The 128,704-nt window shown below is 47.8% G+C and overlaps 3 protein-coding genes, 1 long non-coding RNA gene, 1 other non-coding gene and 1 pseudogene across 6 annotated transcripts; 2 read left to right on the top strand and 4 right to left on the bottom strand.

The window, feature by feature from the left end:
• Positions 1 to 26,234: 26,234 nt before the first annotated feature.
• On the top strand, positions 26,235 to 76,892 carry LOC107974624 (uncharacterized). Its single transcript, XM_063811794.1, has 6 exons — positions 26,235 to 26,341; positions 56,776 to 56,882; positions 60,145 to 60,304; positions 60,462 to 60,791; positions 69,196 to 69,386; positions 76,327 to 76,892. Exons 1-6 carry the CDS (start codon positions 26,235 to 26,237, stop codon positions 76,452 to 76,454), a joined length of 1,023 nt encoding a protein of 340 aa, XP_063667864.1. The 3' UTR covers positions 76,455 to 76,892.
• Positions 73,977 to 74,648, bottom strand: LOC134810032 (large ribosomal subunit protein eL30-like; annotated as a pseudogene).
• An 8,192-nt stretch (positions 76,893 to 85,084) lies between the features above and the next one.
• Positions 85,085 to 85,193, bottom strand: MIR6131 (microRNA mir-6131). Its single transcript, NR_106663.1, has one exon. It is a non-coding gene; the product is annotated as a microRNA mir-6131 (primary transcript).
• Positions 85,194 to 98,168: 12,975 nt separating this feature from the next.
• ROPN1L (rhophilin associated tail protein 1 like) lies at positions 98,169 to 121,332 on the bottom strand. 2 transcript variants are annotated; one of them, XM_009448797.5, is made up of 6 exons: positions 121,165 to 121,332; positions 120,870 to 121,041; positions 115,096 to 115,219; positions 113,365 to 113,526; positions 101,823 to 101,998; positions 98,169 to 98,347 (listed from the first exon to the last, which is right to left on the bottom strand). In XM_009448797.5, the coding sequence occupies exons 2-6, from the start codon at positions 120,998 to 121,000 to the stop codon at positions 98,248 to 98,250; spliced, it is 693 nt and encodes a 230-aa protein (XP_009447072.3). In that variant the 5' UTR covers positions 121,001 to 121,041; positions 121,165 to 121,332; the 3' UTR covers positions 98,169 to 98,247. The 2 variants fall into 2 exon arrangements, with proteins under 2 accessions (XP_009447072.3, XP_063667159.1); XM_063811089.1 differs by having other exon boundaries at positions 120,870 to 121,307.
• LOC101058342 (uncharacterized) lies at positions 98,354 to 101,816 on the bottom strand. The gene has a single exon (XM_003950503.5). The coding sequence runs from the start codon at positions 99,223 to 99,225 to the stop codon at positions 98,500 to 98,502; it is 726 nt and encodes a 241-aa protein (XP_003950552.1). The 5' UTR covers positions 99,226 to 101,816; the 3' UTR covers positions 98,354 to 98,499.
• A 9-nt stretch (positions 121,333 to 121,341) lies between the features above and the next one.
• LOC104006350 (uncharacterized) lies at positions 121,342 to 126,623 on the top strand. Its single transcript, XR_680037.3, has 2 exons — positions 121,342 to 121,480; positions 121,795 to 126,623. It is a non-coding gene; the product is annotated as an uncharacterized LOC104006350 (long non-coding RNA).
• The last annotated feature ends 2,081 nt before the right edge of the window (positions 126,624 to 128,704 follow it).

Genomic DNA, 128,704 nt, shown 5'->3' with positions numbered 1-128,704 from the left:
CACGTGCTGGGATCTGCGGACTCACCCCCGGAGGCTGCGACTGGGCGCTGACCCCTCGTCTGGCTGCCCAAAAGAGCAGGGCCGCGGGCGACAGCCGCAGTCCAGGCCCACAGCCCCTCTGGCCCGGCCTTGCCCTCTCCCCGTCAGTCCTGGCGCCGGGGATGGGCGGGGAGGAGGAGGGCGTGTGAGGATTTGCCACAGGGAGCCCTTGACTTCGGGGTAGGAGGCGTCGTGAGCCAATCTTGGGGGAAGGTCTCTGCGCAAAGGCGCGGAGGTGCGCTCGCGCCCGTCGCAGGTCAAAGACTGCGGAGGCCACCAGCCCTGTGTACCCCCTGGCCTCCTTCCTTCCTTTTTTTCCCCGATCTTGACAGCGTGTCCACCAGCTGCCAGCCGGTGGGAGGACCTCGCGGCCCCAAGGTGAACACAGCTAGGCTGGCGCAGCCTCTGGGGACCAGGCTTGAGGCCCACGTGCCGCTGGGCAAGCTGAGGGGCACGAGGGCACCGAATCCAAAACAGCCGTGGGAGGTGTAGGATGAGGACAGGTTTAAACTGCGAAGCCGCTCGAGCCCTCGTGTCACACCGCACTGGCCCGACCCGCTGTCCTGGTCGCCTGGTCTTCCAGTGTCTCCAGCAGGAGCCAAAGGGCCTGCTGGCGGCCCAGGACCCGGCATCTGCAGGGCCCCGGAGGGTGGGGCGCGCGGGAGCACCGATTTCTGGTGAAGACGCCCTCGCACCTGGGCGGCTCTGAGCGAGCAGCGAACTGAGACTCGCTGGCCTCCTTCTCTACTCCGGGGATTCTTTCTGCAACCAAAAATAGCCCCCAGATTACAGTAAACTCTACCTTTTTGTGTAACTGACCACAGTTTGCATCAATTCCCACTGGGAATTTCCCCTTTCAAGGTTGAGGGTTGTTTCCAAAGGCCTGGGGTAGTTACAATTTCAAGTGCCCCCTGAGGGCTGAGTTGGGTTTGCTGGACCCACTGTCCTCCCAGGGAGAGCACTGCGTCACTTTACAGCAAGAGTCCCGGCTGCGGGTCACCAAGGCCCAGGTGGACAGGGCCAGGCCCTGAGAGGGGAGCACCACGCAGCCTTCTCTGGCCTCCCGTAGGCGATCGGTGCTCATTGACTGCGTCACTCAGCAAGGGAATTGAGGTTCTATCCTCAGAGTTTACCACTTCCTTTTCTTCCTTAGAAATTTGAGTCCAAATAGCATTTGAATGTGTTTCCCCTTAAATATAAACTAAAATGTCATCGTCTGCTTCAAAGAAGAACTATCGTTTATAAGTAAGTGGTCCGATTCAGGATGCAAGCTGATCATTTTCCTGTCTTTTAAAAATAAACCGCTAAGAAGAAACAATAAATAAAAAATAAAATATGCTTCTTTTACAACAAAGACAGTAGAGTCTGGACATTTCTGGAAGATGGGCTAAAAGAAACACAAAATCGACCGGGCGCGGTGGCTCACGCCTGTAATCCCAGCATTTTGGGAGTCCGAGGCGGGCGGATCACGAGGTCAGGAGATCGAGACCATCCTGGCTAACATGGTGAAACCCCGTCTCTACCAAAAATACAAAAACAAAATTAGCTGGGCGCAGTGGCGGGCGCCTGTAGCCCCAGCTACTGGGGAGGCTGAGGCTGGAGAATGGCGTGAGCCCGGGAGGCGGAGCTTGCAGTGAGCAGAGATTGTGCCACTGCACTCCAGCCTGGGCGACAGAGCGAGACCCCATCTCAAAAACAAAACAAAACAAAACACACACACACAAAAAAAAAAAAAGACACAAAATCAGGCATAGGCATTTTTAGTAAAGCCAACATTTATTATGTGTACAAAATCTGCATAGGTAGGAGAAAGTAGCTTATCAAAACTGCCGACTCAGGATAACTTAAATTAATAACATTCTGAGGCCAGGTGTGGTGGCTCACACCTGTAATTTCAAAACTTTGGGAGGTTGAGTCTAGCGGATCCCTTGAGCCCCAGGAGTTCAAGCCCAACCTGGGCAACGTGGTGAAACCCCATCTCTGCAAAACATACAAAATATAGCCTAGTGTGGTGGCATGTGCCTGCAGTCCCAGCTACTTGAGGGGGAAATCGAGGCTGCAGTGAGCCCTGATGGTGCCACTGCACTCCAGCCTGGGCAACAGAGTGAGACCCTGTCTCAAAACAAAAAGAGAAGTTCTGAGAAATTATATTTTATCCGACTGTCAAGTTTCAATGAATTATTTTGTTATGATTTTGAAAGATATACATAGCAATTACACAATTTGTTCATTTAGTTGAATAATTTGTCTTTGGACCATTTTTTAAAAATTCAGCACTAGCTCAGTTATGTGTCTGTAACATGCCTTTCAAAATTACAAGCAGTATGTTTATCTTGAAGAGAGAGAAAACTGCATGCACCTATAGGGCCTGCCCCACCTTGGTTTGGAAGGAGGGAGGCAGGGGGAACCTAATGGTGGAGGAGCACACAAGTGCACCACAGTGTTCATAAAATAACTAGCTCCAGCACTTTGGGAGGCCGAGGTGGGCAGATCACTTGAGGTCAGGAGTTCGAGACCAACCTGGCCAACATGGTGAAACCCCATCTCTACTAAAAATACAAAAATTAGCCAGATATGGTGCTGCATGCCTATAGTCCCCACTGCTCGGGAGGCTAAGGCAGGAGAATTGCTTGAACCTGGGAGGCGGACGTTGCAGTGAGCTGAGATTGTGCCACTGTACTCCAGCCTGGATGACAGAGTGAGACTCCATCCCTCACCAAAGAAGAAAATAAAATAACCAGTTCCCATCTCCCAAGGCTAAATGAAGAACTGAAGGAGAGAGTGATTTAAAACCTTCTCACATTGTCTGGAATTTAGCAACAGTGTTAACTTTCATTAGTATGAAAATTAAAGTATCCATTTGCCTTGATATAAATTGTTCTGTAGGACCTGCTTCTCCAGATTCATTGCCTTATTTGCCGAGAGAGCTAGCCCAGGTGAAGTGAATGAGAAATGTGTATAGAAGGCAGTGCAGCTTGGGGTAAAGACCAGATAGTGATATCAGACAGGCTGGCTTCCAATTATGGCTTTACCACTGCTAAGTTACAATGATAATAGTTCTAGATTTTGAATGTCTGTTACTGTGGGGGTACCAATCTCCTATTCTTGATGTTTAGGGTATTTCCAACATTTTCCTTAGTGGACACAAATGCACCCTTGTCCAGGTATTTCCTCAGGAAAACATCCCACCTCAAGTGGCTTGAGCTTTTTAAACCCCATTATTATGTGTAAAAATTGTTCTCAGTGAGAGAGACTGGGAGAGCCAGACCTCAAGCTCAGATGGGAAGACTCAGGGCTGTAAAGATCCTACTTGTCTTCATACTGTTCTAGAAATGACATGACCACATTCCTGTGTGAATGCTTGGAAGGGAACATGACAGCACCAATCTAAAGTAGATCTCATGAGATAACAACCGTCTGATAATTTCTTTTGCTGCTGTTGTTTTCATTGTCATTGACGAAAGCTTTCCAGAGTTAGTCTCTGTTACTAGCAACTAAAACTCAGTTCAGCAAAACAGCATATTAAGAAAAAAAACTCGACCGGGCGCGGTGGTTCATGCCTGTAATCCCAGCACAGAAAGAGAGAGAGAGAAAAAAAAAAAGAAAGAAAAGAAAGAAAGAGCAAGCTAAATGGGGAAAAAACATTAATTGCAGAAAAAACATTAATTGTGCTGCTTGTGGCAAGTGGTTAGGATGATAGCCAAAACATAGAGAGAATTCACAAACCAAGAAGGAAAAGCTGAGCATATTTATTAATTTGTTTAGCCCCTGTTGTTCCATAGTGAGGGAAATACAGCTCATTACGATGAAAAAGACTCATTCGCTTGCCTTAGGTGGCCGAAGGGAAACTGCCAGGAGGCGTGGGCTCTGCCTTCTTCAGCGAGTGAGCTGAGTGGTAGCTATAGTTAAAGGGAAACAGGCCAATCCTTGAAGTTGGATGCCAGAGAAGAAAACGAGGGTCTGGGGTCAGCCCGGGCTGGAGAGGGGACCTTAAGGCTCAGCTTCACAAAGGCTGGATGCTTTGTTTTCTCAATACCACCTTCCTCTCAGTCATCTTCTCAAAAGACAGAGCTGGGAGATGCTAATGGGCTGAGGTTTGTAACAGGCTCCTCCAGCTCTCCCACTGCCTACGAGAGAAGAAGTGAGTGGGGAACGGGACATCTCTTAGTCACTCATTTTTTAAAAAATAGTTTTAAAACACTCATGTTTTTAAAAACCAAAATGATTTGTTTTGGAGTTTTTGCAAATTTCTCTGAGTTGATTCCCACACTCGTGGGAGCAACCTAGAGTGTCCTGAAGTCAATCTGCGGAATCACTAGGCCAGATTACCTTTCTCATCAGTTTAGGAATATAAAGAAAGGTCTCTGTGTATTTCTGGATCTCCCTATTAAAGAGATTAGTTGCTGTTTGGGCCTCACTCCATTCAATTGACAGCAACTAGATCCCTCCTGTTACAATCTCAATTCATGTAACCATTTCGGAACTTCAGCTTCTTTTAAGGAAGTTTTCTTTGTGGTTAAATGTCTAGAAGTAAATGCATGTGTGCACTTAACTGCCAGTTCTGCCACCTTTTTCCTGCTCTGCATGGGATTAGCAATAGTGGGGTATCACTAAAAAATCCATGCCTACTCTAAGGACAAAAGGCCTTGGGTCTTTTGCCAGTGGAACCTCTTATTCAACAGAATAAATGTGGTTGGATTTACAAGGCCAGTTGAGGGAGTCCTGTGAGGTGAGAACCTATCAAAAGACCTACTGATCGGCCAGGCGCGGTGGCTCACGCCTGTAATCCCAGCACTTTGGGAGACTGAGGTGGGCAGATCATGAGGTCAGAAGTTTGAGACCAGCCTGGCTAACATGGTGAAACCCCATCTCTACTAAAAATACAAAAATTAGCCGGGCATGGTGGCACGTGCCTGTAATCCCAGCTACTTGGGAGGCTGAGACAGGAGACTTGCTTGAACCCAGGAGGTGGAGGTTGTAGTGACCCGAGATTGTGCCACCGTAGCCCAGCCTGGGCAACACAGCAAGACTCCATCTCAAAAAAAAAAAAAAATGACCTACTAATCGAGGCCTTCCCCATGACCCACCCGATGGCCTTCCCCGAAGTGCAGGAGAAACTCCACCCTTTTCCCTATCACTTCCCCTGTTACATGCCCCTGTAATCACTCTTACTGCCCTGCTTTCCAATATGTTTTTGCAAAACTATGTTCCTCTGTAAGCTGACAGTTTGCCAAGAGCAGGAACCAGGTCTCGTTAATTTCTTTTTGAATCCCCAACATCTAAAAGGATGCCTCACCATCTCGGTTGATCTTCAACAGATGTGTTAAACAAAAGAGAAGGTGATGCCTGCTAGACCCAGCTCTGCTGCATCTTGGAAACTTCTGAATGTACACAAGGTCAGCACAGAGCAGCTGATCACCAGGAACCTGAGCTTTCTTTAGCCACTTACACTTCAAAGTCTTTGTATCTTCAGGATTTTTTTAAAAACCTCCTGCCATAGGTAGGTAAATATGGGACTCAGGAGGATACTCAGATTCTGTGTCAGCTTCTGAGGATCAACAGCCCTCTGTAAAGCCGGATTCATGCCTTAGCACGTGTAAAACTGCCAGACTGAGACTTCAGGGACACCAAGCAAGGGGACTGGAGCTGATAGAGCAAGCACCTTATGAACCAGGAGGGATGGGGGCATCGTGCCTGGCTCTCAGCTGGGACCAGTGTGCTTAATGCCAGGCCTACAAGTTGCCACCCCATCCTCTCCCTAACTGAGCATAAATTCAGTCAGCAAAGCAAAGCCTAAATCAGGATTTCAAACTACCGTGGTGAATCACACAGTTTGGCTTCCCTTGTCACTCAGCTTATTCTCTCTTAGGTCAGTTTCAGGTCAAAACGTGCCCATGGGGACAAAGCTGAAGGCAGGGAGAATGCAGGCTGGGCAGCGACCGCATGTTGGGAGGCTCAGCCATCAGCATCCCTGACTTTGTCATTCTGATCTTGGGGAACAGAGAAGAGGACCCTCCCCTGCAGCAGAACCCTGAGCCCTCCTTCCCTGGGACTCTGGATCCCTCCCAACCCTTCCTGAGGTCCTCCCGTCATGGTGTGGCATCTGTTTCTGCATCCACAGCCCACTCAGATCCCCACTCCACAACAGACTTTACGCCCCCACACGCTCTTGCGCTACCCCCACCAGCTTAGCTCACAGCTGAACCTTCTGCAAGACAGATCCGCACAAGCTGCACTTTTTCATCTTCCATTTCTTCATTTAACATATGTAATACATACAATCAAAAATTACAAAAGTAATTCACACTTCTTGGGAAAAACCCCCCAAACAGTATGCTCTACACAGTAAGAAGGCAGTGTCAGCCGGGCATGGTGGCTGTGTCTGTCATCCCAGCTACTTGGGAGGCTGAGGCAACAGGATGGCTTGAACCTGAGAAATTGAGGCTATAGTGAACTATGATCACAGTTCTGCACTCCAACCTCAGTAACAGAGCAAGACCCTGTCTCAAAAAGTAAAATAAAATAAACATTTTTAAAAGAAGGTAATGTCTTTACTTTCATTTCCTCCTGCTGCTCTTTGAATTGCTGCCATCTGCTCCTGCCCCACCCACCCCCACCATCCCTGGCTTCCCCAAGGATCCCACAAGGGTTTCTTTCCTATGAAATTCAGTGGACATTTCCAGCCCTAAGCCATATTTGATGACGACATGCGCCCCATGCTTTGCCTGAACAGTGATCATCTCCAGGAAATACAGACACAGTCCCCTGGATTCCCTTCAGCTGTCCATACTATGGTCATCCAAGCACTGTAAACAGAGCTGGAAAGTGGGGATCCCCATACTCCATGCCCCTGGCAGTACTGAGACCACAGGAAGGGAGAGTAGCCTGGAGTTCTGCTCATAGCCTTGCAGAGGGGCAAGGCTGAGGACTGAATTCTCTAGGACAGAGACTGTTCCCTGTTGTATCCTAAAGCAGCACGTGGCCTTGAGTGCCTGGGAAACATTTCTGATGACTAAGTGAAGGAGGGATGGCTGAGCCAGCCCAGCTCTCCTGTGACCCTAAACCTAAAGCAACCTACTCCACCTACCTAACCCGGAAGCGACATTCTTAGCAGTGCCAAAGCTCAGCTCAACCCTGGCACAAAGTGTGTGGGAGCTAAATCCATGCTCCTAAGACATGGACTGCAGTGGAGCTGGAGCTGATGGTTACTAATTTTCTTCCTTTTCTTTCTTTCTTTTTTTTTTCTTTTTCTTTGAGACAGGGTCTTGCTCTATCACCCAGACTAGGATGCAGTGGCAAATCATAACTCACTGCAGCCTCCAACTCCTGGGCTCAAGCAATCCTCCCACCTCAGCCTCCCAAGTAGCTGGGACCACAGACATGCATCACCATGCCCGGCTAATTTTTTATTTTTTGTAGAGATAGAGTCTCCCTATGCTATATTGCCCAGGCTGGTTTTGAACTCCTGGGCTTGAGCCGTCCTCCTGCTGTGTCCTCCCACAGTGCTGGGATTACAGGTGCAAGCCACTGCACCTGGCCCATTACTACTTTTCACTAGCACACTTTTTTTTGCACTTGAGTATGACTGCCTCTGTTTCCATGGCTGTATATGTATATAGGGTTTAGACTTTCTCAGACAATTCACCAGAACATTTTGGTATTTCATTTTTAGAACCAAAAATACCCCAAGTTTATAATGATAAAAATTCCCAAGTTCTATTCTCTCTCCTAATCTGGAGTTATTCAGTCAACTGGCTTACTGAGCGCGGCAGATGCACACTCCACTTCTCAATATGCACACTTTGTCATGGTTTTCCTCCTCAGAAGCCCCCACCGGTGACTCATGCCCACATTCCCTGTGTCAGCAGCCGGCTCCCAGGCCCCGCAGCAGACCTGCCAGGATGCCTCGGGGCTTGTGGCTTCTGGTCTCTTTGTTGGCATAGACTTCCCCTCCCATCCCTTGCAAACATTTTCCTCAATAGTATTTACTCAGTTTGATGTATCACTTACATATGTAGTCCAGATATCCACTGCAGGCATTGGGAGGGAGAGAAGAGGATCCCGGTGTCATCCTGCTTGCAGTTATTCATAATGTTGAGATTCCTGTGTGTGCAACCTGTTCACAGGATGTGCAGCTACCGAGCACTCAAACTGGAAGGGCGGGAAGGTGTTGCTGAAGAGGTGGGATGTCACCGAAAAGAACAGGACCTCAATAAAACTCTCAAGTTTAGGTGGTGGAGCAGAAAGTATAGTCTGTTGAGGGGAATAGACCAGACACATATACACGCATGCCTCAGAGGACAGAGCAGCACAGCCGGTTTTGACTTCATATAAGAATTCTCTCTCTCTCTCTCTTTTTATTTATTTATTTATTATTATTTTTTGTTTTTGTTTTTGTTGTTGTTGTTGTTGAGATGGAATTTTGCTCTTATTGACCAGGCTGGAGTGCAGTGGCGCAATCTCAGCTCACTGCAACCTCCACCTCCCAGGTTCAAGCGATTCTTCTGCCTCAACCTCTCAAGTATCTGGGATTACAGGTGCCCGCCACCTACCCCAGTTAATTTTTGTATTTTTAGTAGAGACGGGGTTTCACCATATTGGCCAGACTGGTCTCGAACTCCTGACCTCAGGTGATCCGCCCACCTCAGCCTCCAAAAGTGCTGAGATTACAGGTGTGAGCCACTGAGCCCAGCCTCTTTTTCTCTCTTACATATGGTTTTTCACTGCACCTCAACTCAATCTCTACTGTCTGTCTTTGAGTTCCAGATTCTGGGGCCCAATTTGCCCTTCCCCAGGTTGTCAGAAGAATGGAACCAAATCTCACCTCTCCCTTAGTTTCAGATCATCCACCCTTTGAAGAAGGTGTCTGAACTCCATCAGTGTATTTTTTAAGTCTTTTTTTCCTAAGCCCTAATGATATCTTCAACTGAACGCCCTTCCTTTTCCCCACTCCAGCACTCTAGGGACCCTTGCTTTGGGCCCTCTATTGGGGCCGCTTCCTCACTTCCCTCACACTGTCTCCAACACCTGGCAGCTCCTTTCCACTGCTTCTTCCTCTTGCACCTTCCCACCATCCCCAGCCTCTCGTCCTATCCAGTCCACCCCACACTGATGCGGTTCTCAGACTTCCCAGATATCACTGCACAATCAGAGGGCCGCAGGGGGACCACCGTCCATTACACATACGTTTAATCCCACCCCATGAACTGAGATCACTCTCACCAGCGTAAAATCTGCTTTTATTGGCACAATATGAAATCACAACAAGTGCCCCCCACCCTCCACCCAGCACACCTGCATGCACACACACACACACACACACACACACGCATATACATACACAAGCTCTCCAGTGAAGATGAGTGTGTCTCTCAGTAAGGATTTCCAGTCATCGATACAGTGCTTTCTGCTCATTGATTCCCATGGTCATCTAGGAACATTTGCCACTAAGCAGTAAAAGGCACTGAAGGTAAAGTTAAAATGTTGGTGTAAAAGACACTGAAAATGGAGCTGGCCGAATTCTAGAGCCAGCATTTTTCTGTGCATTGGGAAAAGGCTGCCTTGTTTTATTCTAGCTGTGGATATTTCAGGTGGCTTAGGGAGCTTTCCACCTGGCCTCTCTCCTGACCTCCGCACCTCCTTTGACCTTGCCCTAGGCCTTGCCCCTAAATGTCTCAACCCTTTTCACTACCCAGATTGCCCCTAAAGGTTTGAGGCTGTGCCCTAAACCCCGCAGCTGCTGAGAGGCTGGACCACTGCCCTGGGCTCGGGGCGGTGGCCCCAAGGTGAGTCTCCAATGCTTCACTTTCTGGCACCCTTTGGGGCAATGGCTCAACCCTTTTCACCACCCAGCACCACAACCCTGCTCTTGCGGTTTGTCTCCTTTCCTGCCTTAGGTCACTAGGCAGTCTCATGTGAATGCCTCTCTTATCAAACTGTCTCCTGGCCTGCCCTTGGCTTCCGGAAGCTCCACATCATCCTGGTTGCTGAGTACTGCCCCGAAAAAGTCACACTGCTGAAAAAGAAGGCTACTTAAAAACGCGGGTGTCGACTGGGCATGGTGGCTCACGCCTGTCATCCCAGCACTTTGGGAGGCCAAGGCGGGTGGATCACTTGAGGTCAGGAGTTTGAGACCAGCCTGGCCAACATGGCGAAACCCTGTCTCTACTAAAAATACAAAAATGGGCCAGGCATGGTGGTGCATGCCTGCATGCCTATAATCCCAGCTACTTGGGAGACTGAGGCAGGAGTATTGCTTGAACCCAGGATCTGAGCCAAGATCGTGCCACTGCACTCCAGCCTGGGCAACGGAGCAAGACTCTCAAAAAAAAAAAAAAAAAAAAAGCAGGTGTGGTCTGCACACAGGAAGTTCCCAGTCACTCAGCAGTTCTTGTACTTGGCCTTGCTTTATAAACAGTCACCACTTTCTCTCAGTCCCACCCCACTTGGTCTGAGCAGGCAACATCACTCTCCAGTGGCGGGGGTTGAGGGCCCAAGGCACAAGGCTTGTCTCTGTCCCCTCCCTCCCCAGGCACCTTACCTTCAGCCCTGGCTGGCCCCCTCACACCCAGGGTTCCCATAAAGCTTAAAGAGGCATAGCCAGACGGCACCCTGGATAGTGCCTCCTGGGGGTCACACAGGCACCTGGAGACTCCCCCAAGCCTGACTAACACAGCACTGCCATCTGCCCAGGAGGCCTCCCTCTGCAGCTCCTGCTTCTCATCCCTCCCCCTCCATTCCCACTGCCACCTCAGGTGTCTCCTCTGTAGGCCTCCACATCCACACAGTGATCTATGGCATGGCACTGCTCTTGGGTTTAGAGCAGGCACATCTAGGCTCAAAACCCCACTTAGCACCAACCCTGTGACTCAGTCATTCCACTCCTGGGCACGTACCCAGCAGAAATGTGTACACATGGCCAAACAAAGACGTGAACGGGAATGTTCACGGAAACTTTTTTCACCATGGCAAAAAAGAAAGAGAGGAAACAAATGCTCCCCAACAGTAGATTGGATAGAGTAGTTGCGGCACAATCATCAGTGCAGCACCGCACAGCAGTGAGAACGGGTGAGCTGCACACAACAGCATAAAGGAATGTCGCCTGCTTAGGGTTGACCAAAAGAAACCAAACACAGAAGAGCACATGCTGTATGATTCCATTGACAGAAGCTTAGAAATCAGGCTAAACTAATGGCTAGTGCTGGAAATCAGGATAGTGTCTACCTTTTGGGAGGAAGAAGGGGTAGTGATTGGGAAGTGGACAAGGGAGGTTTTGGGGGCACTGGGAATGTCCTATCTGTTGTCCCAATGGGTTCACTTTAACATAATTTCATCAATCTATATACTTAAGATTTTTCTGAATGTTTGCAACCCTTCAATAAGTTTGTTTGTTTGTTTGTTTGTTTTTTGTACAGAGTCCTCCTGCCTGGGCCTCCCAAAGTGCTGGGATTATAGGCATGAGCCACCATGCCCGGCCCTTTTTAAAAAACTCAGCTCTTTTTAGCTTGGGTAAGTTATGTATCCCTCTCCAGGAATACAACACCTGCCTCATGAAGTGGTAATGGAAGACAGAGAAAGGCAACGCATGAGAAGCATCTAGTGTGGAGCCTGAAACTGAGCAAGCACTCAATATTAGTTATGATTATTAATTAGCCCTTAGTAAATGCAGAAGGAAGCTAAACCCACTGCCCCAGCTCTCTCCCTATCCCAGAAATTCTCTTGATTCCTGTAGCCCCTGTCCTGTAAGAGGTGCCCTGGGAACCACCTCAGTGCTAGTGCCCCACGCCCTGTGGCCTCCCACTGAGAATGGAATTCCTAGCCCTGCTCCCTCCAGTGGCGGGAGGAAGGCTCCCTCCCAGTTCCAGGCGTCCTCAGGGAGGGGATTCCAAGCAGCCCATTGGATTTCAGGATCCTCTGTAGCACTACTCACAGTTTAGGCATTTCTTGTTGGCTCTTGAGCTTAACTACTATTCAAATCATTGTTTACCCCAAATTCCCCAGGGCCAGATCACTGGTTGGGAATGCCCACCCCAGGTGTCCTCTGACCTATTGCTGCACGTTTAACCCAGAGAGTGCCACTGATATTGAAGAATGTGCTCATTAGCTCCCAGCCCACAAGACCAACAATAAACACTGGTTTTCTGGCCGGGCGCTATAGCCCACGCCTGTAATCCCATCACTTTGGGAGGCCAAGGCAGGCAGATCACCTGAGGTCAGGAGTTTGAGACCAGGCTTGCCAAAACGGTAAAACCCTGTCTCTACTAAAAATACAAAAATTAGCCAGGTGTGGTGGCAAGGACCTGTAATCCCAGCTGCTTGGGAAGCTGAGGCAGGAGAATCACTTGAACCCAGGAGGCAGAGGTTGCAGTGAGCCGAGATCATACCACTGCACTCCAGCTTTGGGCGGTAAGAGTGAAACTCTGTCTCAAACAAACAAAAACCCTGGCCTTCGGATGGGCTTTTTCTGGGGGACATTATAACACCCCAGGCTCAGGAAATGCATCAGCTTCTCTTGACAAGTGGAACAGTCTTTCAGCTACTGTCTAACCCCTTTATGCTTCTATTTTCCTATCTATAAAGATGGGAGTGAGAATAGAGCCTTTCTCATAGTATTTTGGTGAGGATTAAATGAGCTAATTTATGTAAAATTCTTAAAACAGCGCCTGGCACATAAGAAGCATTGCATAAGCATTAGGATTGGCATTCCTGCTGTTGCTGGTAGAACACAGCGCATTGCTTCTCTAATTGAACTGTCCTGGGGCTGTGCGGTGGTCCTCCCTGCTCCAAGCAGCCTCCAGTCATACTAGAGTCCAGAAGACAAACTGGAGAAACCAAGGGCAGCTTGGCAAGGGTACCAGCCACTTAAAAACTGGGTGCAATTCTGGAAGATTAAAAATGGCAGCAGAGAAAGACGGTGAAGGGCTTAGGCGGAGAGGTCATCAATGTCGTGTCCACACCTCCAATGCTTCAGGTGCCGAAAAGTAAGGTACTGGAGAATCACCTTGGGGCCCCCGCCCCGAGCCCAGGGCAGCAGTCCAGCCTCTCAGCAGCTGTGGGGTCCTTTTCCTCCAGCACATTCCTCCTTCCCGCAGCCACACCTCAGCCCTTCTCCAGTTGTGTAGTAGGACACAGTCACCTCCGATCTGACTGCCTTCTTTCCTTGTGGCCCAGGACAGGAGCATAAAAATAACAAACATGGAAGCATTTCCAGAACCTTACAGATTTCTACAACCACAGGCCTGGTCTGGAGTTGCCAGCTTCTTCCACTATAACACCTGGAAAATCCATTGACTTCTCCCCCTTCTGGAAGGTTTCTCCATCTGCTACCAGTCTCTCCTATGGGCAGGTATAATCTTTCCCACCAGAGTGGCTGCTTCCCAGCCCTGAAGTTAGAAAAACCACCCGAAGCAAGGCGGGGTGCAGTGGCTCACACCTGTAATCCCAGCATTTTGAGAGGCCGAGGCGGGTGGATCATCTGAGGTCAGGAGTTCGAGACCAGCCTGACCAACATGGTGAAACTCTGCCTCTACTAAAAATACAAAATTAGGCAGGTGTGGTGACAGGTGCCTGTAATCCCAGCTACTTTGGGAGGCTGAGGCAGGAGAATTGCTTGAACCCGGGAGGCAGAGGTTGCAGTGAGCTGAGATTGTGCCATTGCACTCCAGACTGGGCAACAAGAGCGAAACTCTATCTCAAAAAAAAGAAAAGAAGAGGAGAGAGACACACAGAGAGAAGGCCGTGTGAACCTGTGAAGATAGAGGCAGAGGTTGAGGTGATGCCGCTTAAAGCTAATGAATGCCAAGGATTGCTGAGAGCCACCAGAGGCTGGAGGAGGCAGGAAGGAGTCTCCCCTACATTGTCCTGCAGATGCCTTGATTTCAAACTTCTAGCTTTTAGGATCATGAGACCATTCACTTCTGTTGTTGTAAGATACCTGGTTTCTGTGACTTGGTTATGGCAGCCCTAGCAAACCAACACACATGCTAACACATGCCGACATGCACTAACACATGCTGACACGCGCTAACACATGCCGACACACAGGCTAACATGCCGACACGCACACCAACACATGCTGACACGCACGTAACACATGCCGACACACATGCTAACATGCCAGCACGCACACCAACACATGCCGACACGCACACTAACACATGCCAACACGCACGCTAACACATGCCGACACACACGCTAACACATGCAGACACACATGCTAACATGCCGACACGTGCTAACACATGCCGACACGCGTGCTAACACATGCCGACACACATGCTAACATGCCGACACGCGCACTAACACATGCCGACATGCACGCTAACACATGCTGACATGCACTAACATGCCGACACACGCGCTAACACATGCCGACACACATGCTAACACATGCCGACACACACACTAACACATGCCGACACGCACGCTAACATGCCAACATGCACGCTAACACATGCTGACACACATGCTAACATGCCGACACGCGCACTAACACATGCCAACGCACACGCTAACACATGCCGACACACATGCTAACATGCCGACACACGCACTAACATGCCGACACACACGCTAACACATGCCGACACACACGCTAACACATGCCGACACACACGCTAACACATGCCGACACACATGCTAACATGCCGACACGCGCACTAACACATGCCGACACACACACTAACACATGCCGACACACATGCTAACATGCCGACACACGCACTAACACATGCCGACACACACGCTAACACATGCCGACACACACGCTAACACATGCCGACACACATGCTAACATGCCGACACGCGCACTAACACATGCCGACACACACGCTAACACATGCAGACACACATGCTAACATGCCGACACGGGCACTAACACATGCCAACGCACACGCTAACACATGCCGACACACACGCTAACATGCCGACACACACACTAACACATGCCGACACACACGCTAACATGCCAACACGCACGCTAACACATGCCGACACGCATGCTAACACGCCGACACGCACGCTAACACGCCGACACGCACGCTAACACATGCCGACGTGCACTAACGCATGCCGACACGCACGCTAACACATGCACTAACACATGCCAACACACACGCTAACACATGCCAACTTACATGCTCACAACACAAATCTGCAGCCTTCTTCGTGGCTGTGTAGCACTGAATGGCATTGACATGCCATCATTCATTCAAACAATCCAATGGTGATGGGCCCCTGGCTTCTTTCCAGTGGTCACTGTTGTAAACAAAAGCGCAATGCACCGCCGTGTGTATCTATCTTGGCTCAACTGTCTTTTATATGCTTATAATTATTTCTGTAAGTGGAATTATTTATATGTTTTTTCCAGCTTTATTGATGCATAATTGGCATATGAAAAAACTGTACCTAATTACTATATACAATTTGGTGAGCTGAGCCAAATAAACAGCCTCATGTTACCACAACTGAGGTAATAAACCTACCCGTCACCTCCAAAAGTTTTCTTGTATACCTTTGTTGTTCCTGTACTTTTTGTTTGTTTGTTTTAGAGACTGGGTATCATTATGTTGCCCAGGTTGGCCTCAAACTCCTGGGCTCAAGCAATCCTCTTGCCTTGGCTTCCTGAGTAGCTGGGACTGCAGGTGCAAGCCACCATACCTGGCTCCATATAGCTTTGAAAGGCTTTTGAAAACTTAGGCCAAATCACCTACTAAAGAGGCAAATGAGAAAAAAAATAAGCATTAAAAAAATACAAATAATGATTTATCTGAAAAGTTTCTCAATTTACAGAGCTGACTTTCTAGCTATCTGTTTGTTGCTATGCCAGAGGAATCAATTGTTTAAGAAAAAAAAAGTTTCGATATCACGTGAGTTCAGAGGCAGCACAGGATGAAACTGGGGAAAGCAGGCTCAGAGTCTAATTATTATTCATTACTAGAAATCACACTGAGCAGTGGTGAAATTGGGTCAGCAGCAGCATGGTGGGGGAGTTTGGTGGAAAAAAGGGGTCAGATATCTCCCAACTGTGGCTCGCATAGGAGCCACTGGGGATGGTGAGCATATGGATGCAGGAAGGTGGGTTAGATTCAGGAGAAAGTCTTTGACTCAGGCCTCAGGTAAGGACCCCCACCACTTGAGATGAAGTGCAGAGAACCCAAGAAGATGAACTGGGAGGGTGGAGCATGTTTGTTCATTTTGTTTTATTTTGTTTTTTTGGCCCAGGCTGAAGTACAGTGGCACAATCATAGCTCACTGCAGCCTCCACTTCCTGGGCTCAAGCGATCCTCCCACCTCAGCCTCTCTAGTAGCTGGGACTACAGGCATGCACCACCACACCCGGCTAATTTTTTATTTGTTGTAGAGACAAAGTTTCACTGTGCTGCCTAGGCTGGTCTGGAACTCCTGGCCTCATGGGATCCTCCTGCCTCGACCTCCCAAAGAGCTGGGATGAAGCCACACCCAGCCTGGAGCAGTTATTGAGTAGGTGGTCAAGGTTGCTCAGGACAGCCTTGCCCTTCTGCGGCACTTTGCTTAGGACTGGCCCTGGCCCATGGGAGGGAAGGGAATTCCCTTGTGCTTCCTGTTTTCTCCCCTTTTCACTGTTAAAGATAATTTTAAAAAAAGAAAACAAAAAAAAATCATGACTCTCTTACAGATATACAAATGAATGCTTATTAAAGATTTTCTTCAATAAATGAAGGAACAAGGCAGGTGTTCCATCCAGTTTAAAGATAATCTGAAGAGCAGATGTGTTTCTAGATCAGGAATATGGAAATGATTGTGCAAATTAAGGCAAAACTGATTTTCCAAGGTGGCTGCGCAAGAAGTCAGTTGAACCTCTTCTGAACATGACAGAATTTGCATATCTATAAACAAGAATTATTTCTCATTGCTATCAGTTACTGTACTAGGTTGAATAGTGTCCACCAATAACTCATGTCCACCCAGAACCTGTGAATGTACCTTATTTGGAAATAGGGTCTTTGCAGACATAATAATGTTAAGTGAGGTCATACTGGAGAAGAGTAGACCGTAAGTCTAACATGGCTGATATCTTTATAAGAAGAGGGCAACTCGGACACAGAGACCCAGACACACAGTGGAGAAGGCAATGTAAAGATGGAGGCAGAAATCAGAATGATGCGCCTACAAACCAAGAAGCACCAAGCATTGACAGCAACTGCCAGGAGCTGGGAAGAGGGTGGGAAGGAACCTCTCCTAGAGCCTTTAGAGAGGGCTTGGTCTTGCTGAGACGTCGGTTGCAGTCTCAGTAAGCTCTGAACTGGAACCTTCAGTTCCAGTAACGTCTGGAACTGTGAAGTGATCAATGTCTGTTGTGCTAAGTTACCCAGTTTGTGGTGCTGTGTTACAATAGCCCTAAGTAACTAACACAGTTATCTACAACTTCCTGAGGTATGAAATAGCTCAAAGACAACGAAAGGCTAAAATCAGATACCCTGGAGTTCTAGCTACTAAGAAAATGCACAATTTTCCACGGAAGCAAATATATTTCCTGCATCATATTAGAGTTTCCTGCTCCTAGCAACCAAACTTGAAGATGGGCTGGTTTTTATCTGTACAAGTCGATACAATATTGTCATTCTACAAGTGTGGGACCAAGTGTTTTTGCCAAAACCTTTCGTTTTTACAGAGCTTTGTGTGGGGAGGGTTGAAGATGTCATCAAAATTTTTGACAATGTTTACTGTCATGTATGGATTCATGCAAAAGAATGGAGCATTTCTTTCAGTATGCTACATTTCCAAAAATGTTGTGTAATTATGCCAGAAATTCTTGATTTAAATAATATTTTAGTCAAAATATTTTAAGAAGAATTTTTATATGTTTATACATTTGTTTTTCCAGCAAAGGAGCATTTTCAGGAGCACAGAAGATTGGACAGAACAAGACCACACTCTTGGGAATGGACAAGGTGCTGTAGATTCTGTATGAATTAGCCTTTCCCATCCTCAAGATTAAAACAACACTAACAACAACAAAAGCCAACCTATCATGGCAGTGGAACTTGTGTGACAATTTGCATTCTGACAGCTGCCAAAGTTTTCTTTGGAGAGGAATCTGACAGAATGTTTCAGATTGCTGTTTAAGCCAGTCCCATTTTTCAATTGAACAATGATTAGCTGAATTAGCTTAGGACGTGAAACTTCAAGTTTTGCAAAAGATTGATATAACACCTCTCTTGTCCCTGTTACTTACGATAACAAAGGAAATTGAGTATGGTCATTCGTCTAGGCACAATGACTCGAGATTCTGTTGGAAAAGAATTGTGGTTTCTGGGACCTTGGAGATCATCATAAAACCTTTATATATATATACACACAGAGAGAGAGAGAGAGACAGAGAGAGAGAGACAGAGAGAGAGAGACAGAGAGACAGAGAGAGAGAGAGAGAGAGAGAGAGAGAGAGAGAGAGAGAGAGAGAGTCTCTCTGTCACCCAGGCTGGAACGCAGTGGCTCGATCTCAGATCCCTGCAACCTTCACCTCCCGGTTCAAGCAATTCTCATGCCTCAGTCTCCCAAGTAGCTGGGACTACAGGCACAAGCCACCACTCCTGGCTAGTTTTTTTTGTTGTTGTTTTTTGTTTTTGTTTTTTTTTTGTATTTTGGTAGACACGGGGTTTCACTGTGTTGCCCAGACTGATCTCAAACCCCTGAGCTCAGATAATCCACCTGCGTCAGCCTCCCAAAGTGCTAGGATTACAGGCATGAGCCACTGCACCCAGTCCCTTATGATATTTTTAACACTGCATGAAAATTTTTAACACTGCATGAAAATTCTTCTAAGCAAGTTTGCTAAATAGCAAAAAAAAAAAAAAAAAAAAAAAAAAAAAAAAAAAAAATTCTTAATGGGGTTTTGCCATGCTAGTGCTCCAGATGAACTGGGGTTTGCTGATACTGAGTGAAAATCAAAGGAAAAACACTCATTTCTGGTGTGTGCTCTGTCATGGACCATCAGTGGTACCTTTCAAAACTCTGTCCAGAAATCGATAAGAAAACTTCAACTAAAGATAATCAATGAAATGAAAAACTTTGTGTCAACCCCCAGATGTTTTGCTTTGCTCTGGATGAAGATCTGAATGCCAATCAGAAAGTGCTGCTCCACTGGGTACTGGAGTTTATTGGTTGTCAAAGGAAAATAAGCATTTTTACCTGCTGGTTGAGACAGGTATCCTATGTTTGGAATACTAGAGAAAAGAAACTCCTTAAAAGATCTTCCAGCAAAGCTTATCGTATTAGACAACTATGTTCAAAAGTTTGAATATGAACTTTGCCTTATTAAAACATTTAGAGCTCAAATCAAGTCACAGATGTCAGGAATCATTACTAAAATGGTCTATTTATTTGTTTCAACATAAAACTTTCAAACACAATGTTCTTAAGATAATTTCACAGAAAAATAAACTTTTACCTAGTGCATGCTTAGGCTGAATTGGGGGACTATTTTCTAGATATCATGGCTGAAAAATCCTATTTCAGAGCTTATCAAGAAATCCTCTTTCCTCCTAATATTCTATCTGTACCAGGAAACACCACCAAGAATTTCTTTCTTTTTTTTTGAGACCAAGTCTCATTCTGTCGCCCAGGCTAGAGTGCAGTGGCGCAGTCTCGGCTCACTGCAAGCTCCACCTCCCGGGTTCAAGTGATTCTCCTGACTCAGCCTCCCGAGTAGCTGGGATTACAGGCGTGCATCACCATGCCTGGCTAATTTTTGCATTTTTAGTAGAGACAAGGTTTCACCATGTTGGCCAGGCTGGTCTCGAACCACTGACCTCAGGTAATCCACCCGCCTTGGCCTCCCAAAGTGCTAAGATTACAGGCGTGAGCCACTGTACCCGGCTTGGCTTTGACATTTACAAGTCTATAAAGGAAATGGGTCTCTAGATAAAACTGTCTCTACAAAAGGAACAGAAAAAGGACAGACGGGCTTCCTAGATTACATAACTGAGTCATTGCATCAACCTGCCCGGAAATCTGCCCACCTCTGGACTTCTATAATGGGAACCAATGAATCTCCTTTGTCATCTAAGACAGTTTAAGTTGGGTTTCTAATTACTTGCCACATAAAGAATCTTTGCTAAATCTGAATTTGGTGCCAGGAGGTAAGTGTTGCAAATCATAAACACTAACAAGCTAAATTGCCCAGAGAACAGTGAGGATACCTCTAGCCCAGTTTTGAAACGAGGAATTCTTATTACATGTTTGCAAAATAGTTAATTAAATTGTCTTCAATTATATCTTAAGAAATAGGTCATTTATCCATTATGATAGTTTGAGGGGATGTTTTAGGAAATGTTCTAGAATGTGTTGGCTAATTCTTGTGATCTTCTGTAAGGTTTTAGAAGAAAAACAGCTTGGGTCAAAGGTAACCCAAGTAGAATGGGAGCTGATAATCCCTGTTAATCACAACAAAGTCTTAACTGATACAAGAACTTTGGAGAATTGCTAGGTAAAATCTCCCTCCTTAAAACGAGAGAAAGCATTCTTATCATTTTTCTATTTTTACCCGTCTATATTTGATTTTTCCTTCCTATGGACTTTGAAAACAAAACAGTGCGTTAGGCTAGATGTTGAAAGGGTCATGATGAGCTCTGTTCTCCCTCTTCTTCAGAAGATGCCAATGCAAGACTCCAAGCTTACTCATATATAAACTGACAAATTTTTTAAATGTATCTTTAAAGATGGCCGAGTGCGGTGGCTTCACGCCTGCAAATTCCAGCACTTTGGGAGGCCGAGGCAGGAGAATCGCTTGAGCCCAGGAGTTTGAGACCAGTCTAGACAACCTAGGGAGATGCCCTCCCTACAAAAAACAAAAATAAATAAAACATTAGCCAATTACGGTGGGGCACACCTGTAGCCCCAGCTACTTGGGAGGCTGTGGCCGTGATCGTGCCACTGCCTTCCAGCCTGGGCAACAGAGCAAGACCCTGTCTCAAAAAATAAATAGGTAAGTAAATAAATAAAATAAAAAATTTGAAAAATAAAAATAATATTTTCTTCTATTCCTATCATTGTATTGGTTTAGTTTTGGTCACCATGTTGTTTTGAAATTTCAAGTAACATTAAAAGAAAGCATATGCTTTGTATATTTTCTCAAAATGGAGATAGATTTGAAGTTTGAGAATATTCTGCCAGAGAATCTGGAAGCAGAGAAACGAAAGCTGCTTCAATACATTGTCAAAGGGAGTCCAACCAAAAATAATTGAAAGATCATAGAACAGTAATGTTTGACAGAGGAAATGAAGAGGAATTTGATTTACAAAAAAAAAATTACTTTAACTTTTATAGAACTTGTCTATTTTGAAAGGCATGAGTAATTGAACTGATTTCCACTTATATCCGCCTTCCTGCCAAAGTTTTCAAAGCTTGTTTTTTCTAATGATGATAATGCATGTTCCTTGCCTCTCAGCAGCTCCAGGGAGCTCAAAGCATTTTGCAGATATTATGTCATTAGTCCTGACTCTATCCCCAGGTACTTTGCAGACATTATCCTGCATTTTAAAAATGATCGCAGCTCAAAATGGAAAATGACACCAAATCTCCTGCAGCTCTCTCTTTTTTAAACACTGTATGTAAATAACTAAATGCAGGTATTAGTCTAGATTCTTGGTTGCAGACAACAGAGCTCTCACTGCAGCTAGTTTAAGCAAGAAAGAGATTAAAAAGATGCTGAATAGCTCACCAAATTTCCTGGAGAGAGGGAGAGTCTGGTTCACAGGCTGTCCATCCCAAAGCTCATTGCTGCAGGGTAAAAAAAAAAAAAAAAAAAAAAAAGATGCTCTTCAAAAAAAATAGTTTTAGATTTACAGATATATTGAGCATATAGTTCAGAGTTCCCATATGCCATGCCCCTATTATTAACACCTAACATTAGTATAGTAATTTTGTTATAATTAACGAACCAATACTGACGTATTATTAGGAACTAAAGTCCCTAGATTATTCGGATTTCCTTCGTTTTTACCTAATATCCATTTTCTGTTCCAGGATCCCATCCAGGGTCTCACGTGACATCTAGTCATCATGTGTCTTTAGACCCCTCTTGCTGTGACAGTTTCTGACTCGGGGTTTTGGATGATCTTGGTGGTTTTCAGGAGGACTGATGAGGGATATTGTAGGATGCTCCTCCATCAGAATTTGCCTGATTTTTTTTCTCACGGTGAGATGAAGGCTGTGAGTTTTAGGGGGGAAGACCACAGAGGCAAAGCTCCACGTGTATTGCATCACAGCAAGGGCACACCTCGTCAACCCGACTAACGCTTGACCTTGACCATGTGACAGGCGGCGATGGTCAGGTCTTCCCATGGCAGTGTTGCTCTTTGACCTCCCCGTTCCTATGCTGTGCTCTTTGGAGGAAAGTCACTATGCACCGCAGGGGCTCACTTTGTCTACTTCCAGAGTCTCTGGTTGGAGGAATGTAAAATATAATTGCCTTAATCCTTAGCAGGGCCTTCAGGGTCCTCCTGGCATCCCTCCACCCTGCTGGCTTCTTGGCTAAATTCTTTCTGTGCTTCTCCTGATGGAAGGTTGGCATCGTGTCTCCATCATTCACGCATCCTCCAGGGGACCCCACATGGTACCCTGCACACAGTAGGCCCTTTACAAAGCTCTAAAAACTTTGAATAGAACTGGATTTCATCTAATAGTTAATACCAATCTTTCATAGGCTGCTGGTAGGTGAGTGAGGGTGAGGGCCACTGGGGCAGAGAGGGACGTAGCTGGTTGAACGCTCCAACCAGAGCACTGGACAGGCCCTAGGGTTCTCATCTGGACCCTGTACCATCTGCATTTTAAAAACCTACTTGGGGCCAGGTGTGGTGGCTCACATCTGTAATTCTAGCACTTTGGGAGGCAGAGGTGGCAGGATCATTTGAGGCCAGGCCTTTGAGACTAGCCTGGGCAACATAGCAAGACCCCATCTTTATTATTTAAAGAAGAAAAAAAGAAAAAGAAAATAAAAACTTACTTGGCAGAAGACTGACTTACTTAACTGAGAGTTTTTCTTTTCTTTTTTTTTTTTTTTGACATGGAGTGTTGCTCTGTCACCCAAGGTGGAGTGCAGTGGCATAATCTCAGCTCACTGCAACCTCTGCCTCCTGGGTTCAAGTGATTTGCCTGCCTCAGCCTCTTGAGTAGCTGGGATTATAGGCGCATGCCACCATGCCCGGCTAATTTTTTTTTTTTTTTTTTTTTTTTTTGTATTTTTTTGGTAGAGATGGGGTTTCACCATGTTGGCCAGGCTAAGTCTTGAACTCCTGATCTCAAGTGATCCACCCGCCTCAGCCTCCCAAAGTGCTGAGATCATAGGTGTGAGCCACCATGCCTGGCCTGGATTCTTCCTTACCCCCACCCCCCCGCCCCCCTTATCAAGGGACAGAGACTCTCCTAAGACTCGAAAGTTAGAGGGTGGAGTTTCCTTTCATCGGAGTAATAAATTAGGAGGTGACAGAACTTCCTAATGCCCGAGACCCTGACATGTGGTTCGGACAGGCCTTGGCAACCCTGAACTGGGTATCCCGTCGGTGCAAAGCATCGTGGAATGAACTAGAGGAGGCCTGTGCCATAGATCAAGTCTCCCGTATCTGCTGGTATGGACTGAATGTTTGTCTCCCCGCCAATTCTTGTGTTGAAGCCCTAACCCCCAGTATGATGGTATTAGGAGATGGGGCTTTGGGGAGGTGATTAGCTTTAAATGAGGCCATGACAAAATGAGTGCCTTCGTAAGAAGAGACTCCAGAGCGCTCTCTCTTTCTCCATCATATGAGGACAGGGCAAGAGGGCAGTCACCTACAAGGCAGGAAGACATCCCTCATCAGGAACTGAATCAGCCAGAACCTCAATCCTGGACTTCCAGAAATAAATTCCTGTTGTGTAAGCCACGCAGTCTGTGGTATATTGCCATAGCAGCCCAGCTGACCAAGACAGCAGTTTTCTCTCTGGTCCTCCACTGCGCTGGCTTAGTGCTTTCTCTAGCTCACTGAATCTTCCCACTCACACAACTCTGACGAGCCTTGGATCTCTCACGACTCCTGTTTCACCTGCTGACCATGTTGCAGCTTTAACTTTTGCTCCAACCCAGTCAGTTATCACAACCAGGAAGACGACCAGCCCAGTCCTTCCCTTCCTGTTCAGCCCTCTGCGTGTCAGTGTGTTTCTCAGGCAGCCGCATGAGTTTCTCTGGGGTTGGGAGCCCATCCACTCTTGACCAACTCAGCTGAAGCCAAGAAGGGGCCAGTAGGGCCTGGGAGCGGAGCACGCTCTTTGAGATAGGGCTGTGGGCATTCCCAGCAGTCAGGTCTCCAGGTCAACCCAAAGACATGGGACTAGGCTTGCCTGATTTGCTGCTGAAACATGCCCAGCAAGGTTTCCAAATCACCTGGGGAAGTGGGGCTGGGGGACTCAGCCAGCACAGTGGACCATGATCCAGCCTCAACTGCAAATGCCTCAACTCCAGCCGCGTCTCCACTAGATTTTCCCTGAGGAAAGGGTAAACACAGTCAGACCTGTTTCACAAGAATACACGCCTATAAAACCAGCCTAAGCTAATTGTTGGATGTATCCTACTCCAGTCTGGATGTTATCAGTCTAACTTTCAAATGACTTGTTTTACATGTTTGGATGTGTTACAGGAACGAAGGGGGGAACGGAGTAATCCTACAGCGAATGTTTACAGTGACTCCTTGGAGGTAGCACAACATAAGAAATCATGAGGAAGAACATGAATTAGCCTGCCATGCCATGGAGGTGTGGGTCGGGTTGCTCCCTGCATCTGTGCTTCTGCGACAGCGATCAGTCATCTCTTTCCCTGCCAGAGCCCCACGCATGTGGGAGGCGTGGGGAGGTTCTATTTGTTCCTTTTCCACCTTGCACAGCATGTTCTTCTAGCAAGGAATTTATTCCCAGCTTAGAATCAGCATTTCATAGCGGGCGTGGCATGGAGTCGGCGCCCACTGCCCACTCTCGCTCCATGCTGCTCCCCCTAGGTGGCTGCCTACAGAGAGCACACCAAGCCAAGGATCAAAGGCTGCAAAGGGGACACCAAGCCCAGGCTCGGGGGCTGCAGAGAGGACACCAAGCATAGGCTCGAAGGCTGCAGAGAGGATGCCAAGCCCAGCCTCAGAGGCTGTAGAGAATACGCCAAGCCCAGGCTCAGAGGCTGCAGAGAAGACGCCAAGCCCAGGCTCGGAGGCTGCAGAGAGGATGCCAAGCCCAGGCTCAGAAGCCCAGAAAAGTGTCAGGAAGAAGACTGGTTCTTCCAGGTGGAGGTGGGGACAGCCAGAGATCCTGACCCCTGATCAAGGCACCAGGAGCCCCCAGAACACTCACAATCCATTCAGAAGTGTGGGTTCCTGCCCACTGTGTGTTCACACACCCATCCTGACTCACGTACCCTCACACCCACACACCCTCACAGTCACTCACGCACACACTCAGCCTCGCTCATGCAGGCACACACTCTGACACACTCACATCCAGTCTCTCTCACACTGTCTCCTACATGCACAACATAACAGGGCACCGAGAGGGTCCCCAAGAGGGTCCCCAAGAGCCTCCCTCCAGGGCTTTCCTGTGCAGGACTGCAGGTGGTCACCAAGTCCAGTTCGCTCCTACATTCTTATGGCCACCATCTGGACTTCTAGGGTCTGGGCTTTTGCCTCGAAACTCTTCCATCTCCTGGAAGCATCACTCAGGTCACTGGATGATAGAGAGTAACAGGAAAGGCCAGGACTTGGGGATGGACATGGTCCACACTCCAGCTCTCCTGAGTCACAGCACCTCACCTCACCATGAGTTTCCCTCCCACCTCTGGGTTTGTGCGGTGGGCAGAGAGAGACCAAGGGGGTGCCCAGGATGTGGGCATCCTCACCGTGAGGCAGCATCATGGAGCTGGAGAAGGGGTGACTTCCTCCCCACCGACTGCAGCAGCCCTCTCTCTGCCCACTGGCTTCAGGGCCTCTGGTACTGCACAGGCTCCCCTGGGACAGTCTGGGATGTGCCCTCCTTAAAGGGATGGACCTGGATTCCCTCTGTAACTGGCTCCTCTCCCCAGAGTCTTTGAGGGCGGTAGGAGTGGTGGCCTGGGATGCCTTGTGGGGCATGGAAGAGCCAAGGAGGGACTTTCATTAGCCTGAACAGAGAACTTCCCTGCCGGGAGAGTTGTCTAAGAGCCGCAGCAAATGATGAATACCAGTGTCCTTCTGTCGGAGCCCCTTGGGGAGCTGTTGGCACAGGGGGGCCCAGAGCAACGCCTGGCTCTGAAGGCCTCACCAGGATTTAATGAGTTAACGTGAGAAAGGCTTATCAGGACCTGTCACAGAGTGAGTGCGGGATTACACAAGCATTTGCTTTAAAAGGAAAGGAGAGAAGCCACAGCAGAAAGGGACATGCAGGCTTTGGGGTTCCAGTAGAGCATAACACTCGAACTCTTCAGTGAGCAGCAGCAGGAGAGAGACCACAGCCCCTCAAGACATGCCGGTGTCATGCATGTGGCTGACAGGCTCTTCTGGAAGGCAGGGGAGCCTGCTCGGTGACAAGAACAGTTGTCAGGTCGAGGAGGAGAAGCCATGAGATGCTTTGTGAATTTTGCTGAGTGCAATCTTTTCTAAATTTGGAAGTGGACTTCCTCTGTGGGTTCTGTTTTTTATTTTAACAATATCAGTCCCTGGGAGGTTCTATGAAACACATTTCAGGAAGTTGAAATGAATGCAAAATTATTTAAGATCGTCACCTAGGTAATGACAGATCGTCAAACATGGCAATTCTCCCAGTTGAAAACGAGATAAGCTAAGAAGTGTATTTTCAAATGTTATGGCTGGGTTTGCTTCCATTAAAGTCTGGAAAGTAAAATTATAATAAAGTCTGGTTTGAGAACAAATAACATATTTAAACCTAAAAAAAACAACAACAACAACAACAGAAAAAAAAACAAAACACAAGAGGAGAGACAGGATCACTGAAAAGGCCACACCCTCCAGCTGCAGGGACCCAGTACCTCGATGACAGAGGCCAATTTCCATGGTCTTGTGTCTGTCAAAGGAGCCAGGCCGAAGGATGTTACAGAGAACAGACCTGTGGCTATCAGGGACTGGGCCAGAGGTGGGGGACCCTGCAAAGGAACATCATTTGGAAGGGATTTTTGGAGGTGATGGGTCTGTTCTCGATCCTGAATATAACAATGATCACATGATTGTATGTATTAGTCAAAAATCATAGACCAGTATATCATGTAAATTACACACTATTATACACTATATTATACTACATAGATTATACTATCTCATTTTATAAAATAAATAATACTATATATATACACCAGTAAATTATACTATATAATTCTGTTCCAAATTGTATCATAGAATTATATAATACTATCAATTATATTATGCTACCTAAAGAAATATAAATAAAAATTGTATTTCAATAAACTGACTTTAAAAGAAGACATTAGGCTGGGCGCCGTGGCTCATGCCTGTAATCCGAGCACTTTCGGAGACCAAGGCAGACGTATCACTTGAGGTCAGGAGTTTGAAACCAGCCTGGCCAACATGGTGAAATCCCATCTCTACTAAAATACTAAAAGTACAAAAAATTAGGCCAGGTATTGGTGGCAGGAGCCTGTAATCCCAGCTACTTGGGAGGCTTAGGCAGGAAAATGGCTTAAACCCAGGAGGCCGAGGTTGCTGTGAGCCAAGACAGCACCACTGCACGCCAGCCTGGCAACAGAGCGAGACTCCATCTCAATTAAAAAAAAAAAAAAAAAAGACATTAGGGATGGGTGAGGTGGCTCGTGCCTGTAATTCCAGCACTTTGGAAAGCCAAGGTAGAAGGATCACTTGAGCCCAGGAGTTTGAGACTAGCCTGGGCAACATAGGGAGGAGAACTTGTGTCTACAAAAAATAAAAAATTAGCCAGGTGTGGTGGCGCATGCCTGTAGTCCCAGCTAGTCGGGAGGCTGAAGTGGGAGAATTGCTTGAGCCTGAGAGGTCAAGGCTGCAGTGAGTTATGATTGCACCACTGCACTCCGGCCTGGGTGACAGAGCAAGACCCTGTCTCAAAAAAAAAAAAGACATTTGGAGGGTGGGTTGTCACAGGCGGCACCTTTTCTGAGAGCCAAACATCTTGCCCTGCTCCCCACTACCCTTCCACCCCACCCACGAGGGCTGGATTAGGGCTGGGTTTGCCACTAGACAGCCTGACACCCTTTGTTTCCTGAGAAGGGACGTCAAGGGACAAGGTTGCCCCGTAAACATCTCCCTGTGCCATGTCCAGGCTGGGGCATCCCTGATTTTGTCACCTCCTGCCCTCCCACCCAGGTCTGTGTCCTGAGAGGCCAGGAGCAGCCTCAAGTCTCCAGAGGACAAGGGGCAGGGCCATCCCTAAGCTGACGCTCCCACCACACCAGGGTCCCCCTGCCCGGGTTCCCTGTACCTAATTACATGGGGACACATAGTAATACGAATGGCGGGAGCTGCGGGCCACCCTGTGACTCTGCTGTCACCGTTCTGCCTTGGGTGCCTCCTGCCCTGAGGGCTTTGCATCCTTCCTTTTCACAGCTACACAGCAGATGTTATGTCCCCAAACAAACATCCCGGAATTCCTCTCTGAGAACACAAAGGCCTCGTCACAGGGAACGAGCTTTTGAGGGAGGAACGTTTGGCTTATGAATGAAATGGCTTGTGATGGGCAGAAAAAATACTTCGAGTGAATTTCAAAAACAAAAACAAAAACAAAAAACCACTTAGTGTATTTTCCGCCGACAGAGAGGAATTGGAATGGGTTCACTCAAGGCTTCCAGATTCTACGTAACCTGCTCACTACTGAGCTGAGACAACCACATACTTTCTCTTATGGCTGTGTGTGGGCACGTGCGTGCACATATGTGCCTGTGTGTGCACGTGTGGGTCCACACAGCTGCTTTCCAAAGTCACTGAGCTTGCTCCCTGGCTCCCTGATGAGAAAGATGGGAAAATGAGTAAAATGACATTTCACAGCCATCTTCAACATTCTGGCTTTTTCAGCACTGAATGCCTCCTCTGTAGCAGAAGAAAGCTGTGCTGCTCTTCCGACCCAGGCCTCGCTAACCCCGGCTTCAAGAGGCACAGATGTGTGTGTGTGTGTCCCTGGCACGTATTATAGTACTTCCACAGCATCTCTGGAAGGCCCCCACCCAAAATGTTTTCCCCCAGGGCTCAATGATTTCAACAAGAGAGACTCATTCCCTGAGGTTCTTCTCCTAGAAAGCTTTTCTTCCCCCCCGCCAACCCCCGCACCTCTCTCTCTCTCTTTTTTTTTTTTTTTTTTTTTTTTTGAGGCAGAGTCTCACTCTTACTACGCCGGAGTGCAATGGCACGATCTCAGCTCACTGCAACCTCGCCTCCCAGGTTCAAGCAATTCTCCTGCCTCAGCCTCCCGAGTAGCTGGGACTACAGGCACTTGCCACCACGCCCAGCTAATTTTTGTATTTTTTGTAGAGACGAGTTTCACCATGTTGGCCAGGATGGTCTCCATCTCTTGACCTCATGATCTGCCCGCCTCACCCTCCCAAAGTGCTGGGATTATAGGGGTGAGCCACCGCGCCCAGTCTTTTACTTTTCTTTTTGGACAGGATCTCGCTCTGTCACCTAGGCTGGAGTGAAGTGGCGCAATCTTAGCTCACTGCAGCCTCGAGCTCCTGGCCTCAAGTGATCCTCCCACCTCAGCCTCCCAAAGCACTGGGACCACAGACGCCGCAACCTCGCGGGCTATGATGCTTTTCTGAAATGCACAGGCTGTTGGCAGGGCCGTGGTGGGCACACGGGCTGTGGGGCCATTCACCCACCTCCACGCCCCCTCCACCTCGGCCCTGGCGCAAGAGGCCCTAGGACCCTCCCACCGTTCCCACCCAGAACTGTGGGAGGGTCCTCTCCTCCCAGCTCTTCCTCCAGGACAGGACACTCCTCTCCCTGCTGCAGGTCCCTCTCCTCCTGGAGGGTCCCGGGAGGCAGGTGGGGAGGGGAAGAGACCGATCCCGGAGGGGAAAGGGCGAGGCAGAGACAGATCCCCCGGACCTCACCATTTTGTGTGTAGGACGAGTTTCTAAAATGGCTTAGAAACTTAAAAACCAAACAGATCCCAAAGCCTCCCTGCTTTTTATAGAACATCAGTCCCTGCTTCCAAATTAGCAACCCTTAATCTCCTGCCGCTCTAGTTCTGAGGGGCCCTAAGCTGCTGGGTGAGGACTCAGCCCTGCGTTAGCCAGCGGGGTGGAGACACCGGCAGAGGAGAGGAGGGGAGGGGACCCGGGGACGTCGGGGGCGGGGCGAGGAGGGGACCCAGGGCGCGGGTTGGAGGAGACGGAGGGCTGGGGGAAGGGGTGGCGGGGAGGGAACTACAGTTAGGGGGAGAGGACCGAGGGTGCTGGGGATGGCGTCAAGTGGAGGTGGCTTCGAGTGGAGGTGGCTTCAAGGAGGACCCCAGGATAGGGAGGGCAGGAAGGGACCGAAGGTAAAGAGTTGGCCTGTGGGGGGGACCCTAGGGGGCTTCCTGGCCTGGGCCCAGTGTGTTCATATCCTGGGGCCCCCATAACCAAACATTACAGATTGGGTAGCTTAAAAACAGAAATGTGTTTTTCTCACCGTTCTGGGGGCCAGAAATCCAAACTCCAGGTGTCAGCAACGCTGGTTCCTTCTGGAGGCTCTGAGGGAGGACCTCTTCCAGCCTCTCTGCCCACTGCTGCTGGCCAGGCCAGCCTTGGCGCTCCTGGCTGTGGCCACACAGCTCCTGTCTCTGCCTCCACTGCCACAGGGCCTTCTCCCCTGTGCCTGTCTTCAAAGTGCCCCTTCTCATACGGACGCCAGTCATAAGGATGAGGACCCCCCTGCTCCAGAATGGTCTCATTTTAACCAACCCCATCTGCAAAGACCCTATTTCCAAATAAGGCCACATTCTGAGACATGAATGGACATGAGTTTTGGGGGAACATTATTCAACCCAGCACATCCAGTGTCAGGACCACCCACAAGCCCAGACAGAAAGCCTGGCTGATTCCCTCTCACTGTGTCTAAGAGGCAGGTTGTGCCAAGAAAAAGCCTCCCCTTTATATTGGAAGGAGTGAAGGTGTCATGAAAGCTGAGTCACTTAATGGGTGGTGATGGGGACAGGCCCTTCAGCAGCCTCTCTCCACCCCAGGCAGTCCTCCCTGACTCTCTGTGATGACCACGCCTTTCCCCAAGCCCCTGGGGGCTTCATTCCCTTGGTCCTATCCCAAGAGTTAGAGCGCCCACCTTCAGAACTCCTCCCTCCTTTAAATGACATTAAATGATTATATCACATGTGCTCCTTGTGCAAAACTAGGACAAATTGCCAACTTACACATACGGTCTATGATCCCATCACTCTCAGCATTTTAGTGAACCTCTTTTTAGCCATATATGTATTTTTTGAGACAAGAGTCTCACTCTGCTGCCCAGGCTGCAGTGCAGTGGCAAGATCACAGCTCACTGCAACCTCCACTTCCCAGGTTCAATCGATTCTCCTGCCTCAACCTCCTGAGTAGCTGGGATGACAGGCGTGGGCCACCACATCCAGCTAATTTTTGTATTTTTAGTAGAGATGAGGTTTCACCATGTTGGCCAGATTGGTCTCAAACTCCTGACCTCTGGTGATTCACCCGCCTCAGCCTCCCAAAGTGCTGGGATTACAGGGGTGAGCCACCACGCCCAACCAGCCATATACATATTTTAAGTTATCCTTTGGACCTCAGATGGACAGAGTTGTAATCACCACCCTCAGTCCACCACATACCATGGTTTGGACACACATTGTTCTTTTTATTTTACTTATTTTTCTGGCAATTTGTGTCAAAATAGGATGCAGTGGATATGATAGCTCCTATTTATCTTTTGTGTTATGCATTCCTCAAAGCATGTATTTATTTAATCCCCAAAGCCCCTAGCTGTGCTATGCTGGAGTCATCCCTGGCTGGCTTGTGAGGGTGACTTAAGTTTTCAGAAATTCTGTCAATAGGTTGTTAAGTCACTGGGAGCGTGATATTGGCCATTATGGGAGTATTTGCCACGGAAGTCACTAGATGCGACAAATCAGGGCTTTTTCATCAAGAGCCCCTTAAATGCCACCCTTTGGCCTGTGGGGTTGGTACTCTTGTTGTTCCCACTTAACCAATGAAGAAACCAGGATAGGGCGGTTGGTAACACCCTAGGACGCACACCCGGCCAGTGGCGAGTCCAAATTCAAACCCAGGAAGTTTGTACAACACCTGAATCTAATGACACTGTTGCCGCCATTTTGAACTCTGATATTTTCCATCCATCAGAAGCAGCTTCCCAGGCACTAAAAATTCCTCAAATTTCACTTTTGATGGCTGCATAATTTTCTGTTATGGGGACATACAGTGTCTTGTTAAATTAGCCCCAATTGTAAGACAATAGAGTTCTATGCAGTGTTTTCTCCTTGCAAAAATGTTTCAACCCACCTTTCCCCTCTTCGTTGGTGTTGGTCCTGTGGATCCAGTCCCAGGGGCTTCCTTGGTGAGCGGGGCATCAAGCTAAGCCTCGTGGCAGCCAGCCCTGAGGATCAGGCTGTAGGGGGGCTCAGGACACACTCAGCTCCTCCTGAGGGTGAGGTGCCACGTCGCAGACCCAAACCTTCCCCAGGTACAGCAAGACCCCGCCCTGTCTATGTGTAGCCAAGAGACCCTGTGGTGGGTTTCTCTTTCTCCAGCCTCTACTTCCAGAGTGACGAGGGGCCAAAGCCCCTGACAGACTTCCTGTGAGAGCTCACTCACACACACGCTCACACTTCTACACAGCCACACACTCATATGCACACAAATACACATGCACATGCAGACAGATTCACACCCAACACTCTCATACACACACACATTCACACATCTATACCCACACATGCATGCATACACACACACACACACACACACACAGACACACACACACGGACATACACATACAAATACTCCTAAAATCACCCAGCACTCAACACAGAGACAGTCTTAAGGACACACCAAGTTATGAGGTACATTCTGTCCCCAAGAATGAGGACTCTTGGAAGGCAGGGAAGGTGTGATCAGTTTTCTAAAAGTTCAGCAAGTTGCCTGACGTGTACCAAGGGCTCCATTCCATAAAAGGAAAAACGTGGACAGACATGAGCAAACACGTCTCCACCTTGGAAAACTGCAACCTCTTAGTTGTCAAGCTCAGCTTCCTCGTGGGGTGCGTTGGCTGGCTCTGGGTGCTGCAACCCAGCACCGTGCACTGGGGGCTCCCACCACCAGAATGCATCGTCTCACAGTTCTGCAAACTGGAAGTCCAAGATCAAGGTGTGGACGGGGTTGCTTCCTTCTGAGGCTGTGTGGGAGAACTTGTTCCAGGCCTCTCTCCTCACTCCTGGGCTTTGCCAGAGATCTTCGGCATCCTTGGCTTGTACACACATCATCCCAATCTCTGCCTCTGCCTTCACATGGCATTCTTCCTGCATGTGTGTCTGTCACATGCAGGGAAAAAGCAATTGCAACAAAAGCAAAATTGACAAATGGAATCTAATTAAACTAAAGAGCTTCTGCGCAGCAACAGAAACTATCACCCGAGTTAACAGACAACCTACAGAATGGGAGAAAATTTTTGCAATCTATCCATCTGACAAAAGTCTAATATCCAGAATCTACAAGGAACTTAAACAAATTTACAAGAAAAAAACAACCCCATTAAAAAGTAGGTGAAAGAGATGAACAGACACTTTTCAAAAGAAGACATACATGTGGCCAATAAACATATGAAAAAAGCTCAACATCACTGGTCATTAGAGAAATGCAAATCAAAACCACAATGAGATACCATCTCACGCCTGCCAGAATGGCGATTATTAAAAAGTCAAGAAACAGGCCGGGCGCGGTGGCTCACACCTGTAATCCCAGCACTTTGGGAGGCCGAGGCGGGCGGATCACCTGAGGTCAGGAGTTTGAGACCAGCCTGACCAACATGCCGAAACCCTGTCTCTATTAAAAATACAAAAAATTAGCTGGGCATGGTGGTGCATGCCTGTAAACCCAGCTATTTGGGAGGCTGAGGCAGGAGAATTGCTTGAACCCAGGAGGCAGAGGTTGTGGTGAGCTGAGATCATGCCATTGCACTCCAGCCTTGGCGACAAAAGCGAGACTCAGTCTCAAAAAAAAAAAAAAAAAGTCAAGAAACAACAGAGGCTGGCGAGGCTGTGGAGAAATAGGAATGCATTTACACTGTTGGTGGGAATATAAATTAGTTCAACCATTGTGGAAGACAGTGTGGTGATTCCTCAAAGACCTAGAATCAGAAATGCCATTTGACCCAGAAATCTCATAGCTGGGTATGTAGCCAAAGGAATAGAAATCATTCTACTATAAAGATACATGCACACATATGTTCACTGCAGCACTATTCACAATAGCAAAGACATAGAATCAGCCCAAATGCCCATCAATAATAGACTGGATAAAGAAAATGTGGTACATATACACCATGGACTATTATGCAGCCATAGAGAGGAATGAGATAATGTCCTCTGCAGGGACATAGATGGAGCTGGAAGCCATTATCCTCAGCAAACTAAGGCAGAAACAGAAAACCACACACTGCATGTTCTCACTTATAAGTAGGCGCTGAACAATGAGAACAAATGGACACAGGGAGGGACACAACACACACTGGGACCTGTTTGGTGGGGGCAGGGGGAGGGCAAGCATCAGGAAGAATAGCTAATACATGCTGAGCTTAATACCTAGGTGATGTTTGATCTGTGCAGCAAACCACCATGGCACACGTTTACATATGTAACAAACCTGCACATCCTGCACATGCATCCCAGAACTTAAAATATAATTAAATTAAATTAAATGAAAAAATTTAAAAACCCACTCATATTGGATTATGGGATCCACCTCATTCCAGCATGACTTCATCTTGACAAATTACATCTGCAACAATCTTATTTCCAAATAAAGTCACATACTGAGGTACTGGGGCTTAGGACTTCAGCAGATGAATTTTGGGGGGGGACACAATTCAGCCCATAGGGGGCAATCCAGTCCCCTCTCCTGCTCCTGCTACTTCCTCAGGGGCGCCATGTGAGACGATGGCATGAGAAGAGGCAGGTTTGGACTTGCCCGGCCCTGTCATTCTCAGCCCTGACACAGACACCCTACATGTATTCATTCACTTGGCTGCAGTATAGCATTCTGGATTTTTTTTTTTTTGGTAGAAATAAAGCTAATTAAAAAGTTGTTCAGGTCACAAGATATTTATTTACAATACCTGAAACTTTGACCTCACACTCTCTTTCCACATATTTGACATGAGAAAGGCTATCATGTAACTGTCCTCAGGGTTACTTAACCATAATTCGGCTATATCCTCTTAAGAAGAGAAAGGAATGAAACAGATGGGCCCTTCATCTGTTTCTTATTAACACAGCATTAGTTTCGTCATGACAAAAATTTCATATCTATTAATGTCTCTTCCAACAGTTCCTAACTCACATTCTCTCTAAATAGTGCAGAGAGCAACACGGCAGTTTCCTTCAGTTAATGCACGGACGGAGAAATTTCCCTAAGTTAATGTTCTGTTTGCTCAGTCGCAACCTCAGATGCAAAGTTTTCTTTTTCTTTTGGTGAGGACAGGAGGGTGGGAGTCTTTACAGTGACAAATTTTGGCTCCCACTCTCCTCTCCCCACCAAAAGAAAAATAAAATCTGTGCATCTCAGGTTGTGACTGAGAAAACAGAGCATTACCAGTCACTTGCGGGTTCTTCACTGACAGATTTCCATCAAGATGGGGGGTGCGGTGGCTCACGCCTGCAATCCCAGCACTTCTGGAGGCTGGGGCAGGAGGGTTGTTTGAGCCCAGGAGTTCGAGACCAGCCTGGGCAACAAAGTGAGACCCTGTCTGTATGGAAAAAAAAAATGTTTTAAATTAGCCGGACATGGTGGTACATGCCTGTGGTTCCAGCTACACGGGAGGCGGGAGGACGGCTTGAGCCCAGGAAGTCAAGACTGTGGTGAGCCCTGTTAACAACCCTGCACTCCAGCCTGACTGACAGAGGGAGACTCTGTTTCAAAAAGAAGAAAAAAGAAAAGAAAAGCGATTATGACTCAAGTCTCATTATGTGCAAGGCTGGGTTGCTGCTGTGGGAGAGATCAATGCTGGGGAGTCGGATCTGCTCAACCAGCTGTGTGACTTTGGGCAAATTACTCAACCTCTCTGAGACTTAGGTTCAGAAAATATAAAAGAGAGAGAATAAAGTTTCCTTGTCAAAGTGGGTGTGGGAGTTAAATGAGGTGATGTAGGTGGAGTCTCTCGGACACAGCAGGCACAGACTAAAAACCAGATTCCTTTTGCCCCTCCCCAGAACAGAAATCTAAACAAGCACTCAATCCCCTGTCCTGCCGCCTATGAGAAGATTAGGGCCTCCTCAGCATGAGTCATTTGTCAATTCAAAATTTTATTTATTTATTATTATTATTATTATTTTGAGGCAGAGTCTCACTCTGTTGCCCATGGAGTGCAGTGACACGATCTTGGCTCACTGCAATCTCCGCCTCCTAGGTTTAAGCAATTCTCCCACCTCAGCCTGCCAAGCAGCTGGGATTACAGGCACCTGCCACCACACCCAGCTAAATGTTTTGTATTTTTAGTAGAGATGGGGTTTCGCCATGTTGGCCAGGCTGGTCTCGAACTCCTGGCCTCAAGTGATCCCCCTGCCTCGGCCTCCCAAAGTGCTGGGATTACAGGCATGCGCTACCATGCCCGACCCAAATTTTTTGTTTTGTTGTGTTTTTTTTTTTGAGACAGAGTCTCTCTATGTCGCCCAGGCTGGAGTGCAGTGGTGTGATCTCGGCTCACTGCAAACTCTGCCTCCCAGGTTCAAGCAATTCTCCTGCCTCGGCCTCCCAAGTAGCTGGGATTACAGGTGCCCACCACCATGCCTGGCTAATTTTTGTATTTTTAGTAGAGACAGGGTTTCACCACGTTAGCCAGGCTGGTCACAAACTCCTGACCTCAGGTGATTCACCCATCTCGGCCTCCCAAAGTCCTGGGATTATAGGCGTGAGCCATCACACCCCGCTGCCTTAGTGCATTTTAAGTCAGAAACTAAACATGTTAGAACTATTGATTCCAGAATTCTCTCAAGATGAGAATTATCAGCCTTTAAGTTCGTGGTTCTTCCCACCCTTTCTCTAAATGAATAGACTCAGCTGAGGTTTGGAAGTGCGTTTGGTCCCCAGGTACACTGCCACACAGCACTTACCATGTTAAACAAAGGAATACCCTGTGTGTGAGGTTGATCTGTATCTGCTGCTAGGAGCAGAGGGTCTCGTGTGTCCCATATGCTGAGAAGCCCAGCAGTCACAAATTGCTGGTCTTGCTTCCATTGCTGGACAATGCCATCAGGCATGCAGGCTTTTCCTTGTCTTTGTCAGGTTGGCTCTTCATTCTCAGGCTGGTTTCCTCTTGGTTTCAAATGCACTGCTGTAGCTCCAGACATCATGTCTATCTATGAGAAAGTAAGAAGTGGGAGAAGAGGAAGCTGTGAGCATGTCTGTCTTTTATTGGGAAAGCTAACATTCTGCAGAAGTCAGTTGACTTCTGCCTCCATTCAGTGAGCCCTTGGCTGCCAGGAGGATGAGTTTTGCAGGGTTGAATGAAGGTTCTCTTGGTAAGGCAGAGAGGAGGCTTGGATGTTGGATGGACTGACCATGGGTCTGCCCTAGAAACTCAGCATGGCATGGATGCCTTTGGTCAGGAGGGAGGTAGTGAATGCATCCTGGCACGGTGGCTTTGCCAGGTGAGAAGAACAAGGGTCAATCCTGTACCTCTGCCACTCAGGGGCCTCTGCTACTTGCATGAAGACAGAAAAGAAAGTGGGAAATGGTCAGCACATACCAACAAATTGATTCCTTTCTAAAGCAAGGACATCTTTACAGGATGGTCTAATGTCTTTTTGGGAGACATTACCTTGATCATTCTGGTATACAGTACTTGTATACTTGTATAAATGAATATGATTGGTTGAAAGAAAAAAGAAAAGAACACTAATTTTCTTTCTCGAAGTGGCAGAAAAAAAAAAGTTCTCAGTTTTCCCATCTGAATGAATGTCTTCGTGGGCTATCTTGGGAAATAATACTTCTAGAACAATACAACTCCCTTTGCCCAAGATGTCTGTCACACTCACCAAATTCAGGCTAAGAGTCACTTATGAAAATCAGCTGGATTGCTTTAAAGTCATTCCTCATTTTTCACCTAAAAATACCTTATCCAAATTGGCTCACCCACCTTGTGCCCCAGACTCGGCTGTGAATGACTCAGCTGTTTCTAGAATTCAAATCAACCCTCCAAGACTGAAGTGTGTTTTGTTTTGTTTATTTGTTAATGGGAATATATGCAAAACAATTTGCCACAAGGTTTGAAAGCAGTTCAAGCGTTAGGGACACAGAAGTTTGCATCTCGGCTCTCAAGGTGACTCCTTTCTGGGACCTTTGCATTCTGAAGGTTGAGAAGAATCCGGTGCCTGCCGTGTTCTCCTGGTCTGCAGCAGGAGGCCCCGGCCATCTGCACAAAGTGAGCCACACACTCAGGCCTGCATGCCCATGGGAGAAAAATGTACAGGATGAATCAGTGCCTGAAGCAGCCTCATAGAATTCTCAAAGGAAAACAGAAAGAAGTGAGCATCCTCCTGGGCAGGCTGGGTCCTCAAAGATGCTGAGGTAAGAAGTGAGCTAAACTGCTTAACCACCAGCAATGAGGCTCCACGCCAGGCCCATCTGGTGTCCAGAGCTGCTGGCGAATGGGGCCAATGACAGAGAGGTCAGTGATGGTACTGTCTTCTGGAAAGGCCACGTGGGGAGGCTTGGCAATGGCCAGCCCCCTGGGCGCAGATGGTGTGGAGGGCCGGGTAGCAGATGCCGGGCCGAGCAGGTGGGATTGTGGAGGGGCAGCAGTCATTACTTGTTGCTTGCTCTCTCGGCTCTCTTCCCTCCGGTTTGTAGACTCGGGGTACTAAGCAGACATATGCTTTGCATGGCTGGTGTTCACCATCACAGCCGCTGCAGGCTGGGAGATCTCCATTAGAAAGGTTTTAATGAGCTCCTCCTAACTGCCAGTGCCTTCCATCTATTGATTCATTCACTCTCATCCCACAAACGTTTATTAAGTACCCGCTATGGGCCAACGAAGGCGCAAGGATGCTTAACCATTTGGGAGCCAAAAGTGATGATAATATAAATCTCTTTTTTTGGCCAAACCAGAGAGCAGTGGCGATTCGGATTCTTTATGGGAAACCCCTCACATCCCTGTCTTTAATGAAGGCAGATGGCACACAACAGATCTGCAGCACAATAGGTGCTTGTCATCAGAAGCATTTTCATCAAAGTATTTTCAAGGTCTTTAAAACTACTAAACAGCTCCCCAGGGCATGGCCGTTTCAGGCGTCTGGATAACACGTGTTTGGTGTCTAAGGCAGTCGGCCGTCAGCAAATGCTGAAGGAAACCTGGTGATGTGAAAATTGTCATTATTTGGTCACCTGAAAAAGTAAAGCTGAGGGCTGGAGGGCAAGGGAAAAGTGAAACCAGGAGTGAAATCACCTTTCCATGTACACTCACACAGGGAGAATGAGATTCCACCTCCCTCTTGATGCACCAGTCCAGCCCTGCAGGTTGAGTGGGAGGTGGTGTGAGAGGGCCCGCTCAGCACGGGCAGAACACCTGGAAGAAGACTTGACTCTGTTTCCTTTTGTGCCCTTCCCACGTCTCCCACCCTGCTGCCTGCTGCCCTGGCTAATGTGGGCTTGGATCATGAAATGATTTGGCTCTGTGTCCCCACCCAAATCTGAATTATCACTCCCATAATCCCAGTGGGAGGTAATCGAATCATGGGGATGGGTCTTTCGCCTGCTGTTCTCGAGATAGTGAATAAGTCTCAGGAGATCTGATGGTTTTATGAAGGGTAGTTCCCTGCACAAGCTCTCTTGCCTGCCACCATGTAAGATGTGCCTTTGCTCCTCCTTCACCTTCCACCATGATTGGGAGGCCTCCCCCACCATGTGGAACTGTGAGTGCATTAAACTCTTTTTCTTTATAAATTACCCAGTCTTGAGTATTTCTTCATAGGAGTGTGAAAATGGACTAATACAGATCATGATCCCTGCCACAACCTTGCTTGAGTGTGGCCTACTTGGCCCTTCATTGTCTAAATCTGGCTCACATCTGAGTTTTGATTGAGCATCTCTCACCCTTTCCAGGGGCCACCTCTCTCTATTCACACACACATACAGACACACACACACAGGCACAAACATGTGTGCGCGCACACACACACACACACACACGTGCATGCACCCCACTAAAGCAATACCAACCCGTTTGCCCAGGCCCGGCCCTCTCACTCCCCAATGCCCTACCCTCCCCTTCTCAGGCCTGATGTCAGCCTCAATTCCACCAGCAGGCTTTTTTCAGGAACTTGCAACTCCTTCCAGTCAAAATACAGCATTTTCTGTATGCCCCACATTCTCAATGCACAGATGATGAGATACAGACAGATAACTGTCTTCTCCCAGTTTAGTTAGTGAGACAAAAAAATACAATTGCCTGCCAAGTCTAAGCACCCTCTAGACCTGCATAGTCTTCCAGCCGTCCAGTCGAGGCCTAGGCCTGTGCCCACCAGAAGTGACACCACGGAATGAGCGTTTCCCGTGAGCCTGGTGCTCTTCGGGCACTAACGACACTTGGTCCTCAAACAGCTTGCCCAGGTGTGTACTGTTATCACCTCCACTGCACAGAGGAAGACGTGCAAGGCACAGAGAGGTTAAGTCACTTTCCCACTGTCACAGAGCTGGTAAGTGGCGGAGACTGGATTTGAACCTAGGCAGCTCTAGAGCTCACTCTCCTAACCAGAATCCAAAGGGCCTTGCCTCACCAAGTGTCCCCATTCCCAGACCTGCATCACCCAACAGTGCCTAGGACACTGGGTTTACCATAGTTATCTATGCTGCGTAACAAGCATCCCACATTTGATGGCATCAAACAAGAACCATTTTCCCATGCCCAGGGATTCTGCAGGTCAGGAGTTTGGAGAGGATGAAGCCTCAGCCAGGAAGCTGTGAACAGCCATGGCTGACATCCTCCGGGGGCTTCTTCCCTCTTAACCCCTGCCCTGGGAAGCCAGGTTCAGCCAAGCCTGTGTATGAGCCCCAGTGCCTGGCTGCTTCCTGTACCTTGGGCTTCTGGCAGCATAGAGGCGGAGTTCTGAGCAGGAACTTCCTGAAGGGAACGTTCCAAGGGAACCAGGCCTCAGCATCAGGCCTGTTCTGCCCTGGCCTCGGATTGTAGCACTACTCCAGCCTCGAACGTCGTCGGCATCGATTCTACTCTATCCTATCAGTCACAAGGGAGCCACAGGCCAGCCTGGGTTCCCGGGGATGGAGAGACTCTGCTTCTGCATGGGGGAATGACACGGTCACACTGCAGAAGAACACGAGTGTAGGAGGCAGCGTCATGGCCATTTTCGGTAAACACAACCTGCTGCTCACCCGCCTTGCCCAAGCCTACCTCTTCCAGAAACTTCTGTGTCCCAATTATGGTTCACCTTGATGTCCTAAAGGTATTGACTGCTTACTTCATTGGTCACATTGTCCCTGTGAACGGAAAACCGTGACTTAGGGCTACCATACGAGCGTTCCATGGTGGCCAGAGTGGCCTGACCCCCTAGTGGTGCTAGTGGGGATGACGCTGGAACTGACAGTGGCCTCCCTCTTGTGTTGGTGTGGCATCTTTCCTGGCAATTGGGTGATCAGAAGACAACTGCATTTCTGACCCAAAGCTCTCACAACTTGCAATTGCTCAGGGGGTTGGGGGCGGATCACCTGAGGTTGGGAGTTCGAGACCAGCCTGACTAACATGGAGAAACCCCAACTCTACTAAAAATACAAAATTAGCCAGGCGTGGTGGTGCATGCCTGTAATCCCAGCTACTCGGGAAGCTGAAGTAGGAGAATCACTTGAACCCGGGAGGCAGAGGTTGCGGTGCACCAAGATCACGCCATTGCACTCAAGCCTGGGCAACAAGAGCCAAACTCCATCTCAAAAAAAAAAAAAAAGGAACTTGAGCTTTCAGGTTATCATTTGACCATTGACCAAAAACAAGCAGCATTTCTGCTGTGGGTGGGGCGGGGGGTGGAAATGGTACAGAATCTTATATTTGTTCAGCTGCTTTATTTTTTTTTTGGTGGCCCCTGGATGAAGAATGGAGATGCAGGCTTGCTGTGTGGCTATAATTGATTTAATACTCAAAAAAAGGGACCAAGAGTCAAAAGCATTTTCTCAAAGTACTCACTACTTTTAAATGACTCTCTAGAAGGAGAGGAAAGGAGGTTTCCTCCAACTCTGCTTTCCCTGGCCTTTGAGAGGCGTGGAGAGAGCCATACGTCCTCACAAATGGTATTCAAAATATGTTTGGCAGCAACTTTTTTATGAAAACACACAAAAGCTTGAGCTAGTACACTGAAATATTAAATACACTTCAATATTTTAGATACTCCTGAAATGCCAACTGACCAAACCAGTCTTTTTTCCAATTGGGTGTGAAACTCACAACGATCAAGTTTAAGCAATGTATTCATAACTGAGCGTTGACCCCAGGAGATGCCCACTGCCCCAGTAGGGAGAGAGCCACGACTTCTGTGCAAGGATGCGGCCATGATTGTGTTTTCTTGGAGCCTGCTTCCTAGAGGCGAGCTGACTTCTGTTCCAAGAGGACAGGACAGGCCGGGCACGGTGGCTCATGCCTGTAATCCCAGCACTTTGGGAGACAAAGGCGGGCAGATCACCTGAGGTCAGTTCAAGACCAGCCCGGCCAACATGGAGAAACCACGTCTCTACTAAAAATACAAAAATTAGCTGGCGTGGTGGCACATGCCTGTAATCCCAGCTACTCAGGAGGCTGAGGCAGGAGATTCACTTGAACCCGGAGGCAGAGGTTGCAGTGAGCAGAGATAGCACCACTACTTCAGCCTGGGCGACAAGAGTGAGACTCTGTCTCAAAAACAAACAAACAAACAAACAAAATACCCCCAAGAGGACAGGACCAAAGAGTGAGGTGTGTGTTGTTGTGCTGGGCATGCCACCTTTGTGTCGACCAGGAGCCTCAGATCTTGGTGACTTTAGGTGCGTTACTTCACTTCTCATCTGTAAAATGGGAGGCAATAGTGATACTTACCCCATGGGGCTGCTGGGCAGGAGGCTGTTGAATGGCTTAATGTAAGCGAAATATTTTGAATATTCCTTGGCATAAAAGAGCTTCTTGCACCTGTCGTACCATCAACGCTCACCTGTCGCAGCTAGCAATGGCATTTTGACAAGATGGTCGTTCTCACTTGGCTCCCCAGGGAAATGAGGTTCACACAAACATGCAAACACACACGCAAGCCACCAGTGGGGCCTCCTAGCCCACACAGGCTCCTGCACACAATAGGTGCTCAATCAATGCAGTTGGCCCTGTGGTTAGCTGGTCTGCAGACCGGAAGGGTCACAGCTGGCCACTAACGCTAAGGACCCATGGGGAGCCTCTAGGCTCTTGGATTCCACTAGAGCTCACTTCATCCCAGAAGTGGTTTCTTCTACTTCTCTTATGCCAGGAAACAATGCTCTTCTCTCCAGGACAGTCTCCAGCCTCAGGGACTCCAGCTGGTGTCAGAGCCAAGTGAGCATCTGTGCCATTTGCCGACCACCTGGCCGACGTGGTGGCTTCTGCAGGCTGTACTACCCCTAAAGGAGCTGACTTTTGTCTCTACAGTTTTTATGGCAGAGATTTTGGAGAGTTTTTAAATTTTATTATATTTTATTTTGATTATAAAAACTTTACTGATTTTTATTTTTAACATAAAATAACTTTTTTTTCTTTTTTTGAGATGGGGTCTCACTCTGTCACCCAGGCTGGAGTGCAGTAGCTTGATCTCGGCTCACTGCTCTATCTCTGCCTCCTGGGTTCAAGAGATTCTCGTGCTTCAACCTCCTGAGTAGCTGGGATTACAGGCACCCACCATCACGCCCGGCTAATTTCTGTATTTTTAGTAGAGATGGGGTTTTGCCATGTTGGCCAAGCTACTCTTGAACTCCTGACCTCATGATCCACCCACCTCGGCCTCCTAAAGTGCTGGGATTCCAGGCATGAGACACTGCGTCCGGCCAATAACTTTTATGTTAACTATGGCTAATTTACAAAAGATTTGCAAGAAACATAAAAACTTCCCATGTACTCTTCACCCAGATATACTAATTGTTTCTGTTTGTTTGTTTGTTTGTTTGTTTTTGAGATGGAGTCTCGCTCTTGTCACGCAGGCTGGAGTGCAATGGCCCAATTTTGGCTCACTGCAACCTCTGCCTCCCGGGTTCAAGTGATTCTCCTGCCTCAGCCTCCTGAGTAGCTGGAATTACAGGCACGTACCACCAAGCCCAGTTAATTTTTGTATTTTTAGTAGAGACGGGGTTTCACCATGTTGGCCAGGTTGGTCTCAAACTCCTGAACTCAGGTGATCCACCTGCCTCAGCCTCCTAAAGTGCTGAGATTACAGGTGCGAGCCATGGCGCCTGGCCTGGATATACTAATTGTCAACATTTTGCCGCATTTGGCCACATCATCTCTGTTTCTTTATATAAATACACATCTCTTTTTCTTCCTGATCCATTTAGGAGCAGATTACAGACATCATACCCTTTACCCCTAAATATTTCCACATAGATCTCCAACAAACAAGAGTGTTCTCTCACATAACCACAGGGCAGTTATCTGAGCCAGGAAATTTCTCATTGCTGGAATGTGGTTACCTGGTTACCAAGTGACCCAATGATGTCTTCATAGCATTTGTCTTCCAGTCCAAGATCCAAACCAGGATCATACATCATGTTTAGTGGCCAATTCTCTTTGGTGTCCCTTCATCTGACACTGTCTTTTAGCTTTGTTTGTCTTGCACAACACTATATTTTTTCAGGAGCTGCAGAAGTTGTTACTGAAGAGAATCGTATGGAAGATCTGGGATGCCCTTCCCCAGATTCTCTGCCCCATGGGGCCATCTGAGGTCTCCTCATTACTAGATTTGAGTTTGCTGGGAATAAACAATGAAGTCTCCATTCCTTGTGTGTCCCAACACAGGCACATGATGTCGGTTCAGTTCAGTCCCCCACACCCCCGACCCAGCTTTTTTTTTTTTTTTTTTTTTGAGATGAAGTCTTGTTCTTGTTACCCAGGCTGGAGTGCAATGGCATGACCTCAGCTCACTGCAACCTCCACTTCCTGGGTTCAAGCAATTCTCCTGCCTCAGTCTCCCAAGTAGCTGGGATTACAGGCACTCGCCACAATACCCAGCTAATTTTTTTTTTGTATATTTGGTAGAGACGGGGTTTCACCATGTTGGCCAGGCTGGTCTCAAACTCCTGACCCCAGGTGATCTGCCCATCTCGGTCTCCCAAAGTGCTGGGATTACAGGCATGAGCCACGGCACCTGGCCTCAGTCCCCTCTTAGTGACAACGTTGACTTGAGTTGAAGGTGGTGTCTGCCAGCTGTACAATCTTCTCTTTTCCATTGTAACTAACAGGTCATCTGTGGGAGGGACTTTGACACTAGGTCAATGTCTCCTTCCTCCCCAACCTCGCAACCAAGAGCTTTAGCATTTATTAAGGATTCTTGCTGGACTCGGTGACCAATTATGGTTGTAAAACAGTGGCTTCTCTAAGCCTATTCTTTCTTCTGTGATGATTAGTTGGCTTTCCACTATGAGGAAGAGCTTCCCCTTCTTCATTCACTCATTCATGATCATTATGGACAAACAGATTCTTATGCATTTGGATGGGCTGCCATTCGTCACTGTCATTATGTATTCTGATTCTCTAACTGTCTTGGATCTGGTCAGTGGGAGCTCCTCAGCTGGCCCCTGTGCCCTTTGAACAGTTCTCCTTTATTTCTTTCAGCGTTTCCTTAATTTCTGGCACTGCAAGATGCTCCAGGCTTATGTTGTTCTTTCTCTTCCTGGAATGACCATTTCTCCAAGGAGCTCTGGTTCCTTTCACTGGAGAATGGCATTCAGAAGCCACAGTGTGGATGCTGGATGTGCTCAGTCCTGTGAGAGTCTTAACCTGGAGTCGGAATATGGGCTACAGGGATCCATGAACCCACTGAGATTGCATACTTAACTCTGTGTGTGTTTATATTTTTCCAAGCTAAGGAGGACAGCTGCTTTTATCAAATTCACAAGAGATCTGAGATCCGAATCTGGCTAAGAATCTTTGCTCTATTGGACCAGAATTTCTTTTATTGTAAAACCCAATTTTTGGCCAGGTGCAGTGGCTCACACCTGTAATCCCAGCGCTTTGGGAGGCCGAGGAGGGTGGGTCATTTGAGGTCAGGAGTTCCAGACCAGGCTGGCCAACATGGCGAAACCCTGTCTCTACTAAAAATACAATAATTAGTCAGGCACAGTGGCACATGTCTGTAATCCCAGCTACTTGGGAGGCTGAGGCAGGAGGATTGCTTGAACCCAAGAAGCAGAGGTTAAAGTGAGCCAAGACTGCAACACTGCACTCCAACCTGGGCAAAAGAGCAAGACTCTGTCTCAAAAAATAAAAATAAAAAAAAAATTTTTTTTGGCCTTCCTTTTTTTTTTTTTTCATGGAGTTTCGCTCTTGTTGCCCAGGCTGGAGTGCAATGGTGCAATCTTGGCTCAGCACAACCTCCGCCTCCTGGGTTCAAGCAATTCTCCTGCCTCAGCCTCCCGAGTAGCTGAGATTACAGGTATGTGCCACCACGCCCAGATAATTTTGTATTTTTAGTAGAGACGGGGTTTCTCCATGTTGGTCAGGCTGGTCTTGAACTCCCAAGCTCAGGTGATCCACAGCCTCCCAAAGTGCTGGGATGTGAGCCACCGCGCCTGGCTATTTTTTTTTTTTTTGACTTTCTTATACTGACAACCAGTGTTGGGGTGGGAATGGGAGGACAGAGAAAGCAGAAGGTGGACATGTCCTGTTGGCTAAAGGAAGAAGAGCCATTCTTTTAAAAAAATAATAATAATAATTTTTTTTTTTTTTTTGGAGACAGAGTTTTGTTCTTGTTGCCCAGGCTGGAGTGCAATGGCGTGATCTCGGCTCACCGCAACCTCTTCCACCTCCTGAGTTCAAGCGATTCTCCTGCCTCAGCCTCCCGAGTAGCTGGGATTACAGGCATGCGCTGCCATGCCTGGCTAATTTTGTATTTTTAGCAGGGACGAGGTTTCGCCATGTTGGCCGGGGTGGTCTCGAACTCCTGACCTCAAGTGATCCACCTGCCTTGGCCTCCCAAAGTGCTGGGATTACAGGCGTGAACCACTGCACCCGGCCTCTTTGCCCATTTTTGAATTGGGTTGTTGGTCTTATTGTTGTTGAGTTGTAACAGTTCTTTACATATTCTGGATGTAGACCCTCATCAGATACATGGTTTCCAAATATTTTCTCTCATTCTGTGGGTTGTCTTTTCATTTTCTTGATGGTATCGTTTGATGGAAAAAAAAGATTTTGATTGTAGTAAAGTCCAATCTACCTATTTTTTTCTTGTGTTTCTTGTGTTTTTGGTGCCTTATCTCAGAAGCCATTGCCAAATCCAATGTCATGGTTTTCCCTATATTTTCTTCTAAGTGTTTTAGAGGTTTAGCTCTTACAATTAAATCTTTGGTCCTTAAGTTAATTTTTGTATAGGTGTAAGTTATGGGTCTAAAATGCATTCTTTTGCATGTGGCTCTCCAGTTGTTTCAGCACCATTTGTTAAAAAAACATTCTTTCCCCATTGAATGGTCTTGGCATTCAGTTGACCATAGACACATGGATTTATTTCTGGACTCTCAGTTTTGTTCCATTGGTCTATATGTTTATCCTATGCCAATGCCACACTGCTTTGATTACCATTGCTTTGCAGCACGTTTTGTGATCAGGAGGTGTGAGTCTTCTTTGTTTTTCTTTTTCAAAATTGTTTTGGCTATTCTGGATAAACTATCTTTTTTTTTTTAATTTATTTTTGTAGAGACAGGGTCTTGCTATGTTGCCCAGGGTGGTCTCAAGTTCCTGGCCTCAAGCAATTCTCCTGCCTCAGCCTCCCAAAATGGTGGGATTACAGGTGTGAGCCTGGCCTATAAGCTATTTATTTTTTATGCAAAATAAATGTCAGGGCTTTATCTGAATAGCAAGTGTGTAAGTAATTATTTGAGTGGCTTGCTTTTTATTAGTTTGGTGCAAAAGTAATTGCAGTTTTTGCCATTGAAATAGCAAACCTACAATTACTTTTGCACCAACCTAATAAAATTGTTTTATTGGTATGTTTAGTTATCTTACATTTTAATCATTTTATTGACATTTCTGTCCATGGTTGTGCTCATCAGTTTATACCTACAGAATATTAAAGACAGATAGGGCCAGGCACAGTGGCTCACCACTGTAATCCCAGCACTCTGGGAGGCCGAGGCGGGCGGATCACTTGAGGTCAGGAATTCGAGACCAGCCTGGCCAAAATGGTGAAACCCTGTCTCTACTGAAAATACAAAAATTAGCTGGGTGTGGTAGCTCGTGCCTGTAATCCCAACTACGTGGGAGGCTGAGGCAGGAGAATCACGTGAACACAGGAGGCAGAGGTTGCAGTGAGCTGAGATGGCGTCACTGCACTCCAGCCTGGGTAACAGAGCGAGACTCTGTCTCAAAAATAATAATAATAAGATAAAATAAATAAAGACAGTTAAAAGGAGAGAGAGAATGAATTTGCAATGTACTTCTGGACTGTAAAACAGAAATTTGCACACATGTGGAGGTCAGAGACTTGCAGGGCTAGAGGATACTTCAACCCAAAGTGTTTGCTTGGCTGAGCCAGTAATAAGTAACAGGGATCCTGGGAAGACCTGTGGCTCCATTTACAGAAATTAACCAGAGTTCACAAATCCCAGAGATTCCAAAAGTCTATCAACCCTGAAATCTGCTCCCCAGGCATCCGCACCCTCCTGCCCCCTGTTGCCCTAGGCCTCATGCTTTCCTGCCACATTTTCCTGCTGGGTAGACACTGGGGCTGTGAGCCAAAGAGGAAACCCACCTCCACGGGGGTTAGAACTCCAGCTCTGGTTTTGCCGGTAACCATTCTAAACCTTGTTTCCCACAGCCCTTATTCAAACCTGGGTGGAGTCGGGGATGGGGTGGGGGGGATGGGGGGAAGGGGCAAGGGCAGCATCTGGCAGGATAAGCAGGGGCGGAGCATCCCTGTTTTCTTCTATGTGTTGAAGTGCTAAGTTTGGTGATTTTCCAGAAAGACTGAGAAGACTCAATAGCAAGTTATATGCATGGCTAACATTTATTCCAGCAAAGGATGCAGAGAAAAGGCCACAGGAAAAGATACGCATTGTTTGCATTCCAGAACAGTCCAGCTCAGGCTCCTTCATGCCTCCTCATCTGAGACCACTCAGAATGTGGTTTTTGTCTGGCAGAGAACTCCAAGGACATGTGTGGAAGACCCGGGGAAACCCATGCCAGTCTCAGGGTCCAAGGTTTTTCGGGTGGTTGATCACATAGACACATTCTGCTTAGCTATCAGCTATGCCAAGTGAAACTCAGGACCCCAGCAGTGAAACCACGTACACATCATCAATCTTGATGTTTGTGCAAACTATCCTGACAAGCTGGTTGCATGTGGCCAGTTCCTCCAGGGGTATAGAACAAAATCATTAATCACAGACATCAAAACCTTCCTGGGGACTGCACTCACCAGGGCTAGCCAAGGGTCATTGTTCTAGGCTGCCCTGGAGACATGCAACGAGCAAGCAAGACCTGCCAGGCTGGCTCTTTCTTCACATCTCAATGGTCTAAGTGGCCACTGCTTAGTTACAGATTGATCTAGATGACTTGGAGCTTGGATTCAAGCTCAGGAAGGTACTGACCACTGGGCTTCATTGCTGTGGCTGTGGTTAAGTGAAATGGGAGAACAGCGCAGTAAAGAAGCACACAGATGGCCTGGTTGCAAAGCCCTACTTTGCGTGCATCCTTAAGAAAAGCACATCAGGCCAGACGTGGTGACTCACGCCTGTAATCCCAGCACTTTGGGAGGCCGAGGTGGGCAGATCACCTGAGGTTATGAGTTCGAGACCAGCCTGGCCAACATGGTGAAACCCCATCTCTACTAAAAATACCAAAAATTAGCTGGGCGTAGTGGCGGGTGCCTATAATCCCAGCTACTCAGGAGGCTGAGACAGGAGAATTGCTTGAACCCGGAAGGTGGAGGTTGCAGTTAGCAGAGATCATGTCAATGCACTCCAGCCTGGGCAACAAGAGTGAAACTCTGTCTCAAAAGAGAGAGAGAGAGAAAGAGAGAGAGAGAGAAAAAGAAAGAAAGAAAGAAAGAAAGAAAGAAAGAAAGAAAGAAAGAAAGAAAGAAAGAAAGAAAGAAAGGAGGGAGGGAGGGAGGGAGGGAAAGAAAGAGAGAGAGAAAGAGGAAAGGCAAGGCAAGGAAAGCACATCAGGCTGGGCACAGGGGCTCACGCCTGTAATCCCAACACTTTGGGAGGCTGAGGCGGGCAGATCACTGGAGGCCAGGAGTTCGAGACCAACCTGGCCAACGTGGTGAAACCCCCATCTCTACTAAAAATACAAAAGTTAGCCAGGCATGGTGGCACATGCCTGTAATTCCAGCAACTTGGGAGGCTGAGGCAAGAGACTAGCTTGAACCTGGGAGGGGGAGGTTGCAGTGAGCTGAGATTGCGCCACTGCACTCCAGCCTGGGCAACAGAGTGAGACTCATTTTCAAAAAAACAGAGAATCACACCATCCCTCCATGTCTACAGTCTAGTATATCCCATCCAAGGGAAGGTTTGTGAAACTGCTGTGTTGGGATGTGCAATGCAAGCTCTCGTTCCCACTGCTACGGCTATCCAGCAGTTGTCCCTCCTGCTTTGGCCCCTCCTATCTGAGAGGATCTGAAAATCCATAATCTCCACTTAAAGACGGATTCAGGAAATCAGACCCAACCTCTCTAGGCCATTTGCTGATCTTTTGTTAGATGATTGAATGCTGCTAAACTTACCCTACTTGGCATTTTCTAATTGGACAAAAATCTCTTTGCTTCCTGGATGAGTCTGTAAATCCAGTTGGTGTCATTTATTGGTAATATATTAAAATGCTGAAAAGAATTCTTTATTTACTGGCAGGGGGCATTCATTTGGCAAATATTTACTGAGCATTGCAGATAATCATTATTATGATTGTTGTTCAGCAAATATTTATTGGATGCATGTTCTGTGCAAGGTACCATTGACAAACAGGAACACAGGAGATAGAGTGGATTAGATAGACACTGTGGCTCTGCACATGAGATTCCCATCTGTCTGCTAAGGAGGGTGACCAGCTGTCCTGGTTTGCTGGGAATTGAGGGGGTTTCTGGGATGCAGTACTTTCAGTGCTGAAGCAAATCTGGCCTAGCATAAACTAGACAAGTTGGTGGCCCCACTTAGCAGACAGCTGGTCATCCTATTGCTGAGACAGACACTAAAGAACTAACTTCATGGTTATTTATTCCTTGTAATTGTTGTCGGTATTGTGAAGGGAGTGCACAGTGCTGTGAGGGCTTCTAAAAGATCGAGAACACAGCCCCACCAAAGCCACTGCCTCTGGTGGCCCACTGGAACCACCCCCTAGGACCTAGACTGCTTTTTGGGGCTCACAGGGTGGGCCCCTGAGGCCTGTTGCCTCTGGAGCCAAGGCCAGAGCTTCCTGTGGTATTCTAGAACAGCAATGGCCAAATGTTCCGGCGGAGGCCACTGCCACTGTGGATCTGCCCTGGCTTCCGCAGAGCCTGGTAGGGTCTCAGCAGAACACTCCCCACCACCCAGAGGAGACTTTCTCTGTGATGGGGCCATGCTGCCCTCCACTCCACAGTGCCAGGGAGGTTTGTGTGGGTAAGAGAGGCTGCATGGACTGAAATTGTGTCCCAAGAACTCATGTCTTTCCTGGAACTTCAGACTATGAACTTATTTGAAAAGAAGATCGTGGTGCATGTAATTAGTTAAATTATCATTATTATTACTGAGACAGAGTCTTGCTCTGTCACCCAGGCTAGAGTGCAGTGGCGCCATCTTTGCTCACTGAAAACTCCACCTCTTGGGTTCAAGCGATTCTCCTGCCTCAGCTTCCTGAGTAGTTGGGATTATAGGCACATGCCACCACGCCTGGCTAATTTTTGTATTTTTAGTAGAGATGGGGTTTCACCATGTTGGCCAGGCATGTCTCGAACTCCTGACCTCAAGTGACCCACCCACCTCAGCCTCCCATAGTGCTGGGATTACAGGTGTGAGCCACCACGCCCGGCCGCCTTTTTTCTTCAGCATTTCCCTTGAGTACCAGTTACTGCAAAGACCTCAGGAGTCGGGAGTTTGAGACCCCAGGCTGGTCTCAAACTCCCGACCTCAAGTGATCTGCCCTCCTTGGCCTCCCAAAGTGCTGGGATTACAGGTGTGAGTCACCACACTCAGCTGTAATTAGTTAAGTTAGGTCAGGGTCATAGTTGTGCAGGATGGACCCTTAATCCAATATGACTATCCAAGATACCCAGAGATAGTCACACAGGGAAGAACGCCACAAGGAAACAGAAGCAGAGATTCGAGCGATTTCGAGAAACAGAAGATTCGAGAGATGCAGCTGCAAGCCAAGGAATGCTAATGCTTGCTGGCAACCACTAGAAGCTAGGAAGAAGCCAGGAGAAATCTTTTCTGGAGGCTTCAGAGAGCACAGCCCTGCCAGCGTCTTGATTTTGGACTTCCGGCCTCCAGAACTGTGAAAGAATAAATTCCTGTCATGTTAAGCCACCCAGTTTGGGGTACTTTTTTAAGGACAGTTTTAGGAAACTAACACAGCCTAAGGAAACGAACGTTGCTGTTCCAAAAGCTGATAGATTATTGAGAACCAAACTCTCTTCCCGGTTGCATCCCCTTCCCAAAAGCCCCCTCAGTGGGTTCCAGAAGCACCCCCAACCCTGCCAGTCACCCAGACACAGCCCTCACCGGGGTGGGCGTGAGCAGAGAATGACCACGCCCTCTCCCTACGCTCAGTGATGCCTGCCCCACACACTTTGTATTTTCCCTTATTTTGAAAGTTATCCATAAAAGAATGCGTATGTTTTACAATCAGAAGGAAAAAGTTTAAATGAGCAAACAGATTCTCTTTTGGCAAAACATACACAGGTTTCCTATTTCTGCCCCTCGTATAGCCGTAGCCATAGAGTGGACAAACATTATTATTTTCTAACCAATTTATTTTGTCTTGAATTATTTATCTATTATAAAATGAGCTGTTCAGGAAGTAAAATATAGACTCTTTCTTTCTTTCTCTTTCTCTCTTTCTGTCTGTCTGTCTCTCTCTTTTTCTCCTTTCTGTCTTGCTTCCTTTCTTTCCTTTGGCATCTGGGGTTGTGTCCTGACTCCTCTTAACTCGGGCGGGGCTGAGCTGTGCAATCTGCTCAGCGCACCTCTCCACAGCTACGTTAACCCAGGTGACCTGCTTACACCGGCTTTTCCTCTTTAATCCCTGAGTTGAGGATGGAAAACACTGGCTGTTCTGATTTCATTAGGCGGGCAGATGGTATTTGCTAATCACGTAGACAGTCTCTTGAAGACGCCTGTTAAAATGAATGCTGCTCAACATGTTTGGTTCTGATTTACCACATCCCATAGATGGAAACATAAAGACAGAGAGGACCGTGAGAAAAACTGCAATGCTGATGAAGTATCACTCGGCCCTTTTCGTTTCATTCACTGGCTAATCATGAGATGTAGGGAGTGTCCAGCCTTTTCCATGTGTCGGGTATGCAGACAGGATGGAATGTGGTCTATGTATTAGTGAGGCTCCCATCATGGAGGAAGGGTGCAGGGCATACCTGGGCCTCCAGATACACCTGGGACAAAGCCAGGCTCCCTCTCCAGTGCTCATCTCCACCTCTGTCTGAATTCAACTCCTCCTACTCTAGCCTGGCTCTTCCATAAGCAAGGACCCTCCAGGGGAAGAATGTGCTGCTTCCTCTCAAGCCCAGAAATCCCAGGGAAGGGTTCTAATTGGCCCCAATAGGGTCAGGTGCCCAGCTCTGACCAATCAGTGGTGGCCACGTGGGGAGAGTCTGTTAGATCATGGCAGCTCTCTTTAGAGCCATGTGGTTATGGTGGGAAGAAGGAACATCTCCCAGAAGAAGGTTGACTATTACCCTCAGCAGACAAAAGAGTCAATGTCCGCCACATCCCTGCTCCAGCGATCTGGGGGTAAGGGTCAATTAAGGAATGTGAGGAGTGCTATGACCACCAGATGCACAAGGGCCTCTGTTAACAGGGAAAGCTGAGTTCTTCTCTTTAACACTGGGCACCACTGGTTCTCTTTCATCCAAGGTTTGACAATAAAACCGAATAGCGAAAGTAGAGGTGGAGAGCCAGTGTTGCAAGAGAGGCTTAGTGTGGTGGGGAATTCCAGCTGATAGGGAAAGAGAGAGAGAGAGAGAGAGAGAGAGAGAGAGAGAGAGTGTGTGTGTGTGTGTGTGTGTGTGTGTGTGTGTGTGTGTGTGTGTGTGTACAGGGGTACTGAAGAGCTTATTCTCCTTAAAAATCCCAGTTATCTGATATAAAGCATTTTTTCCCAAATTACATGAACTCAATGAATCATGAGCAAACAGACAAACTGAAATTGAGGTTCATTCTACAAAATGACCAGTAGTCACCAAAAGTGTTAAGGTCACAAAAGACAAAGACACTGAGGAACTGTCACAGGTTGGAGGAGATGAAGGAGACCAACAATAAAGGACGCAGGATTGTATCCTGGAATAGAAAAAGGATATTAGGGCCGGGCGTGGTGGCTCATGCCTGTAATCCCAACACTTTGGGAGGCCGAGGTGGGAAGACTACCTGAGGTCAGGAGTTTGAGACCAGCCTGGCCAACATGGTGAAACCCTGTCTCTACTAAAAATACAAAAATTAGCTGGCCATGGTGGTGCGGGCCTGTAGTCCCAGCTACTCGGGAGGCTGAGGCAGGAGAATCGCTTGAACCTGGGAAATGGAGGTTGCAGTGAGCCAAGGTCATTCCACTGCACTCCAGTGTGGGTGACAGAGTGAGACTCTTTCTCAAAAAAAAAAAAAAGAAAGAAAGAAAAGGATATTAGGTAGCATGCCAAAGGTCCCCACGACCACACTCAGGTTCAGTGAATCACCAGAAGGACTCACAGAACTTTAAAAAGCTGTCATGCTCACAGTTATGGTTTATTACAGTAAAGGATACAGATTAAAGTTACCATGGAACAGGGCACAGAGGGCAGAATCCAGGAGAGACAAACACCAGTTTCTGGTTGTCTTCACCCAGAGAAACTGTACAGACAGCACTTAATTCTCCCAGCAGTGATGTGTGACAACACACAGAAAGTATTGCCAACCAAGGAAGCTCACTCAAAGCCTGGGGCTCAGGTTTTTTATTAGGGATCAGTTATAGAGGCATGGAACACCTCCATGGCTGACCTTAGTTACTGAGTCTGCAGTTCCTCAAGAGGTCAAACTGATACAGCAAGATCCAAGACTCCCCACCATAAATCACACTGTTATTACCGACTATCTGACAGGGCCCAAGGGCCCAAGTAAACAAAGACTGTCATCAGGCAGGATATTTCAAGGGCTTAGAGTTTGTCTCCCAGAAGGTAGTCAAGGGCCAGTCCTTTCTCTGGGAGATGCAGGGTTTGAACACCCCAAGCCTGCTGAGTTAATCCTTTACTTCACAGGGAGAAAACTAGTGTAATTCAGATAAGTCTGTATCTTAGTTAATAGTCTTGTATCAAAGTTTTTCCCCTGGGTTTGAGCATTGTTCCATAGTTATATACATTTATAACATTATAGGTAGCTAGATAATGGATATATATGAACTCTCTATACTATTTTTGTAAATTTCTCTAAGTCTAAAATTATATCAAAGTAAAATGTTAAAAATATTCATGGAAGGCTGGGCGTGGTGGCTCACGCCTGTAATCCCAGCACTTTGGGAGGCCGAGGCAGGCAGATCACCTGAGGTCAGGAGTTCGAGACCAGCCTGGCCAACATGGTGAAACCCCATCTCTACTTAAAATACAAAAATCAGCCGTGCGTGATGGCGGGTGCCTGTAATCCCAGATACTTGGGAGGCTGAGGCAGGAGAATCACTTGAATCTGGGAGGTGGAGGTTGCAGTGAGCCAAGGTCATGCCACTGCACTCCAGCCTGGGTGACAGAGACTCTTTAAAAAAAAAAAAAAAAAAAAATCCATGGGAACATGGACAAGCAATGGAAGAAATAAGAAAATATATTATCTGTGTGTATCTGGCCCGCTCACCTCATTTTCTTATGGAGTGGAGCCCAATCAATGACTAATTCCAACTCAGGTGTTCACAGCAAAATTCATCACTTACTGCGCATCTGTTGTATGGATGAGGACTCTGATGGCTTCCTGGAGGAATTGCTAAATAAGCATTATCTTTTCAGAAATCAAATCACCAGATAATCTTTCTGATCCTCAGTTTCCCCTGTCTCACAAATGGGAATGAAAATTCTGATGAACTAATAAAGCATGCTATCAATGGAAGATTGCTGTTAAGAATGTCTTTAGACTCAAGTGTCATCCACACTCATACCTGCCTGTCATTCTGCCAGTGCGTTTCTCTTCTACAACTCTCTTTTTGGGGATGTCGCCAATAATCTATATTTCAACAAGATGGATAAAGCTGTGAAAAGGATCGGATTCTGCCCAGGACTTCAAGGTGACATACTTTCCCTTTACTTCTGGAGAGGGTATTCTGTACCTCTTTAGGTTTGTCTTATCCTTGTCTTTCCCCCATTGAAATGTAAGCTGAAAGGAAACAGAGAGCCTTGTCTGTCCCAGGCTTTGCTGTAGCTCCTGCACCTAGAACAGTGCCTGGCACTCAATAGATCCATGTTAAAGGAGTGACTGAGTTTCTCTTGGCCATTAAACCCTTAGCATTGGTATGGCTTCTAATAGCTCTGTCAGAATTTGTACACTTCTGGATTGTTCCAGGAATTGGAGGACTACTCTGTGCAGATGTTTAAAACTAGTATCTCTTAATATTTCAAACCCTATATCAGTGTAGTGGCTATGAAAGAAAGAAGTTACTTTTTTTTTTTTTTTTTTTTTTTGAGACAGAGACTTGCTTTGTCACCCAGGCTGGAGTGCAGTGGCACAATCTCATCTCACTGCAGCCGCCACCTCCCAGGCTCAGGTGATTCTCATAGACTCAGTCTCCCAAATAGGTGGGAATATAGGCACTCATCACCACACCAGGCTAATTTTTTGTTTCCTTGTTTGTTTGTTTGTTTTTGCATTTTTAGTAGAAATGGGGTTTCACCATGTTGGCCAGGCTGGTCTCAAATTCTTGGCCTCAAGTGATCTGCCAGCCTCAGCCTCCCAAACTGTTGTAATTACATGCGTGAGCCACCGCACCTGGCCAGTTCCTCTTTTTTTTTTTTTTATCAGACATAACCAACTGTTGCAGGAACAGCCCAAGTCCAAACAAGGGCATAAAAATGAGAAGTGCAAGTATTTTCAGACAGGACTCCCATTATAGACTGTACGACTGGGAAAGACTGATCATACTAACAGTGCGAGGCTAGCTAACTTTTCCCTCCAATTTCCTTCCATAATTGCTTATCTTGGGTGGTTATACACCAATACTTTGTCAAACAGTATGTGACCTCAGCAGAACTGACCAATACATTACTGGAGCAGAATAATCAGTCTTGAAATAAACCCATGGATAAAGGATGGATTGTCCAATAAATGACATTACGACAATTAGGTAAGCATTTGGAAAAACAAATGAAGTTTTGTTACACCATATATGTTATGGATTGAATTGTGTCCTCCCAAAAGATACGTTGAAGTTCTAACCCCTGGTATCAGTGCATGTGGCCTTTTTGGAAATAGGGTCTCTGCAGTTGTAATCAAGATGAGGTCATTAGGAGGGCCCTAATCCAATGTGACTGACATCTTTATAAGAAGAGGAAAAGAGACACAAACACACAAAGAGGATGACGTGTGAAGACAGAGGGGCCGAGGCTCAAGTGATTCTTCTATAAGCCAAAGATTGCTGGTGACATCAAAGCGAAGAGAAAGCCGTGGAACAGATAGCTGCTCCGCTGGAGCCCTTCAAGAAAGCACAGCCCTGCTGCCTCCTTGCAAACAGAACCATGAAAGAATACATTTCTGCTGTTTTAAGTCACTCAGTTTGTGGTGATTTGTTATAACAGCCCTCGGAAATGTATAATATCATATCATATAACATAATATAATAAAAATATTATAATACAATATTCCAAAAGATCAGATATTTATGTGTTTAAAAATAAAGCATGAGAAGATATATTGGACAGCATATAGTTTGGGGAGCAGAAAACCTTTGTGATCTTAACACTAAGATCTGAAATCATGACAGAAAAGATTGACCAGCTGACTACATCAAAAATATACATTTCTGTATCACTCACAAAAAAGAATAAAGTTAAAAGAAATAGTAGAAGCGTATTTGCCACATATGACAGAGAGCTTATATGCACAATTCATAAGGGCTCCTATAAATTATAAAAATGTAAATAACTCAACATATGTATGAACAAATTACTAGACAAAGTACATAAGAAATTCAAATGGCAATAAAACACGTAGAGAGTTGTTCTGCTTCACTGATAATGAAATAAATGAAAATTAGGATAAAATATATAATTTCTCCCAAATCATACTGTCAAACATGAATCAAAGAAAGCCTCTGACACTGACAGTAGCAGCTCCCACATGTCCCAGCCAAAGAGACTTAGGGATGTCAGCTGTGATGTCAAGGGTGACTCAGCAGATCTGAGTTGACCAAACCCTGCATACAGCCTTGATCAGCTCCGAAGAGATGACCCCTGAGTCCTTGGAGTGTCCCTCCTGATAAGGGTGGCTTTGTGTATCTGAGGCCTTGGGCCACATCCTTAGTTTATGCCAACAGTGTGATTTATGATGAAAGCCTGTTCACACATGCCTGAGGCTCTGGGCCATGCTCTATTAATTTCACCTCTGTTGGGCTGAGGTCCGAGTAGCCGAGGTCAGTCACATGGGCACTGCATGCCTATGTGACTGACCCCCATGAAAACCCTGAACACCAGTGCATAGGTAAGCTTTCATGGTGGCTAACACCTCAAGTGTGCCGTGAAACATCGTTGCTGGGGAAAATAAACGCTATCCGTTCAGCCCCGCAGGGCAAGGACACCAGAAGCTTGTGCGAGTTTCTCCTGGACTCTGCTCTATGTTCCTTTTTCCTTTGCTAATTTAAATCTGTATTTTCAAAGTGTAAGCACAAATCTAATAGCCTTTCTTAGTGCTGTGAGTCCTACTAGCGAGTTGCCAAACCCAAAGGTAGTCTAAGGACCCCCTTCACAAGGGTCTCTTTGCACGAAGCTGGAAGCTGAGTTTGCACAGCACTGTATATAGCGCCTAGAGAACCTGCATTACTCAAATGAAAGAATGGAGGGGGCCAGGTTGAGAGGGGGTCTCGGTGGCGCCCAGGGGTTGCAGCTCTCCTGGGTACTCATGTTGGTCTGTCTGCACCTGGGTGGAATATGGGATGGATAGCCCATGCCCTGGGCCTGGCAGCAAGCCTGCAGCCCTCAGGCCTGGCACCTGCAGCTGTGAGCTCTAGTCCCAGTCCAGTGTGAGCCAGAGGCAGAGCCAAAGGGAAGTGTTCTTGGTCACTGGGGGCTGGAACTGATGACAGATGTGCTCTTCCCACACATCCTAACGAAAACAGCTGCGACAATACTTCACGCATGGTGCTGGACACGTAAGGCAACACACACAGCTTGGAAGTGCTGTGTGACTGTGAAAGTGATTTTCCTCCTGCTGTGTACTGGTGTCCCCCCAAATTCATACGCTGGAGCCCTAACCCCCAATGTGACCGTATTTGGAGACAGGACCTTTAAGGAGGGAATAGGGGTTAAATGAGGCTATTAGGGTAGGCCATAATCCACTAGGACTGGGGTCCTTATATGAAGAGGAAGAGACTGCAGGCACGCTGTTGCACAGAGGAAAGGCCGAGGGTGGATGCAGCAGGAAGGCGGCCACCTGCAGCCAGGGAGAGAGGCCTTCGGAGAAACCAGCCTGCCACACCTTGGACATCCAGTCTCCAGGAAGGTGAGAAAATCACCTGTGTGCTATAAGCCTCCCAGTATGTGGCACTTTCTTAGGGCAGCCTTAGCAAACGAATAGAACTCAGAGACGGACACAGACGGCTCCCAGGTGTTCACCTGGCACTGTAGCCCTCATCTTTGCTCCTGCTATCGTTTCCGAGGAGCCTGCGGAGCCGGCCGTGCAGTCGTGCAGGCGGTAGCGCTTTGCAGGCTACAACCTCTCTCCTGTGGGCCTTCTGGGTGCACACGGAGGTGGAGCCTCTTGGAGCACAGTCATGGGCAGAGCTCTCCCGGCTCCACCTCTGCCTCCCATCAGGGGTGAATAAGGCGGAAGCTGAGGGGACAGTCATAGCCAGGACAGGAATGTCACCCCCAGCTGGCAGACAGCACTCTGAGCAGCCAGGCCTGGGATCCTCTGACCTGCCCACTACTTCAGGAGGCCAGTGTGCTCACTGCCACCCCACGGTCTGGGGACCCTGGACTCCAAACTTGTAAGTGCTAGAGTGGGCAGCTGGAGGCCACCTGGGCACTTTAAAACACAGGTACTCGGGAACAAACCTCTGCTGGGGTGGGTGCGGTGAGGGATGGGGGACCTTGGGTCCCAGGCCCTCTGTGATTTTCTGATGAACTTCCTTCTGTGGGAGCGCTGGCTCAGGGAGCTCCTGACCTCTCCTCCTCTACCACTTCCTCCGCCGCCCGCCTCCACCTGCTCCCGGCCTGATGTCCGCAGGGTCATGTGTGCAGTAGTCCCACGTCCAGGCTCACTGCGGAGGCAGCCCTCTTCAGACAGGAGGCAGAAGAGAGGGCCCCCGCAAGTTAGCTTTTACTTTAATATTATTATGTCATTATGTATATTATTATTGTCATCAACATCTTTTTATTCTGCAAATACTAATTTCATATCCAATATGGGCAGGCTCTGTGCAAGGTAAATTACTAAGTTTTGTTAAGGAAGTCAAACAAAGTCATGGGTTCTATAAGAAGACAACTATTTTAAAATATGGCACAAATGACATTATATAGTTAAGATAGTATAAAGACACGACTTGGAACAAGCAAACGTGGGAACAAGGCAAGGAGAACGTGTAGCTTCCTTTCGGAGTGCTCACACTAATTGCTGATGAAACATTTCTGCACTCGGCAGGGAATCAGTCCACAGCCCCCCTCTGATTAAAATGCGACCCAGCTTGGACTCTGAGAGCAAATGTCCCAGTGCCCCTGGGAAGAAGTGCTGCAATCCTCTGTTTGCGCTGTTTATCATTTCTGAGAAGCAATGACATAGCTGCCTCTTGCAGTTTGGTCTAATTACTTGTCTGATCTCCCCCAGGGAGAAGCAGCTCTGTTCTCCCTTGGCCTCCAGACAGTGGGGGCCACAGTCTCTCCTGGAGGAGTGGGGCTGGCCATCGTGGGCAGGGGAGGTAGAGACCCCTTGAAGCTGATCTGTATTGTAGGGTGTGGAGTAGGGCTGGGGGTTCCTGGGCCTCTAATCTTTAAAATCCAGCAATAAGGTAGTGTACTGTGAGCCAGGCCCATCATTCTCTTTCCTCCCTAAAACCATCGATGAGTCTTCCCCTAAGGGCTGGAGGGGAGGGTCCCCTTTCTTTGACTCCCCTTGCAGTTCCTCTGATGCTGAAGAATAGGGCTTGCAGGGACTCTGCCTCCTGCAGGGAGCAGCCACTGTTTCCAGGGACCCTCACAGAAGAGGAGCTAATTTCACACTTTAGGACTCCATAGAAGCCAGCTTCCTGGCAGTCTGAAGTGTGCTTCTCACACATCTTCCACCAGCTTGTTCGTCTGCCTATATCTGAGGATCCTTTAAAGCGATTGAAACAAAATTAAGGGTAAGAAAATTAAAATTTGCTCTGTGCTTGCTACGTGCCAGACACAGTATTTGGCATGATACAGATTTTCGTTGACATCAGCTCACTTGGGCAGGTGACTTCACCTCTCCGTGTCTTAGTGTCCTTACCTGTACTGATAAATCTAATGGTACTAGCACTTAACCAGAGGGATATTGTGAAGAAAGACTGATGTAATACACATAAAAGACTCAGAACAAATCCTAGGACAGGGAGCATTCAATAGTGAGGAGCTATTTCATCCTCCTCCTCCCCACATCAAGGTAGATATTTAGCCCATTTTACAGATGAAAAGTGGAGGCCCAGGCAATGGAGTCGCCCTCACAAGGACCTCCTGAGGGGAGTGGTACAGCCCCGATTCAACCCAGCCCAGAGTCCTCCTTGACCTCACACCATCACAGCATCTCTCCTATCGGGACCCACAAGCACTTCTGAAACCTGGAAAATAATTACTACCTCCCTGTGTTATCACTGACTTCCAAATTCTTCCACATAGGACAGTGGTTTTCAAATTTGTTTGGTTTGGTTTGTTTTTTTGAGACAGGATCTTTCTCACTCTGTTGCCCAGGCTGGGGTGCAGTAGCATGATCATAGCTCACTGCAGCCTCAACCTCCTGGGCTCAGGTGATCCTCCCACCTCAGCCTCCCAAGTAGCTGGGACTGTAGGTGCATGCCACACTTGGCTAATTTTTTTAATTAATTTTTTAAACTAATTTTTTATAGAATGAGGGTCTCACTATGTTGTCCAGAATGGTCTGGAACCCCTGGCCCCAAGCAGTCCTCCCATCTTGGTCTCCCAAAGTGCTGAGATTAGAGGGGTGAGCCACTGTGCCTGGCCAGCTTTCAGTTTTTGATTGCCTCACTTGGAAAGAAATGTTTCATATCACAACCCAGAAAATATACATATAAACACGGAATCAAGATCTAATGACACAGCACTTTCTCTCACTGTGTTCTATGTACCTGCTATTTTTCTAGTAGGTTGTGTGTGTGTGTGTGTGTGTGGTTTTCAGACAGGGTCTCAGTCTATTACCCAGTTTGGATGCAGTGGTGCGATCTCGGCTCACTGCAGCCTCAACCTCCTGGGCTAGCAATCCTCCCACCTCAGCCTCCCAAGTAGCTGGGACTCCAGGCACCCACCGCCACGCCCAGCTAATTTTTTTTCTCTTAGTAGAGACAAAGTCTCACTATGTTGCCAGCTGGTCTCCAACTCCTGAGCTTAAGGGATCCTCCCAAATTCTTGTGATTACAGGCATGAGCCACTGTACCCTGCCCTGTTTTATTTTTAAGCACTGGTTTCAACTGGCCTTGCCTGGCAGTTTGAAAACCACTGGCAAGGTGAAGTGGCCAGTGAGGGGGCGGGTGTCAAGTGTAATCTGCCCTGGGACTGTGTGGCACAGCCTGAGGAGCCTGTTCAGACAAGACTCCAAGCACTCCGTCCAGGATACCTGGGCCCAGCTTCCTAAGCACCAGCCCCGCCCCAGGGGAACTGTTCCATCCCCTGCTCTGAGATGCAGTGGGCTCCTAGTGGGCATAGAGGGAGGTTTAGTGAGAAGTGCATCTTCAGGGCCCCCACAATCCACCAGGCTGGATCACCCAGATTCACTGAGGGCGTTCACAGCACCCCCAAAGATGTATTCCTTTAGCATTTGATCATTCAGTCTCCCCTTAAATGGGAGGTGCTCCTTTGCTGTTTGCATGTCAGTGGGGAAGGGTCTCGTGCCATGAGGTTTGGAAACTGACCCTCTTGACTAGAGACCCGCCAGGGCTAGCAAGGTGGAGAGGCGGAAGAAGGGGGGAAACCAAAGGGAAATGAGTCCTAGGAGGAGCTGCCCTCCAGGCGCCATCCTGACTCGCCAGCCTCAGCTGCGGCTCTTCCCCAACCCCTTCCTCTGCTTCCTGGGTGCACGGCCAGCCTACCCTTCCCGGCTTCACTGTGGCCTGTAGCTGAATTCTGGCCCAGTGAATACACATGGACGGGATGAGCAGTACTTCCTGGCCTGGCTCCCCACACGCCATGCTCTTCCCCTTCAGCTTGAGACAGGGGAGCATAGGGACCTTGGGACCCACATGGAAGATTGGAGGGTTCCCACATGGAAGATTGGGGCATCCCACATAGAAGGAGCTCAGGCCCCCAAATCGCTGCTTAGATGGACACCAACTGCCCCTCAAGATCACTCATTTTGAACTTCACGTGACCAAAATAAACTTACATTATGTTAAGATACGGAGATTACCCTAACAGGCAAATTTTCAAATTTCTAAACTATCCAAGCTCAAGGAAGTGGAGGAAGGCATTCTAAAATTGAATTTAGCAAAAACTTACTTCAAAACAGGAAAGACTCTATACTGGGCTGAACAGTGTCTTTCCAAAATGTATGTCCACCGGAATCTCAGCGTGAGCCCTTACGTGGAAATAGGGTCTTTGTGAATGCAGTCAAATTTAGATGAAGTCATGCTGGAGGAGGGTCGGCCCTTATCTAGTGATTGGTGTCCTAAAAAAAGAGAGAAATTTGGACACAGAGACACTGACACACGGGGAAAAGGCCACGTGAAAACAGAGGCAGACATTGGAGCTCCAAACTAAAGACACCAGGGGCACTGTGACTATCAGAATGAGGGGACGCAACAGCAGCTTCTTCTGGGGAGCCTTGGGAGAGAGGATGGCCCAGCCAGCACCTTGCTTCGGGATTTCTGGCCTTCAGAACTGTGAGAGAATAAATGTGCATTGTCTTAAGCCACCCAGTTTGTGGCACTTGGTTACAGCAGCCCCAGGAAACCAATACACTCTGAAATCAAAGCTTAGTGTAATTTTTAAAAATTGTACTATTTTTAGCCCAGTTCTGGGCCACGTGCTCTTAGGAAGTGCTAGTCCTGATTCGATGCTTCCAGCTGGAGGAGACCCCTCCTCCCCTCACCCATCCAGAGAGATCACCTTGGGGCTGGGCTACTGGATGACCTCCAGAACAGAGAAACTCTCTGCCCAGGAAGAACAGCATTCTTTATTTTTGAGACAGAATCTGGCTCTGTCACCCAGGCGGGAGTACAGTGATAGATCACGGCTCACTGCAACCTCCGCCTCCCGGGTTCAAACGATTCTCATGCCTCAGCCTCCCGAGTGGCTGGAACCACAGGCATGCACCACCATGCCTGGCTAATTTTTGTATTTTTAGTAGAGATGGGGTTTTACCATGTTGGCCAGGCTGGTCTTGAACTCCTGACCTCAAGTGATCCACCCACTTTGGCCTCCCAAAGTGCTGGGATTACAAGCATGAGCCACTGCGCCGAATAAGGTTCGTCCAGCTGCCAGAAGGGGCCCAGCTGCCCTTGAAAGATGGTGCGGCCCACCCTCTGCCGTGGTCCCCGCCTGAGCCATTACAGGGAGAAGGAGGCCTGGAAGATAAAGACCATGAAGGCAGATGCAGGAATCTCAATTCCTGAGGCTGCTCCCGGGACCCAGCCCAAGTGGGTGGATGCCTGTTTGTCAGCCCAGCCACACTTATAGACCAGAATCAGCCAGCTTCTATCAACTATCAACCTTCACTTCAAGCATTCAGACATACAACAAATCATGCAGCTGATGGCTTCTGAAATCAAATTTGAAAAGGGAAAGCTGTTGTAAACACATTAGCTGCTAATCAGACCCCCTCAAGGAACACTAGGATGAGTGTTTTGTTTTGTTTTGAGACAGAGTCTCACTCTGTCTCCCAGGCTGGAGTGCAGTGGTGCAATCTCAGCTCACTGCAACCTCACCTCCCGGGTTCAAGTGATTCTCACGCCTCAGCCTCCCGAGTAGCTGGGATTACAGGTGACTGCCACTATGCCCTGCTAATTTTTAAATTTTATTTTTAGTAGAGATGGGGTTTCACCATGTTGGCCAGGCTAGTCTCAAACTTCTGACCTCAGGTAATCCGCCTGTCTCAGCCTCCCAAAGTGCTGGGATTACAGGTGTGAGCCACCGCGCCCGGCCAGATGAGTGTTCTTTACAGAGCAGATGTGTTTTTAAACATGAAGCATCACTCCGTGGAGGAGTATGCTGGGGCTGCAGTAACAAAGTGTCATGAGCAGAGGGGCTTAAACCACAGAAGTGCCTCACCTCGGAGCTCTGCAGGCTGTTAGTCCAAGAGCAAGGTGTCTGCAGGGTTGGTTCCTACTGAGGCTGTGAGAGCAAATCTGCCAGGCCTCTCCTCTAACTTCTGGTGTTGGCAGGGAAAACCTGGGGTTCCTTGGTTTGTAGAGGCATCACCCTGATCTTTGCCTTCATCTTCACATGGCCTGTTTGTTTGTTTTGAGATGGAGTCTCGCTCTGCCACCCAGGCTAGAGTGCAGTGGCATGATCTCCACTAACTGCAATCTCCTCCTCCCAGGTTCAAGTGATTCTCATTCCTCAGCCTCCTGAGTAGCTGGGATTAGAGGCATGCACCACCATACCTGGTGGATTTTTTTTTTTTGTATTTTTGTTAGAGATGGGGTTTCACCATGTTGGCCAGGCTGGTCTTGAAGTCCTGGCCTCAAGTGATCTGCCTGCCTCGGCCTCCCAAAGTGTTGGGATTACAGGGGTGAGCCACCATGCCTGGCCAGTTTGGAAGTTTTTGAAAAGCTAAACAGACACACACACACACTATTGTGATACCCCCAATCCGCCCCAACACATATGCTAAACAGAAACATGTGTGTCTGTCTGCCAAAAGACACGCAAGAATTTAGAGAGCAGCACTGCTGGTGATTGCTAAAAAGTGAAAACATTTCTAACCTCCATCCTGCAAGGGGAAAATGGGTGAATAAATAGAGGTGTGCTTAAATAATGGTGGAATTCTACTCAGCAGTAAAAAAGAGCAAACTCCAGCCTCACGTGGCAATGTGGATGGGCTTAATGAGCATCATGCTGAAAGAAAATCAGGCACCAAAAAGAATAGACCATTTCGTTCCATTGACAGGCAGTTCAAAAACAGGCAAAAGGTGTCAGGAGTCAGAATAGTGCTTACCTTTGGGAGTGGGTAGCGACTTGGGGGGCTGTGGGATTGAGGGGGCAGTTTCTCTGCTGCTTCTAATATTCTGTTCCTTGATCTGGGTGCTAGTTAGCAGAGTGTGTTCTGTTTTTGAAAATTCACTGAGCTGAGGTTATGATACATAACATGATAAGATGCACAATATGATGTAGAATAGAACATGACATAACAGCTCTCAGCTCTGGCTTCTTTTTGCTTGTAAAATGAAATAATAAGAATACTCACCCTGGCCGGGCATGGTGGCTCACACCTATAATCTCAGCACTTTGGGAGACTGAGGCGGGTGGATCACCTGAGGTCAGGAGTTTGAGACCAGCCTAGCCAACGTGGTGAAACCCTGTCTCTACTAAAAAAAAAAAAAATACAAAACATTAGCCGGGCATGATGGCATGAGCCTGTAGTCCCAGCTATTTGGGAGGCTGAGGCAGGAGAATCACTTGAACCCAGGAGGCAGAGGTTGCAGTGAGCTGAGATCGCACCACTGCACTGCAGCCTGGGTGACAGAGTGAAGAGTGAGACTCCATCTCAAAAAAAAAAAAAAAAAAAATTCACCAGGTGTGGTGTCATGTGCCTGTAGTCCCAGCTACTCGGGAGGCTGAGGCAGGATAATTGCTTGAACCCAGGAGGCAGAAGTTGCAGTGAGCCAAGATCATGCCCGTGTACTCCAGCCTGGGTGACAAAAACAAAACTCCATCTCAAAAAAAAAAAAAAATAGAATACTCACCCTGATAGAGTCAATGTGAGAAATAATATAAGTTCCTGGCACATAGTAACTTCTCAATAAATGACAGCATTTTTTTTTTCTAGGCAGAATGAATCTTTGGTGATGAAAGTGAGAATCTGGGAGGTAATGATGGTGGCAGGCTGTGGTGGGAGCCTCTGGGGCGCTGCTGAGAGATGGTGCTGGGTGGTGTCATGGGTGTGGGCTCACTTTCTAATAATTCTTCCAGCTGGGCACCTGATTCGTGGGCTTTTCTGTGGGCATGTCATACTTCAACACAAAAACAGCTTATCAAAAATGCAAATAAAAGTATCCATTTTGCAGATTATGAGGATTAAAGAGATAAGAAACCTAAAGCATTTAGCATTGTGCCTCCCACAGTTTAAGAGCTCGGTGCCTGTCTGCTGTTGTAGCTGCACAATCACTTATCCAGAAAGCTGTGGGTCTTTGGCATTCGAGTTTGGGGAGCTGTAGGCTGGTAATACAGGACATATCCTGAATATCACTTATCACCCACTGCTGGGTCTGGCCTGCAGATCCTGGCCGAACAACAGATGAACACATGCACTCAGACACAGGTATCCAGTGAAAGAGTGGGCTAGGGGACCGGGCCGCTCACAGACACTGAGGAGGGTGCTGTAAAGAGTCAGCAGCCATGGCCCTGACAAGCTGGCACTGCGGGCATTTATTTAGTACAGATTTAATGACAAAGGCCTTGAGTCAACACACTTGTGGGTAATTTACATGGTCATTCCCCCAGAGACAGCAGTCCTGCACACAGGCAATTAAAGGCCAGGTTCTGAGGCCTAAGAAAACTAACTTATCTAGATCAGTTTCTTTACACCCCCTTGTTATCTAACCTAAGCTTTCAGGTACCAGATAAGAGAATCTGGCTGCCTTCAGCCCAAATCCTTTTCCAAAGCTTTTGTAAAACCTCCTGGCCTTCCAGGAAGGTTTGCATCTTTCTACAATTTTTCCCACCACCCTGACCAATCTCCTGCAACCCCCCACATGTCTGGACAGTGCCCCCCAGAAAACACAGTATCACTATTCTCACCAATGGATAAAGAAAGTCTATAAATAGTCCCAAGTCCATTCAAATCAATTTTATCCCCAAATGGGTTTTGTCTTCAAATTTACACATAAAAAATGTTCCCAGAGGGTTTTGGATTTCAGAATTGTGGGTAAGGGATTGGGCACCCATATTTTCATCATCATGATGTGCATGACATCATGTGTTTTCTGCAACTGGAAATTGGATCATTTGTTAGTGGTTCGTTATTGTGTGACATTTCCCATTCTACAGAGATGTGAAAACTGGAAGAGAAACAGGAAGTACCTCCAGGATTCGCCTAAATAGATGCTGCGGTTTCCATCAAACCACAGGCCACCCCAGTATCTCAGTGGCTTCTATAGGTTGTCCTGAAAGAGCCATGAGGCCAGACACCAATTCCACCCTCCACCTTTCTGTGTCCGTCCCAGACCAAGGCAGCCCAGGTGAGGAGCCATGGGTAGGAGGTTTCCCAGTGGGTAGAGGTGCCAGACTCAGCAGCTAGAAATATAGAATGCTGGGTTAAATGTAAATTTCAGATCAATTATAATTTTTCGTGTAAGTGTATCCCATGCAGCATTTGAAATACAATTTAATCAAATTTAACTAGATGTCCTGCATGTTGTAGGAAACTCTCTAGGAGGTGTGTCTCCAGGATAGAGGGCCAGTGGAGAATGGCAGCCCACACTGTTATGGGATGAAGTGTGTCCCCCAAAATCAACATGTTGAAGCTCTAACCCCCAGAACCCTGGAATAAAACTATATTTGGGGTTAAGATCTTTAAAGAGGTAATTATGTCCTAATGAGTTATTTAGGGCAGACCCTAATCCAATAGGACTGGTATCCTTCTAAGAAGAGGAAGGCACATCAGAGGAGAGGCCATGTGAGGACACCATGGGAAGGCAGCCACCTGCAAGCCAAGGAGAGGGGCCTCGGGAGAAACCAGCCCTGCTGACACCCTGAGCTCCTTGCAATTCCAGCCTCCTAGACTGTGAGAAAATACACTTGTGTTATTTAAGCCCCCCAGTCTGTGGTTCTTTGCTGTGGCAGCCCTAAGAATCTAATACACATGCCAACCTGTCTAGGCACAGATGGGCCATCTTCAGGGAAAGGGTGCAGGGGGATCTGCAGGCCTGCCGGGGCTGAACCAGGAAGTGGTGCCCTCAGCAGTGGAGGCAGCTTCTCCCAACCCCAAGCCTCCAGCCCCTCCCCTCATGACATGCATGATCTGAGTTCAGTCTGTTTCCAAGCCCCTTCCTGTGCCTGTGGAGTCAATGTCACCCCCAGTCTCAGGGTATCCTTGCACTGATACGCTCCACTACACCCTCACACCCACCCCGTGGCTTCCTGAACTGCACCCCCAAGTGCACCACTCTGCATCTGGCTTCTCCATCAACCACGTGCCCTGAAGTCCCTCTGAGCTGTCCATGTGGGCAGCCTCCTTTTGAAGCCTGGAGTGGGTGAGTGTTGAGCAAAAGGTGACGGCAGGGGCTAGAGCTCATTTCATTCCTGAGTAAGGGAAGCTCTAAGATTCCTTCTGTACCATAAGTGAGTGCTGCCCTGCCTGGGAGTGTGCACACCCTGCCCTGAGACTACTGCCTCAGAGCATGGGCAGCTGGTCAACCTAGGCATTGCCCATGCCTCCCACATGGGTGGGGGGCAGCCCCACCGCCCCTCTGTTCATCTTCCATTGACCTGTGGGGTCTCAGAGATCTGTCTTGATTTTTTTTTTTTAGACAGTCTTGCTCTGTCACCCTGGAGTAGAGCGGTGCAATCTCTGCTCACTGCAACCTCTTCCTCCCAGGTTCAAGTGATTATCATGCCCCAGCCTTCCAATTAGCTGGGATCACAAGCATGCACCACCATGCCCAGCTAATTTTTGTATTTTTAATAGAGACAGGGTTTCGCCATGTTGGCCAGGGTGGTCTCAAACTCCTAACCTCAAGTGATCCACCTGCCTCGGCCTCCCAAAGTGCTGGGATTGCAGTTGTGAGCCACCACACCCAACCTGTCTTGATTTAATAGTCATTCAAGGTGCTCATTTCTTGACTGAACGGCTACAAGAGCAGATATAAATGAACACATCCAATCAGTCTTGCCCTGGGTCTGAAGTAGGATTCTCAGCACCAGCGACCTTTTGCACTGGATCATTCTCTGCGGTGGCACTAGCCTCTGCCCTGCAGGATGTTTAGCAGCATCCCTGGACCCCACCCACTAGATGCCAGCAACAGTTCCCTGCCCCAGTTGTGACAACCAAAAATGTCCTCGGACATTACTCCAAGCACCAAGGTTGGGAACCGCTGTTCTCAAGGTTTCCAAATGCATCTCACGCCATAGGTCTATGCACAGAATAAATGAATCATTCACTGTTGACCAATGAAGGCTTTGTTTGGAGACAGGTGTTATAACAGCAGGAAGAAAAGTCCCCAAAGGAAAAGTGTGCTATCAGCTGAAGCATCTCCCAAGTCCAGCCCTGCACCCCCACGTGCATCCCCACACGAACGTGTTGCCAGGAATCAACCGAACCCCTGTTTCTCTCGCAGAAAATTGGTGGGAGCAATCCTCGCTTGCGTGTCGGGATGCCTGTCCAGGTGAAGCCAGCATGAGTCTCTCCAGATTCTAAGGCAGTGATGGGAAAGTGAAGGAAGCAGAAATGGCCAAGGGCCATCCTCTGTCAGTAATTCACTCTGTCAGCCCTCCCTAAGCCGGGTGGTGGGTGTTATGCATCAGGACGCCGGGCTCTGGTGGGGTAATGAGAGGGACTCATAAGTGGCCAAGCTGTGACTCAAACCTGGCAGGACTCCCACTGGCTTCACTCTGCCCTCTTAAATTCTACAATTAGAGCTCCCCAGGAGAGAGCAACCCATTGACTTAAATGTTCACTCACCTGTAAACAGGTGACATGAGATTTTCTCCCATTCGTGGGTTTCCTGATGTCAGGCTGGAGCACAGAGCAGGGGCCGTCGGGCACCTATAGGCTGAAGGGAACCCTGGGTAGAGGATAGTGTACGTTTGTTTCATGATGTTGCCAGGAGCTGGCCCTTTGCTGTAAACCAGGTCCTGTTTTGAGCGTGCTGGGAAGTTCAGAAGCAGAGTTCCATAGACACTTCTGAGATGCACAGGCACCTCTCCTGCCTAATGTGGCCAGGAAAAATTGCCCTGATAAAGCCAATGACATCATAGATTAGAACCTGAGGAACCCACAGCCTAGTAGTTCCCGATCTTGCTGCCTATTAACATCACGGGGACGCCTTTCAGAGCTCCCCAGGTGATGTTAATGGCAGCAAAATCAAGAACCACTGTGAATAGGCAGCAATCGATGTCCAGGCCACTCCCCACCAACTAAATCAGGGTCTCCAGGATGGGCTCGTGCCTCCGCGGTTCCTGGTTCCCCAGGTGCAACTGCAACCTCCCTCAGTGATCCAGCGCGGGCTTCTCACACTTTAATGCACATCTGAACGAATCGGGGCTCTTGTGAAAATTTGAATTCTGGCTCAAGAGGCTGGGATGAGCCTGAGATTCTGCTAGGAGCTAGGAAAAGTGTGATCCAGAGCTAGGAAAAGTGTGATCTTGGATGCTTGTCATCTGGGAGCTTGTTAGAGGTGCAGGATCTCAGGCCCCACCCAGAACCTAAGGATCAGAATCTACATTTGAATAAGGTGCAGGTTTGTTGAATATACGTCCCTAGTTTGAGACAACCTGCTACAACCTGAAGCCTCTATTTGCTCATGAGCAAGTGAGGGCCAGAGAGATGGGGCCCTGGACCCCACAGCTACTCGATGCAAAAAGCTTTAGTAACTGTGCTTGCTGTAACCCACCGTTGCTAGTCTCACTAAAGATTGCATTTGTTTCTCTGACAATGATGACTTCAGGCAATGTATAAAATTTGCTCCTCCTGTTAACATTTAATTCAGGCATGAAACCAAACAAACCCAAAAATGGAGGAAGGAAAGAGAAGAAATGGGGCTAAAAAAGATCTAAAAATGGGACAGAAGCAAGGTGCCTTTTTCATCTTCTCTTTGATTAAAAAAGGTCTGTTAGCTCGAAGCCCACAGGTATGTGACTCAGTGCAGACGAGGGGAGACTCCGTGGCAAGTTTTGGATCTTTCCTATTAGAAGAATCAGGAATTTAGCCCAGCTCAGGGAAAACATATGAGCTTCCTTTGACTCTCCCAGGATGAGCTAGTTTCAGTATCATGGTGAAAAAATAAAATAATACAAAGGCGTTCACCAAAAGGAAGTGCTGTTTCCTCTATTTCTGAACCCTCAGAGAGCTAAAATGATGCTGATGAGTCAGAAGCTAGCGCCCCTGAGGGAGCCACCAAAGGCAGATACTGAGCTTTTAATGTTTCCTTAAAGGGCAGCCCTAACCCCTCCCAGTGCGGAGCTGATTTTTGGAAATAGCCAAAAGTGGTTTCAAGTCACATCAGGTGATTGAGGTGGGTGACCAAACTCAGCACGATGTTAGAAACAAATCCAAATGTGACAATAAGTGGCACTCCTTGTTTATTTATTTTGAGACAGTGGTCTCGCTCTGTCACCCCCCTGGAGTGCAGTGGCATGATCATGGCTCACTGCAGCCTCCACGTCCCAGGCTCAAGCCATCCTCCCACCTCAGTTTCCCAAGTAACTGGGACTATAGGCATGTGCCACCATGCCCAGCTAATTTTTTTATTATTTATTTTTTGTAGAGACGAGGTCTCACTATGCCGCCCAGGCTGGCCTCAAACTCCTAGATTCAAGTGATCCTCCCACTTCGGCCTCCCAAAGTGCTGGGATTACAGGCATGGGCCACTGCACCGGCCCTGGTTTCTTCATGTGGGATGTCACCTGGCTCTAAAAGGCAGTTTCTTATAAAAGTCCCAGCTGCAGCTTGAGCAGGAAAAGCTGCATGGACAACAGCGTGGAGCTTCTCAACCTCCTTTGAAGGGCAAAAGTGGGTCTGATGGGCTGTTCGAAGCGGGTCTCTGAGGGTCGCATTCCCTGCATCCAACTCCCACCTCCTTCCTTCCTTCCCCTCCCTCCCTCCCTCGTCTGTCTTTCTTTCTTTCTTTCCTTCTTTTCTTTCTTTCTTTCTTTCTCTCTCTCTCTCTGTCTCTCTCTCTTTCTTTTTCTTAACAAGCTCAGGCAAATTTTATTAAAGGAAAATTTTGCATGGTTTGCTTTTCACCAATCTGTTCTGGCATGTTTCTAATGATGTCAGAATCACCTAGATCAATGATAGCCGGTGTGCACACTCTGTAATATTTTCCGCATGCTGTGCCCAGTTCAATATTATTGCCACCGTAGTGATGGACACCAGTTTTGGCCAACATTCCATAGCTGGGTGGTTGTTAGTGAGAATGATCAATTTTGCTTTGCCTTGTCTAATCATCTTCAGAGTCTGCTTGTACCCCAGCTCATACTTTCCACTTTTCATAATGAGTTGGAACCTACAGTTGATCGACTCCAGGAACTTTTTCTTCTTCTTTGTAGCCACCAAATTCCCGCCTTAGCTGCAGGACGGACCCCAACCAAGAGCAGCCGCTAAGATGGCCGGGGAGTGAGAAAAGCCTCATTTCTTTAATAAAGGTGATTGCCCATTTTCAGACACAGGATAGGGGATTATTGAGGGTGCCACCAAGGAGAAGGGGGTCACCACCTGAGAAGGGGCCATGGGGGGCTGCCATGGCAGGTGGCAGAGGGCAGAGCAAAGAAGGGGCAGACATCGCCCCTATCAGTTTGCTTGGGCTGCACTAACAAAGTATGACAGATCGGGGCTTGAACAATGGAAACTTACTGTCTCACAGTTCTGGAGACCAGAAGTTCAAGATCAAGGTGTGCATAGGGCTTGTCCCCTCTGAAACCTGTAGGGCAAATTCCTCCTTGCCTCATCCTCGCCTCTGTGGGTTGCTGGCAATCCTCATCATCCCCGGGCTTCCAGCTGCATCCCCCTAATCTCCGTTTCTGTTGCTGTTATGCGGCATTCTTCCTGTGCCTCTATCGTCACCTGGCTGTCTTCCTGTAAGGACAGCAGTCATCATGGATTAGGGGCCCACTGTCATCTGGTAGGACCTCATCTTAACTATTTACATCTGCAACACCCTGTTTCCAAATAAGGCCACTGCCTGAGATACTGGGGTTTGGGACCTCAACGTATTTTTCTGGGGAGACACAAAGTTCAATCTGTAATGCCACCTTTGTCAAAATTGTTTCTGGAATATTAATTAGGCTCATTCACTCCACCTGAGGGTTTTTGTTTTGTTTTGTTTTTTGTTTTTTGTTTTTTGAGACAGAGTCTCACTCTGCTGCCCAGGCTGGAGTGCAATGGTGTGATCTGGGCTAACGGTAACCTCTGCTTCCCAGGTTCAAGTGATTATCCTGCCTCAGCCTCCCAAGTAGCTGGGACTACAAGTGCCCACCACCACACCCAGCTAATTTTTGTGTTTTTAGTAGAGACGGGGTTTCACCATGTTGGCCAGGCTGGTCTTGAACTCCTGACCTCTGGTGATCCACCCACGTCGCCCTTCCAAAGTGCTGAGATTACAGGCTTGAGCCACCACACCCCACCCTGAAGAACTATTTTTATCTGCACAATGATTCATTCAAACAAACCCTTTCTTGGAAATCTAATCTGTTGTATCCCAGAAGATTTTAAAATATAATTACTGTGCTTTTTTGTTGTGGTTTTTTTGGGGTTTTTTTGTTTCTTTGGTTTTTTGTTTGTTTGTTTGTTTGAGATAGAGTCTTGCTCTTGTTGCCCAGGCTGGAGTGCAGTGGCACCATCTCAGCTCACTGCAACCTCCGCCTCCCTGGTTCAAGTGATTCTCCTGCCTCAGCCTGCTGAGTAGCTGGGATTATAGGTGCCCACCACCACGCCCAGCTAATTTTTGTATTCTTAGTGGAGACGGGGGTTTCACCATGTTGGCCAGGCTGGTCTCGAACTCCCAACCTCAAGGGATCCGCCCGCCTCAGCCTCCCAAAGTGCTGGGATTACAGGCATGAGCCACCTCGCCCGGCCTATTGTGCTTTTTTCCCTTCCCCTCGTCTCTCCCAAGTGCGCACTGAGCAGGCTCCTGGCGGTAGGATGCAGAAGGCCTGAGTTAACAAGGCCTTTCGTTCACTCTGCAAGGAGCAGGCTGGTGTCCCAGGGAAGACCCTGGAGGGGAGGGAGGCCCCTAGCTCTGCCCGCAGCTGACTATGCGGGAATCACTGGGGCAGCAGTGGGCTGGGCCACAGCCATGGAGGAGGTCAGGTCCTGGGCCAGGGCATGAGGGTGGTTAGAGAGGAGTGAGTGGGGACAGCCTGCTGCGGTTTGGCCGATCCTTGGGCACAGACCTCCCTGCTCCTCCTTGGCCCTCCCTCCGGGAGGCGCAGGCTCAGCCTCCTGCGTTCTTTCCTCTGCAGCTGCTGCGCTCAGCCTTGAACACCCTCCCGACCTTGGGGCTCTGCTGCCCCACGCGGAGCCCCCATTTCAACAGATGCAGACAGCCCAAAGCCCCTTCCCAACAGCCCGAAGAGAAGCCCTCCTCTGAAGAGACAGCAGAGAAGCAGAGCCCCCCGGGACGTCCCCCCAGACCTCCACGTCTCCCCAGCACCCGGCGGGGGGGTGGTGCATGCACTTCCCGTGGCTGCAGGAACAAACTGCCACACACAGGGAGGCTGAACACAGCAGAAGTCTATTCCACACAGTCCTAGAGGCCAGAGGCAGTGACATCAAGGTGCTGGGCGGCCGCCCTCCCATCGGAGGCTCTGGGAAGACTCTGTTCCTTCCTCTTCCAGCTTCCACGGCTCAGGGCAGTACCCCTGCAACCTCTGCCTCCATGGTGACATCGCTTCCCCTCTTCTGTGTCAAATGTCCCCCTGCGTCCCTCTTCACCAGAATAATCCCCTCATCTCAAGCGCCTTAATTTAATCACACCTGCAAAGTGTTTGCCGCGTAAAGTAACAATTACAGGCTCCAGAGATTAAAACCTGTTATGTTTGGAGGCCATTATTCTACCTACAGAGAGGGGTTGGCTTAGGACACCCGTTCTTGTTGCCGGGTAAAGCTGCCCGGGGGGCCTGGAGGAAGCCTGCTCTGTCTCTTTCAGCCCCCACAGGTACCCCAAGGGGGCCGCCACTGAGGTCCTCGGGCTCTGATCCAAGTGTGAAGTGACAGCAAGTTCACTCCTTTCCCCGCTGGCTCTGACACAAGTTTTCCGTGTGGCCAGGGATGGGTGTGAGCAGCCCAGAGTAGGGGCCGGCCCAGGCTCGGCCAAGGCCCACACATCTGCCTGGCCCAGTCATGCCCAGCTCCATCTGAGATGGAACCACCAGCGCTGGCCACCTGGGTGGCTTCCTTGAGGGCTGGCTCGCAGCTCTTCGCCAATATCTCATTCAAATCTGCAGATTCTAGGCCGTAAGTCTTCACTCCTCAAAGTGGGGTGCCAGGGCCAGCAGCAACCCCCCCCCCCCCCTCCCGCGACCTGGAAGCTTGTTGGAAAAGCAGACACTCAGGCCCAGCCTTGGCCCTTCTGCATCAGAATCTGCATGTTTACCAGATGCCCGGCAGTCCTGGGCCCATGACAGCGAGAAGCACGTGGAGAATCAACTCCAGTGCCTGTTCCCCTCCCACCAATGCAACTGTTCATTCCATCTCCTGGCAGGAGTGTGGGCTGCCTGCCTCCCCAGGGGATGGGCGTGTTGTTTGGAAGCCAAGCAGTGCTCATTTGGTTTATTTATCTTCCTGAGACTTAATCTATTTTGAATTTCAGATAACATTCTAAAAAGGCTTGGCTTGTTTTTCTTATCTAGGGGTGGGGTAAGTGCGCTTGTGTTGAGCAAAGTTGAGAAATATTTCTGCGGCTGATCACGGAGCTTCAGACCCACCATCCCTGGGGCTGCCTTCCCAGTAATCTCTAAAACCCATCCGATTCGGGCCCTTCCTGCGGTGAACATCTGTTTATCCACATGGCGCGCTTCCCTTCCCTTTATAAAAGGTCTCCGCCCACGGGAAGGAGGCTGCCAATCACAGCATGCCCACCCTCTCCTCCACCCGTCACATGACGCAGGTCATGTGGTGGTCACATGACACAGGCCTGCCTCTGTAAAGCATCTGTGCCCCTGGCCACAGTTGATTGGTCCGCTGTTGACACGTGACTGAAACTAGACCAATCAGAATCCCTCCTTCCTTGGGGTTTTTAAAATCAAGGCTGAGAAATTGTTTTTCAGGGATCTCTAACCTGCAATGATGTCAGAGAAGTACTGCTACCTGGAGGTACTGGCTCATGGCAGCCTGCCCTATGGAAGTATCTGCCTCCTGGTACCCTGCCCTGTAGAATTTTTCTGCCACACAGAGGTTGCCTGCCACATAGAGAATGCCCACCTGCAGGGGGAGGAATGACACCAGGCACAGAGAAACCTAGATCAAAGGGGGAGCCACAGGGTGTCTCGGCTCCATTCGCGAGCCACGTTATTCTTCCTGATGTCCCTGCAGTCACTACGGTTCTTAGAGCTCCCCAGAGTCCTAACACATTCCCTTTTCAGTCTAGTTGTTTGAATTTGATTTCTATCTTTTGCAACGGAAAAAGTCCTAACACATTTCCACTTTGGAAATCTTCGGATAGCAGCCATGTTGGGTCACAGGATATCATTCTCCTTATTGCCATTCAGAGACCTTTCCAATCTAACTCCATGTCCCTCACCTCTTCCCATGGAAATTTAGCTCCTGCACTTGACTCTTCCAAGGTACAGATATAGCCGGGGTTCTTTCATGCACCTGCTGGACTATTCCAGACCCCTGTGAAGCTCTCCCGGGTGCCTGCTGAGCAATCCCAAGTGCCTGCAGGACTCTTCCAGTTCTTTGGTGGTTGTTCGTTTTTGAGACAGGGTCCCACTCTGTCGTCCAGGCTGGAGTGCAGTGGTGCAATCACGGCTCACTGCAGCCTTGTTCTCCTAGGCTCAGGCAATCGTCCCACCTCAGCCTCCCGAGTCACTAGGACTACAGGCATGCACTACCATGCCTGGCTAATGTTTTGTATTTTTTGTAGAGACAAGGTTTCGCCATGTTGCCCAGGCTGGTCTTAAACTCCTGGGCTCAAGCGGTCTGCTCACCTCGGCCTCCCAAGTAGCTGGGACTACAGGCATGCAGCACCACGCTCAGCTAATTTTTTAATTTTTGTAGAGAGCGGTGGGTTGGGGGGGTCTCACTAATGTTGCCCAAGCTGGTCTCAAACGCCTGGGCTCAATTTCCAGTCCTTTTGTTTCCTCCCAATACTTGAGTGTCTGCACCTGGACAACAACATTATCCCATGTCATTGTTATAGTTAGCATCTCTCTTTCCCCTGGCTAGGCTGTAGACACTCCAGAGAGACATTGGGCCTGGTAGCCCAGGGTCCTAGTGGATTTCAGATCATAGAACATGCCCAACACATGTTATTGATGGACCACCCAGATTCTCAGTGTGGCTTTTGAACTCTATGTTGGTGAACATACTGTGTTTCGGTGAATGTTTGCGAATGCTCTCAGAAAGGCCATAACCCACCTCCCTGCCTCAGCCTCCACCTCTGGAAAATGGAGGAAATAAAAGCTCTCCCTCATGGGCTTGTCAGGAGGACTCAGTGCCCGCGAAACATTCAGGACAGTGTCTGGCATCCAGTAAGCATCTCAGAGCATTCTGTGTGTCATTTACATTTTCTTTCCTCCCCCACCTCCTCTGTTTCACTCACCCTTTCCTTCTCATCTTCTCCTGCTATTTCTTCACCCCATCCCTGTCTGTCAGCCGAGGGAATCATTGGATAGCACGGGCACCCACCTCTGCAACAGGGAAATGCCTGGGGCTGGCTGTTTGGCAGCTGAGAAGGTCTGCTGAGATACCCCTAAATAGAAGACTCCCTCCAACTCCGTGTATCTATCCCATCTGCTGCTTTCCAACCTCACCCCACTGCCCCAGTTTAGAGCCTCTGTCTAGACAGGTGCAGATGCTCTGACCCTCTAGACGTAATCCCTGGTTTATCTCGCTGGGAGCACCAGGCTGGAGACCCCTGCAGAGGACACATCGCAGTTGTGCTGGCCCAGGGAGTTAGCGCAGGCTCCAGCATTCTCTCAACCCCCAAACAATCTTCGCTTAAAAGGTGAAAACGCTCATTTTCTTTTGCGCACGTGCTTTTGGCTCTGATGACTCCATTCCCACCAGTCAGAGTCTCTTAATAAACATGAGCATGTGAGTAGTCAGTGCTGACTGTCTGGTTGTATTCTCTGAGCAGCCAGGTAAGCTTGGGCATGTCCTTCTGTCATCCAAGTGTGCAGCCCTGGACCCCAGAGTCAGGGCACTGGGCAGGGAGGGGCCCTCTTGGTGAACCCCCTAGGTCAGCAGCTGGCAGCACACCTGGAAGCTGCTTCCTCACAGCTGGATCATGCTGCTAAGTTCTACCATGCTGAGCTTTCAGAGTGACTCCGTGTTGTCATCCTTCTCTTCATATAAGGACAAGAGTCATTGGATTCAGGGCCCACCTTAAATCCAAGATTATTTTATCTCATGATTCTTCACTGATTGCAACTGCAAAGACAGAACTTTCGAGTAAGGTCACATTGACAGATTCCGAGTTGACCTGAAATTTGAGGGGAAATTATTCTACCCACTACCGTGTCCATCCCTCCCCTTCCCACCAGGACCCCAGTTCCAAGAGCCCTTTCTCTGCCCTCATGCCAGAGCCCTGGCACCCAAGTTTGTTGGGCCCTTAGACCATTACATCAGAGTTCCCCACTCCCCTAAAACCTGATCTCTCCTAACCTTTCAGAGCCCCACATGCCACTTAAAAATTCCCCAGAATTTATGGGAAAGAAATGTACATGACATTGATGTTATCAAAATGTCCATGAGTGACATCCACTTTTTGTTTTTCTGATCCACTTTGTGTTTTCTGGAGCAGGTCTTTAACATACCAGAAAGGCCTTCCTAAGAGGAACTGTTTATGATACAGGAAATAGCAGCATTCGAAAAGGTTTATCTTTTAAGGTTTTCGTTTTGTTTTGTTTTGATTTTTAATTGCGGTAAACTATGATAAGAAAGTGTAGCATTTTAACCTTTTTTTTTTTTTTTTGACGGAGTCTCGTCTGTCACCAGGCTGGAGTGCAGTGGCATGATCTCGGCTCACTGCAACCTCCACCTCCTGGGTTTAAGCGATTCTCCTGCCTCAGCCTCCCGAGTAGCTGGGATTACAGGTGCAACCATCACACCTGGCTGATTTTTGTATTTTTAGTAGAGACAGGGTTTCCCCATGTTGGCCAGGCTGGTCTCGAACTCCTGACCTCAAGTGATTCACCTGCCTCGGCCTCCCAAAGTGCTGGGATTATAGGCATGAACCACTGTGGCTGGCCTGACTGTCCTCTTGTTCCAGATTGTCTTTTCAGATGCAGCAAACAGCCTTGGAGAAGCAAAGAGGTGGTGTCTCCCTACAGAGCAGAGAGCAGGTTTGGTTATTACCTAATATTATAAAGATAATGTCTCCCTCTGGGACAAAGGTTAGGTGTGTTTTCTTACTGCCCATTATAAAGCATCTGCATCCCCTGAGCTCAGGGTTTTCCCTCACTGATGCAAATTCACTGCGGGGCAGCATCCACCTGGGCCCCCCACGTCACCCCCATGGGGTTTTGGGGACATAGGGAACCAGTGCAAACATTAAGCTTGTATTAACCATGTCTTCCATTCTCTGTATTCTGATGCTTTGATATCTGGGACCTTGCTGACCCTGGAGGGACTGCCCCACCCAGTACTAACCAATCCCCAAAGATAGTAAACCAGGCTCCTGCAAACATGCTTTTCAAATGCAAACCAACCAGTTGCAAGCCCATGCCCCAGACACCTCCTCTATTTGGTTTTCACACTCCAGGCCACTATCCACCTGCCTCATCACCCTGGGAGCAAGTACCGGACAACTAGGGACACAAACAAGGCTTTTGCCCACATGTCCGCTGTCTCCTGAGCCTGCTAACAACACTCGTGGCCCTGCATAGCTCAGCGTGGCCCCTCCTCCTGGGAACTGGGAGTAACAAACTGTCCTTTCAATGACAATCATTTCCTGATCTGTTGGCCTTACTATAACTCAAATATTGCATTAATACACCACATTTTAAAGCAAAACTTATGCTGCTTGCTGTGCTGTGAGTAGCAAAGTCCTTTGTCTCTGCCCCGGGAGTCTCGTGTCATTAGGCAGCATTTGTCAAACTGGCAGGCTAACTTTTAGCCTAGGAGTAGGTAAAATCTCAGACCCTTCATAGCTCTTGACAAGACCCAGGTCTGCTACTGCGGTGGGTTTCATAGGAACTGTGGTGTTTGACGGAAGAAACAGACGATCTGGAAGCAGAGAAGAGGCCCTTCCTGTCTCTCCCTGCTCAAACTGGGTGTGAGAGGAAGTTTGATCCACTGGAAAGAGCGGTGGGTGGGCGGGGAGCTGGGTTCTCTGGCTTTTTTAGAAGGAGGAGGTAAATTTGAGGTCAGAGGGGGATTTGTCAGTCCCAGCTGTGGAGTTCTCAAGCAGATCCTCTCAGACATCAATGAGCACACGAGCTGCCTGGAAATCTGATTCTGACTCTGGGTCTGAGCTGGATCCCAAGATTCTGCATTTCCAAGGCTCTCCCAGGGGATGCCGACGCTGTGGGTCCTTGGACCACACTCGGAGGAGCCACTCACACTGGAGGACACACTCAACATAAGGCCACACTCACTGGCATGCCTGGAGGATGGGGAGGGGAGGGCTTCCATACGGCTCCCACCTGGACCCCACTGCCCCACCCACTCACCGACCCACCCCAGGCACACGCAGTCTCAATTCCAATGTGTGTATCTGTTCAGCAACCAAAATAGGATTCTCCAGGCTGTACCTCCCAGGGGATCCTAGGAATTTCCTGGAACAGAGATGGGGTTTTCAGGATGGCCCTGGTCTCCAGTCCCCTCCTGACAATCCTACTCCAGGAGGTTCACCTGGATCCCCCTCCAGCCTCCTGGAAGTCTGGCTGCGCATCAATTGCCTGGCACATAGATGATAGCCATTAAATGCTTTTCAAATTAATGAAAAAAATCTATCAATCTATATTTGTGTATTTCGTAGCTCCAGGGGACAATCAAAAGAAAATAAAATCCCCCAGCTGAAATAACTACATTGGTTTATGGCCTATTTATTCATTTATCTGCCCTTGTGGAAGCTAAGAAGTTCCTATTTTTAGCCCCTCCCATGCTCAGACATGGGTTATTTTTTGTCTTCAAGCTCTCCTAAAGAGTTGACATGTTGGCTGGGCGCAGTGGCTCATGCCTGTAATCCCAGCACTTTGGGAGGTCAAGGCAGGCGGATCACCTGAGGTTGGGGGTTCAAGACCATCCTGACCAACATGGAGAAACCCCGTCTCTGCTAAAAAGACAAAATTAGCCAGGCGTGGTGGCGCATGCCTGTAATCTCAGCTACTTGGGAGGCTGAGGCAGGAAAATTGCTTGAATCCAGGAGGCAGAGGTTGCGTGAGCCGAGATCGTGCCATTGCACTCCAGCCTGGACAACAAGAGAAACTCCGTCTCAAAAAAAAAAGAGTTGACATGTCCCAGCCTATTACTGCAAAGCCGTGCCGTGCATTTAGTGAGAGGAGACAGTAGGGACAGGAGCTCAGGCAAGAGGCCTCCTCTCCCACAGTGCCCAGGAAATAGTCACAAGGTGAGACGCCCCGAAGCAGCTGCCAGCCGAGTCCCAGCCTGGCGTCCTGTGCTCTCCCTCGGGTTTCCAGGGAAGCAGGTGTGGCAGCCCCACCTCTGCCCACCCTGTTCTCACTCCACTTCCAGAGAGGAGGGTGCGGGTGTGAACTCTGCAGCCCGTGTTTGCAACTCTGCCAAGTAGGCGTGACCAAATGGCAATTTAAAAGCCACTCACCTAAAGATGTGGGGTGTCTGAGCCAAGCCTGAGCCCCCATTCTAATCCTGTAGAAATATTTGAAAGAGAATAGTCATCACATCTGGGGGGCTGGGCTCAAGATTTTTCTAGCACTGACTCACTCACAGAACTTGGGCAAGTCTTTACATTCTCCGGGTCTCAATTTCTGCGTGGAAGCATGGAGACAGTCATTGTAGACCAGTGTCACTTTCCCTTATATGCTGGGGACTTGAAAGAACTATTACACGCTCCAAAGTGACTCATTTATAGCTTAATCACTTGTAACATCTTTCTAACATACTCACACACGTTACCATAATTATAGCAGCCACCTCAAAAACAGGACACCAGGATAATCATGAAAACACTAAAAACAGAGTGCTAAAATATAGCTGATTTCGAAGGCATTAATCTTCCTAATCCTTCTGTGTGGACAAGAGGCTGCAAATATTGGTGAAAACATCATCCTCATCATCATCACATATCTTTACAACACCCTACATATTCTTTCCAAAATTGGCCATGCCATTTTGCCATCTTTTCCCGCTCCTGAGATAAGTAGAAAACTATTCTTATTTTCTCCAATTAGCACTTCTTTTAGGCATTGGAAACCTAGCAAGATTTGGGGAGGAAGGTTTACTGGCTTGAAGAGTGTTTCCCACCCCAAAATTCATGTCCACCCAGAACCTCAGAATGTGGCCCTATTTGGAAACAGGGCTGTTGCAGGTGTAATTAAGATGAGATCATACCACAGTAGGGTGAGCTCTAAATCCAACGACTGCTGCCCTTTACGAGAGGAGAGGATGCACAGTCGTACGCACAGAGAAGACCACGTGAAGAGGGAGGCAGAGATTGGAGTAATGCACCCACACGCCAAGGAATGCCAGGGATTGTCAGCATCACCAGAAGCTGGCAGAAGCAGGAAGGACCCCCACCCCCAGCCAGAGCCTTAGAAGGAAGTGTGGCCCTGCCAATCAAGTCCGGGAAGCTAGAAGTCCAAAAATTTCTAGCCTCCAGGACTGTGAGAGAATAAATCTCTGTTGCGGAAGCCCCTGAGTTTGTGATACTTTGTTGGGGCAGCCCCAGGAAGCTAATACAGAAGGGGTACTGGGAAACTGGGAGCCAGAGGCTCAGAAGGGAGCTCACAGAGGCTGCAGGAACTCAGCTGCCACTCAAGTATCTGGAGAAGGCTCAAGGTTTCTCTGGTTGCACCTTGATCCATCCCAGTAGACACACAGTGCAGGGCCCACCACGTGCAGTCATGAAGCCGGTAGGACCCCGGGTCTCTGTCCACTCCCATCCGACCAGCCAGAACCCACCATCTCTGGCTCTACCCATGGAAGGAGGGCACCACCTGACCAAAGCAGAGGGAATGCGGGATGAGAAGGGGCAGCAACGAGTATGCCTGATGTGCTCGCTGCTGATTAAAGCTTCCTTTAACAGAGAGTTTTATCCCGGAGGATTTCGAATAGTTTTTTTTTTTTTTTAGACAGAATCTCACTCTGTCACCAAGGCTGGAGTGCAGTAGTGTGATCTTGGCTCACTGCAACCTCTGCCTCCCGGGCTCAAGTGATTCTCCTGTCTCAGCCTCCCAAGTAGCTGGGATTATACGTGAACGCCACCATGCCCAGCTAATTTTTGTATTTTTAGTAGAGATGAGATTTCACCATGTTGCCCAGGCTGGTCTTGAACTCCTGACCTCAAATGATCCAATTGCCTTGGCCTCCCAAAGTGCTGGAATTACAGACATGAGCCACTGTGCCTGGCCTTATCCCAGAGGATTTTCCAGAATATTAAGCATACATGTCCTCTTCCTGCCATCCTCACGGAGCATCTGCCCTCCTGTCATCTTGCTCCTAAGTTTCCCGCCCTTTTCCTCAGGTCCTGAGAGAGTCTTGATGGCTGACCCAAATCCTTCCTTCCTGTCCATCAACAGATGTCAGCTCAGTTCCTGGCTGGCTGCGTGTCCTTGTTCCACCTGTAGTAGGACCGCTTTGCTTTCTTCATCTATAAAGTGTGAATAACGGTAGCAGGAGCTACCTCTAGATGAAGGTAGCAAGTCTGTGGACTAGCAAGTCCGTGGACCAGCAAGTCCGTGGACCAGGACATGGAGCGCCCCACACAGTGCCCGGGGCAGTGGCCCTCGGTAAATGTGGGTTAACCTCTTTAACATGTTGAAAAAGGTCAAGGTTAACTGCATGGACCCGGGGTCAGCAAACAATGGCCCACAAGGTAAAAATGGTTTTTACACTTGTAAGTAGTTGAAAAAATTCAAAAAGAAAAATATTTTGTGATGTGGAATTCTATGAACTTAATTTTAGTGTTCATTAATAAATTTTTATTGGAACACGGCCACACTCACTCATTTTCATATTGTCTATGGCTGCTCTCATGCTACACAGCAGAGCTGAGCAGTTGCAGCAGAGACTGCATGTCTGCAAAGCCCAAAAGATTTACTATATGATGCATTACAGAAAAGGGTTGCAGGTCTCTGATAGACTCGAGCCAAATGATCTAACTTCAACTCCCAGATCCAAGACTTACTAGCTGTTTGACTTTACACAAATTATCTGCCTCCATTTCGTCTCTTTAAAATGGACATGATAGTCCTCATTTTAACATATTTTTGTGAGAATTAGATACATTATTATTTTTAAGGTCTTAGTGCCAGCATATAAAAATACAATTGATGGGTTCAATTATTTTCATGTCTTTGTTTTAATGCTCATTCTAACTCTTTAAATATCACTGTCCTTCTACATCAGAGTAAAATGTAAAAAAAATCTCAAGCCTTCTTTCCACTTGAAACACAAGAAAAGTTCTTTAAAACTGACTTATCATTTTCTTCTTTTCATCATTGTTCCACATGCAAACAGATCCAGAAACCTTAGCTCAGACTTCTGAAATCCCAGATGGATTGTAATTTGTTATATTGGAGAAAAAAAAGAAAATCTGTGTTCCCTAGCAGATGCACAGGGACTGTTTTGTTAGTCACATCTGCCACCTTCCTACTTTTCAGCACTAAAAGAACTTTTTTGCAAGCTCTTCAGATCTTGATTCTGAAATGCAAAAGCAGAATGATGAGGCATGTATTTCCCACCTTGCCAGAGATGTTTTCCTTCTTTACCTAAATGGTCTGGAGTTTACATGCACTCATGCCCCGCAACACATAGAGGGGTCTGGCAGAGCTGGAACAGGGGTTGGGGACATTGAAAGTTGCCCCCTAACACGCTCTCACTTCTTCCATGCGATCAAGGGCATGTGGCTGCTCAGCTAGAGACTCCATTTCCCAACCTGCTGTGCAATTCAGTGTGGTCGCGTGGCTAAGCGCACCCCCTGCCGGCATGTGAGGGGAGGTGATAGACACCACTCCTAAGTCTGGGCCTTAAGACACTGGCCTCCTCCCTGCTCTTCACCTTCCTATGAACTGCACCCATGCAGATGAGGGTGAAAGTCCATATGACGGCAAAGCAACAAGATGGACAGAACCTGGATCCCTGAATGATCATGTGGAGCAGAGCAGTTCCATCACCAAGGACCCTTCATCTGAGGACTGGTATTTGAGAGAAAATAAACTTCTATGTGCTTTAAGCCACTGTGTGATTGGTTACTTTGTTACTGCAGCTTAGCTTTACTCTAGTAGAAAGCCTCTGAGTCCATTACCTTCTGTAGTTTACAGATGAGGAAACAGAGTGATGGGACAATCCTCCCCAAATCCCATACTTAGTTGCAGAATCAGATCTGGAACCCAGTCTCTTACGCTGTAGCTCCGTGCTCTGTCTGCTTAACTTGGGCATTATTTTTTATTTATTTTTATATTTTATTGTATGCTTCTCCCTTCTTTTCTCAAGTGTTGAATTGGGCATTATGTTTACTCTTTGGAGACAGGCCTGTGTCACTTCAGCTCTCTGAAATTATCACCTGGTGCTTGGCACATAGTGCTACTTGCTGCTGGGAACAGTGCATCAGTCTGGGTCCAATCAGGAGAGAGAAACCACAGAGTGATTTGAACAGGGAAAGTTTTATATAAATAATCAGTAATGACAACAGGGTCGGGGTACAAGGAATTGGCTGGCAAGAACTAAAGAGAATTTTACAGAATATATGAATAGCAGATATAAATAACAGCCATTACCCCCAAGGACTGGAATGGTACACCCAGAGAAACCCCCTTGCCCTGAGCTGAGATCCAGGTCTTGTTGAAGAGAGTGTGGCTGTGGCTTGTAGAACTGCAGAGAAGTGGCTGTGGTGCCATGCTAGTAGAACTTGCTAGAAGTCTGCCCTCTAGATGGCACCAGGGAAAGGCTTCCCTGGAAAGATGTCTCTCTGGAGGTTTTCTGCTACAAAGCCACCTGAGAGGCTTCTGAAGGGAGCTGCTGGCCACACCAACAATAATAAGCAAGCAATTTCCATTCCCATCTGGAACACATTTATGTTTAACCACTGATCAACTTTTGCTCATCTGTTCTCTATTTTCTTTAGAGACTTTTAAACTTGTTTTTTTAACTGTGTGATTTGTCTCAAAACATGACTTTAAAATATACACCCATTTTTAATACTTGGTCATAAAAAACCACCAAATCAGCAAAAAAGCACAAAATCAAGGCTCAAGCTCAGCCACTCCTATTCAGTTACAATTTGGGAGGAACTTTGGTCAGAAACTGCATTCCTTTTCTATTGTTGTATAACAAAGTATCGTAAACTTAGCAACATGATCCATATTCATCATCTGACCTTCTCCATGGGTGGAGCATCCAAGCCCAGCTTGGCTGAGTCCTCTGTTCACCTGGCAAGAAACCTCATCATGGCGTGGGCCAAGGCTGCAATCTCAGCAGAGGCTCTAGGTTCGCTTCCAACTCATCCAGGTCATTGGCAGAATTCAGCTCCTGGCAGTGTAGAGCTGAGGTCCTGTTTTTTGGCTGGTAGTCGGCTGGAGGTCACTGTCAAATCCTAGAGGCCATCCTCATGTCCTCAGCACCTGGTGCCCTCGCAGTGACAGCTTATGTCTTCAAAGCCAGTGTGAGAACCCCTCTCTAGTCTGCTACTGCTGAGTCACGTCACAGACCACAATTGAGGGGGTAATTGTCCTACCGTGTACTGTCCCGCTGTGTACCTGACTATACACAGACCTACCTACACTCAAGGAAGGAGATTCAACGGGGCGTGTCTGCCAGTGGACGGAATCTTGAGAGCCACCTTAGCATTCTGTCTGCAGCAGAAACTCATTGAAAACCTGTGGAAATTAGAAAATTTTCCTTTTTTTTTTTTCTTTTTTTGAGACAGAGTCTCACTCTGTAGCCCAAGCTGGAGTGCAGTGGTGCAATCTCAGCTCATTGCAACCTCCACCTCCGGGGCTCAAGCGATTTTTGTGCCTCAGCCTCCTGAGTAGCTGGGACCACAGGTGTGCACCACCACGCCCAGCTAATTTTTTGTATTTTAGTAGAGACGGGGATTTGCCATGTGGCCCAGGGTGGGCTCGAACTCCTGAGCTCAGGAGATCCACCTGCCTCAGCCTCCCAAAGTGTTGGGATTACAGGCATGAACCATTGTGCCCAGCCAGAAAATTTTTCTAGAGCAGGTCTATCTTCTCTCCATTCTAGAACTCTCTCTTATCCTCCAAATGAGCCAAGATTCTTTCAGTTCTTCAACTTTCTTCAGCCTCAACCTCTCCCCAACCTCTTGATTCCTTAAAGGGCTGTTATTTTTGGAATCAAAAGAAGACCAAACCCAGGTCTTGCTTCAGGGCTCTGTCCCATTTCTGGTGCCCCCTTTGGACTCGGTTTGCAAGAAAAGAGGTAATAAGTGTGCTCATTTCCTAGGGTTGTTGAAACACATTACCACAAACTTGGTGGCTTCAAACAACAACAATTTCTTGTCTCACAGTTCTGGGGACCGTAAGTCCAAAATCAAGGTATCGGCAGGACCCTGCTCCCTCTGAAGCTTTTAGGAGGGAATCCTTCCTTGCTTCCTCCAACTTCTGGTGGCTCCAAGCACTCCTTAGTGATGGCAGAATTCCTCCAATCTCTGTCTCTGTCTTCACATGGTGTTCTCCCCTGCATTGGTGTCTCAAACTCCCCTCTGCCTTTCTCTTTTAAGGGCACCAGTTATTGGATTTAGGGTCCGCCCTAAATCCAGGATGCTCACATCTTGTGATCCTTAAATTAATGACATCTACAAAGACCCTTTTTCCAAACAAGGCCACATTTGTAAGTTCCAAAGTTGTGACATGGACATATCTTTCTGGGAGTCACTCACTATTCAACTGACTACAACCAGGGAAAAGACTGATTTCAAAGTCAGGGCAAATCAATTGCAAAGGCCAGGTATTCACCCTGATATTGTGTAAGCCTGGGGGGCACTTGCCTGCTGGGTCTAACTAAATTGAGAGCTGAGCTGAGGTGGTGCTGGCCTTAGAGAGGAGAAGAACCATGATCCCAGCCCCTGGGAACCCTGGCACTCTGCCTTCCTCTCCTCCTCACCCCGTTAGTGTAGACAGGCTCCATGCTGGGCTCACAGCAGACTGGGAGAGCCGGGCAAGCAGGACCACTGTGTGGTGTTGGACTAGGAACTTAATTAATCTCTCTTTCTCTTCACCTATCTATAATGGTTATGAGGTTAATAACAATAATTTCCACTTGATAACATGGTTATGAAGAGTAAATGAGTTAGCGTGTGGAAAACAGGTTGAATTCTAAGATGGCCCCCAAATCCCCACCCTCCTGGTGAACATGCCCTGTATAATCCACTCTCCTTGAGGCCTGGCATGTAGGGGGTTGAGCTAGATGAAATTGCCATTTGGGGGATGAAAATTTGAGATTATCAGTAGCTAACATGTTTCAACATAACAGTGTCACGTATCTTAGTGACTACTAGCACCTACAACTCTAGACCCATATCCTAATAAGCTTTTTAATCAAAGGAAGAAGAAAAGGGCCTCTCTCTCCCAGCGCCAAGCCGAAAAACCCAGAGAAGGCTCTCATCCATCAAGTGCAGGTCATGTGCCAACCCTCTTGGGCAAATCACTTTGGCCAGGAGGGGAGCACTGTGATGGGCCCAGCCTAGATCACAAGCATTCCCTGTTGGCTACACTCCAAGCCCAAAGAACTCAGACACCAATTCTTTTTCATGATTGGTTGATGGGTGGACTTAATACCTAATAAATGCATGGTTGATGGGTGGACTTAATACATAATAAATGCACAAGTGAAAATCAAATGGTAGAAAAAAGTTATACAATGAGACACAGGCAGCCTTCCTCCCAACTTCTCCTTGGAGGTTTCTACCAGTTTTTTCTGTGTATCATTCCAGAAACAACATATGCACTGTGAGCATGCATATGAATATGTGGAGGTATGAGTCTCCCCCACCGCATCTTCACCCAAGTGGTCGAATGGCCGTGTGCTGGACCCCACCGTGTCTTCATCGAATGGCCGTGTGCTGGATATTTCAAACTTCTTTGTCTAGGACATTCCTTTAGCCTCTCCTTGCTCTTCCATGCTGTGAGCCCAGCATAGCTGACCTGTGTATCATGAGGCTTTCTTCTCTCCAGATTCTGGTTGTGCTCAGCCAGGACAAGACCCTAGTGGAAGATCCCAGGATGGAAGACAAATGGAAGGAGGGTATTTATCCCCCAGTCACCTCCCTGGGGGGATGTGGGGGGTGGCTACCCCTGTACTAAAGCCACAGCTCTCACCAAGAGCCCTCTCCTCAGCCCTGGATCTCTGTGGATCCCTGCGACAGCCTCTCCTGCACTTTCAGGCTGCGGGACATAAAACCCCACCGCAGCCAGCCCAGGGGCCTGCACCCTCCCTTGTGGGCTCCCCTCAGCCCTCCCCATATCTTAGTAAGCAGTCTCCTGTGAAACCTTCCTCGAAAACCCTATTCCAGTATTCCTAACAGGCCGCCCCACCTACACACTTGCCCAGTTGAAAATCAAGGACGGATCAGACATGGTGGCTCACGCCTGTCATCCCAGCACTTTGGGAGGCCAAGGCAGGCGGATCACTTGAGGTCAGGAGTTTGTGACCAGCCTGGCCAACATGGTGAAACTCCGTGTCTACTAAAAAAAAAAAGTACAAAAAATTAGCCAGCAGTGGTGGCTTGTGCCTCTGGTACCAGCTACTCGGGAAGCTGAGGCAGGAGAATCTCTTGAACCTGGGAGACAGAGGTTGCAGTGAACCAAAATCGCACCACTGCACTCCAGCCTGGGCAATGGAGTGAGACTTCATCTCAAAAAAGAAAAAAGAAAGAAAAGAGAATCAAGGAACGAATTCTCCCACTCATCACTGTCCCCTCCCCAAGAGCGACTTTACTCTTCACCTTTCCTTTGGAGTTGGGCTCCAAGGCTCTGGAGTCGGACTACCAGGACCCAGTAACAGTCCCTGCCTTTCCACCCGGGGGACTTTGGACAAGGAAGTGTGCCTCCATAACACAGGGGTAATGACAGCAGCCTTCCCTGCCACTGGGATGAGAACTTAATTAGCTGCAAAACCCGTACGTGGCAGGGGGTCCAGCCCTTAGCAGGTGCTGGGTAAATGCATTTTCACCTAAGCCCGAATATTATCCCAACCCAAATGTCTTTCCGGCCCCGAGGCCCCACAGCCAGGGCACTTCATGGATGCTGTGTGGCTCTCCTGATCACGCCCTGCTAATACTTTACGTGAGATTCAAGAATGGGACTGGAGTTTGAGGTGGGACATGTGCCCAGAAAGCCATTCCATATCCCAGGCCAACCGGCTCCAACTCAGCACAGGAAAGCGTGGGACCCCTGCTCCAACCTCGGGGAAAGCATGAAGGTTCCAGGAAACAGTGGACATCAACCCAGCCCCACCTATCCAGTTTCTTTCACCTGTGGGGGCTTCTGGCCTTACCAAAAGCCAGAACGGGGAAATGGGACAGATATGGGGAATGCTGTTGGATGGAAGAGTTGAGAGGGACAGGAGTGTGAGGCCAGGTGGGTGGGCCTGGACCCTGGGCAGAAGGAGGACCTGGCTGCCCCTGGCATCTTAGTTCTAGGCCAGTCCCCTCTAAAGGGGGTTAATCCTACTTCTGTCCACTTCATGGGGTCCTGGTGGGGATCCCCTTCAATAACCAGGAAAAACCAATTGTACGAAGTAACATAATAGAGTTGGGATTTTCCTTGGAGGACGGGGGGCCTGAACACATTTCATTCTTGAGATGCTAAGGCACAAAGCCACAGGCTGACAAGGGTTTCATCGACCTCTGAGAATGTTTAAGACTTGAAAAAAATTATTGGCTGCAAATTATGGAAATAGCAAAATCAGACTCAATAAATGATTAATTTCTGTGTTCATTCCTCATTAATTGCTAAATTTAGTATACATAAAAATCTCACTACATTTGAAAACGATTTGTAAGTTAGATTCTCTCACACAATGAGAATTCACAAGTATGTTAGTGATTGCCAAGAAATAACAACTAATCGTAAATTCGATGTGTGACTCTTAGCACAACCATTTCAAAAGCAAATCATTGGCCCTGCCCAACTACCTCAGAACTCCACCATGCTGGGTAAGCACATATTTCTGGAGTCATCCCTGCTTTCATTCTTTTCCTATACCTCAGAAACCAACAGAAGAAATATACTCCACTTTCTTTAGAGATGAAAAATACAGAAGCCAACAAATAAAATTAGCTTGAAACCAAATAAGCCACTCGTTGCTGCCTGGATAAAGACTTAAGACATATATTTCAATGGGACAGAGCATTCTTTAAGTCATAAGATAAAACCACCGTCCACTCATTTGCATCTTGTAGCTTTTTCAATTCTGCTTCCCACAACCCCCCTCCCCACACTGCAATTAAGGAAAAGCAGATATTTTTCAAAGTCACACCATATGAATGCCAGGGACTTTTTTTTTCTTTTTTAGAGATGGGATCTCACTCTATTGACCAGGCTGGAGTGCAGTGATGCAATCATAGCTCACTGTGGCTTCAACTTCCTGGGCTCAAGCTATCCTCCCACCTTGGCCTCCCAGGTAGTTGGGACCACAGGAGTATGCCACCACTTGCAGCTAATTTTTTTTTTTTTTTAATTTTTTTGTAGAGAAGAAGTCTCACTCCATTGCTAGGGCTGGTCTCAAACTCCTGGGCTCAAACAATCCTCCCACCTTGGCCTCCAAAAGTGCTAGGATTAAGGCATGAGCCACGGTGCCAGCAAACGCTCCATCATCTTCAGAGTTTATTTATTTTATTTTTATTTTTTTAAACAGAGTTGCTCTGTTGCCCAGGCTGGAGTGCAGTGGCGCGATCTCGGCTCATTGCAAGCTCCGCCTCCCAGGTTCACGCCATTCTCCTGCCTCAGCCTCCCGAGTAGCTGGGACTACAGGCGCCTGCCACCACGCCCGGCTAATTTTTTGTATTTTTAGTAGAGACGGGATTTCACCGTGTTAGCCAGGATGGTCTCGATCTCCTGACCTCGTGATCCACCCGCCTCGGCCTCCCAAAGTGCTGGGATTATAGGCGTGAGCCACCGCGCCCAGCCCAAAGTTTATTTTTAAAGTGATTTCAACTGGAAAAATTGTCTGTCTCTCGAGGTGCTAAATCCAGATGTGGCTTCCTCTCCATGTGCTAGCAAATCCCCCCTTCTCGTACCGGAGCCCCTACCAACCCCGTTAGGGTCCTCAGGCACCCCCTCCCATCCTCATTGCAGCAAAGGAGTTTCTGCTGTTCTCCTCCCAGAGCTACTTTCTTCAAACACACCAGCCACATGAACAGTTTATTTTATTCAACATCTTGACCACTTAATGATATTTGCAACAAAGTTTGTAGTTATTAAATAAACCATTTGAGTTACCCCCTAAAGACAAGCAACAATCTGACTGAAAGCCCAACTACCTATGGCTATTTTAACAAGAAATAACTGCAGGCTGTGGAGGGGAATACAGATGATTCAGCCTTGTAACAAGAAGAGTCAAAATCAACAGAATAGGGAACGTGTTTTCCTTGATGAGAGGAAGCCCTCTGCCTGAGTATTCTGGGATTAGGAATCTGGTTTATGAGGCACAAACAATCCACTTTTTGCTCACAGAAGCATGGCACATTAATCAGGTGTTAGAGCAAGATATTTAAAGCTCCCCCACTAAATGGCATGGAGAGTGATCCCCTTTTATGCTTTGTTAATTACAAAATTAGCTCATCTTCCACCCATGATGGAGCTCGGCCTCTGGGCACTTGGAGCCCCAATGGTGACAGTCAACCGTGAGGCAGGGACAACCCCTGGGGGCTGGAGCTGAGCCGAGAGTGACCAGGAACCAGACGAAGACCCCCAACTGTGCTGGGGGAGGGACAGGGACAGAGCGTTAAGCAGGAGACTCCAATGCGTGGGTGATCTAAGGGCTGTGCGTCTGAGTCTCATGCTGAGCCGGCCAGTGGCCCAGCACTCAGGGGACGGGACCTGGGTGCCCACCCCCACTCTGCTCCAGACCCAGAGTCCACGCTAAGGAGTGCTCTGAAAACCTTGGGTCTGGCTGGGCAGATGAGTGCTTATCCTCCGAATGAGGCCTTGGCATTTTGGTCACTACTCTGAGACGACACAGGTGTTCAGACAGTGTCATGAAAGGAAAAGAGAAACTTGGGACCCCAGTTCACTCTGCCAGAAGGAAAACAAATGAAGCTGAAAGCTGAGTCATGCAGGAAGCTGCCTTTCCTTTTGCTCCTCAGCACAGAGCTACAGAGAAAAAGTTAAAATCTCCTCAGGTAGCAGCTCTGGGTTCACCTTATCTTGGGTGAAGCACAGATTTACTGAGCACGAGACCATAAGATACATAACTGACAATTCCCTGTCTGGTCCTTTTCCCTTGCAGCCTGTGGATTCAGTAATGACCACATCCTCCCCTCCCGCCTCCAGCCCGCTTCTCCCCTTTCAACAGTGAAGCCCTGGAAATCACCCTTGGAGAAAGGCACAGACCACAGACTGCCTCTGTGATCCCGTGGTTTTGTTCTTCCAGGCCCGTCCTTAACCTTGGCAAAATAAACTTCGAAGTTGATTGAGATCTGTCTCACATACTTTTTGGTTTAGTGTCAACTAGACAAGGCCAGTTCGTGTTTTTTGTTTTGTTTTGTTTTGTTTTGTTTTGTTTTGTTTTCTATTTACATTTCTTTTTATACCTGTAGAGCCAGTGCATGTTTCTATGGGAAAATCTTTGGAACTTCAGAGCCCTCACTTGCCAAGTCAGGCTAAAACCATTCTGAGGGCTGGGAGAAGTAATGTGGCGTGGAGGAACTTGTGTCCCCACCAACAAAATTCACAAGGTGAAGTCCGAACCCCCAGCAACTCAGACTGTGATTGTATTTGGAGACAGGATCTTTAAAAGGTAATTAAGTTAACATGAGGTCATTAGCATGGGCCCTAAAACAATATAACCAGTGTTCTAATAAGAAGAGGAAATGAGGACACGGAGAGGCACAAGGGAAGACCATGTGAGGACCCAGGAGGAGGACAGCATCCACAAGCCACGGAGAGAGGCCTCCAGAAAAACCAGCCCTGCCAACACCTTCACCTTGGACTTCTGCTTCCGAAACAGTGAGGAAGTGTTTCTGCTACGTAAGCCCTGGGTCTGCGGTGCTTCGTTCTGGCAGCCCTCACCGATTCATACAGAATGCTATTTCTCCTTCTATGACCAAGTCATTCCCAAGAAAACCCACTTTTTGAGACAAAAGCCTTTTCGAGGGACAAAGGCCAGGGCTTGTTCACCAGCAGGGACGGGTCTAATCACACCCACGCTGCCGCGTGTCTCCACACTTCATGCTTTTTATTACTGAAACACCACATGCCTTTTTGATTGAGTGAAAAGCTGTTCCTGATTTATGCTTTATACATTCAGATTTTCATGTTGGAGTTTATTTACAGTGATATTCACCTATGCTCGGGCTTACAAAACTCGTCTTCAAATGTCTTTTCTTGAGCCCAGTGATGCTGTGTTGCACGCTGAGCTGGTCAGCATTGGATGAGATTCTCTTGGTAAACGTGGGCAGCCTCCAGGGTTAGAGGAGGCAGGGGCTTTATTTCCCCTCCCCATCATCTCCCAACAAGATAGTCACAGTGAAAGCACGTCTCATCCCAAATGCTGCCAAATGGACACTTAGCAAGCTGTCCCCAAAGTCGTCATGTAATCTGTCCCTCTAAGTTTTAGAGGGGCCCACACTCGCTTCTTGGGCCCCCCAGACAGGCATTCGCACGAGTTTTCTCCAGGGCCTGAGCCCTGGCCTGGAAGCTAACCTGAAATGTATTCATTGGTATTGGCCTTTTCGAAATCTTTATAAAAGGAAAGCAAATAAAGGATCTTGGATGCTTATTTCCATTCAAGTGGATCATGCTGCTGTCCAGTACATTTCCCCCAGCCACGGACGCTAGGCCAGGCAGCAGGGTCCCTGGGGTCCACCTTTCATAGAAAAGATCCAGCCTCAGCTGCCAATGCCCTTCCCAGGGAGTCTTAGGAGGGGTAGGCAGGGAGCAAAGGGCGAGCCCCTCCACCAGCTTGGAGTCAAGAAGAAGAAAAGCCACTTTGTTTTTTTTTATTTTTAGATGGAGTCTCGCTCTAGTGCAGTGGCGCGATCTCGGCTCACTACAACCTCTGCCTCCCAGATTCAAGAGATTCTCCTGCCTCAGCCTCCTGAGTAGCTGGGATTACAGGTGCCCACCACCACGCCTGGCTAATTTTTTTATTATTTCTAGTAGAGATGGGGTTTCACCATGTTAGCCAGGCTGCTCTCAAACTACTGACCTCAAGTGATCCTCCCACCTTAGCCTCCCAAAGTGCTGGGATTACAGGTGTGAGCCACTGCGCCTGACCAAAAAGCCCCTTTTTTTGTTTGTTCGTTTGTGTTTGTGTTTTTTTTTTTTTTTGAGACGGAGTCTGACTCTGTCGCTCAGGCTGGAGTGCAGTGGCGCGATCTCGGCTCACTGCAAGCTCTGCCTCCCAGGTTCACACCATTCTCCTGCCTCAGCCTCCCAAGTAGCTGGGACTACAGCACCCGCTACCACGCCTGGCTAATTTTTTTGTATTTTTAGTAGAGACGGGGTTTCACCGTGTTAGCCAGAATGGTCTCGATCTCCTGACCTCGTAATCCACCCGCCTCGGCCTCTCAAAGCACTGGGATTACAGGCGTGAGCCAACGCGCCCGGCCCAAAAAGCCACTTTTCAAACTGCCCAGCCCCACTTCTGACTCTGCAGTCTCCAAATAGATTATTTTCTTAAAAGAGATCATTTTACTGTTATCAACTTCTTACACTTAAGGTCCCTAAAAGACACAGTGAAAAGCAATCATGAATCAGGCCCCACGAAGCAGTCACACTAAATTCCCATTTAGAGAAACACTCACACTACAGAGGTGTGTGATTCAGGGTAAGTTGTATTTGGTGCCAGAATTTTAAAGAGCACTATTTTGACATTAAAATGTATTCTTCTCTGTATTAATGGCCTACATCTTCAGAGTTTTCAATGTTTTCTAAAAGTTTCCTCTTTGGAAAGAAGAAATCTGAAAGACCTATCATGCCGTTCTTCTTGGCGTCTCTAAATTGGAAACAGATAAAGATATTTATTGGTAATTTCTCATCATATACTTAGTAACATTTTTATAAAATGCGATATAATTTAAAAGGTCTACTTTTAAAAACTATTTATGGTTGCTCATCAGTAATTCTTACTTCCAAAAATAAAGCATTCTATTTTCTTGTGCAAAGTGCACCAAAACGTATAATAAATGTAGCTTTATTTCTAGGTGAAAAGATGGGTACTATATGCATAGGTTTTTCTTTTTTGATGACTTGTGATCTCAGGAAAGTGGTGGGAGAAGGGGCTGCTGCACAGGGTCCCAGTTCTTTGGAGGCTTGGGACATGGATTTGGAATGAGATGGAACCACCCATGTCCCAGGTGGCCCTGTCAGGTGGAGTAGCCGCATCAGAGAGCACAAAAGAAGAGAAGAGGTGCGCGGATCGGGCAGGAGAAGGGGCCCAGCATGACCCGGATGGCGGTGCAGAAGCAGAGGCTGTGGGCACCAGGAGGAGAGCTGGGGACAAAGTACTGTGTAGTCCGTGTGACTGCAGACACCAGCCAGGATGGTGTCAAGAATAAGGCGGAGAGAAGGGATGGCTTGGGAGCTGCGGTCTTCCATGAGGACAGGAGGGTTGGAGTGACAGTGGATGACAGAGGAAGGAGGAAAAAGAGGGACCATGGAGTCCAGAGGCTCAGCCCATGGTGGGCAGAGGGGATGTGAGTTTGAAGGAAGGAGAGGAAACGATGTGGAAGGGACAAGGAGACGAGGACGGCTGGGACAGGTGGGGCAGGGCACAGAACGCAGGCTCCACTGGCACAGGAAGGGAGGCGGAGGCTGGCAGATCACTTGAGCGCCAGCTCCTGGTGCTGTGGCCTGCATCCTAGGTGGCATCATGGCCGGTTGGAAAGGGTGGGAGGAGGGGACAAGACTCTGGGTGGTGATGACAGGCCAGGGGGCTTCTCAGGAGGCTGAGGCGAGCAGGGGTGTGTGCTGTGCCAGAAGGCGGCCCTGGGACCAGCCCCCATTGGTCCCCGTCCCTGGCTTACTGTCCTCTTGGCACTGAACATGACCTACTGTCTTAAAATCTGCTTGTCTGATGTCTGTCTGCTCCACAGGGCAAAACTCCAGGGGTCAGGGCGTGACCTGTTCACTGACTACATCCCCGGCACCTGCGCCAATGCCTGGCACGGAGCAGGTGCTCAATAAACTGTACCGTGGGCAATTCGAGATGAGAGGTGTGGGGCTCAGGGACAAACCATAACCAGCACTTGGGGGCAGTGGTCCCAAGGGGAAGTGCCGGGAAGACCTCAGGGACCCCATCTCCCTTGGGGCTGGAGCCTGGAGGACCTGGGCCCTTTCCTGCCCTTGCACCTAGAAGGCCCTTTCTTGCTGTTAACCAGGCTTACTCTGCAGCACCACAGCTCCCCGGACCCTGCGGTTGTCACCACCATCTCTGCCCACCCCACCAGCCCTGGGCTGCTCTCTCTGCCTCCCCATAGGTAGTGCAGGGTGCAGAGTCAGCACCCAATGATGGTTTAGGGAATGAACAAATGAGAACTTCCGCAGGACCCAAGAGCTTTGTTCCTTTTTACTCTGCATCTTGTCTTTAAAGGGAGGATTCATTAATCTTGTTAAAAAATGTTACAGGTGATCAGAACACTGGACAATATATTCCAACGTTAGCTCCAAGTCATGCTTCAGAGCAGAACCAGCCTTACATCACATGCAGCCTGGTGCAAATACAACATAACATGCAATGTGTCGGGGTCATATAGCAAGTTCATCAGAGCGAGAATTGCGTGGTTGATGTCAATGACATCCTCAAGTTTCTGCAAATGATCCTGCATCCGTGGCACTACTGTCAGGAGGTCCACCAGCAGTAATCCATGTCTACGTTTCATTGTGGAGAAATGAATTCTATCTCACTTTTTAAGTTATTATTATTATTATTATTATTTGAGACGGAGTCTCGATCTTGTTGCTCAGGCTGAAGTGGAATGGCACAATCTCGGGTCACTGTAACCTCTGCCCCCCCAGGGCTCAAGAGATTCTCTTGCCTCAGCCTCCTGAGTAGCTGGGATTACAGGCACCCACCACCACACCTGGCTATTTTTTTAGTAGAGATGGAGTTTTGCCATATTGGCCAGGCTGGTCTCGAACTCCTGATCTCAAGTAATCCACCTGCCTCGGCCTCCCAAAGTGCTGGGATTACAGGCGTGAGGCACCGTGCCCAGCCTCTATCTCACTTTTTAACATGCTACAATTTAGTACCACCTGACATGCTGTACATAGGAATCAGGATAGATCTGGGATAAATGAGTCTTAATGACAGGATACATTCTCTCCCTCTAAAGTCTAAAAAAACCTGAGCCTCAGCCCACATGGGTGGGAGCCACGGGAGAGGTCGGGCTCCCTTCTGAGGTGCTGCTTGCTTTTGCTGATGGCCTTTGATCTGCGGCTCCACTCACACACACCCTGAATACCATCAGGTGTGCCTAAACCTTCTGCCAAACACGGGATTCGTTGGGACAAAGTTATTGCAGACAAGGGACGTGATATTGTGAAATATATATTTGGTCTTCAACCCCCGCTCCTGGCATACAAGTAAAATCTGTGGAATCTCCAAAGTGAGTTCTTTCTTTATGCTTGTGATTGGCTGATGGCCCAGGTAGCTTCAGGATGGGGCTGGTCACTGGAGAGCCCAAGGCAGGATTAGAGGGGTGGGACTTTCAGCCCAGCCCAACCTTGGAGGTGGGGAGAGGGGCTGATGGCTTAGGTGATCACTATTGGCCAATGATTTAATCAATCACAAAGCTTCCAGGAAAAAAAAAAAACCCTAAAAGGACAGGGCTTAGAAAGTTTCCCGGAAGCTAAACACATCGAGACCAACAGGAAGGTGAACAAGAGCTCATTTGCGGGCAGGGAGGGGATATACCTCAACTCCATGGGGGCAAAAGCCCCCATGCTCCAGACCCTTCCAGACCTTGCCCTTTGTCTGTCTTCCTCTGACTGTTGGTAGCCTTTAAAATATCCTTTGTAATAAACTAGTAAACATGAGTGTTTCCCTGAGTTCTGTGAGCCATTCTAGCAAATTAATTGACCCAAGGAGGGGTTGTGGGAACCCTGATTTAGAGCCAGTCGGTCAGAAGCACAGGCAAAATAACCTGGGGCTTGCAACTAGCATCAGAAATGGGGCAGGGTGGGGGCAGTCTTGGGGACTGAACCCTCAACCTGTAGGATCTCAGGCTATCTCCAGGTAGACAGAGTAGAGACGGAATGAGAATGCACAGCTGGTGTCTGCTGCAGGACCGCTTGCTTGCTTTTTGGTGAGGAAAAACCTCCACACATTTGATCATAGCAGTCTTCTGTGTTGATTATTGTTGTGGTGAGAGAGCAAAGGAAAAACTGAGTTTTTCCCTACAAGAGGGAAGTGAAACAGGAAATTCTCCCATGGTCAACATACCTGAATCCTAGAGAGGGTGCATACTTACATATTTTCCTTTAGAGAGGCAAGGTAGGATTCCGTCTCCAAGGGAGACACATCTGAGTCTAATCTGGCCAAGTAGCGGTAAACGTAGGAAAACGTCTTGAAGGGGATGCGAGCGGGCCCGCCCTCCGGATCGTCCGTGAGGATCTCGCACAGGTGCTTCAGCGCAGTGTTCAAGGACTGGGAGCACCACAGCCAGGTGGGGAGAAAAACAGTTACTCCTGGCATCACTCACATTGAAAGCAGGCATCAGCAGAATCAACACTCTAGCATATTTGACAGAAATTCTCCAAAAAGTATGCGCTCCATCTGAACTGAGAACTAGGTGAATGTACAATTGCCATAATGAAAAATGAAAAGGAAAGGTTCGAATGGGGTGCAATTGACCAGGAAAAAATTCTAATTCACAGATCTTATTTTCTATTAAAATAGAAATGACTGTTACAGACAAAAGGAAGCATCAATGTCTTTAAAACCAACTTCCTAAGCTAATGCAGAACTGTGCAGCCCCATCTGGCCCAGAGACACACCCGGGGACGTGCCCAGGGGCTGAATGAACTCTGCCACCAGCCAGAGGTGCTGCCTGCAGAGGGCAGGGCTGGCAGCCAACGGCCTGCATGCCTACAAGGAAGCCCTGGGTGTCTGCCAATGCCTGCCCACCGAGCAGAAGGGAGGGCTCTGTCCGGGCTCTGTCCTGGCTCTGTCCCTGTTCACACAGAAGGCTCTGGGCTCTGTCTCAGCTCCAGAACAGCAACCGGACTTCCTCCCTGAGATCATTCATCTCCCTCACACTCTTCCAAACTGCTGGGCTCATCCCAGACAGCAGCCCACCCTCTGCTTTCAGCGGGAAAGCCCATCCTCTGAGCAGCCTTCCTGCCTCCACACGGCAGACACTTTTAGCACCTGCCCTCCCAGCCAAGTCCCTGCGGGGGTGGGGGGCAGCTAACAGGCCAAGGTCGTCTTCATGAGACCAGAGGCTGCATGGCGCTGGAACCGCAGGGCCTGGGCACCAGGGCTCCCCAGGGCCAGCCCATGGCCTCCCACCTCCAACTTGCTCAATTCATCCTTATTGAAAAAACATGAGCTGTTTGTGTGTTTGTTTGAAGAAGGTGGGAGAACCATGTAACATAAGATTACTATCTTTTCAAAAGAGAACACATAGCCCAGGTCTCCTTTTCTCCTTCTGCACCAAGACATCATGACCTGCAGCCTTCAACACCCTGGCCAGGGTAAGCTGTGGGGGCAGGTGTCCTAATTCTGCAGCTGGCCTATGGGACCCTCCCCTCAGTCCCCACCTCGAGTCCCTTCTGTGAAGGCCGTCCTTGCCAGAGTGGCTATCTCATACCTGCCTGGATGGTCACGCTGCCTACTGATGAAGGTGAGCTCACACAGGTGGCTGCTTAAACGTAACCCCCCTCGCCAACACACACACATGGCAACAGCCCTTCATTCCCTCCACGTTCGCCAACTGCCTGTTACACACCAGGATGTAGCAGTGAACAGACACCTAACGCCTGCTCATGTGGAGATCACGGTCAAGTGGGAGAGCCACAACACCTGGATTCTAGGGTGCTCTGGAAGAGGGCGTGCCTGGAGCAGCAGGCAGGCAGTGCCGGGGTGGAGGATGACATTTTAATCGGGTGGTCAGGGAAGGTCAGAGCAGGGAGCATGTAAGCACAGACCCAGGGGGAAGGAGCCAGTCATGTGGGATGCTGGGAGAATTCCAGGGGCACTTCTGTGTGCTCCAGAAACAGCCAGGAGCTCCGGGTAGCTAGAGCAGGCCATGGAGAGGCAGGGATGCGGGAAATGAGGTCAGCGGGATGGGGTGGGGGCAGACCACGGAGGTCTTTACAGACCCAGGGAGGACTTGGGCTTTGGCTGGGGTCTATGGGAAGGTGTCAAAGGGTTTTAAACAAAGACGGAGCACTGTGGAGTGTTTCTAAGGAGTCCTTCTGCCGATGTGTGAAGAGAAGTGATGAGGGTGGAAGGCAAGAACCCAGTGATGAGGGTGGAAGGCAGGAACCCAGTGATGAGGGTGGAAGGCGGGAACCTGGTGAGGAGGGTGGAAGGCGGGAACCTGGCAAGGAGGCTGCTGGAATAATCCAGCCAGGGGCCTGGGAAGGGCTGGACTCAGCCTCTCCTGAAGGTGGAGTTACCAGAACTCACTGGTGGTTGCATGTGGGCAGAGACAGAACCATGAAAAGTGGTTCCAATGTTTCGTGCCTGAACAGCTGCAAAAGTTCCAGAGAGAAGCTGAGTTTGGGGTGGCTTCCACTGACATGTCTGTCAGGCGCCCAGTGGAACTGGTGACTCAGGTGGCTACTTAGTAGGCCTAGCGCTCACAGAGGAGACTTGGGAGCATGGGCGAGATGGGGTATACAGGCGGGGTGGTGTATACAGGTGGGGTGGTGTACACGGGGGGGATGGTGTACACGGTGGGGGGATGGGGCATACAGGCGGATGGTGTACACGAGGGGATGGTGTACACGGGGGGATGGGGCATACAGGGGGGATGGGTGTACATGAGGGGATGGTGTACACGAGGGGATGGTGTACATGGGCAGGATGGTGTACATGGGGGGACGGTATACACGGGTGGGGTGGTGTATACAAGGGGATGATGTACACGGGGGGATGGTGTACATGGTGGGGATGGTGTACATGAGGGGGATGGTGTACACAGGGGGATGGTGTACACAGCGGGATGGTGTACATGAGGGGGATGGTGTACATGAGGGGGATGGTGTACATGAGGGGGATGGTGTACACAGGGGGATGGTGTACATGAGGGGGATGGTGTACACAGCGGGATGGTGTACATGAGGGGGATGGTATACACAGGGGGATGGTATACATGGGTGGGGTAGTGTATACGAGCAGGATGGTGTATACAGCCGAGCCCCACGAGGTTGCCGAGGTGGGAGGACAGGACACGCTATACCACCAAGAGCTGGGGAGATGAGGGACCAGCATGGGGACTTGAAAGGCGCAGCCAGGAGGGAGGCTGCTGGTGAGTGAAGAAAAGCATGTCCTGGTGGAGAGAGCAATCTCCTGTGTCAAAGCACACAGGACAGGACAGGAAGGACAAGGACTGGCGGGTGGCACAGGATTTCCTCGGAGCCCGGTGCTGTGCTGGAGCCGGCTCATGAGCCCACTGCTAAGTTTCCAGCAGTTGTGTGAGCTGGAGGACTTCACCTTGGCAGCCTGAACTCAGCAGCAGTGGGAGTATTTACACCACATCGCTTGGCAAACATGACTGAGAACCAGGACCTTCCCGAGCAGGCTGGTACCCTGCAGGCTGCTGGGGTGGGGTGTGAGGGCAGACTGAGAGCTCCTGCTTGCAGCAGCCACGGAGGTGGCTGGCATCCCTGGGGAATCGCCTGCAGGGATGAATCTGGGGCTGTGCTTCCAAGGGAAGCGCAAGAAACAAACACAGGAGGGCCAGGGTGGAGCACCATCCTCACGGGGGAGCTGCAGATGCAGGGAAAGGGCCGCTGCAAGCCAGGCCTGGACTGTCCAGCTCCACAGTGGCTGTGTCAGGAATAAACCCCACATCCTCAGTGACAGGAAAGGGCTCTGAGGCCACTCCAGGCTGTGGGACAAAATGAGCCTTCCCTACAGAACACCATGGTCAGAGCAAGGCTGATAACACAGCCCGCTGTCCTCCTCTGGGAGTGAGAATAATGACAGTCACCTCGTGTGGTTACTGCGAGGAGCAGACAGACACCTTGGCCAGGCCCAGAGGGGCTCAGCAATCACCCAAGTCACCCAGCCAGGACTGGAGCGCAGCCGGTGGGCCTCTGAGCTCACCCCAGTGACTACTTCATTTTATTATGTCTAGCAGCCGCCAGGCGGGCTCTGGGAACAAGACCTGGGGCACAGACGTCGCCTATCTGAGGACCCAGATATTTGGCTGCAGGAGATGGAGCCCTGAACAGAACTGATCTCCCTGTCCCCTGCGGCCTAATGGGGCAGTTCCTCCCATTTCCACCCCCTTCCCATGCCAGCAGTGCTGGTGGCGGCTGCACCTGGTGCTGCCGAGGTGGACAGCACGGTTAGGGGGTGAGTGCAGCTCCCAGGGCAACATGATGCTCTCTCTAGGAAAAGTGCAGAACCTGCTCCGTGGAGCTGCAGGCACCGCTCCAGGACCACTGCATACGTGGCTCCTCTAAAAGACTGTCCCCAAGACAGGACTTGCTCAAAGCAGAGTCGTGTATTTCACAATCCATGTTCCTTGCTTGAAACTCTCAAAGACATGTTGTTATGATGGGATTTGCTTTTACACTGGACACAAATGGAAGTCCGTCACCACCGTGTGCAGGACTGCGGGGCCTCAGGAAGGATGAGTCGGAAAGGAAGGAGTTGGCGTGGATGGAGCAGGCAGATGAGATCTGTGTAACGCGCTGTTCCAAGGCTTCAGAGGAAGCGGTATTTAAGGAAAAATACATCAAAACACTCGAGCATCACTTCCTCTGCAAAGGCGTGATGACACTACCCATGTCAACGTTTCTGACAATAAGATCTGCAGCAATTTTTATATCCAGAAGGATTCATAAGGCAACTTGTTTCATCTTGTGCTGCGAGTTACATTTCTTAACATTTGTTTCTCAATTCCAAAGGCCTGTGGGTGGCACGGTCACTTGCACAACAGCCAAAAGACCCTCTCCTTGGCATGACTGCCCCATGCTGCCATCTGTTGTGTTGCTGATTTATTCTCCCATGTGCAATATGTGCTGGGCAGAGGTGACTGGCAAGCTGCACTTATTTTTTTTGTTGTTTTTTTGAGATGGAGTTTTACTCTTGTCACCCAGGCTGGAGTTCAGTGATGCGATCTTGGCTGACTGCAACCTCCGCCTCCTGGGTTCAAGCGATTCTCCTGCCTCAGCCTCCTGAATAGCTGGGATTACAGGTACACACCACCACGCCCAGCTAATTTTTGTATTTTTAGTAGAGACGGGGGTTTCACTATGTTGGTCAGGCTGGTCCCAAACTCCTGACCCCAGGTGATCCACCCGCCTTGGCCTCCCAAAGTGCTGGGATTACAGGCGTGAGCCACTGCACCCAGCCAAACACTTAGTTTTTAACCAAGTATTTACACCTGATCCATAATCTGAAATTCAAGTGGAGATGAGTGAAGAGCACAGGCACGAGGGCACCCACTATTTTCTGGGCATTTTCGGCATGCCAACTCTGTGGGGTTTTTCAGTTTCCAAATTATAGCTGCTCTCATGATGATACGAGGCCCCTCAACAGTCACCTCACACCTCCCCAAGGGCACCTCTCAGCTGGCATGGAAATGAAAACAGGCCCGTTTTACACAGAATCAGAACAAAGGAGGTTCCCCTCTGAGGCACAGCTGCCTGTGCTGGGGGTAGAGACTGGACTTCCAGTGAAGCTGTGCCTCTGACCCAGCACTGGTTTTTAAAAGCCTCTGACCCAGCACTGGTTTTTAAAAGCCTCTGACCCAGCACTGGTTTTTAAAAGCCTCTGACCCAGCACTGGTTTTTAAAAGCCTCTGACCCAGCACTGGTTTTTAAAAGCCTCTGACCCAGCGCTGGTTTTTGAAAGCCTCTGACCCAGCGCTGGTTTTTGAAAGCCTCTAATCCAGCGCTGGTTGTTAAAAGCCTCTGACCCAGCGCTGGTTTTTAAAAGCCTCTGACCCAGCACTGGTTTTTGAAAGCCTCTGACCCAGCACTGGTTTTTGAAAGCCTCTGACCCAGCACTGGTTTTTGAAAGCCTCTGACCCAGCGCTGGTTTTTAAAAGCCTCTGACCCAGCGCTGGTTTTTAAAAGCCTCTGACCCAGCGCTGGTTTTTAAAAGCCTCTGACCCAGCACTGGTTTTTAAAAGCCTCTGACCCAGCACCGGTTTTTGAAAGCCTCTAACCCAGCACTGCGTTTTCAAGAGCTTAAGGGCCTTTTCATCGAATTCTATTATCCTCTAGAGTTTCCTAATTTAAAACCATTTCTGGGGCTGACAGCAGGTAAGGGTAGGAGGCCCTGAATGGGAAGGAGCAGTTCACCCCGTAGCTGGGGTGTGATATCCTGTGCAGGACAGGGATGGGGAGGCCACAGCGGCCCGCATCAGCGGCCCATGGGAATCTCCAGCGGACGGGGCAAGGTTGGTCAGTGGAGCGTGGCCCCTGCCTCTTTCCCACAGAGGGAGGGACATGAGCAATCAGGGGAACTGGAGCTGGGGCTAGGGGAGTCAGGAGCCTGAGCGGCTCCTTCGTCTTCAGGGACAGCTTCCTAAACACGCCTGTGGCCTCAGGCTCCCACTGGGGGGTGGGGGCGTGGCTGTGTCTTCTTCTCAGGGGCTGCAGGGGCTATGAGGAATTCTGTTGGCCTTTCTTGGACACTTCCGAATGGGCTTTCGAGCCCTAGCTGCGGAAACCTGGAAGGAAACGGCAGCGAGGAGTAAGCCAGGATGCAGCCTCTGTCACTGGCGCAGGTGGCCGTCACATCGGACCAACAGGGAACCGCCATAGGTCAGTCACTGAATCTGACATGCTGTAGCACAGCTGGATGGGGCGATGTTCTGAGAGCTCCAAAGTGTGTGTTGTCAGGAGGAGGCCGAGGTTGAATGCCTTCCAGGGGATGAATCACTTCAGGACACAAAATGATTTTGATGATCGTCCCGAGGAGTTGTTCTTCTCCGAGACAGGAAATCTCAGGCGTCAACTTGAATAAGGTGGTGCTAACCTGTGGGCTGCACACTCCTTGGGCTACGGAGCCACCAGGAGGAATCCTCCCCTCTCCCCACTTCCAAGTCACCTGTTGTGACTCAGCTTCTCTCTGCCTTGGGGCACCAGCCTGCAATCCTGATGGTGCCTTCCTCAAAGGGCTGTTGGGAGGATTCCAGAGAACACACACGCAGGGCTCTGTGCACTCCCGCACCCGGTTAAACCCTAGAAATCATGCCCACTGCGTGCACCGTGTTCAGATGGAAAACCGCGTTAGGCACGTGTGCATCTGTGGTTGTAAACGAAGAGAGATGCTTCTGTGACTAAGAAAGTTCAAATGCGTTTCAAAGCCTGACTAAAGTCAATGTGATTTGTTCTGATCATGACAGACTGACTCTGTCAGTGTCAGTATGGGGATGAAAGACTTGGTTCACAATTTTCTTATCTTAAAAAAAAAAAAGATCTCCATGCTTAAAAGACAAAACAAAACATTTTGATCCACAGCTTTAATGCTCAGGATCATTAATGGCATTGTAGAAATGGAAAAATAAAAGTCAGCCAGGCTCTGTGGCTTGTACCTATAAATCTCAGAACTTTGGGAGGCCAAGACAAGAGGACTGCTTGAGCTCAGGAACTGAGATCACCCTGGGCAACATGGCAAGATACTTGTCTCTACAAAAAATAAAAAATTAGCTGGATGTGGTGCTGCATGCCTGTAATCCCGACTTGGGAGGCTGAGGTGGGAAGATCGCTTGAGTACAGGAGGTTGAGGCTGCAGTGAGCTATGACCATGCCACTGCACTCCAGCCTGGGTGACAGAACGAGACCCTGTCTCTTAAAAAAAAAAAATTTAAATAAAAGCCACAACATACAAATATGGTCATTTCACCATGCAAGCACATCAAAACATTGAGAAAGAGGACAGGAATCTCTTAACATCCAGATGGCAATTTAATGTCCTTGTTCACCTGCCTGGGGCAGCTCACAGTGCCCCTTAACCTGAATTGATAGCTTTTGATGTAATAAGTAGAGCAGTGTTCAGGGCTTCAAGGATATAACAGAACATCAGCTCCAAGAGTCTGGTGATGTTTGCCCGTTTTGTTCACTCCAGAACCTGCAGCACTTAGAACAGGGCCTGGCACAAAATAATGCACAGTAAACATTTGTGGAATGAATGGTATGTATGATTCAGAAATTGAAGCAGAGGTTTCCAGTCTTTTTAGAGATCTTCAACTCGATGAATTTGACTAGAGTGATTTCTAAGAGAAATAAATGTAAACAGCACAGAGAGTACACCTGCCACAAGCCACACCCCCGCCATAGACGCAGGGAGCAGGAACGACATCTATCCCGCTCACGCAGGCAGCGGCTAGCCACCAGTTACACAGCATCCTATGTGAAATAAACTTCTGCAGGTGGTAATCCACTACAAATTCTTCTCATCGCACTTCACTTCATTTCCTCCTTTTTGAAGGTATTTTTTTAAAGCATAAAAATGAACGCTTATGACGCTGAACGACATGAAGAAACCCCTCCTTGAATTCACAGCTTTGTGTTCTTAGCACACCTCCAAGCCACCCAGGGCCAACAAGGTCAACAACACAACTGTCCATACCAAGGCCTGGCGGGTCCGAGCACCTCCTGTCTACCCAGCGCACCCCGAGACAGGTGTTTGAACTCGTGCTCAGCACTCTGTGGGCCGCGGGAGCCAGGGCAGAGCAGGCATCCCTGGCAGCAGACATGGACCCCAGACGAGCACACGCTCCTCTGAGGGAGGAGAGGTCAGCTTCCACACTTGAACCTGACCCTGAGTCTACAGCCGCACTGGACCAGAGCAGAGGGTGGCTGTGGCTTTCTACAACCAGGAGAGGCCTCCAGCACCTATGGAAGGAGTCAAGGGCAAATCTGGAGTCCTGCTGGCAAAGGTGGCTCAAGTCAGGAGACAGGCAGGAACCTGCAGTGACGCACAGCATGATTCCTGGTGTCAATTTATTCTCTATGATAGGAAGAACCCAAAAGAATGTGTGCTGTTTGTGATGTCTCTTCCCCAGGAGTCAGCTTAGACGGCCAAGCTCTATCCTCAACACGATGTCTCCATCTAGTGTCACACACTCTACATGGACAAGAGGCCTTATTTTTCAAATCAGATTCAATTGTGTTTTAAATCTAGTGCTTAATTTTCACAATTAGGAAGGTGAAAACTATAAAGATGGATCCAAAACCATGAATTATTCTACTTTCTCATCATTTTAAAATCAAAATTTTACAACTAAGCTTAGAGGCAGAAACCACCAACATTAATTCAAACATTGCATACAATTTTATATTGTTAACATATCGATTTCAGGGCCGGGTGCAGTGGCTCACACCTGTAATCCCAGCATTTTGGGAGGCCGAGGTGGGCAGATCACCTGAGGTCAGGAGTACAAGATAAGCCAGGCCAACATGGTGAAACGCCGTCTCTACTAAAAATACAAAAAATTAGCCAGGCGTGGAGGTCCATGCCTGTAATCCCAGCTACTTGGGAGGCTGAGGCATGGGAATCACTTGAACCTGGGAGGCGGAGGTGGCAGTGAGCCCAGATTGCACCACTGCACTACAGCCTGGGTGACAGAGCAAGACTCTGTCTCAAAAAAAAAATACACACACACACACACACACACACACACACACACACACACACACTTTAGGCTGGGCACAGTGGCTTACACCTGTAATCTATAATCCCAGAACCTGAGGCTGGTAGATCACCTGAGGTCAAGAGTTCAAGACCAGCCAGGCCAACATGGTGAAACCCCATCTCTACTAAAAGTACAAGAATTAGCTGAGCATGGTGGTGCATGCCTGTAATCCCAGCTACTCGGGAGGCTGAGGCAGGAGAATCACTTGAACCTGGGAGGTTGCAGTGAGTCAAGATCACACCATTGCACTCCAACCTGGGTGACACAGTGAGACTCCATCTCAAAAAACATATAGCTAGATACAGATACAGATAGATAGATTAGATAGATAGATAGATAGATAGATAGATAGATAGATAGATAGATAGATTTCACAGAGTTCCAGATTAACAAAGTGACATAAAAATGTCTCCAATAATTAAAAGTATTTGCCTTTGTCTATCTTGATAATACCCCGGAGACACTCCCCTGGTGCCATCTGCACCTGTCCTTGCTACTGGAGGGTACCGTGCCTGCCAACATCCAGGCCTTGGCACAATTAGCCCGGGGCTGACAGGAAGCACCTCCATTGCCTTTGAGCAGTTACACAACAAAACTCTTGCTCATTCTACAGCCACACCACACCCGACTCCCTGAGGGCACGGAGCTTCCCACTGGGGCCATCCGCAGAGCTGGTGAACTGCGCCACACTCAGATGTGACATGGCGGAGGAAGGGAATGAACAACGTGGCCTGTGATGTACAGATGAATACATCTAGTCATATAATTTAGGATGAAAATTTCAGAAAATTACTGACAACACAAATGTCTTTTCATCAAGTCAAAACCAACTAAAATTCCACAGTGTACCTCTTGCGGGACACATAGAAGCATGTGTTTCAGAGGACAGGAAGCGAGAAGCAGGATCTTCAGAAATGTCATTGCTTCAGGCCACCAGGCAGGGGGACAGGACATGGGAGGAGGCCACGGGTGGTTGGAAGTGACTGTTGATGCGTTAGTGGCCACATTGGGTAGCCTTGCGGGTGTTTACCACCACCCATTTCAAGTAATTTGTTTTAATGAAAATGGAATGAAAGAGCTCTGTGCATGGAGCAAAGCTGAGTGAGGGCTGTGAAGCAAGGACCAGTTATACACACTGGGGCCACAGACTGAAGGGAGGGGGGAAAATCAAATTGTTCATCTATGTAGTAAAGGGAGCTGGTTCTCCTTTCTCTGCCTCCTTTCTTCATAAGCTTCACATGGCAGATGCCTGGTTACTCTTCCTTCACCCAACCACCATGTCTCACAGCAAGACTTTAGCTGAGAAGACTGACTCTGGGTTTGCAAAGGAAGCCCTGCCAACATCATCCCAGCTCCAACCTCTCCCTTCTCGCCCCGACCTCCCAGGCTCGCCTCGTCACCTGGAGGATCATGTCTTATTCCTAAGTTGCTTGGCTTATACTCAAACATCAGCAAAATCTCACTGTATCTATTAGTTATTAATAATAGATTTCTAAGGCCGGCACGGTGGCTCACGCCTGTAATCCCAACACTTTGGGAGGCCAAGGTGGGCAGATCACCTGAGGTCAGGAGTTCGAGACCAGCCTGACCAACATGGAGAAACCCTGTCTCTACTAAAAATACAAAATTAGCCAGGCATGGTGGCGCATGCCTGTAATCCCAGCTACCAGCAACTCGGGAGGCTGAGACAGGGAATCGCTTGAACCTGGGAGGCGGAGGTTGCGGTGAGCCGAGATTGCGCCATTGTACTCCAGCCTGGGCAACAACAGCAAAACTCCATCTCAAAAAAAATGAATAAATAAATAATAATAATAGATTTCTACTAAAGTAGAAAATAATTGTATGCCTCTTTCCACAGATGAGCAAAACAGTTATCAGTTTACAAAATGATTTGTAGTTTTAAAAAGTCATTGATGCATTTTCTTCTAAAACCTAAATATATTTTAATAGTATCCATATCTTTCATCTACTATTAACTTTTAAATTGAGGCATTCATAAATAATTTCTGTAAATTAAAATAACTGTACACCTGAAAATATTAATATAATAGGCCTGGAGCAGGGGGAAATGCTTTTCTAAGACAAAGTTACTAAAGTGTTTCCTTTAGTTACTGAAACCTAAGTTATTTTTAAGCTGGGACCATGATGACACAGAATTATTAATATGCTGTTTATAGGTACATACCCCACCAAGCATGCTGCATCCAAGTGCTAAAAAGTTTATCCACTTGATTTTGTTTTCACAAGGATCCAGTTGTAAGAGCGCTTTGAATTTTTCCTTCGGCAGGCACAAGTTCTTCCACTTCTGCTCAAGATCTGTTAATTCCACATACCGCTTGTGGTGACACTGTTTGGAAAACACAGCATGACAATTTATGTATGTTTTAAAACCTGGGAAACAATGAATGCTGTGAATATTCAACACACACCAAGTAACCCGCCCCATGCAGGGGACAGATGAACTCCAAATGCATGACAGGGGGTTCTGTCAGCCCTGGGGAGGGAAGGCAGGGAAGGCAGCGAGCGGCAACCTTTTATTTCTTAAATGAAAAAAGGACGGTGAAGCGAATACGGCATCATGTTATGACTTAATGAAACAGGCATACTGATATTGAGTATACGATACTCCACTATCTGTCTGAAATGCTTCACAATAAAAAATAAAGCTCAGTAAAAAACATTTTAAAAATCCAGCCCCTAATCACATTAACAGTTAGATAGGAGAGATCTTAAAACTGAAAATAAATGTATTTCTTCTATTATATATTTGTTTGTTAATTTTTGGACAGTCTCATTCTGTTGCCCAGGCTGGAGTGCAGCGGCACGACTTCGGCTCACTGCAACCTCCACCTCCCAGGGTTAAGTAATTCTTCCGCCTCAGCCTCCCAAGTAGCTGGGATTACAGGTGCGCACCACCACGCCCTGTTAAGTTTTGTATTTTTATTGGAGACAAAGTTTCACCTTGTTGGCCAGGCTGGTCTTGAACTCCTGACCTCAAGTGATCTGCCCCCCTCAGCCTCCCAAAGTACTGGGATTAAAGGCATGAGCCACCATGCCCGGCCTTCCTTCTACTATTTTAAACAATCTATCAAAACTGAAAACTTCTGCAATCTGCTAGCAGTATCTTGGATGAAAAGGCTTTGAGCAATTTCAGCATGTCTTTTCGCAAGCTACACCATTCAAGAGTTCTTCATTTCCCTTAAGGTAGTCCTAGTTTCAGAATTCACTGTATCCTGCACAGAAGCACAGCACTTCACAGTGTAGAATGGGGATAAGTCAGTTTGAAAATCAAGGTTATGCCACTGGTGTCTCTTTTAGCAAAAGAACCGAGTCATGAGGAAGGCCTAGCCTTGCTCCGTGACCCACTTTCTAGTAACTCATGTCTCTAAAAACAGGATGGCGTGTGGGGCAAAGAAGTGCAAGGCAGGAAGGGGGCCCAGGCTCTCCACAGCACTGGACACCAGAGGCTGCTGCCCACCTTGGGGGCCAAAGGCCAGCCCCGCCTTCCAGACAGAGAAGGCAGAGGCTTACTCAGGCCTGCGCACAGCTTTCACAAACACACACCTGGAGAACGGACTGGAAATCCCCCAGGTTCTGAAATTTTGTATGTTTTGCCCAGCAGAATCTAGTGTCATGTAAATTTTGTATTTAAAAGAAATTATATTTCACTTTTCTAAAATCTACCCCTGGATAGTTACTTGGGGCTGTTGAAGCTAGAAAAAGACCTCCCAGACACAACATATTTCTTCCTTGAATCAACCTTGACGATGCGTGGCAGGGAAAGCAGGATTTCAGGGACCTCAGGAGGTTTGAAATACATTGCTGGGGTGTGCCCCGCTCTGTCATCAATGCACAGTGAACGGTAAGGAAAGCACAGGCCAGCTGCCTGAGGCCAGAGACCGCGCCCCCCCCATACCTGCTTGTGCAAAACTTTCAGGAGTCCTTGAGTCAGGCCTGTGTCTGTTTTCTGGGTTGCTGTGGGCATTTCCATTCTGTCCTTTACAGGAAGTGGATCTCCTCTCGACAGAGCTGAAAAATAGCTAATAAATAACAGACATCTCTGAAAGCTCATCAATACACAAAAAGCAGCTATGCGATCCAATTTCTTAAATAACCCCGCAAAACAACGGTGATTAGGAAGGACAGCTCTGAAGACCAACATCCCGGGCTTATGTCCTGGTTCCTCCACTTGGTTCTCTGACTTAACCTTCTCTGCCTGCCTTAGTTTCTCTGTTGGCAAAGGGGATAATGAGACTCCCTGTTGGAGGGTTGGGGAGCACTGTGTGAGAAGGGCTTGGCACAGTGGCTGGCACTCGCAGAAGCTCCTTCAACATGTGTGATTCTTCCCCTCCTCCCTGCCACTTCACAATCAGCTGGAGTTCCATGTATTATTCTTTCTTTTTTTTTCCTAAATTTTTTGAGACAGGGTCTCACTCTGTCACCCAGGCTGGAGTGCAGTGGCATAATCATGGCCCACTGTAGCCTCGACCTCCCAAGCTCAAGGGATCCTCCCGCCTCAGCCTCCTGAGTAGCTGGGACTACAGGCACACACCACCACACCTGGCTAATCTTTTTAATTATTTCTTACAGAGATGTGGTCTTGTTCCATTGCCCATGCTGGTCTGGAACTCCTGGCCTCAAGTGATCCTCCCAGCTTGGCCTCCCAAAGTGCTGGGATTATAGGCGTGAGCCACTGTGCCTGGCCGTCTTCCCACTTTTGACAGGTGGGTTTGGTCTTGCTGCTTTTTGAGGTGCTTGACTTTAAGCGTCTCTGCATATTCAACCCTGAGGCAGCCCAGGAACACACAGGTCACCTACTTCCACACTGGGAATGGCAGGTGCTGGCCCGGCTCCCATCCCCCCACCCCCACTTTTCCTGCCTGGTATTGTTCCCCTTAATTGTTCCTTTCTGGGACACTGATATTGCTGCTTATGTTGGGGGCAAGAGTGGGAAACTGTTGGGGCAATAAGTCAAGAGGGAACCCACACCCAGCCTCTGGCTCGTGGTGGGAGGGGTGCCAGGCAAGAACTTCTGAGAAACTCACGCCCCTTGGTATCTTTGCCAGAGGTGGCGATGCTGAAGCCACATCATTTGGGGCCCTAATGACTTTAGCATGATGAAAAGAGACAGCATATCCAGGCAAATGAACATCAAAGCATCCACCAGGGCCACAGATAACAATTTTAAAGCCATGGGTAGTTAGAAACATTGCTACAGATAAATATGGATAAGTCGATACCTGATAGACTAAAATAAACTTCATATCTCATCCTTTCTCTCTCTTTACACCCCTCAAATTTGACTTTGTTTCCTTGCTTTGTAAGACAACTTCAGCTCCATTTTGTGGCTTTGTTAATGATTTGAAGGCAGCAGTGAGTTAGACAAATGTGAACCTAAAGACCGAAAGGGTGCGGGTGAAGAATAGGTGCCTCGTTTTGCCACATTCCTACTAATCAAGGTTTTCACCTATTTCATGGGGGTAATTCCTCATAACTCAGGCAAGGAATCCCGAGCTAGATACAGCCTCTGGAGGCAGAGTTCTCAGTGGGGGATAATGCTCCTCCTCTTTCCCCCACCCGCCACCCTCCTCCCCAGCCAAAAGGCATTTGGCAATTTCTGGAGACGCTTTTTTTTTTTTTGAGATAGAGTCTCGTTCTGTGGCCTAGGCTGGAATGCAGTAGCGCCATCTCAGCTCATTGCAACCTCCACCTCCCAGGTTCAAGCTATTCTCCGGCCTCAGCCTCCTGAGTAGCTGGGATTACACATGTGCAACACCAAGCCCAGCTGATTTTTTATATTTTATTAGAGACGGGGTTTCACCATGTTGCCCCCAGGGTGGGCTCAAACTCCTGAGCTCAGACAATCAACCCGCCTCAGCCTCCCAAAATGCTAGGATTACAGGCGTGAGCCACCGCACCCGGCCTGGAGACATTTTTGATTGTCACAACAGAGGGTGGATGGTACTCCAGGCATCCAGTGGGTGCAGGCCAGGAGGCTGCTAAGTCCCATCATGCACAAGATGCCCCTTCCTCCTGTGCCCTCCCCAACTGTCAGTAGGGCCGAGGCTGGGAAAGCCTGCTTTTGAGGTGAGACCAACTAATGTTAGCCTCTGCCAGTTCCTTGAGGCACACGCCAACCAAAGCAGCCTCTATTACTTGACTGATTCTTACGTTCATTGTCCTGTGTGAGGCACAACTGCACAATGGTGTCATAAGGAACAGCCGACTCCCCTCACAGTGGAGTCCACAGGCTTAGGGGGAGGCTGGCTCATCTTTGATATTTGCCCACCTGAAAAGCTCCTTTGAAAAGAACCCTAACCTGAGGAAAGAGGAATGCCTACTTGCTTCATCTTTTTTGTTTGTTTGTTTTTTCTTTTTTAGACAGGCTCTTGCTCTGTCACCCAGGCTGGAGTAGAGTGTTGTGAACATGGCTCACTGAAGCCTCCAACTCCTGGGCTCAAGTGATCCTTCTGCCTCAGCATCCTGAACAGCTGGCATTACAGACATGCATCACCATGGCCGGCTAATTTTATTTTTAGTACAGACAAGGTCTTGCCACGTTGTGCAGGCTGGTCTCGAGCTCCTGGGCTCAAGTAACCTGTCCGCCTCGTCCTCCCAAAATGTAGGGATTACAGGTGTGAGCCGCCGTGCTCAGCCTACTTGCTTGTTCTATAGCAGTTATGTCCGTGGGTATCCTGGTTTCCTGTTTTGGTTTTGATGGTTTTTCTTCTTCCTGTCTCCACCCCCTTCTTCCTGTGCTGCTTCCTCTTCCTGGAATCCTCTCCACCCCGCCCAAGCCCCAATCTCTCTGCCTACAAAATCTCTCAAGGACCAAGCCACTACTCTGCTTAACTTTCAGGACCCTTCATTTTTGCACTTACCAAGTCCCGCCTTACTCAAGTTACTTTTGAATAGCTCTCCCTAACAGATTCTGTCCTGTGACAGCTGAAACACATTTGAACCTACAATTACATATATACTGCCGAATGAATAATACCTGGGTTTTCTCCTAAACTCACAAATTGTTCTTGGTCAGGCGCGGTGGCTCAAGCCTATAATCCCACCACTTTGGGAGGCCAGGAGGGCAGATTACTTGAGGTCAGGAGTTCCAGACCAGCGTGGCCAACATGGTGAAACCCCCGTCTCTACTAAAAATACAAAAATTAGCTGGGCGTGGTGGCACGCACCTGTAATCCCCGCTACTTGGGAAGCTAAGGCAGAATTGCTTGAACCAGGAGGCAGAGGTTGCCGTGAGCCTAGATGGCACCAGTGCACTCCAGCCTGGGCCACAGAAAAAGACTCTATCTAAAAAATAAATAAATAAATGGCTCTTGAGAGAAATTAGTAGCATGGTACATTCGGAAAGTTCCTGATTAAGTCTCTTATTTATTTATTTATTTATTTTTTTGAGACGGAGTCTCGCTCTGTCGCCCAGGCTGGAGTGCAGTGGCACGATCTTGGCTCACTGCAACCTCTGCTTCCCGGTTTCAAACAATTCTCCTGCCTCAGCCTCCCATGTAACTGGGATTACAGGTGCGTGCCACCACACCAAGCTAATTTTTGTATTTTTAGTAGAGATGGGGTTTCACCATGTTGGTCAGGCTGGTCTCGAACTCCTGACCTCAGGTGATTCATCAGCCTTGGCCTCCCAAACTCTGGGATTACAGGTGTGAGCCACCATGCCCAGCCTGATTAAGCCTCTTAAAGTGAAGTTTAGGCCAGGTGCGGTGGCTTACACTGGTAATCCCAGCACTTTGGGAGGCCCAAGTGGATAGATCACCTGAGGTCAGGAGTTTGAGACTAGCCTGGCCAACATGGTGAAACCCCATCTCTACTAAAAATACAAAAATTAGCCGGGTGTGGTGGCAAGTGCCTGTAATCCCAGTTACTTGGGAGGCTGAGGCAGGAGAATCGCTTGAACCCGGGAGGCAGAGGTTGCCGTGAGCCGAGATCTCGCCATTGCACTCCAGCCTGGGCAACAAGAGTGAAACTCCGTCTCAAAAATAAATAAATAAATAAACAAAGTGAAGCTTAACATAACTATCTCTAAGGTATTACTAAATATAGTTTAATGTTCCAAGAAGATGTTGCTAAATCTTGGAATTTTTTGTACAGCACAAACTCTTATAAATCCTTTTATTTAAGCTTGAATAATGGTTAAAACCAGAGGCTATATTTCTTTAGCAAGAACTTTGAAAGAGTCTTTCAGAAACCATTGATAAAAGCGTTTCTCAGAAGGCAAGCACTGGATGGACAAGTGGCTCAGTTGGTGGGTAAAATAACAGCCCCAAAGGTATCCAGGTCCATGTTCCAGGAACCTGGGAATGTTACTTTACATGGTAACAGGGATTTTGTGGACTGATAAGGATCTCGGGTGGGAAAACTGCCCTGGACTATCTGGATGGCCACTGAATGCAATCACCAGTGTCCTTGGAAGAAGGAGGCAGAGGGAGATTTGAAGATGCTGGCCTTGAAAATGGAGGAAGGGGACATGAGCCAAGGAGTCCAAGAAATGCAGCTCTAGAAGCCAGAAAAGGCAAGGAAACGAGCTGGGTTTTCCTGAGAACCACTGGAAAGAGCAAAGCCCTGTCAACACCTTGATTTTAGCCTAGTGAAACTAATTTGGACTTCTGGCCTCCAGAACTGCAAGAATGTATGTCTGTGTTTTAAGCTGTCAAGTTTTGTGGTGATTTGTTACAGCAGCCGAAGGAAACTAATTCACTTTGGTTATGGAGTTTAGAGAAAGCCAGCAAAATTTGGCTGTTTTTTTCTTTTTAAATTAGTTTTCTTATTAAAAAAAAATACAGATGGGGTCTTGCTGTGTTACCCAGGCTGGTCTCAAACTCTTGGGCTCAAGTGATCCTCCCAGCTTGGCCTCCCAAAGTGCTGGGATTACAGGCATGAACCACCAAGCCCAGCCAAAATTTGGAATGTTGATGACTAAAATATTTAAATTAAATTTACACCTGTGCTGACTCTTGTCATCATAAAAGTGAGTTTTTGTTTTACATCTGTTTATTGAAAAGGGGCAAAGAGCTCTCCTGTAAAACCAAGAGGATTTCTTTTAATGCCTCTAAGATCTGTTGACTTGTAACTTTGAGATTATGAATGTCTGTTCCTGGAAAGTGTTGGAATGTTTGTGGCAAAAAATAAACTGTGAAGCTTCATTTGCTGGACAGTTTACCCTGAGCACTCTAGGGATGATGACCTCAGTATGACCACGGTCGTTCCGGTGCTAATAAATTTAACCAGCTCTGGGTATACATAGCTCTGAGAGGACTCTCTGCAGATGAGGAACTTAGCTAAAATATTCCTCTTTGTAAAGTCATTTCACAAAGTGACTGCAACCGTGTAATTTTTTTTAACATAAACACTTTTTTGCCCAATGCAATTGCTTTGTTAAGTTTTAGTCTATCTTCATCATAAACACTTTTAAACAATTGAGTTGCCATTACGTTGTAGGTAAGTGAGCATTTTGCAATGATTTCAGGTCTCATAGTCGATAAATCGAAATGGTTCCTAGATAAAACACTCAAGTATAGATGTCACCAATGCTAAGGGGAAAGTTTTGCCTGATACTCTTAAGGACGCTGAGCCCCGCGTAGGGCCCCTGGTCCGGGAGGAGGGCTCTCTGGGCTCGTCTGGCTTGGGCATGTAGACCGGACAGCTCCCCGGGCGAAGGGCGCTTACCTCGCGGACCACTGCAGCACGTCGGCCGGCTGGGTGCGGATGGCAGCCTTCGTGAATTGCTTCAGGATGTCCGGCAGCTCCGGGGGAATGTGGATCTGCTGAGCGCAGAACATGGTGTCGGGAAGCGGCATCGCTCTCCGCAGAAGGGACCAGGCTGGTGAATCGCGGCGCGCTGCGAAGAAGAAGGGCGGCTGTCGGCTAGGACGCGGTGGACCCTCTAGCAGCGCGGGGCTTGCGACCAGGGCCGCCTCCCATCCCGTTCCCGAGGTTGGGGCCGGATTCGCGGGGCTCTTACCCGCTCCTCCGCGGGCTTTGGGAGAAATTCGGACCAACTGCCACTCCAACAACACCCTAGACCCTGCAGTTCCCTAGCGCCAGCCGCCACTACGGACGCGCTCGGTATCCAGGCACCCGGGACGCGAGCAGGCCCCGCCCCTGGAGCCGCGCACGCGCACGCGGCCCTGAGCGAGGCGGGGCTGCTCCCGGGCTGGACACGGAGGTGCTGGCGCAGTCCGACTAGCAGCAGCCGCTGCTCCCCGGTGGTTCAGAGCCGCGCGAGCTGAGCGTTTCGCCTACAAAAGCATCTTCGGATCGGTTTCCCACCGCCGAATGTGAGCGGCGAACTCACGAAGGACTCCCTCTTCCCCTTGCTCTGGCTGCGTGAGGCTGAGGCTAGGGGACTCGGGCCTGCTAGGAGGGAAGCGGGTTAAGTGAAGGAGCTGATGGCCTGGGCGGCACGGGCCCCGCTGCGGGACCCGCCTGCGCCTGGGGCCGCTCCTCCAAACGTCTCGGGCTTCGAACTTCGCACATGCTGTTCCCTGGCCTAAGCCATCCCGTAGTGAACCTGAGTTCTTAATTTAAAAAGCCGCTTAGACAGTGGGCAGTTTCCAGCTAAAACACTATTGTATTTGTTTTCTTACGATAGGTTGCTTGAGCCAATGTGACTGGCTCTAGGAGGAAATAAATCACATCTGTCAAAAGGGCCTCGAGTCGAAGGATAGGAGAAACCTCGAATTTGGTGGGTGCTGACCAAGGCACCATGCAAGGGGTTAACTTTGCTTTAGGGGGTGACCTGGCTGGCTGCTGCAGTTGCCGTTAATAGCCACCGAATGGATGAGACTCCAGATCCACCTCCTCCTGCGTTCCTCAAAACAGGAAGATGGAGAACTACGGAGAGCTACTTCCCAGAGGGGCCGATGGCAAGCCCTCCCTTCAAGGAAACTGGGGAAGTTGCCCGATTTTGATCGTTTCCATCCAAACACCCACCAGACAATATATACATACACATTTCTAAATTAACAGCATTGGCAAAAACTGAAAATACTTGTATTTAAAGTTGATGACAGTATGAAAACAAGAAATCCGTCCGGGCGCGGTGGGTCACGCCTGTAACCCCAGCACTGATCACAAGGTCAGGATTTCGAGACTAGCCTGGCTAACATGGTGAAACCCCCTTCTCTACAAAAATTGGCTGGGCGTAGTGGCGCGTGCCTGTATTCCCAGCTACTTGGGAGGCTGAGGCAGGAGAATAGCTTGAGCCCGGGAGGTGGAGGTTGCCGTGAGCAGAAATGGCACCACTGCACTCCAGCCTGGGCGACAGAGTAAGACTCTGTCCCCGCCCCCCTCCACCCAAAAAAAGAAAAAAAAAAAAGGAATCTTCTATGTTGTTGAGAGGGATGTTAATTAGTACCTTTATGGGGCAGTAACGTAACACTAAAATTTTTCGATGATTGTGCAATATTACTTCTGGGAACTTACCCTACAGAAATACTATAAAAAGTAATATGGACAAAAATCTTCACCATATAAATTGGGTAAATGTCTTTTGGAAAACAAATCATGGCCTGGCCACACAATGGTATGAAAAGATGCCCGTGTAAAGTGAAAAAAAGCATCTTGTCGAACAATCTGCATAGTATGACACCTTTATTGTGATAAATGATTCTGTGAAGGTATGTCTGGAAGCACATAACTAAACTATTAACAGCAGTTACCTCTGGGAAATAGGACAGGGATTTCAGGTTTTATTTTGGCCAGACACATTATTTTGATTCTAAATTCATCATTTATTTACTAACTTAGCATTACTATTGAGTACCAAATATTTGCCAGGGAATTGTTCTGGGAATACAGTAATAATTCAGTTTAAAAAAATAAAATCTTTGGAGCTTACATTCAAGTGGGAAACAACATGCAAATATAAACAACAAAGGTAAACCATATAGTATGTTTAAAAGTACAAAAGAGAGCCGGGAGTACAAAATACAGCAGGGAGATGAGACAGGAATGCCCCAGTAGCTGCCGCTTTAGATAAGCCTCAGTGAGAATGACACTTCAGGAAAGAAATGAAGAGGCTAAAGAGCCTGAAGAACATTTGGGTATTGCAAATAGTAAGTGCAAAGGCACGAAGGCCTGACCTGTTTTGGAGGCAGGGAGGACGGCAGGAGCAGGGTGAACACAGAGGTGATGGGGTCAGAGAAGGGAGAAAAGGGGTGCTTCATGTTTTGCCCAGCATTGAAGGCTATTGTGGACTTTTGAGTGCCATGGTCGTCTATTGGAGAGTTCTGAGGGTTGGCGTGATCTGACTTGGATCTCATGAAGAACATTCTGGATTCAATGTTGAAAACAAATGGAAAAAAGAAGAGAGAGCAGGGGCAGAGGCAGCAAGCTCAGGAGAAACAGCGATTAAGTAAACAATGGGTTTACTTGTTCAGTTTTGAGACTTCTTTATGTAATCTAGATGCAACTCATTTATCAGAAATGTTTTGCAAATATTTTTCTGCCACTCTACAGCTTGTCTTTTTGTTCTCCTTATGGTACCTTTCAAAGAGAAGTTCTCAATTTTGATAAACTACAATTTATCGATTTTTCCTTCATGGATTGTGCTTTTGGTGTTGGATTTAAGAAATCTTTTCCTAACCCAAGGCTGAACACGTTTTCCTTGTTGTCTTCTAGAAATTATACAGTTTTGGGGAACTATAATCCATTTGGACTTTAATCTTTGCCAGTGTTAAGATATGGATCAATTTGTTTTTAATTTTGCATCTGATGCCCAATTATTCCAGCATCATTTTTTCAAGACCTTTGCACCTCTGTCAAAAATGTTGTCCACATACATGTTGGGTTATTTCTGGACTCTATTCTGTTCCATTAGACCAATGCACAGCCAGCAGAAGGGACTGATCCCAAAAACATATGAGTGAATGAAGAGGAGTACTGGGTATGAAGCTTCTCATCTTTAGGTGTATCCTAAAGAAGAGTTACTGAACAAACACAGAGAAGCAGAAAAACTCCGGCACTGTTACATATGTGAAGAAAAGTTTCAAAATGATAACTAAACAATGTAAAATGAGGCAAAAAGGGGCCTCTACGTAGTGTTTACGTATGAGTGGTCTTAGAGAAGTGTGTGACTAAGTAGAACTAGATTGCAGAAGGCTGAAAGAGTAATGGCAGGGGGACCTACATATACCAAACAGTCACTAAGGAAGTGGCTAGGCCATCTCTCCCGGGTGAACCTTTCTCTGTGTTCCCCATGGCATTTTATTCATACCTCTGTAATACAATCTTTTGCTCATGCTTCTGTTCCATTCTGAGTTCCTTGAAGGGAGACATCATACCTCATTCAACTACAGTACTAAATACAGTGCTAGAAACAAAACAGACACCAAAATAAAAACATGGAGGAGGAGGGGAACGTTACCCTCTCAGCCCCTTGATACGTTAGTTCTCCTTATCACTACATGTTTGCAACAAGAGTAGCTATGAACTGTGGAGCGGAAGGGGGAAATTAATGGCCAGTTTCTGAACTTGACCATGCAATTTCCTTTGCTGAAAAATTTCAGCTTCACAGATTAAAGATGTCTATGGTTCAAATAGCATTTCCTCTATCACCCCTGCATTTAAAGTAAATAAAAATGCACTTGTTTGGGGGAAAACAATCATGGAAAAAATTCTGAACCTATAAACAAAGAAAAATTAGAAATAGTCTGAAGCAAAGGATCTCCTCAGGGCACTCAGAAGGAAAAAAACATCATGCAAGTCTTTCCTTTTTATCTGGGACATATGGTCAGGTATGTACAATGGATTTGATTGGTTTTACTCCAAGTATTCAGCTAAAAGACAACCTTAGTGAAACTGACTTTCTGATCTCGTAGCAGACATGCAGAAGTGGGCAGTAGCTTGCTATTGCACAAAATGTGGGGCCTTACTCTTCCCAGTGAGGACGGTCTACAGTTCAAGTTAGGGAGACAGAAGGGGAGGGATGTGTCCTCTGTAACTTTGCATTTAAATGTATACATAAAAGGGAGTCGCCACAGTCACATTTAACTGGAGTTGTTTTTCCTTCCTATTATAACATCTGGATTATCTATGCTGGCTAATAATGCATATTTCTGCAATCTTGCAATAACACAAAAACAAACAAAAAAACTAGACTACAACTAACATTCACTTTATTCAGTTTTGTCCTCTCAACTTAGAAGGCAACAAATGACCACATTAAAAAGGGAGCATTTCAGAATATATATACATAAAATTGGTCTGGGTACCCTAAGGTGTTTGCGTTGATAGAAAATTGACACCCCAAACTAAGTGTTCTACTTAGCTTCTACAATAGTTATTCCTAGACCTTAGATTAGTCATTACATTTTTATTTAAGGTACTATGTTACTTTCATGACTACAAAATGAGGCACTCGTACAAAACAGGAATGAAAACATACATATACTGTCTTGTCTTTATGTCGTATTAATGCCAAAGATATTGTCAGGGATTATTTTAAAGAAGCCCTTACTCATGATGGCTATTTTTAAAAATGGCACAGGACAGTAACAGGCTGAAAAGAAAACACCTGGTTGAGGGGACAAATTAAGTAAATACAAGACAGCTTAACCAAGGAAGTCAGCGAATCTCCACAAATGAGGCTTTTAATAATACTTTAGTGGTAAGACATTTTAGTTGGTTTTTTTTTTTTGATGGTTGAATAACATCCTAAAGAAGTATTTTAAATATAATCTTTTAATTTTACAATGTAGAAAACTTCTCACAGTAAGTAGAGAGCTTAGAGTACTAAACCCTGAAAATGAAAATAAGTAGCTAGCTTGGAAAGTTTTAAAAAGCGCCAGTGTTCTTATGGCACTACATTCTCCTGCACGTGTGCGTGTGTTCACGCACATTCGCAAACGCAATACAATGTAGAAATGTCCAGTGTTTCTGTTTTGTTTTAAAAAGTCATCAATTCAACCTAAATTCAAGAATTACACTTTAATAGTGGCATTTTGCCAATACAGAAATGACGTATCTTGGATCAAATCATTTTAAGGAAAGTTATTCTATATTACTTGAATAAGGGAAAGAAAATACACAAGACAAGAATCCACAATAATAGCAGTTACATTAAATGCTGAAATAAAAATTACTTTTTGTTTACATCTGGAATTGAGATGGCCCATCTTCATTGTTTCTCCAGAGTACTAAGAGGGGGGAAAAAGTCACCTAAAAACATGGGAAGTTTTTTAAGGCCAGCTATACACAAACGTCACATTGGCATTTTTCTTCAGTTTTCATCTCAACTATTAGTACTACATAGTTTAAAAATCAAACATAATTTACTAATAATGAACAACTGCACACTTCATACTATGACCGTTTGATAACTGGTCATGTAAAACTAACACCAAATGCTGATTTGTCTTCTATATATAAATAGTAAAAATAAAACAAAAAGGTCTTCTTTCCTAGTTAACCTTCTTGAAGGTTGTTTTAACCCAATATAAAATTAAGCAAAATTATAGTATAATTTAAAAAAAAATTTATGTGAAGAAGGGCAGCAATACTAACATTTTCTGAACTATGGGTTTTCAATATTTAAAAGGCTCTTGGTTAAATACTAAAACCCGGATGCTACCCAAGCAAATATTATGCTGGAAAATGCTTTCCCTATGAAAATACTTATCTCATTGAAAACAACACGATAAAGTACAATTGAAAAACTAGGGGAGAATTCTTAAGTAAGACAATATAAATTACCTGCCAGTAAAATGGAGGGCAATTTTTTGGCCATTCATATTGTTTGTTTACAAAACATTGATAAGATTCATTTAAAATTCTGTAGGATTAAGAATTTTTAACCTTTTGAAGTATCTGCCTAGGATCTCTTGCTGTTAAAACAGATATGTTCCAATGACTTTATACCAAGATCCACAAATTCTTTGAAAAATTAAAAAACAAAACAAAACAAAAAAAACCCCCCAAAATTAATATAATCAAGTTGGCCAGGCGTGGTGGCTCACACCTATAATCCCAGCACTTTGGGAGCCCAAGGAGGACGGATCACCTGCAGTCAGGAGTTCCGAGACCAGCCTGGCCAACATGGTGAAACCCTATCTCTACTAAAATAACTTAAATAAGCCAGGTGTGGTGGCACGCACCTGTAGTACCAGCTACTTGGGAGGCTGAGGCAGGAGAATCGCTTGAACCTGGGAGGCAGAGGGTGCAGTGAACCAGGATCGTGCCACTGCACTCCAGCCTGGGCAACAGAGTAAGACTCTGTCTCGGGGGCAAAAAAAAAAAAAAAAATTATATATATATATATATATATATATATATATATATAAAGTTATATGCTCAATTCAATAATAATGTTTTTCTCCCAAAGAGAGCAATTTAGAAATACACTATGACAGGCAGCATTATATTTTAAAATCCTAATTTTTTATAGTAGCACTAAATTTCTGAGTAAAGGTAGGGCTAACAAAGACCTTATTTCAAATGAGAGAAAAGGCTGCTCTAAAGTGCCAAAGAGTATAACACTGAATCCTATGTCAAGCATTATTTCTGATACTGATTTTTTTTTTTTCCAATTTTGCCTAGGTTGGCCTCGAACGCATAGCCTCACCTCCTTGTGTGCCAGGACAACCGGCCGGAGCCACCGCAGCTCCCGATACTGATGTTTTTAAAAATATGTTTTAAAGTAATTGCTTACCACTTAAGGAAAAAATTGTTGAAGTATAAAACAGCCAGAACACATTGCTCTTTATTTTGGTAGCTTATGTTTGGCTGACTTGCATATGTTAAAAAATTCTCAGATTTTAGTCTATGGATTTTAATACTATATGAAAATTCTTTTATAGTTTCTGAAGACCTATGTTATACACTTTCTATGAGAACTTCTAAATTATCGTTCAAAAACAAACACTACCCTTACAATATACCTTTAGCATTAAACATTTAGATCATGTACCCAACCATTCTATTTTTCTAAACTTCTAACCTGAAGCTTTGGTTATGAGGGAAAACAAAGTTTGTAAGGGTTCAGTTCTCTGAGATTTTTCAGAATGTTTCCAATGAAATACATTCCTATGTTAAAAGGCCAGCTCAGCCAAGCTTCCTTCTGGACAAATAATGAATTGGTTTTATTTGAAGTTTTATTCTGTAAACAAAAAGCTTTGGAAACTTTGGGATTTCCTGATGAAAAGCTAGGAGAAATGCACACCTAGTCCTCAGCCAACGAGGCACTAACCAGCGAGACCAGATGTTCTAACCAGTCTTCTCTAATGCTGTCAATCTAAGACCACAACCACATCTATACTTCACAAGCATCTCAGAAGTCCTAAATCCAGTAAGATGCAGTACAGTTGGTGATGTCACTCTGAAAGATTTATGACCTTGCAGGACTTTCGGCCACTGCTACAAAAAATAAAGAGATAGTTGTGTGTGGAAAAGAGAGGATGTGGGTGTGGGGTGGGGGCGGGGGGGGGGGGGGCTGACTAATGAAAATCTTCATTTGGACTTTTTTTCTCTAAGTATAGACATGCCCCTAACAAGCACTGAAACCC

The sequence above is a fragment of the Pan troglodytes genome, chromosome 4, assembly GCF_028858775.2.
Source record: "Pan troglodytes isolate AG18354 chromosome 4, NHGRI_mPanTro3-v2.0_pri, whole genome shotgun sequence".
In the NCBI taxonomy this organism is placed as follows: Eukaryota; Metazoa; Chordata; class Mammalia; order Primates; family Hominidae; genus Pan; species Pan troglodytes.
Note: the sequence above shows the minus strand (reverse complement) of the source record. Positions and strands in the feature narration are given on the sequence as shown.

Excerpts from the sequence above, each read along its gene's own strand:
- LOC101058342 (XM_003950503.5), bottom strand. The coding sequence starts at position 99,225 with ATGATGCCACCTAGGATGCAGGCCACAGCACCAGGAGCTGGCGCTCAA.
- ROPN1L (XM_009448797.5), bottom strand. The coding sequence starts at position 121,000 with ATGCCGCTTCCCGACACCATGTTCTGCGCTCAGCAGATCCACATTCCC. Across the intron at positions 113,527-115,095 it reads TGAAAGTTTTGCACAAGCAG|TGTCACCACAAGCGGTATGT; the intron begins GTATGGGGGGGG and ends TTTTCCAAACAG. Across the intron at positions 98,348-101,822 it reads GCCTCTCTAAAGGAAAATAT|AGACGCCAAGAAGAACGGCA; the intron begins GTAAGTATGCAC and ends TTTCCAATTTAG.
- LOC107974624 (XM_063811794.1), top strand. The coding sequence starts at position 26,235 with ATGAATACCAGTGTCCTTCTGTCGGAGCCCCTTGGGGAGCTGTTGGCA. Across the intron at positions 56,883-60,144 it reads ATTCTGCCCAGGACTTCAAG|GACTGGGGTCCTTATATGAA; the intron begins GTGACATACTTT and ends ATAATCCACTAG. Across the intron at positions 60,305-60,461 it reads GACATCCAGTCTCCAGGAAG|GAGCCTGCGGAGCCGGCCGT; the intron begins GTGAGAAAATCA and ends ATCGTTTCCGAG.